At 49.6% G+C, this 138,375-nt stretch overlaps 6 protein-coding genes across 11 annotated transcripts; 5 read left to right on the top strand and 1 right to left on the bottom strand.

Moving 5' to 3' along the window:
• The first annotated feature begins 28,255 nt into the window (after positions 1–28,255).
• On the top strand, positions 28,256–31,452 carry PSMG3 (proteasome assembly chaperone 3). 3 transcript variants are annotated; one of them, XM_021539638.2, is made up of 3 exons: positions 28,256–28,319; positions 28,675–28,892; positions 30,902–31,452. In XM_021539638.2, the coding sequence occupies exons 2-3, from the start codon at positions 28,677–28,679 to the stop codon at positions 31,052–31,054; spliced, it is 369 nt and encodes a 122-aa protein (XP_021395313.1). In that variant the 5' UTR covers positions 28,256–28,319; positions 28,675–28,676; the 3' UTR covers positions 31,055–31,452. The 3 variants fall into 3 exon arrangements, with proteins under 3 accessions (XP_021395313.1, XP_021395315.1, XP_021395314.1); XM_021539640.2 differs by having other exon boundaries at positions 28,675–28,897; positions 30,902–31,002; XM_021539639.2 differs by having other exon boundaries at positions 28,270–28,319; positions 28,613–28,892.
• A 1,987-nt stretch (positions 31,453–33,439) lies between these two features.
• On the top strand, positions 33,440–40,858 carry TMEM184A (transmembrane protein 184A). Its single transcript, XM_021539641.3, has 9 exons — positions 33,440–33,508; positions 36,414–36,638; positions 37,284–37,449; positions 38,280–38,370; positions 38,458–38,533; positions 39,063–39,154; positions 39,539–39,708; positions 39,808–40,005; positions 40,437–40,858. The coding sequence occupies exons 2-9, from the start codon at positions 36,414–36,416 to the stop codon at positions 40,685–40,687; spliced, it is 1,269 nt and encodes a 422-aa protein (XP_021395316.2). The 5' UTR covers positions 33,440–33,508; the 3' UTR covers positions 40,688–40,858.
• Positions 40,859–45,074: 4,216 nt separating this feature from the next.
• On the bottom strand, positions 45,075–59,130 carry MAFK (MAF bZIP transcription factor K). 2 transcript variants are annotated; one of them, XM_021539701.3, is made up of 3 exons: positions 59,084–59,130; positions 51,078–51,157; positions 45,075–49,895 (listed from the first exon to the last, which is right to left on the bottom strand). In XM_021539701.3, exons 2-3 carry the CDS (start codon positions 51,111–51,113, stop codon positions 49,461–49,463), a joined length of 471 nt encoding a protein of 156 aa, XP_021395376.1. In that variant the 5' UTR covers positions 51,114–51,157; positions 59,084–59,130; the 3' UTR covers positions 45,075–49,460. The 2 variants fall into 2 exon arrangements, with proteins under 2 accessions (XP_021395376.1, XP_021395377.1); XM_021539702.3 differs by lacking the exon at positions 59,084–59,130 and adding an exon at positions 55,217–56,919.
• Positions 59,131–62,456: 3,326 nt separating this feature from the next.
• Positions 62,457–73,844, top strand: LOC110475464 (lysosomal alpha-glucosidase). Of its 2 annotated transcripts, none has more exons than XM_021539642.2 (20): positions 62,457–62,572; positions 64,586–65,117; positions 65,317–65,462; positions 66,394–66,559; positions 67,055–67,151; positions 68,153–68,272; positions 68,539–68,657; positions 68,726–68,857; positions 69,595–69,705; positions 70,504–70,617; positions 70,775–70,859; positions 71,203–71,320; positions 71,670–71,803; positions 71,900–72,051; positions 72,176–72,324; positions 72,405–72,546; positions 72,727–72,825; positions 72,950–73,114; positions 73,194–73,340; positions 73,534–73,844. In XM_021539642.2, exons 1-20 carry the CDS (start codon positions 62,550–62,552, stop codon positions 73,594–73,596), a joined length of 2,814 nt encoding a protein of 937 aa, XP_021395317.2. In that variant the 5' UTR covers positions 62,457–62,549; the 3' UTR covers positions 73,597–73,844. The 2 variants fall into 2 exon arrangements, with proteins under 2 accessions (XP_021395317.2, XP_021395318.2); XM_021539643.2 differs by having other exon boundaries at positions 62,478–62,568.
• Positions 73,845–74,905: 1,061 nt separating this feature from the next.
• Positions 74,906–103,129, top strand: INTS1 (integrator complex subunit 1). Of its 2 annotated transcripts, none has more exons than XM_021539704.3 (47): positions 74,906–75,042; positions 75,182–75,472; positions 76,030–76,226; positions 76,433–76,570; positions 77,339–77,498; positions 77,864–77,969; positions 78,216–78,402; positions 78,524–78,669; positions 78,973–79,114; positions 79,454–79,630; positions 79,887–79,995; positions 80,610–80,730; positions 81,367–81,444; positions 81,959–82,116; positions 83,295–83,391; positions 83,803–83,894; positions 84,197–84,257; positions 84,638–84,835; positions 85,103–85,232; positions 85,423–85,602; positions 85,694–85,843; positions 86,396–86,575; positions 86,765–86,869; positions 87,677–87,844; positions 88,158–88,269; positions 88,611–88,769; positions 89,518–89,664; positions 90,050–90,148; positions 90,519–90,643; positions 91,324–91,713; positions 92,303–92,462; positions 93,088–93,228; positions 93,605–93,779; positions 93,863–93,986; positions 94,531–94,649; positions 95,625–95,712; positions 96,306–96,532; positions 97,511–97,634; positions 98,113–98,246; positions 98,610–98,802; positions 99,068–99,195; positions 99,660–99,772; positions 100,332–100,445; positions 101,294–101,364; positions 101,869–101,960; positions 102,033–102,142; positions 102,531–103,129. In XM_021539704.3, the coding sequence occupies exons 1-47, from the start codon at positions 74,985–74,987 to the stop codon at positions 102,644–102,646; spliced, it is 6,690 nt and encodes a 2,229-aa protein (XP_021395379.2). In that variant the 5' UTR covers positions 74,906–74,984; the 3' UTR covers positions 102,647–103,129. The 2 variants fall into 2 exon arrangements, with proteins under 2 accessions (XP_021395379.2, XP_021395378.2); XM_021539703.3 differs by having other exon boundaries at positions 88,608–88,769.
• Positions 103,130–112,137: 9,008 nt separating this feature from the next.
• On the top strand, positions 112,138–136,476 carry MICALL2 (MICAL like 2). Its single transcript, XM_021539705.2, has 17 exons — positions 112,138–112,344; positions 118,901–118,949; positions 122,358–122,499; positions 124,983–125,143; positions 125,781–125,902; positions 126,262–126,933; positions 127,140–127,309; positions 128,172–128,244; positions 128,386–128,501; positions 129,022–129,171; positions 131,867–131,922; positions 132,389–132,512; positions 132,958–133,048; positions 133,410–133,483; positions 133,766–133,880; positions 134,779–134,825; positions 134,911–136,476. The coding sequence occupies exons 1-17, from the start codon at positions 112,202–112,204 to the stop codon at positions 134,994–134,996; spliced, it is 2,391 nt and encodes a 796-aa protein (XP_021395380.2). The 5' UTR covers positions 112,138–112,201; the 3' UTR covers positions 134,997–136,476.
• Positions 136,477–138,375: the final 1,899 nt, after the last annotated feature.

Here is a 138,375-nt window from a genome sequence, read left to right as displayed (position 1 = left end):
GCTCCACCCACTGAGGTCCAGAGACCCTGGCTGCAGGATTAACCTGCCTGCCCTGCTCTCTGCCCCAGCCTCTGCTGGGAATGCCAGGAGCCAGCTGCACTCAAGGTCTGGCTGCCTTTCAGCTCCATGCCACTGTCCCTGGCCACCATGCATTTGTCCCAGCAGGAGGAGTGGCAAGAGCTGGTCCCAGAACCCCCTGTGCAAGCACAGGGGAGGCTGCACACCACAGCCCATGGTGCAGGCAGGTCCTGGCAGCACCACCAAGGCTCTGGCTGGGGCTGTGGTGGGGCTGGCTGCCTGCACAGCCCAGTGCTGGCCAAGACCAGCAAAGGCAGGGCAGCTTCTGCCCAGCCACCTGGCCATCCAGGCTGGAGACTGCAGTGCACAGCCTGTGAGCATCACCTGGCCATGCACACAATGAGAACAAGTATTTCTGTCTGCTTTCCTTTGACACAGGGAGCTGGACAGATATTTTGCTGAAGTATCCTTCCTCAAAAGCCAAGCACAGTAGCTGTGTCCAATTCTCCTTCCTAGAGCCATGTTTTAATGAGACATCCTGGGCACAGGCACGCAGAGCTCCAGAAGCATTGTGGAGCAGGCAGCTCCGTGCTGGGAATATCAGTGGAGACACAAAGAGATTTCACTCGCAGCTACGTCGTCACTTGATTGACACCCTGTAATAAAGAGATTCACCAAATAATTACTGTGCACTTGGGATACAGCACCAGGGATTATTTAGCCCAGTGACAGCCTTAAACGGTAGTTAAAGTATATGTTTATGTTAATGCCATTAGTTATTTTTGTGTCTTTACACAAAAGGCTTTTCCCTGAAATGGCAATACAGTAAACAACAGCTCAGGTGTCTTCCAGAGACATCCCTACCCCTAATTCCTGATGAACTGTTGAAGCAAACAGGAGGGAAGGATCTGAGCTGAGATTCAATGAGCAGCAAGGACAACAAGTGGTGCAGGATCAGGCACTGGTGCCAGGAGCCTCTCACCTCTCAGCACTACAGGGTAAATGCAGGAGCCTGAAACAAAATCTCTTCCATACTCAGTGTCCAGCTGTGGCAGCAAGGAATTGCCACACATGACACACTGCCAGTGGCTGAGACCTGATCTCTGTTAGCACACCTACAACTGGGTACAGCTGCAAATTCAGGTATGTACTCCAGCCTTGCCACAAAAGATGTTAATCTAGACTTCTAACAAATGAGAGAAGGATCTGAGCATTTACTGCTAGGGAATAACAATAATAAATGATGGTTTTTATTAAGAAATATTACCTAGAAAGTTTATTTCTATTCAACAACCAGCAATGTGATAAAAAAGGAAAAAGAATATGGGAAGGGGAAAATTAGAAAAATGAAGGTGATCAAATAAAAACACACGCCTATATACGCCGTAAGTCAATAACACCTAGACACCATAGTTGTGTTGGTGTTCTTCTGCAATGAAAGAAAGGCCACATTTCATAAACTGATACAAATTATCCTGGAATCAAACTGAAAATGGGTACAAAAGAGGTGGTGAAATATCATCAGTCAGCAATGGGAACACGGATCCTCCTGTCACTGTCACCATGAACTGTGATGCCAGCGGATGCACAGAGCCTGATACAGCTCCTGGAGGTGCCCCTGCATGCCATGGGGGTCACCCAGCACCTGGGAACTTCTCCTTTATTTGACTTACATGCACGTTTTGCTGAGATGGACACAACAGGCCAGTCCTGGGGCTGGGTTGCATCTCTGCAGTGTGGTCACCCACCATTAACTACGTGACTCAGGCATTTTTCCCGAGCTGCTGCTCAGTTCCCAGCTGGTAGCAGGAGTTCTCCTCATCTGCCCTTACGTGAGTGACCTTGCACTGCTGGCACTCCTAAATTTAATCACTTCTACTCATGTTGAGATTGCCCAGGTCTTCTGCTATGACATTATGTGCCTCTCTATTGAGGATATTTCATAGCATTGCATCTCTAGAGCATTTCATTAGCATAAGACTAATTTTTATACCAAGGTCATTAATTAAAACATTAAATGATGAAAACATTGGCATTCCTGAAACCTGCCCTTGAGAAACCCAGTGAGCCCTTTGCTCAGTGCTTCCCTGCTCCTCACCACCCCCACCTTTTATCCCACTAATTCCCACCTCCTCTGGTTTAATTAATAGGATGTGAGACAGGTGAGGCAGCCTGGCTGTGAAACTGCCCAGGAGGTCAGTTTTGGGGTAATGATGGAATAAAGGACACAGCTTAGGGAGGTGACAGGCCTGCACCCACACAGCTTGCAAAGGTGACCCAGCCTGGAAGTGTGCACCTCAGCAGCCTTGTCTCTGAGGGAGGAGGGGACCACACAGGTGCTCTTAGGGACAGACTGCAGCCCTCTGTGGTCACAGTGACAGCCTGCTGCTGGTCACTGCCTTCTCAGGAGGTGGAAGCAATGTGGGGATATAAAGGTCTGTATATGAACTCAGTTAGAAAACATCCCAAAACCTTCCTCTTTGCATACATCCTTCCACAGTGACGCCTGCACTCCTTAACAGGAACCTCAGCCCACTCCTGGAGCACCACAAAGCTGTCCCAGCAGATCTCGCCCTGGAACAGAACAAGCTCACAGCACTGCCACATCCCAGAGGGGTGTCACTGTTTGCACTCACTGCATGGGGATCACCAAAGTTACTCTGTGTGTGTAAAGAACCAGGAGGCCTGCAGAGAGGACACTGAAGTGCAAGGGACAAGAAAGAGGTCTCCAATGGATGGAGGATGCCACAATACCCACAAGGAGCCACTCCAGAGCTCGGCCCATGGGAAGGTCAGTGCACACCTCCTCACGGCCCAAAGACTTTTTAACTCTTCTCTCCAGCTGAGTGGCAGGCAAGAAGTAACCTCAGTGATTGCATTTCTTTGTATGACCCCATCTAAAACTTTCTGCATCAGATAAACAACTCCCAAGGGTCAATTAACATGTCTTGAGATGATTAGAGTCTGACACTGATGAAACCCAGAAGTAATTAGCAAATTAAAAAAAAAAAACAACCCTTTTGATTAGTACTCAGCATAATTCCCTCCAATTATTCAAAGTTCATGACTACGGGGGGTGGAATATCTCCAGGAATATTTATTTATATCCCTATTTTTTTCCAATCAACTTTGTGAATCTAGTTAATCATCAGCACTTGAACTTGTTAACTTGGAGAGTTTCAGAGCTGTCACTCTGTCTGATTGCTGGAGACAGCCCAGAGAAGAGTTTGGGGAGCACAGAGAATCCAAATACCTGTCTCGAGCAAATGAAAAAAAAAACCAAACCAAAAACAAGAAGAAAGAAAAAACTCCAACTGAGTGCAGCAGCAGAGAAAATAAAAATACCCTGTTTTTCCTCTCTTTGTTTCAAGTCACAGCTTGGTGCTGGCATGTTTTGCATTAGCCTGTCAGACACTGCTTTGCAAAGGCAACACTTTTCCTTCTGCACATGGACAAAATCCTCTCCAAAGGGATGCTCCTGCCTGCAAAGCCCAAATATCTGGGCAGGAGCAGCCCAGGCAGCCAAACTCCCCTGAAAATGTGCTCCCTGGTAATGTAGGCAAAGAATCAGTCTCTGAAGCTCCTTGTCTGCAGGGGCAGTAAATCAGCTCCCCAGGCAGCCCCCCCTGCTGAGGCTGGGGCAGGCATGACCTGCCCACCATTCACGGAGAGGGCAAGACACAAAAAAGCTGGAATTGCTCTGGAAGTCGCTGTTGCCTGCAGGGAGGCTTTGCTAGAGCATTTCATGCCTGTCTTCAGATGGTATGAGAACAGTTTTCCTGCCCTAAATCCTCCCACATCCTTTCCAGCAGGAGGGAAGGTGCTGGGAATGATGAAACCACTCCTTCACTGTCGCTGCCCAGTGGCCCGTGCTCCTGGCTGAATGTGGGACCAGCATCCCCACCCTGCTGTCAGAGGGGGAATGTGTGATCCATCCCACTGCCACATCTGCTCCAGAGCTGCTGCTGTGTCCTTGCTCTCAGAGATGGCTCCACACCTATGGGAGAGGCAGATGAAGAGGGAGTTGGAGATGCCAGCACTTTGAAGGATCACAGTGATCAGAGCACCACGAGGCTTTATCAGGAAGCTGCTCCAGTGGAGTCAGAAAAAAGCTACACTTTGCAGAGAGGACAGGCACTCTCACCTCCTGGCACAGGCTCTCAGCATGCCCATCTCTGCTGGCTCTTGCCTCTCCCCAGCCACATTGTCTGGGCAGACACTGTCCACCCTGGTGGCCTGCAGGGACTGCCCTTGTTGATTTACATGGGCAGGTGCCAGGGGCATGGGGAAGTGGCCACATGGAAAGTGGGCTTGTCAGGCTCTGAGCTGCAACTCCTCCACCCTCTGCTTCATCAAAAACTTCTTCCCTGCCTGACTGAGCCCTGAGGGATGGAGAAGTCTAGTCCTAGATAGGAAGACATACACTTAAACCTTTCAAAGCCATTTTTCATTGGACTTTTCTATATTCATCACTGCCGACTAACAGAGATTTTCTCTCTAGTTTAGATGATTTTTTTTTTAATTTAATCCTATCCAGAGAGAGCCCTCTAGGGAGCTCCTAACCCTGCTTTAATAACATGCTCATTAGCGAGGTTATTCAGGGAGTGGTTTCTATTTGACACTCCAGCATCTTTCCAATTAATGTTGCTTTAAAACAAGCAAACCTTAAAAAAGAGAGAATATCAAACAGCTCAGAGTCAGCACTGCAGGAAGCCAGCAATTTCCTCTGGATTTTCATCTCCCTCCTATCCAAAACTTGGTTCTTCATTTGGTGAGACAGAAGTAAATTAAAAGACTACAAGGCCCTGCCATGTCCATAGCTTAGGGATGTTAAATGAGAAGCCACAACACCAAGTGGGACAACAAAAGTGGTTTTGTTGAGCTGGATTAGGTCCAGCACGATGCATTCTCTGGGCCATGCAAATACAAAGTTGTACCAATGCACACAGGCACTCCCATGGCCCAAGGGACAAGTAAGTGACATTTCCTGACAGCTCTACAACTGGAAATCCTTCATCAGCTCAACACTGCCCAGCACAGGAGGTCTTTCACTTGGTCTTTCACTTGAGGCTCCCAAAGGGAGGTCACTGCTCCAGTGCCCAGTGCTCCTGGCTGAACGTGGGACCAGCATCCCCACCCTGCTGATTTACTGTGACCCCCATCCCACAGCTCCATCTGCTCCAGGTGAAGGTGAAGCATTGCACTATCAGGACATGAGTTATTGAAAACCGTTTCAAAATGTGCTCAATTTGCCCAAGATAAGCAGGACTGAAGCACTTCCTCCACTGCACACCATTTACCCTGCTGCATAACAGGACCTATTAATTTCATTTTAGGTGTAGAAAATTGAAATCTGGGTCAGAAGCGTGGAAAGCAGAGGCACATAGCCACTGCAAAGAAATACCTCCCCGGGCAAGTGAGAAACTACAAAGGGAGCAGGACAGGGACAAATTCTGCACTCTTCGAGGACCAGCACCAGTCCAGTGGCCAAAGAGAACTACAGAAATTTGTACCCAGCTGAGCTTGGCCCCAGAGGGCTGAGAGCAAGTACTGCTTGAGCCAGGAACGAAATCAAAGTGGTGAAACAGCAAGAGAAAAAAGTGTTCAGAGCCTGTGAGTTCCTAGAGCTGGTAACAATACCAAGACTTGTTTCCCTTGCTGTTGTACTCAAGTCATTGCCCACAACTTGGGCTGAAGTAAGTGCATAACTGTGTTGCCTACCACAGCTCTCCTTGCACACCTCGCTGCCTGCCATGCAGGGAATGTCAGCGTTACCTGGTTGTGGGAACAGATGAACTCTGAGTAAGTCTGCCAGCATCCTCTGCTCTCTGTTATCACAAGTCCCCCTCAGGCTCTTCTCTTTGCCTTCCCCAGTCTTACACAGAATTTTGGCTCTTTCCTTGTTAATTAAATGACAGCTGTCTGCAGCCAGAGCTTGAATTACACCTGCCTAAAGCGATCAGCAGTGATTGGAATTGTCATATCATTTTGATTGCAAAGATTCCCACACGAGTCAAGACAAGCAGGGAGTGCAGGCTTATGCTGAGAGCTGTTATGAGGCTGAGACTACTTCCTTTCTTCTCACACACACCCAAGGCCTGTCCCAAGCTCTTCTCTGCATGAGTTTAAGAGCAAGGCTGAGCAAAGTGGAGTTTTTTTCCCTTGGGCTGCAGCTCCTTGCAATGGTTTTGCAGTGGGAGCAGATGATGCTGCTGTTGGCCAGAGCTGTTTGTGGGACCCAAGGTAGTGCTGGAGATGAGGCACAGCCCACATACATCCTGCTCTGCTGTTTCAGGATTATTTCTTCACATCAGGCTTGCAGCAGTTGATGTTTCCCTGGCTTGTTTTACAGCTGTGGTGGAAGAAGAAAAGCCAATGAAAGGGATATAACTGAAACAGAGCAACTTAGAAGCGGGCACATAAAGATGAAAGAGTAGAGATCAGTGAGGCTCTATGGAAGCTCTCCATGCAATCCAAGCATCCTGCCAGGATTTCCCCAGGGATTGTCCACTCCTCCCTGTACTGCACTGCGGTGCAAACACCAGCCCTCCTCTGCAGCTGTTCTCCTCCACTCCCCCATAAAGTCTTGCCCATACACACATCAAATGGGACACCCATGACTTCCCAGTAGATCAAGAAAAGTTTGTCCCAGAGCTCATGGGAGGCAATGATGGCTCAGCTACACTGGGAGTGCTGTGAGAGGACTTGTGAGCAGCTTGGGGAGAGGAGGGCCAGGCATCAGCTGAACCCCTGATCCCCGACTTCCATCAGCTCTCACATTGAATCAGGCACATGTAACATGTTCTCAGTAAATATCAAACCAGCCAAGAAATTGACAGTCCAAGAATTCGAAATCATTGGTGAAATCAGGCTGAATTTGGGAAAACTGCAATGAAAATCCCTGGGGGAAGAAGGCAGAAGAAAGATGTTGCCCTCTATAAATGAAATTTCTAACTGCGGTTTCAAAGGACAGTTTTCTTTAAGACCATTTTTAAAGTGAAGCAGGGGGAAGGCAGGAAAAGTGTGTGTCAGGTCAAATAACCTAAAGCAAAATATTTCAATTCAGGTCTAGAGAAACAGCTGGGGTCCCCAGCTGAAAGACAAAACAGGGGGGAATGGAACCAGATTTTGTCCCCCTGATTTATTGGATCAGATACCAGCCAAAAGCCCTCTGACTTGCCAGCTCTATTCCCCAGCCCAGGGCCGTGGCAGGGGCCTCCCAGGACATTGATGGGGGAATGTCTCCCTCCTGCTCAGTCCCACTCGGTGTTGGAACTCAAAATGTCTCTCAGACATTTTTAGAGGTTCCAGGCCCTGGTCAGAAGCATTTTAGACCCTGGCAGGCAGCTGCAAACAGCTGTGATTTTGGGTTTGAGCCATGGAATGAGTTACCAACTTTGGAGGTGGAACAAGCAGTCACAAAGGGTTAGATAGTATAGTAAAAGTATTTACAAAGTAGAAAGGAAATTTTTTTAGTATTGTACAGGGGGGTTTTTGCACATGTACAGAGGGGTTTTTACTTTGTACATGGGGGTCAGAAGTTCTAAGATGGAGGAAAGTGGGCTGACCCTGTTCTTCCTCCTTCTTCTTCCTCGCCTCCATGTTCTTGGTGATGTTGGCACTCACAGATTGGTTTAGAGTAGAAAAGCACTTTGTAATATAGGTAGTAGGTATTGGGGGAAAACTATAAACATGTAATACGTAATATATCATATAAAAGATAGCAGCAGCCCTGGGTGGGGTGGGGGGGAGAAGAAGAAGACAGCAGACAGAGAGGATGTCAGGGTGTGTGCCTGCCTCTGCCTGGGCCGCTGATCAAACAGCTGCAGCCTGTGAAAACAATCTTTTAGGTAACTTGCAATAAACTGCCTTGAGACCGAACAACAAGAGGCTGTGGAGTTTTTCTTTGGAATTAGGGTTGGAGGAGAGACTTTAGCACCACACGAGACCCCAGACCAAGCCCGGGGTTCTCACAACTCAGGAATTGTGGTGCCCCATTCTGCTGCTGCAGAAACAGCCGTGGTGTCATCCCCGGGATGCTCCCGGGAAGGGCAGAGAGGTCACCCAGGATTGTGTCCTCCCTGTGCCAAACCCCAGGCACTCTGTCATCCCCAGGCATGCAAAGGTGTGCCAGGCAACACAAGAGCTGCAAGAGAAGAGGTGAACAGATTTGTGTCCTCAGGAAGCACATTTTAAGCATACAAGTACTGAAAACTCACTTGTTTTTTTGGAGGTTTGGAATAGATTCTTCAATGTATTGGTTTGGAGCAATAATGACATCCAGTGGCTGGTTAGCTTAGTTCTCAAGGGGAATTGTGCATAAGCATCCCCCGTCCTGTTGCTCCTCGAGGGTGTTAGAGAGGGACAGGCTGGAGCAAACGGGGCTGACTGCAGGTCACACCTATTCACACCTGGAAGGAACAGCACTAGTGTTATTATTGGACACAAAGTAAGTACACAAGTGTTTGATACATTTAAAGGCTAAAAAAGAGAGTGTTTTATTTGAGTATCTGGTATTTATACAATTCTAGAGGTGACTGTGGATTGGAGGATGGAGGACCTTTCTAACTACACTGGTTAAACTAACAGTCTATCAATTTTCTCTTTTCACAAAGAAGAATGTAGAACAATTATTATTTACATGAACAGTGTGTGAGAACTCTAGTAGAAAAATGTAAATTGATTAGAAGGTTGAAGAAGTTTTATGAGAACTTTATAACTTTTAAAAGAACTATAAAAGAAAACTTAATACTTTTAAAAATCAGGGCAACACACTAGGACAAGAGGTCCAGCACCTAAAGAATCTGCTTCCAGGACATGCTCCTGCTGCATCCTGCCCAGCAAGCCCCAAGCCTGCTTCTTTGGAAATTAAGTCTCTTGGTTTTAGGGAGAGAGCAGAATGAGAACCAAGAGCTCTGCTGCTTCCAGCAGCCCTGGGCTTGCTGGAGAAGCCTGAATGGTGAACAACAACCTACAGCAGCCAGTCAGCATCATGGGTGCTGAACACTGACATTGTCTGTGGAACTGAGTGAAACAGCTGAGACATTTGAGGCCAAGCTGAGCAATTTCTGTGCCCAGGGAACCCTGAAACACCGGGACACCATAACAGGTTACATGGGCCAGAGCAATTCCATTGGATGTCACTGTGCTGAGGGTGACACTGACTGCTGTGCCCCACAGCTTTCTCAGCAATTGCCCTGAAAGGGTCCTCAGGCACCATGGGGAAGGGGCCGAGGCCTGGGGCACATTGCAATCTCTGCACAGGAGAAACACTTCTGTCTGCATGGTGGGGAGGAGTGCATTTCCTTGGTGTCAGGCAGATGGGCTGGAGTCAGTGTCTGTTCCCAGCCCTGCTGTCCCTCCTTCAGTCCCAGCCAGGCTGCGTGTGTGGCATTTGCAGAAGCAGTGGCTGGAGATCCTCTTGGCAGAGCTCCTCCTGCAAGGTCAGGCTCCCAAGCAGGCACAAAGCCAATGTTAAAAAACCAAGCAGCAACTCAGGGCCTTCGGCAAGATGCAGTTGTGTCGCTGTTGCCCAAACCAGGGCTTGGGACAGCACGATTTAGGGATCTGAGACATAGAATATTAGCAGATTTACATGGGATTAAATGAGACTCAGCACCTGGGGGGTGGCTTCATCACAGCCCCTAATGACAGCAAAGGCAGGAGAATGATTTATTTGAAGCCAGAGCCCAGTCGTTGGGTTTTTAAGGTCTCTGAATGCATCCCTTGCAAAAAGCCAGGTTGGCAAAGCCTGTCAGGAGTGGTTTCTCTGCTCATCCCTGCCAATGATTACTGGGTCAGGCAGAGGTTTCACTCCAGAGCTGATGGCTTTACATGCATGGATGTTCCCGGTTCCCCTCAAGGCTCCAGCAGCAAACGCAGCTCACGTGCGCCTGCCCAGACCCCAACCAAGGCACTGAGACGTGAAGGATGCAGTTACACAAGGGGAGAGCGAGCTGCAGTGCCTTTTCCCTCTGAAGCTCAAAAATGTTTGTGTCAGAGGGGCTGGCACAACATCGCCCCACATCCCTGCCAGAGCAGACAGGATGACTGGAATCAATGCAGGGCATGGCATAGTCCCAGGAGCCTCTCACCCCTTGAAAACAGCCCTAAAGCTCTCCCTCACATGTGCTGAGAGTGTGAGGTTTGCCCCACATCTGCTTCTCAGGGAGAGCCACCTCTGTTCTGGATAAGCAGATGGAGACATTCATCTCTGAGGAACCTGGGAGAATGCTGAAGTCAGTTAAGCCAGGGTACTAATTGCAGAGGGTCAACAGGCATCTCTCACTGCCCTGGAAGATGTGCAAAGGCCCATGAACAATCAGGGACACAAGATCGGTTGATTTGGGGAATCATTTCTTTACAAAGCCACTTCAGCAGTAAGGCCACCACCTTATAGAATTATCTGTGCTCTCTGCAGTGACATTTTCCCAGCATGGATTGCACTGGTTCCTATCACAGCCTCTAAGCTCTGATGGCTTTGTGCTGCTGGGTGTGATGGTTTTGGAATGAGACAAACTGGATGTCTCAGCTGAGGGAAGCCATCCCCAGCTCTGCCTTTTGTCCCAGGGAGGAAAGGACCCCATTCTCTGGCCAGCCTCAGACATGTGGCAGCTCTGTCCCAGCTCACCTGTGCAGACACACGGCTGTGCTGGGCTTCCCAATGTGCTCCTGCCAGCTGCCATTGAACAGCTGCCACTTGGCCCCCTGAGAGGCTTTTCTGAGGCATCCAATCCTCCACTGCCTCACAAAATGTGGGAACAAATACACATCCTACCCACAGCATCGGCCAGCGACTGCCACAGCCCCCTGTGCCTGCACTGGGGACACGTGTGCTGTGCACTGAGTGATCTGATCTGCTGCCCAATTCCACTGCAGGGCCCAAACCCCAGCCAGTCTCACTGCTGAAAAGTGGGCTTCAGTTATGCAAATGGATTTTTTTTTCTCTTGCAGCTCATGGCCAAAAGGTACAGTTTTGTCAGTCACTAATTAAGCAAAATCATGTATTTCCTTCCTCAGGCATGGCTCCTTACACCCTTATATTTTAGGCTGAATATCTCCTTCTTTCCTCTACAGATTTAATTTCCTTAATCTTTTGTCCTGTAACTCCTCCCTGCAACTTCCCATGCTGGTCCCTTTGTGACATGCCCCAGTCTGGGATTCATCTGCAGCATCCCCTGTGCTGGACAATGCAAACAGATCCTGGGTCTTACACACAAAACCTCCAAGTGGTACATCACTTGCAACAGGATCTTCCCTTCCCTTCCCTTCCCTTCCCTTCCCTTCCCTTCCCTTCCCTTCCCTTCCCTTCCCTTCCCTTCCCTTCCCTTCCCTTCCCTTCCCTTCCCTTCCCTTCCCTTCCCTTCCCTTCCCTTCCCTTCCCTTCCCTTCCCTTCCCTTCCCTTCCCTTCCCTTCCCTTCCCTTCCCTTCCCTTCCCTTCCCTCTCTCCTCATACCTCACTTCCTTCAAGACTAGAAAAGTCCATGTAGTTAAAGCTCTGGGGCTCAGAGTTGGGGTTTCACTCCCCTTGCTGACAGACTCTGTTTGGACAATACAGTGCTTAGATATGACACCAGTGAGACCCATAGAAAATCCCTCTGAGGTTTATTTATGGAGGATGGTAAAGTGCATTTGAACATCCCTGCAGTCCCTGCAGGTGCAGAGTTGCTCAATCTCACTCCTCCTAGTCCATGTGACTCTTCTGTGGAGTTTAGAAACCTCAATATTTCCCCAGCCTAGCACTGCTCTGTTTCTAGCATAAATCCCAGCTCCCCTGTGCTGCAGCAAGACCTGTAGAGCTCTTTTAAATGATATTACCTTTTCTTCATATATTTTTGATCCAAAGCACAGGAGAAAGCTAACAGAGGGAAATCAGCATTTTAATCAGCATTGGTGATGTGGCATTTCATAAGCAAGTCAGCTTATACATGGGTTTGGATGATACAAAAATTGGCTAGTGGGAAGAATATTTACAGGAGTCTTTTCCCAGCTTTGGAATTAGAGAAAATAATCCTACTAAATAAAAAAAAAAATGATAATAATATAAGAGAGTGCTTCTTAAACACAACAGCACCCTTCCTTGCCAGCAACATAGAACTCAATGTTTTCAACACATGTATAATGCATTTTTAATGTAAACGGCATGAGGCAAAATTCCAGCACAGGATGTGAAACAGAAATTGTTCAGGAAGGGAGCTGGGGAAATTGCTAACGTTGCACACAGAATGAAACTTTCTCTAAATCCCAAGCTCTGTCTGTGGGGCATTACAGAATCAATACCATTATCGCTGCACACCATGGGCCGATTATTGCTTTTAATTATGTTAGCAAAATAAAGGATCCTTTCTGGCCGGACTGGATGGACAATGTTAAGCCATGCTGGCAAAGCTGGATAAACCTCATTAAGGAGAATTTGGCACAGAGAAAGATAAGGCTGCACGCTCACCGAGCTGAGGATACTTCAAAGGGAAAAAAGGCTTTTGATAATGGATTTCTAAGGAGTCACAACATGACTGGGCACCTTACTCATCCTGCAGCCAACTGCTACAGAGGAGGAGAGGTCTTCCTGGCCCTTTGCTTGCCTTGCCACCTCCACAGCCATGTGATGGAATGGTTCTGCATCACAAATTGTGGGGTGACAAGACTCTGCCCTGTTGTTTTAGTGCTCCTGAAACCTCTGAGCATGCAGTGAAAGGACTGTAGCCCCAGGCATGCACAAAATGGGATGGCAGACCCCTGCAGCATCCAATGGCTCCCAGGCTGCATGGGCAGCTGGGCTGCATGTTCTCCTGTGTTTGCTCCATTTTGTTTGAATGGAAGACACAGTGAGGGATGAAAGAGCAGGGTTATTATGCATGCAGACAAGAGTGATTGGGGAGGGATGGCAAGGACACTTTGGGGACAAGGTTAGAATTCAGAATTATTTAGACAAGTTGGATGAAATGGCCCCAAATACTGAGGTGAAATGCAAATAGGGGACAACAGCCATGCACTGCATTTCAGCAGGAGGTACAAACTGCTCACATCCAGGGTGGGAATGAACAGAGGCATGGCTTTTCTTCCAGAAAGGAACTGGGATAATGGCAGTTACAGGGTAATGGTCTTTCCTGCAGCTCCAAATGAGGAATGGTTCCTCTCCTTGCATAGCTTAACAAGTAGCAGAGAAGAGATGTTAACCTTGTCTCCCCCTCAGCTTAACTATTCAGTCCTAAGGCCTTTGAAAGAGAATCTTCTGAGGAAGGGAACAGTCTGTCCTGCACAGCTGTAGCAGACAGGACAAGATGACATGTATGGGTTTAAATTGCAGTGAGAGCAAATCAGGTTAGACATGCAGGACAATTTACAGGGTCCGGAGCAGATAAATTTGGAATGTTGGGGAGTCTCTATGTCAAGAGCTGTAAACTTTTCTTTCCTGTTAGCCTACAGGTCTTTTCTCCCTTCTGTGATGTCTAAAATGCTATTTGTGTGGCAAAGGAATTTGAGAATTTTACCCATCCTTGAGAGGAGCTTGTCTGGGTTCCTCTGAAGCATTTTCCCTAGCAGAGGAGAGGTAAGGCCAGCTCATCGTCCTATGTACTAACACTGCCCTGAATACTGGGAAAAGATAGAAGCAATGCTATTTTTGAAGGCAATATTGAATATAAATAGACATGGCAAGGTGCCAGCTTCAAAACAGAACTGTTTCAAATAAAGCTGGGTGAGGCACTCAAAGGGTCTTTTGAAAAATCCATTAAGGCTCCATCAAAACAAAGAGCTTTTCAGGATGACAGACACATAGGTGCCTCCTTCAACTCATTCATTGAAATAGAAAAATCAGGAATGTTTTCTCCTTATTTCCTTTCATTCAGATTCAGCCCCTTCAGAGGAAAAAAAAAGTAAATTAAAGTTTCTGTTGCAGAGAAGAAGGTAGCACCATTTCAAGTTTTAACAGATCTTCTATTGATCAGGCTTAAATCAGATGTAAAATCAGCTGTGTGCTGCCTGCAGTCGAGCTCTTGGCTCCGCTGCACTGCTGCTGACATGGAAAGGACTTAGCAGGCAAGCAGAGAGCTCCCGAGTCTGCAACCCTCATCTGGTGCTCAAAGCTTCAATATGCAGAAGCTTTCAAGTCTGAAAAGCCCAGGCTTTTGCCTTTCCACCAGTAGGTCTTTGAACACCTCTGGGTCTTTGTAATAGCAGCATCTGCTTCATCATTTCAATTTCTGCATGAGTCACAGTTCCCCTCATGTACTACTTTTCCTCTCCCACTCTGCCTCCGAGATAAGAATTCACTGTCCCAGTGCAGAGATTTGAGAAACCTCAAATGGATTCATGTCCAGAAAAAAATGAATCTTATCTATGACAAAGAGGGAAAAGGAAGGGGGCGAAATGTGTTTGTAGTAAAATTGTTAAGAGACCGAATCTGTGCTTCCTTAGGAAGTTCCTGGGTTGTAAAGCACCAATTAACGTGCACATGATGTGAAATATGAATAGACCAGGGCTTTGACTCACCCCCCAGTGCAAAGCAAGTGGAGAGCTTGAGTCGACAACGCAAGCAGCAATTTCAGGAGGGAAAAGGGAAGCCTTTCATTTAAACTGGATGTGCCTCCAGCCACAGCAGAGGGACAGAGGAAGTCATACAAGTTTGGAAGTGCCAAGATGTGGAGATGTGAGAAAAGAGCGCCTGGGGTCTGCCCTGGCCACATGCCAGATGACAGCCCTGGGTCCTCACAATTATTTCCATCATGAATCCAACAACCATGGCAGGTTTGCGTGCATAAGCAAGGACCTCAGACTCCAAAGGGACAATACACACTTCAACTGTGGATCCCCAAGCACTGGGTCATGCTGATCAACCACCCCACTCAGTGCCTCTGGCAGCAGAGTATTTTTAAAATATTTTAGCAGTCAGGATAAGGAGCAAATTGTTCAGAAAGTCAACAGAACTGATCCTTTGATTCTTAGAAGATGCTTGTTCTACATGATTGTAGCTGAATGCTGGGGACATGAGGAGATAGATGGGTGATATGTCCTTGGCTGTGACCCCCAGCTGTCCCAGGCAACACAGCATCAGTGCCCCTGTCCTGCCTGATCCCCAGATTGATATTTGGGACCCAGCAGAGTTGGTGCTCGGATGCTGAGGACAAACCAAAGCCATTTCTGGTGAACTCTTTATTTACAGCTGCAGCACAACCAAATCCATCAAACAGGAAGAGGAGTACAGTTGTCACTGTCACATCCTGGAGGAAGACTGGGCTGACTCAATTAGAAGACATACATGAGTATTGATTATTGCCAAGTACAAATTCTCTCTCCTCTCAACTATGTGGTATACTGTTAGTTTATTTTCCCCCTCCAGGTTCGTCTTAATTTCAAAATAATGTGATTGTTGTTGTTCCCAATGTACAATACAAATTGACAGTATAATGTAGCTTGTACTACCACAATCCCTACTGGCTTCTAATGAGTTAGTAATTCAGCCATTTGATTTCCTCATTTTTTTTTCCTTTTTCACTTGTGGATTCCAAGAGCTCTGAAAATGTATTGCTTGTTTACATTCACAGCAAAGCCACCTCACAGCTGCAGGATGCCTGAAAGATCTTTCTTGCCCTTTGACTCTACTCTAGAGGGGGCTGAATCTGTTCCAAAGATCTCATCCTGTAATTGCAGCCATCAGTCACTTATTCCCAGGGAAGCTTATTTACAGGGCATCTAAGTGGGATGAGGGCAGATTCCTGGGAGCCAGCCCTCTGTGTATGCTGGGACAACTATTTTGGAGAGGTCAGCAGAGGCTGTGAGCTCTCTACCTCAGCTTACAGGTTGTGAGTAATCAAGAAAAAGATGTTGCAAGCTATGGTCTCACAGGGTAAATGAAGTGTTAGATCCCACCAAACACATCTGCCTGTTAACAGAGATCTGTTTATTCAAGTGGGAATCCATCATCCCTGCCTCTGGAAATAAAGCCATTAGGGTACCTTGCTATAAACTTATGAGCCTAAAAAAGAGTCTCCTGCATCTGAGAATGGAGATCTCGTGGTTCTGCACAGAGCAAACAGAAAAGTTCAACTTTCTACACAAGCATCATCACTCCCCTCCCCTTGCAGGGGAGTCTGGGAGCCCAAATTCTCCCACACGTGCAGTTTCCTGCATGGAACTGGCAAAATGCACTGACAGCATTGAATAAGCCTAGAGACTCAGAGGTCCCATGATCTCACCAGGAGATATTAAAATCCTTCATCTTCCTCTTGCCTGGTGAAAGAGGGATGAACTGTGCTTGGACCAGTTAGAAATTAAACTATTTCCAGTGTATAACAGCTATTGCTCTCCTTGGGGATGACTCAGGATGTGAGTTACACATTTCTGGTGGAATGGTACTGGAGAGGACAGCAGGGCCAGCACTTCAGTTCTGTATTTATGGATATCATCAGAAAAGTTTTATTGGATACATATTTTGCATCACTCTCTCTGGAGGATCTTGCTTACTTTCATAGTTTTGTTCTCTTGTTTTCAGTAACTGATTTTATACATGTATGTATACACAGGGAATTTGGGTAAGAATTCCTCAAAGTTTGGAGAAACACTGGGTGTTTCCTACTTTATACAGGGAAGGAATATGGAACTCCAGCCTTGACTGGAAACCCAAAGGGGCTGGAGTGGGTCTAATCCTTATATTTGTCACCATATCATATTTCCTTCCTCTAAAGGAGGACTGCCATGCACTTGTTTGCACAAAGGCCACCTGCCAAGGCTGTTTTTTCTCTCTAGCAAGATGTGCTGCTTTCTCCATTTAAATCACCCATCAAGGGCACTCAAGTACCCTCTTTGAGGGTTAATCCTGCTGGTGATCCTCCCAAGGAGCCCTGGGTTGTGTTTCAGAGGGTGTAAGTCTGCAGCACATGGTCCCAAAAGCCTCCCTGCCAAGCACTGAGCCCAGCTTTCCCCAGGGACAGTGTTCACATGGTGGCACAACTGAAACGTGGGATCACTGTTTAGATAAATACAAAACCCATCTGCATTCAGATGCACCATAGAGTGATTCAGTACTAGTCCTGGTTTAGCACCTTGGTCTAGGTACCACATGTCCTCATGTGTTGTCCTTTCTCCAAAATATGAGACATCCTAAGATTTTCACCCAAATAGGGAAAAAGGAAGAAATATTTTAAAGGTTTTCACAAAAACAGCATGTCCTGCAGGTAGTTTGGGTCAATCAAATGTTTTCTTTTGCTCACTTTTCCCACGTAAGATAAAATGTGGATAAAAAAATCAACATGAAGTGAAATGACTGCAACTTTATTTGAAAAATCATCAAAGCAGAACACTGTAACCTAAAAGCTACTTTTGAAAAGGGAGTGATCAAAACAATATGGCCTGATGTATCAAAATAACATTTCCAAAAAAAAAATTTCTTTAACAGCATTTTCTCAAAAGCTCTTCATTGCACCATTCCCAAAAGGACCATTCCTGGTGATAACATGAAGAGATCACCTAGGAATTTTCTCCTCTTATGCCTCCTTTTAAAGCAATGGCAACATTGGTGTCTCTTTCTCTCTTTATGTGCTGTATTTTAGACTTTTTGTCTTTTTTACCAAATCCTGTTATTAATGTTGGGCATGGGGAGAAGGTGTGATGCACAGCACCACAGACCCTGCACAGCTCTATCACATTTGCCTGCAATAGCAAGGACTCGTTGGACTGACACAGATTTCCCCAACAGCAGTGATCTTCCAGAAGGAAAGGCAGCCCCACATGAAGGTCACACAACAGGTTTTGTCCCATTCGTATTGGTAAGTCTAATGTGCTGCTCTTTGCTGCTGTGCATGTACAGAGCAGACACTCAGATAAGAGGGGGTGTGATCATGCATTGCATTGAGAGCAGAAATACATATAGGAGATGATTGTTGGAGCATGATTGTGTGATCCCTCAGCCCAAGATAGTACATGCTGAACTCTGTCCACACAACTAGGCTGGTACAGACCTGAACAGAGCAGAATGAATGTCCTTCTTCATCCTGCAAATATCACTTCTCCCGAGTCAGGTTCAATTACACTCATGGAGCTGATTGCAGATTTCAGCCTACTCTTGCATATCAAGCACATATTCAATGTTCCAGGGACTCCATGAAATAAAAAGTCAGCACGTGGTCTTCCTTACAGCCCCTGAGGCTTGTTTATTCCTGGTGGAGCCATGTAAAGAATGAGTTTGGCCTGTTTTGTCAGATGCAGGGATATCTTTATGTCACCTATCTCTTCTCAGCAAAATGTATCTGTGATTACTTCTCCATTTGCTGGGTTTTTTAAATGCAGAATTATACAATAACCCTTAAACTGAAGGAGAGGGGATTAAAAATGTTTAATTTAAAAGCTAAACTAGTCAAAACAAAGTTAGAGAAACCACTGAGCATCTCAGGTGCTGGTTAACCTGAGAAAAATAATGAAGGTTGGAGAAAGGAATATTAAATTAAGTATATTCTTAGAGGAATCATATCTTGGCTCATATACAGGTCCTCAGTGCTGCAGGAAAGGAATGGGAAGACTGAGCTGGAAGAAAAGGGAAAATAAGTGTCTTCTCATGGAAAACAAGGGAAAAGATCAGTGGAGATTGGGTAGAATGAAAAATAGCTCCACTTAAAAAAGTTTAGGTCACATTCATACCACATAACAGTAGTAATGTTTTTTGCCCTCGAAAACAAACAGCAAAGCAAGTATCACACTCACACACAGCTTATCCACACATGCAGCTGGCACACAGCCCTGCAAGGATTGTTCCTGTCCATGGAGCTCTTGTCTTACCGTAAATGTGGAGCTGTAGTGTCAGGAGAGCACCCAGAGATGGAGCTGCACACTTCTCTTTCTCCTCCAGACAGGGATGCAGTCCCGTGGGAACACACACTGACTTCTGCAGATACAGCCCCCTTCATAATTTATGGCAGGTTGCCTCAGCATCCCCCCTGGATGCCATCCTTTCCCCTGTGCAGGCATTTGGCCCCCAGGCCCAGGGCAAGGGCCGTCCCCTCGAGCAGCAGGTTTGGGGACAAGGATGGCCATAGACACATCATCTGCTGTCTCCAGCTTCTCTGGGAGCTGATGCTGTGTGATCCATGTTACATTGCTGTGCAGAAAGGCAGAAACTCCTCTCCAAAGCTCTAATGTAACTTCCAAGTCAACAGCAAATAAACTTCTGCAAAGAATGCTGAGTTGTATTGCTGGTCCCAGCTGGTTTGGTGAACATTGTTCTGTTGGAAAACATATTTCATGGTCTGTAACTGTGACAGGGTTTTCTGAAGATGGCCAAGCATGTGGGAACACTTCTCAGTCCCTAGAAGCTAATGGTTGTTCCTCATCATAGATTTACAATGTAATTGAAAAAAAAACAAAAAGAAAAGAAAGAGAAGAAATTTTGATTAACACTGCTCTTAATCACCAAAGCTTTAGCTGGAAACTACCTGGTTTTGCCAGCCCAAGCCATAACATGTATTATAGGACTGACAGTAGAAACAACCAGAGAGTAGAATAAAATAAGAATGGGGTAAATGATGGTCTCATTTGCTCAGGAGCAACTCCATGACATAAATAGCTACTCTGCATTTATGTGGCTGCAGAAGCTCAGTTTGTCCCAGTGCCTTCTCAACACTGAACATTTGTCCTGCCTTCTAATCTTTAGGACCTTCCCCTGGCAAGTGTTGTCATGCTCTTATTTTTCCTGTTTGCATGATATATCAGGAAACATCTCTAAAAAGAGACATCAGACTATGGCATGGAATTCTCTCTGGGAAATAATCTGCTGTGCTGCAGCCTGAGTAGGGGAGATCTGTTACCATTCAAGAGATGTCCCATTCAAAAACTGCTGAAACAAAAAGCAAAAATTCCCTGAGTCAACCCTGAAGCAAAGTCCCAGCCAACATCAGGGAGTCCTTTTCAGTTAGAAGAGCCTCTTTTCAGTTAAGACTTTTATCCAAGGTTATCCGAACACTTGCAATCAAATGGCATTTTGTGCTAACATTAATCCTGGTGTCCTGGCCACATTCCAGCTTAAGTAACAACATTCTGCCAACCTAAATTCCTCCAGAGGTTTCAGGAGGATGGAATTTTCTTCTTCCTTTTTGTTTTCCATTTCTAGGTAGTTAATTCTGGACTGTGCAAATGACTGACCACCTTCCAATCCAGCACTGGCAGCACCTCTATCAGGAGGAAAGTGGACCTTGAAGTGAGAAGAACCAAAATCCTGCATGAAAACACATAATTTATAATAAATGGCTTTTAAAACACTTCGACGCTTTCTTTCAAATTCTTTTAAATTTAAAATCAGTTCAAAATATAGAATTGGAATACTACTGACATCTCTGAGAAAGTTTATCAGCAATTCCAGCAATCAGAACAGAGAGGTGCCTTTTAAGTTCTAATCAATAGAGTTGTGACACAAACGAAAGGGAGATGTTACATAAGGAGTTTTTTTCTACTGGAGAGAACCCTGACAGCCAGTTATTGCACTGAGGAAAGGAAGTTACCCAGATGGACTCTCAGTCACACTAATGAAGCCATCTCATAACTGTAACAGAGACCTCATGTATCTGCTGTGACACTTAGCAAATCCGGGCATGAATAAATAGCCAAAGTCCAATTGAATTAACCTCCAGCTGATCAGCCCTACTAAACAAATTATCCTAAACTCTGAACAAGATTAGAAGGACTGGCACAGGCCAGAATCGTGTGGCAGGAGTGTTAATTCAGTTTAACAAGTTTAAACCTAATCCTCCGGTGTTCTCAGATCTCAGGGTTTCAGGGCAAACTAGCTCCAAAATGCTCTTGGAAGGGTTAGAAAAGGAGGCTCACATGAAGCTGAGAACAAAAACATGAGCTCAGCCTAGAGTCACCTAAAGATAGAGAGAATAATTGCAAATGCAGAGCAAAGAAGGATTTAGGCAGAGTATTTTTTACTGAGACAGAAGAGAGTAGGAAAATAACATTGATTTCCTCATGGAATATTCCAACCTCATTTCCAGGATGAAACTTAAAAAGTTGATAGCATATCTGCCTTTCTTAATTATCATGTTTCTTGTGCAGAAATAGGAGATAACCACCTATGAAATAAGGGACAATGCTCCATTTTAATGCTATTTTCTCCAGTATATAATTATATTTTCTTCTAAGAGTACATTTGTACAGTCCATCAAAAGCACAATTAAATTATCACAAACTTCAGTTCATTACTTAGAATGGCACTAACAAACAACTTCAGTATTTGTTTCTTTTTATGTCGATTCATAAAAGAATTTATATGGCCAGTTAAAATTAACTTTGAACTTCAACTTTAACCAACTCAATATTTTGCAGGGCTTCAAAATATTAAATCTGCTTCCAAGAGGAAATATTTATTTGATTACTCTCTAGACACAGGAGGAGATGTAGTAAACTCCACAAGTTTTCTGAAATGGAGATAACCAGGATTATAAACCCTTCTAAAAACAAATTCCTGCAGTACATGCACATGATGCCTCACAAAATCTTTCAAATCACAATAATCTTAATAAATTTATTTCCAATCTTCTATTACAGATAGGTCCTTCAATGGAGCTCCCAAATTCCTAAAATCTCACTCTTTTCAGTGAGTCTGCTTAGTATAGGCAGGTGAAGACAGAAATCTGAGAGTCTCTACAGCCCACTAAAAGACACCTGCCCGCACTCTCCTGCCTTGCCATGGAATGTCTTTATGCAAGGCTGACTTGGATTCTTCACTGTGGCTTCAGTTTTTGTGCTAAATTTAACCACCAGACAGGATGATAATTTTGACTAGATGGCAAAAAAATGTAATGTTTAATGAAAGAGACAGACACCAGGCATTTCCACCATCTTCAATACCTCTGACACCTATAAAGAATTTAAAGATCAGATGAGGCCAATCTTCACCTGATATTCAGAATTAATTCATTAATAATTTTGTTATTGTTTCATTGGCAAGGCATTGTTGCCCATTTTGTTGAGAACTGCCTGAATGCTTCCACATATTTGAGTGTTGCAAAATGAATACTCCTGTAATTCCGAGGCTTTTGTTACACAACCCTCCAAATGGAATCATGACTTGTCTACTGTGTACTTTGCTGTTATTTATGTAGTATATAAATGCAAGGTAAATATTTATTCTCATTTTCCACTGTGTGCACTGACTGATATCTCCAAAAGTTAACAGCAGCATTATGAACTGCAAATGATGACACATTGTCAAAGTTGAAACCATTTGGTTAGATGCCTCTTACATTTTCAAATATTCCCAATGTAATTTGATAACTGTCTTGAAAATAATGAGGCAATGGATTTTTCTTCTTTCAACTGTGTAACAATGAACAACTATTAGAACCACTTTATTATTTCCAGAGTTTGAGGGATCAGTGGCCACAGAGAAAGTATGCCCTTTTCAACCAAGTTTTTAATTGTTTCCTCACTTGAAAGAGGAGCTAATTTATTACTAGCAGCACAGAAGGCATTTGTCTCATCAAGATATATAATTTTAACTATTAGCATCATACTAATACTCTGGCATTCTTGTTACTTCTGCAAGGGCCATGCAGTTATTTTCTTTGCTTTCACACTTCTCAGGAACAGAGGGGTATGAGTTTTACTCTTAGAAGCTATGCCACAGTAATTTTTACAATCCACTCCATTTGCATGTTGTCTTCCATCTGACAGATCACCACAAGCACCTGAAAATCTCCTACATAAACTATAGTGAGCTTTAAGGCAATTACTGCTGTCTTTACTGATGCATGGAAATAATTCCTCTGGCCATTGCAGCAATACAAAGCTTCTGCTGCTCACAGAGTAGATCTGCTGATGGATGATACCATCCACAGGCGCTGTCATGGTTGTGATCTATGAGGAGCTGTTATTTGACAAATGAAAATTATGTAAACAGTACTCAAACTCAATCTTGCCTCATGATGACTCTGTCTGTTCCATACCCCCTGCCTACAGTGCCCAGAACAGCCAGCTGTTATCTCATGATAAATATCAAGGGTAAAATTATCATCAGACAGCACCAGGTTGGCTGCATGATGTAATCCTGACTCTTTTAGGTAGCTGGAGCTCTTTTAGCTCTCTTAGGTAGTCTGGAGTGTTTCTGGAGGTCTATCTCACACGTTTCTAGAAAGTAATTTCATTTCAGTGGCTGTTGAAATAATTTATTGAGGAATTTTTGCAAAGAAATCTAAGGTGTGCTAGTTTTAAGGGTACTGAATATATGAAAAACACTGCTGTTTGAGATCAAGCACCCCAAAAACTGTTTTCAGCAAAGTCCTTCTGCAGGTGTGACTTGCTTCACTCTTTCCAGGCTCTGCAATCTTAGCAGGAGCCCCTTCCCAAAATTCTCTCTCAGCACCAAGGTTTCTCCTTTCTCCACTCAGCCCCATGGATCTGTAATCCTTCTCCCCCAGCCTGCAGAGCAGCTCAGAAAACACCAATGACACAGCATAAAAAAAAGTCCTACAAGGGCTGGAGTACTCCTCTATTTATAGGTTGCTAAATCTGACTAAAAAAAACTTCCACAGAGCACCAGTCAAATTGCTACCTAGATGTTTCCAGGCCCAGCCAGGGCATGCTGGCTTACTGCCATGTTTTTAAATCCTACCCTGTGCATTGAGCTTTCTCAGGAAAATCTGCTAGTGCTCATATGTGGGCTGTTACTATTGACACAAACATTAATGAACATTCCCCTATTGCTTCCTTACTAAGCTGCAAGTACAAGAAACCAAAACAATAGCATGACCTGACAGTCTCAGGCATGTAAGCAATCCAGCACTTCTATTTCAGATGTGCTGCTGAGTGCAACTCACTCAGAAAGGGAACAATTTGTGTTTAAGTGCTGTGTTTGTTTTTTCTTCTAAGACTGTGGTTTTTAGCTGGCTGAATTCTACACTGAGAAAAAAAAATGTTTCATCAACAACAAAATAGGCTGGAGTGGTTCTGCAATGCCTGATGGATTGGCTGAGCCTTCCTCTCACACAATCAATGAAATAAGAGATGTTCCATACAATAAGAGCCATGGGGACAGCTTCAGAACAAAGCAAACCTCTTAGAATTGTCTCAGAATGAAAACTAATAATCTTGTTATCCTAGGGAGCACAGAAAAGGGACCAACACACAAAAGAGCCAGAATCGCCTCATCTTCCTTCAAAATATGAGCACATAAACTGAGAGCCTCAGCTTCAACTCTGAGATGCTGTTCAGCTACCACCTAATCCTGGACACACCTGAACTCCTCAGTGGCTCACACTCCAGCCTCAGGCTGCCCTGCACACCTGATGTCCCATTTCTGCTCATGTGCACAAGCAGCTGAGATGTAGTCGTGTTTGGCAGGCTCATACCTCTCTCAGGAGGACCTCCAGAAACCCAGAGATAAACCAACCAACTTCAGGTGAAGCAGGGGTGACTCCTGACTGTGGACAGTCAGGTTCAAAGCTGTGTTTCCATTCTGCCAAAGCCTCTCTCTGCTGACTGCAGCCAGCTAGCCAGGGAGACCCAACTAAACATCCCCAGGTGTGCTCTGCTCCCTGCCTCCCCCAGAGCATTGATTCACTATTATTTTCTGAACACGGTCTCTTCCAGACTAATTAAATGCAGTGGGGATGGCTTAAAAGGAGAAATCCAGGAGGTGAATTTCTGCTGTTCTTCTACTCCTTTTACAATGGCCCCATAGAGAGAGCCCTCACACAACCCTGCACCACCCACACCCCTGACCTCCCTGTGACAGTAATAAGGGGAAGAGGAGAGTTCTGATATTGTCTGGCCCAAAGAATGTACTCACAGGCAGCTCCTCTTCATGTACCTGATTTATAATAGAGATCAGAATAATTCCCAAGCAGCTCCTGCATCAGGGAGCAAGCTAATTCCTTTCCTCTCTCCTCGGCTGCGCAGCCCAGAGTCCAGCTGCACCCAAGGTTCCAGCTCACAGTCTATATTCTGCATCATAAAAGATACAAGAGAGAAATCTAAACTAGAGAAGCAATAACCTGTAAACTAATAAACCAACCCAGCACTTTGACAGTGAGATGCTCCCCAGAGCAGGGATTATTAATGGGTGTCCTGAAACACTGTGTGTCTATGATCAATAGTAGTGGGAAATATTTCTAATGCTCTGTGGATCTTACACATATATTCTTATAAAATCAGTTCAGAATAATGCAAAGACTAATATAAAAGCAGCCTCTTTCCAGTCTACACACACAGAGGCACTTAAGCAGTTTAAAAAGAAAAGCAGTATAAAACTGCTTGAATAAATAATAATAAAGGTATTAAACTGCAATATTAGGAGTAGTTTCTCTTGTCAAAGTATGGGGCTGCACAGTCATTGATTTTATCTTATAATTGAGACAGTGACATGTATGACTTATGTTTCTTTGGCAGCGAGTGCATGGGAATGGAAGAAGGGATCTTGAAATCCTGTGAAATCTCCAGCTGAAGATTTGATGGTTCTGAAACTGCTGTTGGTCTCGATTCTTTATTTCCCTCAAACCATAAAATGGGTTATATTAACAATCTGTTATGATGAAAGACAGTTTATGAAGCTAAATGTAATAATGTTTGCAATGTGATCAGGGATCTATGGAGATAAAGTGTTATAGCAAGCAGGAGTGTGAGTATGGGTACAGACCCTTCTCAGCCAGAAATGCTGGGAAGCAGATGACAGGCAGACAGATCCCCTCAGGAAAGGTCCCATTACCTGTCCTGGTGTGTATTCTCAAATCCCCATCCCCTGCCTCAGTCACACAAACAGGAGTTTTCTCCTAAGCTCATTTTTAATGGATTCACTCTCAGTGATGAGGATTCAGTGCTTAGTTGCTTCACTTGCTATATCCCACCCCAGCTAAATGCCAAAATGAGACATCCGATTGACTGAAACTGTGAAAGACAACTTTTTTTTTTTTTTTTTTTTTTTTTTTTTTTTTTTTTTTTTTTTTTTTGGCCCAAACTAATGCAAACAGCAAACAATGGTGTTTCCATGTAAATCTGAACTACAGTGGACTCCCTTTGTTCCCCTGTCATGTAAAAATTAAAATGAAGTCTACCAAGGAAGGCAGGAAGAATCCAGTCCTTTGTTTCCTGAAGTAAAGTTACTCTCTGGAGAAGGCAGAGCAGGAATAAACTTCTTTATGAGTCAGGAGGTTTTACTGACAATAGCTGCTATTATCTCTGTCAAACAGGCAAAGCCTCGAGTGATTGTGGTAAGCAAGAAAGAGGAATGCTGTTTATTCAGTGCTGGAAAACAGACTATTTGCCAGGCTGCAAAGAGTACCGAAAAGGTATTGAGTCTCCGAGTTTGAATTAACCACAAAAATAACCTGCTGAATTAAAAGCTTTTCCATGGACCTCTGCTGCTCTCTAACGGTGCCTTAAAGGATTCTCAGCACAAAGTCTGTGTTTTCCTCCTGTAATCAAATTTTAGTAAAACTTTTAATGCAAAACAAATAAAAGATGTATTCATGGTCCTTTGGAGATGTGACCTGAACAGATAACCCACAGGTCAGATAGCTATTGCTGTACACATGACCAAGATATTTGGGATGTGGTGAGGATGCTGGTAAAGGAGAGCTAAAACATGGGAATGAAGGTTTTGACTGTATTTTAGATGCAGCAATTGCAGGAGTCTGGGAGGTTGCAAACTTCTGGGAAATGCCAATTTTCAGGGCTTTGTATAAATTAGAATACAAAATCTTTATTCGTGAGTGCCAGTATTTCAAAGGGAAAAAATAGTACTGTATTGATTTGGTATAATTAATAGAAATTAATGTTTGCACTTGAGACTGACACATTTGGTTTCACCCTCCTCACACAGATGCCTTTATTTTATCCCCGAGTACAGCTCCAATGCTCGCTCAGCTAATGGCAAGGCCACTTCCATGACCAAAACCAACCTTGTTTTCATAGAATCACAGAATGGTTTGGGTTGGAAAGGACCTTAAAGATCATCTTGTTTCACCCTGTCGTGGGTGACACCTTCCACTATCCCAGGTTGCTCCAAGCCCTGTCCATCCTGGCCTTGCACACTTCCAGGGATGGGGCAACCACAGCTGCTCTGGGCAACCTGTGCAAGGACAGCACCTTCATAGGGAAATCTAAGTCCTAACAGCCAATATTCATTTATTCCTTTCATGTTTAAAAGCATTTATCTTGTCCTATCTCTTTCTGTATGTAAAAAATTGCCTCCTTTACACAAGCCCCCTTTATAAGCCACTTTTATTAAGATGGGAAAGCATACACTGGATCTTATAGTGCGGCCTAACAAAACCCAGTACTGGGAGGGACCGTATCCCATGGGGAAATGAGGGAAAAACAATATCCACAGCCCTTCTAGGACTGCAGGGTCACCGCTCCCCTCACACGCCACCCCTCATGGCACAGGGGGGTCCTGCCCTGTGACTCCTCCGCAGCTCCTGGTGTGAAACAGGGAGAAAGTGGGCGTGGAGGCTAAACTGGGGAAAGGGGTTCACCCCCGGAGAAGGGGGTTCATTCCTGGAGAAGGGAGTTCATCCCCAGAGAAGGGGTTCATCCCCAGAGAAAGGGGCTCATTCCCAGAGAAGGGGTTCATCCCCAGAGAAGGGAGTTCATTCCCGGAGGGTTCATTCCTGGAGAAGGGGTTCATCCCCAGAGAAGGGGTTCATTCCCGGAGATGGGGTTCATCCCCAGAGAAGGGGTTCATCCCTGGGAGAAGAGGTTCATTCACGGAGAAGGAGCTCATCCCCGGAGATGGGGTTCATCCCTGGAGAAGAGGTTCATCCCCGGACAGGGGGTTCATCCCCGGAGAAGGGGTTCATCCCTGGAGAAAGCGTTTATCCCCGGAGAAGAGGTTCATCCCCGGAGAAGAGGTTCATCCCCAGAGAAGGGGTTCATCCCCGGATAAGGGGTTCATCCCCGGACAGGGGATTCATCCCCGGACAGTGGGTTTATTCCCGGAGGTGGGGTTCATCCCCGGAGAAAGGGGTTCAGCCCCGGATAAGGGGTTCATTCCAGGAGAAGGGGTTCACCCCGGGAGGCCGGGTTCACCCCGGAGAAGCGCCCGGGAGCGGCAGCCCTGCCCGCGGCCGGCGAGGGGCCGTGAGGAGCGCGCGGCGGGGCGGACATGGCGCCTTCCGCGCGCACAGCGGGTAATGGCGGCGGCGCGGAGGGAAGGGGAGGGAACAGGCCGTGAGGGCTGCCCTGCGCCATCGCCCCCCGCCGGCTGCGGGAGGGAGAGAGGGAGGGATGGGAAGGGAAAGGAAAGGAAAAGAAAAGCGCCGCTTCCGCCACGGCGGGGCGGGCCTGGGCGGAGAGCGGCGGCGCGGCGGGGCTGGCAAGGGTAGGGGCGGTGAGGGCCGCGGCCCGGCGGGATGGGGGTGGCTGTCTCCCTGTCTCCATGTCTCCCTCAGGAGAAGCCTGGTGGAGCCGGGTGGAAAGCAGGGCTCGAGGTTTCCCCCTCGGTGCCAGCTGCCCGCGTTAGCGGGGCCCCTGCCAGGCAGCGGGGCCGTGCGGGGCAGTGATGCCATCGCTGCGGCGCTGCGAGGTCCCCCCCAGTCAGGGCTGCGGGTTTGTACTGAAATTAACCTCAGCGTGGGTATTTCAAACTATGGGAAGGATTCGGTCTTTTTGTAGCGCGTCGCGCATGTTTTTCATGTAATGCTGTCGTACTGTCGCCGTGTTGTTCCTTTCGGAAGCGATGGAAGCGGGTCCCATCGTGACGTCCAAGCAGCGGGAGGAGGTGGTGCACGGGGTGCCCACGGAGGTGGTGTGCACGGCCTTCTCCAACTCCGTCCTCGTGGTGGTCACACAGTACGGCAAGATGGGCACCATCGTCTACGTGGACCCCAACATCGTCGGCGACAACGTGGGCAGGCCCACGCTCACCACGAAGGTGCTGCTGGGCAAGGATGAGGTGAGGTGAGAGCGGATGCGGAGCGCTGGGGCAGCAAGGATAAGGGGGAAATGTAGTGGGTGGGGCTGTGCAAGTTGCCAGGGAGTTGATGAATCACAGCAGTTAAGCAGTGTTTGAACAGTGATAAGATTAATTTTAAAATGAGGAAAGAGGGGCTCATCAGAAAAGTATGTGCGCTCGTCTGCTCTGTGGACATAAAAGTGTAACTAACCATGAGTGGTTTGGCGATCTGTTGTTTTGTATCCTACAGGATATGGATTGCTTCTGCGTGTTTATGGAAAGTTTGATAAAACTGTGTTGATTTAAGGGTTGCAAGATTAAATATGCAGCCATTGATAACCTTTTTGGGTTTCTGTTCCAGTGAGTTTGTTTTCCTTTTCAGGTCTGTTTTCCCACCCCCATCCTCCCCTGTCTATGCCAGCCCCATAATGGGCTTTAGTTGCCCACTCCCAAGTGTGCCCAGCACCTTCCCTTGATAAAGTTAAATTTGTTTTGCTTCAACAAAATGAGGTTTTTATCGACCACTTCACAAAGCTAGAGAGAAAGCAGATGCAAATGTGTTTCGCAAAGCATCAACTGGTCAAACATTAAAACAGAGTTACAGAGCTACAAGATTATGAGGCTTTCCATCAAGGTTGAAGCTATTGCATATTACTTGCTAGATTTAACTAGAAAAGCTATAACAACACAAGTTCCTGATTTTATCCATGACTTTTCCTTGTGGAGTTCTTTCTCTTGAGCAATAGCCTTCCCTTTTTGGGAGATATTTTGCTTTCTCTGCTTTGATATATGCAAATTCTGACCACCTCCACCCCCAAGCTTATTTTGTGTTTTACTTGGAAATGGGAAGTGCTATGTTTACTTTGTTCCATTCTATTTTTAAAAAATTTTAACTAACTGATCTAAATTTCAAGAAAAGACTTTCACTAGTTTGCTGCTTTCCTGCTTGTCACTGCTAACATCCTTCTTTGGGACGCTGCACACTTCCAAACAGCAGCTGAAATCAAGCAAACTCATCCTTCCAACAGATACACAACTATGGGTGTAAATAAACCCTAGACAAGCTGGGTGGTTCGAAGCTGTGCTGGGTGAGGTTGAGACTGGACATGAGAAAACACCTCTTCACCACGAGTGTGGTCAGACACTGGAACAGGCTTGAGGTGCTTGATGCTCTAAGCCTGTCAGTGTTTGAGAGCCATTTGGACAATCCCCTGAATAATGTTTTAACCTGGTCAGCTCTGAGTTGGTCAGGCAGCTGGGCTAGATGTCATTGTATGTGCCTTCCATGTGACATAGTCAATGCTGTTCTGATGTATTCTTGTTAAAGAAACCTCATGGAAAAGGTTATATCCCTTTTTTTGCCTCCTTCAGCCTCACTACTTATTTCTGCTCTTCATTATTCTATTAAAATAAAAGGCAACATGTCTGTAACACCAGACATACAAAAACTGTGTATTTAACACCATTTGGGGATCTCTAGGAATTACAAAAATAACAGCTTTTTTCCAGAGCTTGTCAATGGAACATCCCCTTTTCAGAACAAGATTTTAAACAAAAAAAAATGTACTTGCAAACTTCTTTAGAAACCTGGCTGTGAAGGAAATAAAGGCATTTGGATCCATAGCATTTCATATAATTTAACACTGGTGCCACAGTTCAGGTGGGAGGATTATGGAAGGAAAGATTCTCCGTACGGAGTTTCCAAGTTTCCCAGACAGTGCTGAACTCAATTCAAGTGCAGCTCCACTGAAGTTGTTTCCGGGTGGTGTGGGTGGCTGGCACATTCATGGGACCAAACTCTTCCCTTTTAATCTGGTTGAGAAAATGCTTTCTGAAGTTCCCTGTCCCATGGCTTGCCTTTGCTGACCATGTTGGAACTGGCCAACAAGCATCGAGCTCAGTCTGAGTCCAGAATCAAGAGTTTCTCCACGTCACTCAGGGACGCTTCCTCTCCTGCAGGAGGGCTCTCCCATTGTAGGAGTGTACATCTGTATCCCTTTGCTTTTCAGCCCCTCGTTCATGTTTGTGCCAAAAACCTGGTGGCGTTCGTGTCGCAGGAAGCTGGGAACAAACCTGTTCTCCTCGCCATGGCTTTAAAGGACAAAACCATGGAAGGAATACAGGCTCTACGAGAAGTGATCCGGAGCTGCCAAGTGTGGTGAAGTTGTGCCATCTGGATTCAAGGAAATGATCTTGAGTCCGTGACTCATCACCACCTATTTAAAAGGACTAGAAATGAAAACGATGGAATGTCTTTGTGGTGGTTTTGGATGTCCTAAGGAATTTCATGAATTTTTCTCTACTGTGTAGAACATTTGTGGGTTTTATTACTGGGACAGGTTTGCAAGTCCATATAGACAGTGGCGAGACGAGAGCAATTGTCTCAACATAGGAGAGAAGTGCTACTTTTATCATGTTGGGTGGGTCATTTATTTGGGAAAGGGCTCAGCTCTGCTCATGTGTCCTGAGGAGCAGCAGATGCCAAGGTCTGTAGCTGTGCCATACCGCAAAGGGGGAACACCCAGTGCAGAGGGAATAAAAGAAACATTGTCAAATCAAATTTTACCTGTTTTCTTTTTTGCTCTATGAGAATCACTTCAATTGAAATACAAGCCTTGGTAAAAAATCAACAGTTGCATAATGGGAAACATTTTCTTGCCTTTTTTTAGGAAATGAGTCTTAGATGGCTGCTTTTGTCCTTATGTCCGTTCCTTTCTGGATGTAGTCTGAATTAATTTTCTACTTTCACTCTGATTTTAAAGAAAGGCAGATCATGACACTTTGCAAATTTCATGAAAGCTGATGTCAGGGTGGAAGACAGGAACCCAAATTAGTGGTAAGAAAATAATCTCTGCCAATGGATTACGTGGTACCAACACATCAGAGAAACAGCATCCATTGGCTGATCAATGAACATCTGTCAGGAGATGTGAGGACAGATGGTTTGAGGGGTTACACAGGGTTGTTTCTGACAAGTCACCTACAAAATGTGTCAGATTATGTTGTATGAGCTGATGCAAAGATTAATAGCCAAACTTTTGCCTGGAAAGCACATTTGTTTTTACCTCTTGTAATAAACAACAACAAGTAGTAAATTTTCAAGTGAGCTGTTATACACTTTTGTCACTTATGAACTTGACAGCACAGACAGAGGCCAGGTCTTGGATTCTGGGCACAGTAGAGTTGTGCTAAGACCAGTTGGTACAGCAGAATCAGCACAGAGCCTGTGCCTGCCCCATCATGGTGATCCAGCTGCCAGGTCATTCTGTTGTTAAAAAATCCCCTAGAAGTAGAAAAGCAGAAAATGGATTTCGAAAGGACTCTTTTCTCTGAAATAAGAGTTATTTACAGCATTTAAAGGGATTATGAGAAATGAAACTCTTTTTAAAAAATACATTCAAACACTGCAGGCTTCCAGCTGCCCTTGACAAGAAACTGCATCTAAAAATAATTTTCTAAACTGTGCTTCCAAGAATCAAAGATTCACATCTGTCAGAGCTATAAATTTTTCCTCTTTTCCACTTCCCTTTTTTTTTTTTTTTTTTTTTTTTTTTTTTTTTTTTTTTTTGTCTAGGAAGGCTGAGAGAGCCATGTGGAATTAGTTATTGTCAATCTTGGTTTGCTAGGAGGGATTCTCTCCTGACACAAAACTGAAGCTCTTACTGTGTCCACAGCTCCAGCAGCTTGAAGAGAACATGCATGAATCAGCAAATTGGATAGAAATTGCATCTTCCACTGTGGTGATAGAGGGGCATACCACTGCTGTGCCCCAGAGAGCTGAGTGTTACTACCTAAAAGCCAGGCACAAGTTAAGTACCTTCATTTCCTGGCTGTGTATGTGCCACCTGGTCTGCATAGGGCAGGGGGTGAGGAAAGGTCATGGAAGCATCTCTGATTTGATGCTCGGAGCCCGGACAGACTTACCTTGCTGCCTTTCCATGTTTGATAAATTAGAGCCCGAGCAATTGGTCCTTCGACTTTGCTCCTCTCTGCTGCACAATAAACCAAGGGGAAGGCCTGCTCAAACAACAGGCACAAGATGCCACCAGCTGCCTGCCTTTTAGCACTGCTCTCCTCCAGGTAGAGATTAATTCCCAATTGCTGGGAAAGCTGCCTCTGCCGCCCAGGCAGAGCTCCTGCCCTCGGCCCGTGTGCTGGGCGGGGGACAGCGGTGTCGGGCCGCACAGCCGCTTTCCATCCGTGTTTGCTTTCCGGGCGTGGGTGCCGAGCGCGGCGGACTGGAAAGGTAAGTTGGGTAGCTTTTCTGCGGGAGACAAAGCCCGACCTGCTGCTCCAGCTCCCGCGGGGCCCGGGGCGCAGCGAGGGCGCTGGCAGGGCGAGCCGGGCACAGCGAGGGGGTGCTGGTAAAGGTAAGCGGGGTGCCGGGACACAAGGGCCAGCGGGGAGAGTGGGACGCTGCTGGGAAAAGTGGGGTGCTGGTGGGAGCCGGGAGCAGCGAGGGTAACTGGGGCAGCGGCAGGGCCCGCGGCCAGCAGCGGGCAGGGCTGGGAGGGTGTCCGGAGGAGGAGTCTCCGGCGGGGCAGGTGGAGGAGGGCACGGGGGATGCAGAGGCAGGTGCACGGCAGCCGGACTCCCTCCCGGAGGAGCCCCAAAGGGTGAGTGGGGCCCTGGGGGGGTGCACAGCAGCTGGGGGAAACCCCACAAATCGGGGTTGACTCAGCCATTGGTTCTGAGCACCTGTGGGAGCCTCTGGGAGGGCAGAGCCTCCTATAAGAGCCCTGTGCCTGCGTCATCCACTCCTCCAGATGGGCTTCAGGGAGTGCTCGATGCTGCCCTGCCGCGATTTGTAGCTGTGTGCTGTAGGTCCTTCCCCCTGAGTGGCCTGATCGTGGTGTGGAGAGGCTGGTCCCGTAAATAGAGTATCCCGGCTTTATCTGACAGCAATCAGGAGGAAGGGCATGTCTCCTGCTCTGGTGGGGCCAAGCCTGGATGCTCCCCTCCCCAGGATATGGGTCAGGGATCTCAAAGGCAGTGCTGGGGGGCTGCGAGGGCTCACCTTTCCCTGCTGACCTGCTTCACTCCACAGGGGGCTGCCGCTGAGATGGGGATATGTCCTAGGTGCTGCAGGACACAGGGAGACGTGAGCTGGGAGTCTGGGCTCTGGCAGCCTGCCGATGGAGGGGAGTCCCTGGCAAGGTGAAAAGCCCCATTTGCAGGTGGCCTGCCTGAACACAAGCTTCACTGCTCAGTTTATCTTTTCAGTTCTCACTTAGCATCTCTAATATCCCAGAGAGTGTATGTAACAGGTAGACACTGTATGGCAGGTACCTGCAAGGTGTCTGAAAACAGATTGGATATGGCTCAGTCCCATCGAGGAGCTGAATTTTGCAGCTGGTATTATTCCCGGTGTCTCCTTGCTGCCTTTGTTTTGGAAGCAAATGGCTCTGTAACTGCATTGAATTGCCTGACTACCTTGCACGGCCGGGATCTAATTACCTGTGGAGCTGGGAGCCCTGTCTCTGAGCGGCACCGCGGCTTTTGCTTTTAATGGCTTGCTCTGCAATGTTCAGAGTGTGACAATGTCGGGGAGGCTGCCAGGACTGGCTGTTGGTGCCACCGTGCTCACACCGCCATGGCTGGGAAAGTTCATAAGAGATGGGATGTCTTGGACCAAGTATCTGTGGCACAGCGCTGGGTTGAAAACTGAATAAATGGATCTAGTGAAGAGCACAGCTCTCTGCCGTGTCCTGGGGAATAAGCTGGATCACTAGAAAAGTGACTAGAAAAACAGCTAGAAAGAGTGAGCTTTCATCCTGCTCTGTCATGATGCTCTGGCAGAGGCAAAGCGTGGCCAAATCCAGCCATTTAGCCCCAGCCAGCAGCAGGGCAGCCCCCAGAAGGAGTGAGGAGTGACTGGGGAACGGGGCGCAGCCAGACTCCCATGTCCTTCCCCGTACCACCAGCTATCTCCGTCCTCCTGTTAATGTTTACAAGGCAGGTCCGGCAGCATCCAAGTCTGTCCAAAGACCAGCTCCCGCCCCGGCTTTCCGGGATCCTGGCCGGGGCAGGAGCACAGGACGGTGGCGGCAGGGAGGAAAACGCGGCTCCTGCTCCTGTGTAACCCTCTCGGCCCCGCGGCTGTCCCCGCTCCAGCGCCGGTCCCCGCGGCCGCTCCGGGCGCGCTCCTGGGGCCGCGCCAGGGCAGCTCCGCTTACCCGCGACTCCTGCCAGGCCGAGCCGCGGAAAGGTATTTTTAGGGCTGTTGATCTGACACCAGCCGAGTTTGCTCTCCTGTGAGGTTGGGGTTCGGTGAGAGGGCAGAACAGGGAGCCGCAGGGTCAGCTCTTGCTTTGGTTTGTTTTCAGTGTTTAATTGGACCGAGGTCATTCCCTACCACTCTTATCCATGGCAGATATTTTTATGCTTCTCTCCAGTTCATGCTTACAGTTTTACCCCAGGCGATAGTTACCCAGCAGCTAAAGTATTTGTTTATTAACAATGCACTGAGAAGCATCTATATTGTTAGAGTTCAGCTCGCAGGTTGTTGGTTTTTTAAACCACTATTGTTATACTTGGGGAAAAAGCAGCTTTCCATAGATTAAGAGAAAGAGAGCCCAAACATGGCAGTTTATGCATCTGTTGGCCTTGAGATACGAAGCTGCCCTATAAATAATTGCTTATTATTAGGTTGGTCCTTGCTGTCTGTAAGCACAGGGTACACGGTGTCCGTATGCCCAGCCACCCTCTGCACAGGAATGCTCAGTGCCTTGGGGCAGCCACCTTTGAGGAGCACACACCGAGCAGGGAGATGCCACAGCACTCCTGCATCCCCAAAGGGCAGCAGATCTGCCTCTGGAATAGCAGGCTTGCTCCCTTGTGCTTAATTTGGGTGCAGGAGGGACTGCCGGCTGTCCTTCAGGTCTTGGGGTTGGCACTACTGGCACACTGACACCCCCACAATCCCGAAATAGCTGGGTGAAGAATGTGGGTGACACCAAATGTCTGGTTTCTTGGGCAGCCCCAGGCTTTGCCCCCAGCAGGCCACACATGATGAAAGGAGCCAAATCTGGGGGGGTATCTGGTGTTTTCTGGGCTCCCACGGAAGATGACACAAGTGTCCTGATGGCTTGTTGGTAAGGGACTCTTTAGTATCCTGGGTGAGGGATTGGTTTAACCCTTAAGTCTCTGGTTTCTGATGGAAAAGACGTACAGATCATTCCCTTTCAAGTGGGAGTGATTCCTGAGAAAGCCAGGAGCAAAGCTGAGAAAGAGAAGTGTGTCTTTTGGGAGACATAGGAACTGCATAGACCTCCTCAGGGAAATGAGGGTCTGCTTCTGAAGGATATTTGCATTTTCCTGCTGGGAGAAGCAGACCCAATCACGGCAAAGGGGCTAGTTTGGGTGAAGGACACCCTGGAAAAACCCTGGGGAGGAGATAAATCTCACAGGAGGTTTTGTACATGCTGTGTGGGCTGGGAAATCTGCTGGGACCTTCCCTGTCACCAGCTTACCTTGCTCCTGCCTTCCTGCACCACTCCCCTTCCTTCTCCCTCCCTGCAGATGAGTAATGCCACACGTGCTGTGCCCTCTCCCGTGGCACCTGGCACGCTGGGGCCTGGCACATCAGCCAGGCTGGCCTCAGCCCCACCATTCTCAGCTGTTGCCCTGCTTACGGCTGCCCACAACAACTCCCAGGATGACCAGCAGCTTTTCCTGACCACGACAGCAGCACAGGCCATCTCTGGCATCTTCGTGTGGTCAGCACTCATCGTCACCTTCCACCAGGTATGGGCTGCAGCAGACATGGGGCTCAACACAGGGGCTGACATGAGAGCAAAACTATCAATTGCCCCCAAGTCCATTGCAAATCACTCAGCTCCAGGTAAGTATTTCTTCCTGTTGCTGCCCAGAGGTGATATCCCTGCTGTCAGGAGCCTGGTGCTGGCAGCTCATAAGGATGGTTTTGCCACACTCCCCAGGTGGTTGCCAGAGCCAGAAGAGGCTGTAGGCACTGCCCAGAAGCATCAAGGTGGGGCATTTGGGGTGTTTGGGGTGCACAGCACCAGCTGCCTTGAGGCATATCCCGAGTGGGCATGGTTTAGGGGGCTGTGCAGGTCCATGCTGCTGGAGGCAGGCCTGGGGCAAGTGGCTGTCTTCAAGCACTGGGATGGGACTGCACAGGGGAGGGCACATTCCTCACACAGCCCAGAGAAGAAACCTGATTTCCACATGTTTTCATGGAAGGGATGGGCCCAGGGACTGGAATGGAGCCTGTTGTGTGTGTTCACTGTGATGGTCTGTGGTGGAAAGCTGGCAGAGCTCTCACCCCAGAGAGGAGGGTTAACACAGCACCCGTGTGGGCTTGGGGGCACCTCTAGTTCCCATCCTGACCTGTGGCAACCACAACTCTGCATGCTGGGCACTTTGCAGATCTACACACACCTGAGGAACTACACCATCCCCAAGGAGCAGCGCTACATCATCCGCATCCTCTTCATCGTGCCTGTCTATGCCTTTGACTCGTGGCTCAGCCTCCTCCTGCTCGGCAGCCACCAGTACTACGTCTACTTCGACTCGGTGCGTGACTGCTATGAAGGTGAGCACAGCAGCTGCTCAGCGGGGAGGCTGAAGGCAGAGCAGGGCTCTCATCCTGCTGACCTGTCTTTGGAGCATCTTGGGCTGTGAAGCGGCAAATCTCCATTGCTTTCACTTCCCACTCTCCCTCCAGGCAAAGGTTTTCTCCTTTCTTCTCTGTTGGCAGCAGGGAGGGGGTGTCCCACAGACCAACATGAGCTGCAGCCTTTCACACACGGGCTTGGAGGGACCCCAGCACCACAGTCCTGGGAAAGAGGTTTTCTGGCTATCTGTGAGGTAGAAGTGCAGCTTCTCTAAAACATGAGGCAGATGTACCTAAGGAAATGGAGCATTGGGGTGTGTTGAAGTGCAAAGGAAACTTGTCAGGATTAAGGCTGTTTTTCTACCTTGGTCCTCTCTTCCTCAGGAACTAAGTTGTGTGGGCATTTGCATTACTTCAGGTTTGGAGTATATGAAAAATAAGCAGTGGGGATGTCCAAGAAAACTGTTCAGGACCCACTGCTTGCTGGCCACCAACCATTTGTGCTGCCCCTTAGCAATTTTGAGGTACTTCCATGCACATGGTCACTGGATAGACTGTGTGTGCCCAGAGGAGCTTCTGTGTCTGTAATGGACTCTGTGCACATAGTGCAATGTGTCTGACTCCACTTGGAAGTCAGCTAGATTTGATGTGCTGCTCCTCTCAGTGGGCTCCCACACACCAGCATCCCAAATCTTGATGCAGTGCCAGGCTGGATGAGGAAACACCTGAGCAGGAAGGAATGTGAGATTAAATACCCCCTCCAGGACTCCCATCAGTCCTGCTGATCATGTCTGCCCTTGCCTTGGCAGCTTTTGTGATTTACAGCTTCCTGAGCCTGTGTTTCGAGTACCTTGGAGGGGAGAGCACCATCATGACAGAGATCCGAGGGAAGCCCATTGCGTAAGTCCCAGCATCCTGTGAGCTCCTTCTCCATCCACTTTCCCCACCCAGCACCCCCAATGGCATCTCCTTGTCTTCTGCTTCCAGGTCCAGCTGCTTTTATGGGACCTGCTGCCTTCAGGGTATGTCCTACTCCATCGGGTTCCTGCGCTTCTGCAAGCAGGTGGGTACCCCTTGGGGAGCATTGACTGCACTTCCCTCAGATGAGGCTCTCTGGGTGGCAAGTTCCTTCCCCACTGCCCTGCCAAGGGGGCTTAGCTTCATTATTCACTTAAGATGCTGGATTTGGAGGCTTTTTTCCTCTGAGGGAGGCAGGTCACCAGCTTGCTGGCACCTGGCCAGCAGCAAGGCTGCTTGCTGTCCTTGCCTCTGACTCACTGCTGAGTCAGGGCCTCCTCCCACTGCAGAGCTCAGATTGCCATCTCTGTCCAGTCCCAGGTTAGCCTGGATGCTGTCTCACTCTCCAGGACTGCACAGTGGGCTGAATCTTGTCACCTGTCTGTCCCCCACCTTGCACTGGCTATGCTGCCTTTCAGGAGCTGTCTCTGGAAGCCCCACTCCCTCGCATCTGCAGACCTTGTGTTGGTTCATATTTCACCCCAGAGCACTGCTCTCTCCTCTGTGTGTGTCCCTGGAGCAGAGGGGTGGCATGTCCTGCTGCCCGTGGTACACCGTGTCTCTCCCCTGTGCAGGCCACGCTGCAGTTCTGCATTGTGAAACCCCTCATGGCAATCGTCACCATCATCCTGCAGGCATTTGGGAAGTACCACGATGGAGACTTCAAGTGAGGCTGCTGGGTGGGGCTGGGGGGGAGTGAATGGGAGAGGATGGATCCCTGCTCTACCACCAGTCTCCCCAGGAAGCTGCTCCATGGATAGTGAGAGCACTGTGAGCCCAAAGAGCCAGGGAACAGAGACTCACTGCCCCCAAACAATAAAAGGACAAAACGCCTGTGAGCCATAATAAATAAATTAATAAATAAAAATAAATCCCATGGGCAGAGGAGAAGCTGCTACCTCTGCCCTCCTCTCTTTCCTGGGCTGTGCTCTCCCCAACAGCAAAGCTGTGCAGCCTCCCCTTCCCCATTTGATCTTTCTTTGCCCCCAGCTGCACTTCCTTTGCTCCCCAAAGCCCAGGGCAGCAGCTCTCTCTCTCTCTCTGCCTGCAGTGTCCACAGTGGATACCTCTACATCACCATCATCTACAACTTCTCTGTCAGCCTGGCTCTTTATGCCCTTTTCCTCTTCTACTTCGCCACCATGGACTTGCTGCGCCCATTTGAGCCGGTCCTCAAGTTCATCACCATCAAGGCTGTCATCTTCCTCTCCTTCTGGCAAGGTGGGCCCCACCACAGACACCCAGCGCTTCTCCTCCCATAGCCCCACCTGGACCAGGGGTGCAGGAGCAGAACTGATCCCTCTCCCTTCCCCCGCACAGGGACACTGCTGGCAATCCTGGAGAAATGTGGGGTGATCCCTGAAGTTCAGATCATCGATGGGAAGGAGGTGGGAGCTGGGACAGTGGCTGCTGGCTACCAGAACTTCATCATCTGCATTGAAATGTTCTTCGCTTCCATTGCCCTGCGCTACGCATTCACCTGCCACGTGTACAGGGAGAAGAAAGAAAACTCAACAGGTAACTCTTCCTCACTTTTTCCTTTCTTCAATGACTAAGGAAAGAGGAAACTTCCCTTATTTTATTAGTATCCCATTACCAATGGGATGTTAGAAGCTACAAGAGGAATTTCTTTATCCTGTGCTCTCTACATTTCTTCTTCCTCTTCCCTCATGACACCCACAAGCTAAAACAAGGGGGCAGGTAAGGAGACCTTGGTGTGGCTGGGCAGGATTAGGGGATGGTGGTATTACCCACATGCTCTTGGAGAGGATCTACCCTTTGGAACATGGAGCTGGGATTTTCTTCCTTCTCCTTGAAACCTGGGACCACAAGCTACTGTGGCCCAGAATGAGCCCTTGATCTTCTTGAATTTCTAAGGAGAAGTGCGTTGGATCACTTGGGCTCATCGATTGCTGCCCCATCACCCTCCTGCTCTCCCTGTTTTGCAGCAAACCTCGCCCCGATGCAGAGCATCTCGAGTGGGCTGAAGGAGACCATCAGCCCCCAGGACATTGTGCAGGATGCCATCCACAACTTCTCGCCCGCGTACCAGCAGTACACCCAGCAGTCCATGCAGGAGGCAGAGCGCAAAGCACCGGGGGAGAACGGGCACATGGCCACCAAGATAGATGGACAGAGCAGCAGGAAGAGCAAAAACATTGAAAAGAGAATGCTAATCCTGTCAGATGAGGAGCTGTAGGAGGTATCAGAAGAGACACTGACACTGAAGAGGTTTTAACTCGTGCAGAGGGGAGGTGTCTTGAGGCTGAGACAGCCTGGGCTAATCAGAATACTGAGAAGCCAGGAACTCTATCCAAAAAGCCAGTCTCTCAAAGGGAAGATGTAATAATCCAGAAAAGGTTAAGTCAAATAGTGCCAGCTTCTACTATCATGGATGGAGCTGTGTTGAACCCTGTGTTGCAGCCTGGGCTTTGCTGACCCACTGCTGCTGTCTCTCTGCCAGCCCTGTGCCAGTGCTGGGGGATGCCAGGCAGGGAGGGGAGTCAGGGTGCAGGACAGACCAGCTGCCCTTGCTCTACTCTTACCTCCAAGCAATGCTGAGGCCTGAGAGAAATGCTTTTCTCAGCACAGTTCTGCTCTAATTTCTCCCAATTTGAGTAAAAAAATTATCTCCAAGGGCTCTGTGGAGAAAACCAACCCAGGAAGGTGACTTCGCTTCACCTCAAAACCTGGTAAAGGTTGAAAGACGTCATTCCTTATTTTTACATCTTTTCCCCTTTCCTTCTCACAGCAAAGCTTATAGAGATGTGCAAAAGACCTTTACCATGGAGAAAGAGTAAGTCATCCTCTTCTCCCTCCAGATGTGGATGCAGCTGTCCAAGTAACTCCCCTGGCAGTGTGGCAGCACCTCACTGGGACTAACCAGAGGTCTGCAGCTGCATTTCTGAGAGCTGCCAGTGACAGAAGTGCTTGTTTATGTCTAAACCAGCTTATCTCTGAACTGGTCAGAAGTTAAAAGGGATTCCAGCTTCCTTTTCAGAATCTTTATTAGGGAACCAGACTATGGTGGTGATAGGAATTCACTTACTGGGAACTGTCTGTTCCTCCTAACCCTTCACTATTCCCCATCCCTGGGCTTTGCCTGACCTGTGGGAAGGCAAGCAGGAGCTGAGCCCAGCTGGGTGATCATGGTGAGGATAGAGAGGTGCTGAGGGATGTTGCCAGTGGGGCAAGACCACAGGCAAGGAAAGACTGCGTGGAGGGATGCTCTTCGTATCAGTGATGGTGAGCTCACGTCCTCCTCTTAAGACTTCTCCTTTTTTCCCCAATTTTTAGTCTAATTTCTATTCTCCTGTTAATGAGATGATCCTTAGGAATGAACTTAGGCACTGGTTGGGCTGTTGTCTGGCATGGCAGCTGGCTAGTGGAAGGATGAAGGCAAATCTATATCCTCAGATTTGCAGTCATGTGGCAAACAAACCAATGGATAAGGCTTGGAGCCCTTTTAAACACAACTCATACATAGAATTTGCATCTTTTTTTGCCCTGCTCTTAAGCTGCAAAATGTAAATTACAACAGAAAATTATTTATTTTTTTTTCTAATAAACAGCAATTTCTAGCACAGAGCAAGCAAGCATTTTCACTGAGCTCAGCAAGCAAAGCCCACGATCTGCCTGTTCCTGCTATAATGCTGATGCTCTTAAGCTTAACGTCCTCCCTGCCCCTCAATGCTGGCCCAGCAGAAATACCTGCACACGCAGCATCCTGCACATTTTGGCATTCCTACAGGATTTGTGCTCATCTTTTTCACTCCACAAAGAATGTGTGTGTCTCCAGCTTCCTCTCCTTGCACAGCCCCTCTTCCAACCCTCGCCTAAGCTGTGGATACAGTGGTTCAGAGGAGCTGGATCTGGTTTAGCTAAGCTAAGCCCACACTCCAGAACAAACAAGACAAGCTCTATTTATTTTTATTATTATTATTATTATTATTATTATTATTATTATTATTATTATTATTATTATTATTATTGGAGAAATTCTACCATGCTATAGCCCAGACTCCACACGAGTTCAGCCAGTCCTGCAAGTCCCTCTAGTCCGAAGGAGCACTGCTCACACCTGCTCAGCCGGTGAGACTGCTGCCACTTTTCCTGCAAGGAGGCCCATAAACAAGAGCCAGAGGCTGTGCACATCCAGGCATTCATCCAGGATCCTGCACATCCTGGGAGCAAGACTGTCCTGCATAGAAAGTGCAGCCTCAGTACTCAGGGACAAGGTTGATTGGCTTTGTAATGCAGCCAGCACAGAAGCAGGGACATCTCAACTGAACATCTTGGTCTTCACCCCTCTGGGAGAGGACGGCCACAGCTGCAGGAACAGAGGCTGCTCTGGCTCCTGGGGTGAGCACAGACTGCAAAGGTGATGATGGCACATCTGCTGGCGCGCTCGCAGCCGCTGAGATAAAGACTTGCACAAGAACACAGCAAGAAGCGTGGTTGTACTTCATTGCACAAATGATCGACTCCAGTGCATAATGGGCTGCTTCCATTGCTCTGCCAGCAGGTGCAATTCCCACTGCAGACAATAACATTTGCCTATTTATGTCAAGCCCTGATTACTGTATTATATGTAAAACAGATCTTTCTTGCAAGCCAAACAAGGGGGAGAAGAAAAAAAAAAAAAGAGAAGTCAGCTGTGACTCATGCAAGTCAGCAGTGTGATACCAGCCTGAAGGAGCCGTGCTGGGCTGGACACCAGCTGGCTGCCGCGACAGCAACAGCAGGCACCCTCCCTGCTCCAGCCGGCGCGAGCTGGGCCTCCTGCTCGTCCTTTTTCTTGGAGAGGGGAGAGAGGCAAGAGCTGATGGCTCAGGCTGGGTGCTGTCATGGCCCTCAAACCCTTAGGCTGTCAAAAGGCATCCACGGGGAATAGAAATGTCAACGGTGATGTAGGCTGGACGCGGTCTCCTCTGCCTCCTCAGCAAGGACACGGGGAAAGCTGGCGGCGAGCACACGGGTGACCTACACAGGAGCCTGCTGTGCCTGGAGCCACGCCAGCAGGCTGCCAGGGAGGAACAGGCATCTCTCACTGCCAGCAGCAGGCTCCAGTGGTCGGCAGATTTGTTTTCCCGTTGTCACTTGTCCTCGGGCTTTCCCCAAGGACAAGGCTGAGTTACAGCTATCGGATCTCCTGGTGCTTTTTGGGCTTGGATCAGGCAGGTTTACACCCCACTTATGTCAGGGATGATCATCACAGGCACACTCTGTCACTACACCTGCAGGAGCCCAGGCTGACCTCCCTAAAAGCAGAGGGGAAGGCAGGCAGCTGCTGGCACCACAGCAGAGGCAGCTCTCACGCATGGTTGCTCACTGCACAGCACCCAGTCAGAGACAGACACTTCTTTTTTTGGGTGCCAGCACTCACCAACAAGTCCCTGGGCCCAGCTGCTGACAGGCAGCAGACTGCCAGACCTGTGCCAGAGAGCAAGATTTGTGCTTTTACCACCCTCTTCACAGAGACCTTTTATACTCCTCTTCTATGCATGGTGAATGTTTTCTTTCACTTCTGAATCTTCACCTGGCCTTTCCTTCCTGAACTAATGTTCCTCTATCCCTCCGACAGTCACAACTGGCACACCTCCCTGTCCCCTCTGTTGTCACAGCTCCTCACTGCAGTGACTCCAGACAGGAGCCAAAGCAGCTGATGATGCTTTTTTTGCTCAGCAGACTGCCATCACCCTCAGGCTTCACCCACGTGCCTGCTCAGCCAAGCCTGCCTGGCCCCACCTAATGACCATCCATTACCTGCTGACACACAAAAAAAGCCTTTCAGCCTGCTCCTCTTCACTTTGCCCTACCTCTTAATTCCAGCTTTGGCCAACACACCCATCTGTCTCCAACCTACTGCCCCAACACAGCCCAAGTGTTTTACCCCCTTCAGCTGTTCCCTCAAGAAACTCTACCACTTGAAATAGGGAATTAAAGCCAACACAACCCCTAAAAGCTCACTGGCACAAGGTACCACCTTTTTAAAAGCCTCAACAGGGAAAAGCAAAAAGATGAAGTATTGATGTAAGGGGTTAAAGCAGTTTATTCACAAGCAGTCACACAGGGAAACCATGAAGGGACATTTCACAACCCAAAGGAAGAGAGGAGTGTCTCTCTCCAGCACTTCAAGACAGGTCATGGTGTCTCCAAGCCACAAGTGGCTTTGCTCAGCATCACGACTGCAGGCAGGGGTGGTGAGCTGTCAGTCCTGCTTGTGCTAACACAGACACCCCCGATTGTGCACAAAGACAGAGCCCCTGGGTCAGGAACAGACACACGGTCTGAGCACAGCATCAACCTGACAAACAGCTCGGACAGGAGCTATCCCTGGAGCACATTCCAAGTGTCCCAGGAAAGCACCACAGCAAGGCTGAGATGGGCTCCAGGAGGTTGGGTCAGATGATTGCAAAAGCCCAAGCTGCCATCCCACTCGCCTGCCTCCAAAAAACACATCGCTCACCGCAGTGCCACAGCCAGCCGGGTGCTGCACTGGGGACAGGCAGCAAAAAAAACCCCAGGAAAACACTCCACTGAAGATCAATTCAGGCTCCAAAACGCTGACCATAGACCAGGGCAAGTCTGAAACCAGAAAATGCTTTATTGGAAAGGTACAAAAAAACCAGTCACTGCAGCTAAATTTACAGCAATAAATTACGTTGTGGCTGTCAAGAGAAGTAATGGACACATACACAGGGCTATTCGCCTTACAAACAGGAATCCACATTGCTTGGTATATCAATAATTTATTTTATAATAAAAAAGCAGCACAAAAATAAATATTGAAATGAAATTACTGAGTAACCACAGAGGATAGAATGAGCTGGTGATAAAAAACAACTTAAAACAGAAGACTTCTATCATTAAAAAAATGAAAGCAAGTATCCACCATCTACAGAAACACCCCAGCAGACTGAAATACAGACGAAGGAAAACAAATCCACATTACAAAAGTTTTTCGGTTTGTTTTGTTTCTTTTTTTTCCTTTTTTTTTTTTTCCTTTTTTCCTTTTTTTTTTTTTAAATAAAAACAATCATGACAATGAAGTTTAAATGATTCGAGAGAGAAAAAACTGCCACTTCTCCTCCTCCCCGGGTCTGAGCCATCCCGTGGCACAGCTCACCTCCGCCCCGGCTCAGTGCCAGCGCCTCGTCCCTCCCCGCCGTCCTGGAGCTGCTGTGGCACCCAGGTCTCTGCACTGTGTGGTCTCCTCCTGGCACATGGTGGAGCTGGGCAGGAGCAGAGACGCTGCCTTGTTTCAAAGGGATCTGGAGCTGCCCTTGGAGGGAAAGGTTCCCCACTCCCAACAGAGAGCACAGCACACACATCTACAAGAACAGAGGTGTCCCTTCCCGCTCCCTGCGCGACGCCTTCGTCTTCTCCTGCCTCCCACCCAGCCCTCGGTTCCCACGTCACACTGCGGATGGGGAGCAACCAAAGAAAGGCCAGGCCCAGGGGAGAGGATCCCAGCACCCAAAAATCAGAGCCCCCGCTCCTCCTCAGCGGGGTCGGGGGGACAAACTAAGAGGGGCAGAGAAGGGAGCCCCGGCATCCAAAGTACTGCAGCAGGGAGGCGCGGCGGGGACGCGCCCCTCGCCACCAGCCCCCCACGCCGCGCTCGCCCTGGGTGTCAGGCTGGCAAGTGCAGGACGGAGAGGAAAAAAAACAAAACAAAACAAAATAAAACGCAACAGAAACAAACCGAACCCCAGAGGAATGCAACGCGACAACCCCAAGCTGGAGGGCCCTCCAGGGAGGAGGGTGGAGGAGCTGGGTCTCCAACGCGATCAACAGCTTTCGGGTCATTCCTCCCTCCACATTACCTTGCAATTCTGATCCCTCTGTGGAAGTTTAGCCAGGACATTTCATTCTCCTCCAGGTCACCACCCAGGGAGCCCTGGACTGGCAATTTCTTTTAATAAAGATTTACAGTATCAAACTTGGAAAAAAAATTATTTTTTTTCTTTTTTACGAAAAATCTGTACGATAAAATGTATATAATTATATATTTATATATATATTTCTCTCTCTTTAAATATTTCCACGTGGTCCTTATGGATATCCAATATGGATTACCTACCATGGCTATGGTATCAACAGCTTTAACAACACCCAGGCCTCTTGTTCTTTATCGAGTGACCAGAGATTTAAGTGCCTACCAGCACTAAACTAGCAATCACTTGGACAAGCCTTTGGCACCCTTCCAAGAACTAGAAAAAAAAGAAATACTTGGCCACAAGGGAAGTGCCACATCAAGATATGTTTCTCAACTCATTCCAACATCAAGAAGACCCCAGGAACAAAGTTCAACCTCTGTCCCCTTCAGTGAGACAGGTCTGATTTCCCCAGAGGGGTGTCAAGGGCAGCCAGAGGGTGTTCCTATCTAGCCAGGAATGTTATGGAGCTCTGGAGCTGTTTTAAAGACTGGAAGCATTTGGGCATTTTCAAGTCAACTGGCCTTTTTCATTAAAGTTTTCATTTAAAGCCCCAACAGTGCCAGGAGTCTCCATTTTGCCTGGTTTTGGAGGCACCTGTAAGGTCTGGGAAAGTGTCCAATGTCTGTGAGCTGGAGAACATGAGAGGACCAGGAAATGACCGTAACATCTTTCTCTTCCTCAGCTTCTGCTGTGGGAGTCAATAACTGGTACTGATACACAGGACATTGATCTGCCTGTTTGGAGATAGGGAGGGAATGGAGGAGAAATGAGGTAACACTAAGTGCCATCCAAACTCTACGTGTTGGAAAATCACTTGAAGGAAACTCCCTGCTCCCCTCCAAAACGTGTGGATCTGGCAGGGGGAACGAGCCTTCAGGAAGCGTTTCACTGACACCCTTTCTGGCTCAGTAAAGTCACGGATGTCGATGTTGGGGACTGAATGAGAACCAAGTCTGAGGTTTCTCTTTTCATTAACCTATTTCACAAAGGATCCTCCTGGGAAATCCAGAGACTCCGATGACAAGGTGAAAAAAAAAAAGAAAAAGCAAGCTAACAACTTCTTCCAAAGACAAGTAGGGCTTCACTAAATTTCTACCAACTTACTGCCATTCAAGGCAAGACAAAGCCTCAAACAACAAATTATATACTGGGTGTCAGATGCCAGTTCACTGTCCTCTTTCCAACAGCGGTAGCACTTGATTATTCTCTTTCAGTCCAAACCACTTATAAATTCTCCGTGATCTTTGTTCCAGAGCCCAAATTCTCTAAGCTCTTCTCCTCATCTTAAAACCTCAGCAATCTCATTCTCTTCTCACCTGCATGACAACAGGCATCGTCCTTTCCTTAAGTCTCTGATCTGCCCTACAAAACACACAGTCCCTTTCCTTTCCTACTTCAAGAATAAAAAAAAAAAAAACAACAACAAAACACACAAACACCAACATAGCTATTTTTTTTTTACAGTGACCTGGAAACATTCATTGTTTCATCACTGCTGTGCGACAGCAGAACCTCTCCTTTCAGCTTCCCAAATCCTGCCCACTGCCAAGCCAGAAATCCCTCTCCCAAACCACTGCTCAGAGCCAAACAAACGACTTCTCGATCCCAATTTCTGTCCCCTGCACACACATTGATTTTCCATCCTGCCCTCATTATAACTCACCCACTTGCAAGAGAAAGCATCAAGTTTCAGGGTCACATTCACACAGGTTGTCTGAACACTGAGGGTTGTTCACTGTACTCTTTGGATCCCAAATTCAGCATCTGATGTGCTATGGAGAGGGAAAGACTCTTCCAAGCTCCCATCTGACCTCTCCACAGCCCTTCTCTGATCACCAAGGACTGGTGAGCACAGATCTCCAGCTAAGGATGCTCATTGCTAACATACCAATGCTTTTGTCAAAGAGGAGACTCTAAACTTCTCTCCTCCTGGCTGAATGCTATTGCCCTCTAGTTACACTTCAGTGCTTCAAAAACATCTTTCGAAATCCTCTGCACAAACCCCTTCTCGTAGTGCTGATCCCAGCAGAACTGTCCCACCTTCTCTCACAGCCAATTCTGCCTCCACCAGTAATACATGCAGCATTTTTCCTCATCTCCCCTTGTCCTCCTCACCACACTGCTCTTCACAGCATTTACTGTGCCTCCCTCCCTTCAGCTTCAGGTAACCCAGGAAAAAAAAGCTGCTACTTCAAGACTGCGGATCATTTGGAAGAAATAAACTGCATAAATATACCCAATTCACAGGCACACCTTTGGGAAGGAGCTATCAGGAAACTTGGGCTTGGAATAAAGGAGGCTGCAATGTAGTTTTTTTACAGGCCACACAGGTAATGGGGCATATTAAAATATGTAAAATATATATATTTCCATATTTTAACAGCATGGATTGAAATCAGAAGGTTATTCTTAATGGTGTGGTCAGACCCAAGCATTTATCTCCATCATCCTCCCACTCCCATCCACTGTTAGCAGGATGAAATCAAACCCAAAAAGCCTATATTCCTGCCCTCATAATATCAGGTGGAAGTGGGGAAGGTAGGGGAGACCCTTCTTACAAGGAGTAGGAGGCCACTAAAGGAAACCCTTTTTCCCATACATTCATCTCACACGATGATTTCTACGGTCCATATGTTTCCTGGCTCTTGAGCATCATTCACGAAGACTCCGGAGGCTCCTCAGGTATCTTCTCCCAGCTGGAAAGCTGCCCACAGCTGAGAGGGGTTTGTGGAGGCAGAGGGAAGGAGGAAGCAGATCTTGCAATTTGTACTGCATATAGAGCTCAAATCCTGGACACGAGAGGTTGATGGAGCCACTGAGTCCAGACAGAAGCAGCCAGTTAAGTTCCCTTTGTAGGAACCCTTTGGGTTTGTTTTTCTCTTTTCTTTTTTTATATTCTTCTGTTTTTTGCACTTTTGGAAGAGACTTCTTAAAATGCCAATTCTTGACGTGACCAAGGACTCCGGAACAATGCATAAGAGCCTTATCCCCTCCCCTCTGAAAGGCTGCTAGTTCCCCCCACCGAGGGCACTAGGAGGCTGCTGAGAACGGCACAGAACTGGATGAGATTTCGGCCGATTTCACGATGGTGATGACACTGGTGGTGGCAACTTTGGTCGGGGTAATAGGCCCTCGCGCCACAGTACGAGCAAAGGTCTGGAGTGCTTCGTACTTGGAGCGCAAGGCATCCAGCTCTAGCTTCATGCTGCTGTTTTCTCTGGCCAGCTTCTCCACCTCTTGCTGCAGCTCAACCCGCTGCCTCTCGAGCTCCTCTTTCTGAGTCACACGCTTGATGCGGCAGCTGGCAGCGTAGCCCCGGTTCTTCAGCGTGCGCCTCCGCTGCTTCAGACGGATGACCTCCTCTTTGGTGAGACCCCTCAGGTGCTGGTTCAGCTCCCGTACGGACATTGACACGAGTTCATCATCACTCAGCACCGGGGCATTCTCTCCTGACTCCTCCTTTACCTGCAAATACCAACAGCACAGGGGTAGCAGCAACCCGACGTGAGCGGATGCTCTGGGCAGCAGAAGGAGAAAAGGCCACCCCTCAGCAACGTGACATCCCTACCTGGAAAATACCCCTGATGTGCTCTGCACAGCACAAACTGCACTAGAACATCTGGGTTAAACATGGAGAGATCTGAACATTGCAGTTGTCTGGGTTAGACAGACAACTTAGGTCACAGAAAGCAGTAATTTTACATACCCAACAGCAAGATTTTCAAGGGGATAAATGTAAAGTCAGCTGAAGCCTTTTTTTGTGAAGTCCTCTGTCAGGACCTGGAATTCATAATGAATGCTAAAGATGACACCTTATCCCAGCATTATGGTGGGACACCAGTGCAGCATCTCAAAAGCAGAGTAGCTGCTTCTGTGCAGGGCTTAATTCAGCATTTTGTGGGTTTTCATTGAAGATTGCTTATTTGAGTCGTGAACAAAACCAGCCATGCTTGGCTTCAAGGACAGCCTGATTTGGTTTTGCTGGGGCACAGCACGTAGTAACTGAAGTTACATGAGAAAAGCACCAAGCCTTGCCCTTTCCTAAAGCACATTTGCCAACACTATTATTTTCAGAATCACAAAATTGTTTAGGATGAAAAACACCATCAATACCACTGAACACAGAACTTTTGAGACACCATCCTTTTGTCTTTTCAGAGACTGCAGGACATATGGAATGCAGAGCCAAAACACTGGAAAGAAATTTCAACCATGCATGAACAGCCCAGGCACAGACCACCATCAAGCTGGTATGTCTGAGGCATTTACTGTCTCATGGATCTGGGAGACACCAGCTGAACAAGTCCCTTCCCCAGTGCCTCCCAGTCCTGAGAGTAAAAGTACTTCATAGCCAAGACTGGGAGCACTGGTTTCAGGATGCTGCCAATACCTCCTGTAGTCAGAAGTCTCTTGGATAGCTGCTGGGATATGCCAGCCTCCATGCCATCCCAGAGACTTCAGGCCTCTTTCTGGGTAATGCCAGTATTCTTGTACCCTAACCTTTCCTGTAGGCAGTGGGAAATTGTATCAGCACCCATTTCTAAGAGTCTCTCGGAATGAAAAAGAACAGTCACGTACGACCAGCACAGCACAGTTCTGTGACAGCCTCCCCAGCCACCCAGCACCACCCACTCAGCTTTTCCCTACCTTTAATGCCTTGTTCGGTTTGGGATTAGTCGTCATAACCTGAGCACAGTCTTCCGGACAAAACTGCTCAGAAATTGCAACTGGAAAAACAAAACAAGGTTTCCAGGTTAATCGCAGAGGCGAGGGCAGGAAGAAAATACCCAGCACACAGCCCAAACCCCCAAATCAACCACCATTAAAAGAAATAAACACACAGTTGTTTGAAGCACTAGGATGGATTCAGATATCATTTACCCTATTCAGATAAAAGAAAGAGAAATTTGTATTGCTTTTTAACACCAAGACCTCGTATTTTGCAGTTAACCACACTAAGATGCAGCAGAGAAGACAGGGCAGGGAGGAAAGAAGGACACCCACATTCATCTGTAAACAAGAGTCACACTAAGCATCATGCACCACCTTGCCATGTGCCACCCATTCCCAAGGGGAGAATGGAGCATGGCCTTCAAGGCCCTGTCACTGGCTCACCTCCCTCTGGAGGCATCCCAGACGCTCCAAATGGCCTATTAGGGACTGAATTAAGAGTTACCTCTGCTCATAAAAGGCACTGAAAAGCCACAAGACAACAACTCCCTTCATTCTCATTTTGATGATTATTAGCTGGGTTCGAAATTGAGCCAGCAACCCAGAGAGAAGCCGCCTGGTTTGTAACCTGCTTCCAGCGCTGTCCCCACCCAAAGGAGACGCTACCAGAAAACCCAAACAGCAAAAACAAAAGCCCCCCAATAACAAAGCCAGGAAGGAGTTCACCTCTCCCAACACACCAGGACTGTTGCTTCCCAATCCTCCAGCCCCAGACTGCGAGAGCAGACCTGCTTGATGTTTTTAGTGATGTGGAGTCATGTCCATCGACAGCCAGCCCGTCCCCTGCCGTGACACTGCCCTTCACTCTCACCTTAGCCAGTGACTACACCCCTGCGACCAGCGCCTTGCAGAAAATCCACCTGCCCACACCTCCACCCAGCCCCTTCACCCCGTGGTCCGATGGTACCTACCCTGGGAGAGGCACCGGCAGCCGTGCCACCATCACAGCCTGTGCTAAGGCTCCCCAGAGGGGAGGGCGAGGCTCCGGTGCCCCCGACACAGGGCGGCTTCGAGGGCTGCGCACCCGCGGCACCGCAGAGCGCTGCCTGTCTGGCGGGAGTCCTCTCTCCCCCCCACCTTCTCCAGCCCAGCCCAAACCCTCCCCATTTCCACGTCTGCATCGTGTCACACATCCTAATCATTCATGAAAAATCCAGCCAAAGCATCCCAAGCATGATTCCCTTCTGATAGTTGCCATGGTGACCTTGGGAAAGTAGCCAACCCGGAGACAGTCACCATGGAAACAGAGAAGCCCAAAAGCAATAATGACTTCAGGTCATGTCTGTGCAAAGACATCACGAGGTCGTCGGAGAGTAAACAAACTCATTCATATCTGCAAACAGGGGTGGCGGGATTTGGGGGGCTGCAAAGGTGGGGCGTGGGGACCAGTGGGAGCCGGGTGGGTGAAGGTGCTGGCTCAGCCCGTGCTGCTGTCACTTGAATTTTATCAGTCAAGGCACCTCATCATCACACGACTTACATAAAAATCAAGATGAAGAGCAGGAGGGGGGGAAAAAATAATCCTGTAATTGCAGAGCTGCAAGATACTATCCTAGATATTAGGGAGTGTATTTAGGCGCCTCCTCTATTTTTAAGCCTGAGACAGCACAGCTCTCCATGTCTGGAGGAGGGACAAGGACAGCCGCACAGCACACAAGCCAAGATGCTCCGTGATGAATGGACCACTTACAGCAACTGGTGTGCGCTGCATTTTCTAGAGCATCACCGAGTCCTTCCCTGCTCTCCTCCAGCACTGAGCCCCACCCTGGGCACACCTCAGCCACAGCCCCTTGTCTCGCCAGGACAGCAGGAGCGGGCAGGGCTCGGGGCAGGGGGGCAAGTCCCAGCCCCTCTCGGCTGACAGGCGGGGATGTGCCCAGCCTCTGTCTGCGTGCCGATCTCCTGCGAGCACAGGCACCTCTCCAGACCCCAGCACTGCCCTGTCCATCGCTTCCCCTCCACACCAGGCGTTTGCTGCCCACCCTACCTCCCGGCCGGAGCCGCAGCCAGCCGCTGGCAGCCGGGGCGGGGAAGGGACGAGCTGCTTGCGCTGGCCGGGAGGTCTCGGAGCGGAGGAGCGCAGAGGAAAGGGCCGGCAGCCCCCTCCCTGCAGAGGCGCAGCCGGGCCGCAGGCAGTTGGTGCCATAGTTATGCAGTGAGTCACCAGCTGTTTACAGAGTTGGAGCGCTCACATTCCCACAGCATCACAAACTCTTCCTTCCCTCGGCGGCATCCCCCCGCCCTCGCCGCCTCCATCCCTACAAGGGAAGGGGCGCGCTGGCCGCTCGCCGCGCTGCGAACGCCGGAAAAGGAAAGGCAGAAAGGAGGGGGAGGCCGACGACAGCCCCGTCACACCCACCCAGGGCACAAAAAAGCCTTTTGATCCTCACCCAGAGCCTCTTCAAAGCGTTCTGTGCGCCAGCCGATGGAAAAACTGAACGCGGCCACTTGGCCGCGCGGAGACGGAAAGAAATGTAAAGTATCATGGAAAACAAGAGCCGAGGGGTGAGGTTGCCTCCGGTGGGGGTCAGCGTGAGGGCTCACCTGCCACCCTGAGCAATGCTCCAGCTCTGAGTGATGAAACCCTGCTGGTCACCTGTTGCTCCATGTCACCAAAGCAACAGCTCCTTACCCTGCACATTCCTCAGAGGACAGCACAGGCGCTTGGCTCAGCGTCTTCTGCTGCACACCTGTCTCCCCCCACTCCAAAACACCCCGGATGGGCCAGCATCCCTCAGACACAGGCTGGGATCCACCCTACTGCACCAGGGGTGCATGGCCAGAGCTGCTGCTGACACAGATTAACGAGAAGGTTCAAGGCACCATCAGGAATTGTGATGCCAGACCCTCTTAAAACAAGGGTGGGAGACAGTGGGCTGGCCTGACCCAAAGGGCAAGATTTCATAGAGCCTGTAGAAACACTCAAACAGGCTCAAGTCTCACACTCAGATACGAGTGCAAGGGTGAGTCTTATCTCTGCACTAGGTGAAGGCACAGGTGTGGTCCTGGCTCCGCTCGAAACCGATACAACAACACTCGCAATCCTCACCAGCAGTCCTCCAGGGCCTTGGGCCTCATCTCATCTACCAAATCCTTCCCATCAGGATTATTTGGGACTATTCAGCTACCAGCAAGAAGACACTAAAAATCAGCATGTCATCCCCCTTACATTTGTTACTTACAAAGCAAAACCCCGCAATGAAATCATAAACCACTCTGCAAACAAGTCATACCCAGCAGCGTTCCCTAAACATGCTGCACAGGGGTCTTCTGGGATCCTGCCTGCGATTTGATTATTAGAACCCTTTTAGTCTTTACCCTACTCCTGCCCTTCTTTCCTTAATTGCATTTGCTGCATCACATCTAAAATTAGGAGCTCAGCTTTTTGGAACAAGGACCGCGCTACATCCCTGCTCTGTAAGCAGTACGACACATTTTGAATGCCACATCAATAAAGCAGCAAGTAGTATTACACCAACTGTGAGGGGAAAAAGCTTTTCCAGAGCAGCTCCACGCTCGTATTTACAGCAAGTGTTTTGACTGTGGGTTACATAAAGAGCCCTTGTAATTCTGCAATAAAGTTACCCATTGACAGCCTTGCCAACGCCCTCTCCCTCTCTCAGACAGCTCCTATGCCTCCTGCAGCTTCCTCCCAAAAACCTGGAAGTCTCCAGCTGACATCCTAAGTCTGACAGTCTCAGAGCATCTAGAGATCCCAGTTCCTTCGCTCTGAAAGGGAAAGGCAGCAGAAAGCCTGACTCAGGCAGAGGTAGGACACAGCTTTCCACACAAGGCTTGCAATTAAGAAAGAAAACATGCCAGAGTGAGATTTCAGACTTTCCACGCTACAGGGCTTTCCAAGTGCGTTACACATTAAGGAATTACTATAAAATCACTGCTGACACCCGACAACTGCAGATGAACTTGAATTTTAAAATTCTTTCTATGCTGAAAGACAACCCCGGCCACAACACGAGTGCCTGGCAGACAGCCCTGCTGGTGTTTAGCTTCCATCCTCACACACATACAGCAAACTGAAAACATGCAACCCTCACCTTCCTCCAGGCCAGCGACGACTTCCCGAGGGCAGAAAAACAGCGCAAGGTTCAAGCGGCGACGGGGATCTCTGCCATCACGTCTCAATTCAGCACTGACAGCTACACAGGGAATACTCTACTCCTTCCCAAATGCAGCCATTTAAATCCTAGGCAGCTGTTTAAATTTCTCGTTTATCCTCAAGTTTTTCCCAGCTCCAGAGCGCTAGTCAAACGGATGTGCCTACCACGGGTAACATCTGAGCTGACAGGTGAAGGCAACTACAGATGCTTAAATCCTCATTGCCGTGCCGCCGCCGCTCGGAGGCACGACACGGATTTCCAGCACATTGCAGCATGGTAGGCAGAGCACCATCCCTCTCCCCATCACTCAAAAAGCCATTCTCCTGCTCTGACAACCTTCACACATCCTGTAAGGCAGACTGACGCTTGTCACTCATTTGTAATGAGAGCGGGGAGGGACGGGCTGGTGGTGTGAATCAGAGAGTAGAGAAGCATATGCGAGGCAATATATTTGACATGAAGAGAGAGAAGACACAAGGAGGGGGTGAGTCACTGTTTACTGTTCTAGAGGAGCTCCACACAGCCCTCGCCCAGCTGGCCAGCTTTCCATTTCCCTTATGGATCGGAACCAGCATCCAGCAGCAAAGGGGAGACTCAGGAACCTTCAGAGCACATTTGAGAGCTGCCAGGACACAGCTCTCTGAGGCGCTCTCTGGGGAAGCCTGGACATGGATCAGACAGTCTTCAGTGGTTTGGTAAACAACCTAGTCAGAAGCTGCAGAGAGCCTGTGGTTAGGGAGCAGGGATATGGAGCACCAGGCGGGCACGTCTGTGTGTCACCTCTGAAACTTCATGGAGGAGGAGGCTGAAGGGGAAAGGTATGCGACAGCCAGCCCTGGTACTGACAAGCTTACAGCACTTTTTCCATCACGTGCTTGTAAAACGCGGTGACAGAGATATACTGGAATTACACCTCAGCATCACCAGCCCAGAGATGCAGCTCCCCAGCCGGACAAGCTGAACCACCAAGCAACAAGTAACTTCCTCGGATGCACAGCCAGACCCTGGGGCAGAACTGGGATTGGGATTCCTAACTTTGCTGCTTCTGACCCAAAGTGCCAGCCATCAAGTCAGCGATCTTCACTAACTGTAATAACGGAACATAGCGGCATCGCTATTTGGCATCCTTCAATATTGCAAAGCAGTGGGATCCACTATGCAGCCTGTCCCTCAACTCAGGAGCACAGTGCCAGGGTAATTGCTCTCACTACTGCCTTCCCCCAGCCCTTGTGCTGACGGTCACAGGGCACTGCATTGCTTGTGCTTGCTTCATGCTTGGAAGACTCTCTGCCCAAGTTTGAAGATAGCCTCAAACAATAGCTGAGACAGAAGTGGAAATTGCCTGTTCATCTCTACAGGGTGCTGAGCCTGAAACTTCCTGATAATTGAAAGTGCTAGCACCGCTCAAGTATTTCACAGCTGGATGTTTACAAAAATGATCAGTGAGCGAGCTTATCCCGCAAACCCCGACTGCCGCAGGGGCCAGCGCTCCCAGCTGTCCTTTCTTCACTTCCCAAACATCTCACACAGCTAGAGATTTTCAATACCAAGTCCTGCAGCACATTCCATGCCATTAATCATCTTCCAATGCTGATGGAAATCAGAGGGTATCAAGCTGATCTGTATTTTTCCCTTTCAGGAGGCACACAGCAGTACTGAACTCCATGCTGCAACAGATTGCCGAGACGGGCGACGGCGCAGAAATGACATAAAACATGACAAAGCACGCTGCCCTTGACAAGCAAGCAGGGATAAAATAAAAAACCGCCAACAAATTTCTGCCTGTGGTTCAGAAACAGTTGCGAAGCAAGGCGAGAAGCTGGCGTAATACAGCCGAGAACACCTAAGAGGGCTCAAAGCCGTCAAGCTCGGAGGCCGCCGAAGCGGGCAGGGTGTCCTGCCGGCCAGAGTCACCGTGTGCCCAACCTTGCGGCAAGCGGCCCGGGGACTCGGCCGGCAGCGCCGGGGCCGGCAGCGCGGCCGGGCGGGAGCGCGGCGAACTCCGCGGCCGCGCAGCCATTGGGCGGGCGCGGCGTCCATCAGCCCGAGGAAGTGACTGCACGGGGAAGGCTCGAGGAAGGGCTCTCCGCAGGCAGCACCGCGGACACACACGGAAGGAGAGGGGGGAAAAAAAAGAGGAGGGACGCACGCTGCTTTCATCAGTGAGGAAAAAAAAAAAAACATAAAACACCGCCCACCCACCAGGTAAACTCGTTCGCTGCTAAAAGCCCGACAGCACGGGGCGCAGGGCTGGGGCGCGGGGCTGCGACCGCCACAGGGCTCATTACAAAAACTGAAAGTGCAAGAAAAAGGCGTGCAGCTTTTCAGGGAAACACGCAGCTCGCACTGGCTCCCTCCACCTTCCGCAGTCCCAGCTCAGCATTAGGCACGCTAGCAAAGGAGGGGGCGGCCAGGTGAAAGCGAAAATGGAGGCCCTTCCCTTTTCTGTAACAACTTTGCCCAAAGGGGGCTCGTTCCTAATTTGAGACCTCATGGCCTGCTTTCAGCAGAATCTGTAAAATAAATCCTCCACGGAGAAACTCACGAGGGAGAGGAACGGGCTCTCAGCCCGAGGAAGAAGAGGAGGAGGAAGGAAACAGACCCTGACACACTGTGAGAGTTTGGCGATCTCGGTTCCCGTCGCTCGTGGTCTGGATGTTTCCCCACCTTATGCCGCTGCCGTCACGGGGAGGTTGAAGAGGTTCCCCCCACCCACCTCCGCACTCCTGATTAGATCCCCAAACCGTCCCGCACCCACCAGACAGTCACGCGGCAGTGCCCGCTCCCGGAATGTCACCGTCCCCTTTCCTCCCACGGCCCGTCCCTCGGCGGCCGCAGAGCACCCCGTTTCCAGGGCGGCCCCATGCACACGCAGCCCTCCCTCCCCACAGGCTCCGGCACCGAACACACCATGCACCTCTCCCTCTTTCGACCCAACCAGCAGCTGTGCTCAGCAGAGATAAGCCCCCCACCCGCCGCAGCCCTGACCCCCAGCCCATCCGATGGGCAGCGACGCGCCCGCCTGGCGTTTCCCGGTGGCGGCGGCTGCTCCTGCCCGATAACCCGGGGCGGACAGCGGATCGCGAAGCCGCCACCACGCCCGGCCACGCTGCCCGGCCCCGGCTGCGCCCCGGCTCCCTCCGTACTACAAAAGCTGCTATTCTTAGTCGGCGGAGCGCGCGGCGTCACAACAGGTTTCCTCACATGTATTTTAAGAGCCATTCAAAGGCAGAGGCAGGCAGCGCGCTCATCCTCGGGGGGAAGAAAAATAACAACAAGAGACACGGAAAGCATCACCCCGGCAAACAGCCAGGGGACCCTCAGCCCCGCGTCCCCTAGGGTGCGGGGGCGCTGCCAGCCCCGTCCCACGGGGGTTCAGCGGAGCCGGCTCCGCACTGGTGCGAGGTGACAGGGCAGCGGTGACGGCGGGGCCGTCGCGCCTCCGCCCCGCGGGGGCTTCGGGGGCCGCTCGGCGGGGGCGGGCGGCGCTCCCCGAGCCCCGCCGCCGCCCTCCCCTCGCCCTCCGCCGGGCCCCACGTGCGCGCCCGGCCCGGCCCGGCCCGGTGCGAGGGGCGGCGGCACCACGTGCCCGGCGCGGTGGTGACTCAGCACTTTTACCTCCGCCGCCCCGCCCGCCCGCGCCCAACCGGACCCGACCGGACCGAGCGGGACCCGGGCGGGAGCCGCGCCGAGCCGCCCCTTCCCCCGCCATCGAGCGGCAACGCGCGGCCACCCCCCCTTTCCCGGCTCCGACCCACCCCCCCGCCCCCGCCCCCTCCGCGCCGCGCCCGGGCGGCTCCTCACCTGCGTGCCGGCGGGAGCGCCCCGTGGCGGGGGCGGCGGCGGGGGCGGCGGGGGCGCGGGGGCGGCGGCGGGGGCGCTGCGCGGCTCCCTCCTCCCTCCCTGCCAGCGAGTCCCGCGGACAACAACAAGCGCGGGGCGGCCGCCTCCCCCCCGCCGCGCCGCCGACCAACCAGCGCCCCCGCCGCTTCCGGCATGGCGCGTCACCGCGCGCGTCACCGCCCGCCCGGCCCGCCCGCCGCGTCACCGCCGGGACCGCCCGCGCCGCGCCGTTCATTCATGGGCAAGGGCGCGGGACGGGCGGGGCCACGCTGCCGGCACGTAGTCGCCCCCCTTCGTCCTCGTCCGCGTCCCCATCCTTATTCTCATCCTGGTCCTCATCCCTCCTTCACCTCCATCTTTCTCCCCATCCACACCCTGATCCTTATCCCTCTTCTGTGTCCCCTTCATCCCCATCCTCACCCTGATCCTTATCCCTCTTCTGTGTCCCCTTCATCCCCATCCTCACCCTGATCCTTATCCCTCTTCTGTGTCCCCTTCATCCCCATCATCACCCTGATCCTTATCCCTCTTCTGTGTCCCCTTCATCCCCATCCTCACCCTGATCCTTATCCCTCTTCTGTGTCCCCTTCATCCCCATCGTCACCCTGATCCTTATCCCTCTTCTGTGTCCCCTTCATCCTCATCCTCACCCTGATCCTTATCCCTCTTCATCCCCATCCTCATCCCCGTCTCCTCTACGCCATGCCCCGTGCCCCCGCCCCGCTGCGGGGTTCACCCCTCTCCGGCAGCTCCCTGCCACCCGCATCAGCCCCGATGGCGGGAGCTCACACGTTTTGTGCAGTCATAGAATGGTTGGTTAGGGAGGGACCTCAAAGCTCATCGCCTTTCAACCCCCCTGCCACCATGGGCAGGGACACCTTACGCTAGACGAGGCTGTTCCAAACTGCATCCAAACTGGCCTTGAACACCTCCAGGGATGTGGCATCCACAACTTTTCTGTGTAACCTGTGCCAGTGTCTCACCACCGTCATGGAAAAGATTTATTTCTGATTTCTAATCTAAACCTGCTCTTTGTCAGTTTAAAGCCATTACCCCTTGTCCTGCCACCACGTGCCCCAGTCAAAAGTCCCTCTTTAGGTTTCTTGCAGGCTCCCTTCAGACAGGGAAAGATGACAGTAAGAGCTCCCTGAAGGTCTCCTTCTTTTGTCCAGGCTGAGCAATCCCAATTCTCTCCTCATACAAGAGGTGCTCCATCCTTCTAATCAATTTGGTGGCCTCCTCTGGACTCACTCCAACAGCTCCATGTTGTTCCTGTGCTGAGAACCACAGAGCTGGGCACAGCACTGCAGGTGGGCTCTCACAGAGCAGAGCAGAAGGGTAGAATCACTTCCCTTGACCTGCTGGCCAGGTGCAGCCCAGGACACAGTTGGCTTTCTAGGTTGCAAGTGTTTTCTTGGCTCATATCCAACCTCTCATCCACCAGCCCCCTCAAATCCTTGGAAGGGCTGCTCTTGATCCATTCATCCCACAGTCTGGATTGATATCTGGAGTTACCCTGACCCAGGTGCAGCACCAGCACTTGGCTTTGTTGCAGGGCAAATGATGGTGGGGGAACATGTCCTGGGCATCCCAATGCTCTTGGGAGGACTCACTTGTTCCCTGGGCACCTTGAGGTGGCCACTGACTAGCCTTGTCCTCCACTAGCTCTGGACCAGCCTTTGCCAGCACTGCTCGTCCTGCAGCTCCCTGAGCATTGCAGCAGGGCCAAATCCTGCCCAGGGCTGGATCCTCAACCCAATCTTTGCACTTTCTTCATGCAGTTATGTGAGCTACTAAACACAGCACCCTGACCCCTATGGTGTGAACAGCATTTCGGACCCTGGGGCCATTCAACAATGATGATAATGCATCAAAAAATGTAATAACACAGGCAGTTGACTAAACCAAACTGCCTCCATCTCAGCTGGACTTGTTTTGCATTCTTTGTGTCCATTACAATGTTGGAAAGTCTGTGTGAGCCTCATGCAGTTTGTGCTTTCCAGCCTAAGGGCCATAACTGAGGCTGTGAGTAAGATCCCGTCTTTCCCTGCTCCCTTTGAATAACAAGAGCTGCAAAACACAGGGAGCCTCATATCTGGCACAGCCCCATGCATCTGGGCAGCCAGAGCAAGGTTTAGGTGAATGCACCTCCCTGATGTTAAGAAATCCCCATTTATCACTGGAACTGAGCTAATGAGGTTGGCTAAAGCTCCCAGGTGGTGGGTGGCATGAAGCTGCTGTCCAGTGTAGCTGCAACAGCTCGGCCTTCACCTCTCCCAGGTTTGCAGACACTGGTTGAAATACTGCCCTGGGTGCTGGGAAGGGTGATCTAAGGGCTAGAGGGCCCTACTGATGCTTCTGAGGTTTGTCTCCAGATCTCCTTTCCATCCAGGAAGGTTCTAGTGTCTCAGAGAGCCAAGCCAAGCAAGGAGAGAGATGCTGGGTGTGGGAGCCTTTGGAGCCACAGATGTCCCCAGCATAGCCACCTGCTCCTTGTGCTCTCTCTGAGTGGTGATAACCAAGAGTGGCCAGAGCCATCCTAAATCATCCAGGGTTTATCCCTGAGACATTCACAAGATGCTGGTCCTCAAGGGCAGGAGGGATGGGCTGGCTGCATCCTGCATGGGGGTTTCACCGTCTGTGGTGACAGCCCTGCATATGGGGCTCAACAGAATTGAGGTATTTCCCCCTCTTTTTGCAACAACATGGGGTTTGAAAGATCACATATGGCAGGAGGGGAGCAGCTGTGTCACGTGAAATTCTGTTTCTGGATGAATTTTGCTGTTCACAACAGGTTACTTTTTGTTTTCATTCCCTGGGGAAAGTATCTGTGCTCCAAAGGTCGGTTTTCATTCGCTGTTGAACTTTAGACATGGGTGGCCTTCAAAGTAAACAAAGAACAGCTCTCCAGTCCCTTGAAATGTGGGAAAGCCTGTGCAGCACACACACTTGTTAAGCAAATGAAGAGGAGTGCATGGGAGACAGGACCTCTGGTGAAAACTTGGATGGAGAAAGGGCAGTGTTCTGGGATGTGTGGGGTTTTGTGAGTCTGGCCCAAAACACACCCAGCATCACGATTCCCTGAAGCCACTGAGCAGGGATAAATTGCTCTCACCCTATAAGAGGGCACAGAGCTGTTCATTCTCTGGGTTTTGACACCGTGCATGCATCAACTGTGGAAAAACCTAAAAAACCCTCCACTCTCCCATACTCCCCACTCTTGAACAGCACCGAGCGTAGACACAACTATTAAAAATAAAATTGAAAAACCGCCCAACGCGGAGGAGGGGCGATGCGCTGCTACTCCAGAGGCGCGGTAGGAGCCGGCCGAGCGGCTCGTCGGGTGTTTACGGCGGGGCCGGCGGAGCCGCAGCGCCGGGAGCGCGGCCCGGTGCTCGGTGCCCGCCGCCCGCCGCCCGCCGCCACAATGTCAAGAGGAGACACGCGTATGTAAGCGCCGGTACGGCCGGAGCGGGGCCCGCAGGCGGGCAGGGGCTCCCGGGGCGCGGCGCTGCCCGTGCCCGCCCGGGGACGCGCCGGTGTGTGTGCCCACCGGCTGTGTGTGCCCACCGGCTGTGTGTGCACACCGGCTGTGTGTGCCCACCGGCTGTGTGTGCCCACCGGCTGTGTGTGCACACCGGCTGTGTGTGCCCACCGGCTGTGTGTGCACACCGGCTGTGTGTGCCCACCGGCTGTGTGTGCACACCGGCTGTGTGTGCCCCTTGGCTGTGTGTGCCCACCGGCTGTGTGTGCCCCCCTGGCTGTGTGTGCCCACCGGGCTGTGTGTGCACACCGGCTGTGTGTGCACACCGGGCTGTGTGTGCACACCGGCTGTGTGTGCCCCTTGGCTGTGTGTGCCCCCCTGGCTGTGTGTGCCCCTTGGCTGTGTGTGCCCACCGTGCTGTGTGTCCCCACCGGGCTGTGTGTCCCCTCTGGCTGTGTGTGCCCACCGGGCTGTGTGTGCCCACCGGGCTGTGTGTGCCCACCGGGCTGTGTGTGCCTATGTCCCCTCTGGCTGTCTGTCCCCACCGGCTGTGTGTGCCCACCCAGCTGTGTGTGCCCACCCAGCTGTGTGTGCCCACCGGGCTGTGTGTCCTCCTGGCTGTGTGTGCCCACCCAGCTGTGTGTGCCCACCGGGCTGTGTGTCCCCCTGGCTGTGTGTCCCCCCTGGCTGTGTGTCCCCTCTGTCTGTGTGTCCCCACCGGGCTGTGTGTCCCCCCCGGCTGTGTGTCCCCACCGGCTGTGTGTGCCCTCTGTCTGTGTGTCCCCACCGGGCTGTGTGTCCCCCTGGCTGTGTGTCCCCGCCGGGCTGTGTGTCCCCGCCGGGCTGTGTGTCCCCTCTGTCTGTGTGTCCCCACCGGGCTGTGTGTCCCCCTGGCTGTGTGTCCCCACCGGGCTGTGTGTCCATGCCAGGCTGTGTGTTCCCACCGGGCTGTGTGTCCCCTCTGTCTGTGTGTCCCCCTGGCTGTGTGTCCCCCTGGCTGTGTGTCCCCGCCGGGCGCTGTCCCTGGCTGCGTGTGCCGTGTGCCGTGTGCCGTGGCGTGCAGAGGTCCCCGGGCCAGCCGCGCGTGGGGAAGCCGCGGGCGGTTGCATAAGGCGGAGGCGCTGCCGCTCGGGGAGGTTCGCGGCCAGGCCCCGGCGGGTTGAGCCGTCCGGGTGACCCGAGCTGGGTTTAAACTTGTTTGTGGGGGATGGAGCCGTTTTCTGAGCTTTTGCAGGGAGCAGGGTCTAAATGAGAGTGAGGAGACAGAGACGAGAAAGTTGTGGCTCCTTTTTTAAGATGCTGAGATTGCTCCCTGCAAACTTAACAGCAGCATGGGGGTCTCCTTTGCTTAGTCTGGGAGTTGTTTGCCTGAGGGGTTGTGAGAATCAGCATTTATCAGTGGAAAGCAAGGACTAATGGCAAATTCCCAGCCATCCCTTGCTCAGCCCTCCCTCCTCAGGTCTAAAACCCCTGAGTCAGGGCTTTGGACGATGATGACAGAGGATGCTCGAAGAGGATGCTCAGAGCAGAGGAATGGTCGGAGCAGAGAGTGCTCCACACCTCGGAGCTGCAGCTCTCAGCATCACAGCTCTGTTCCCACAGGAAGAGCAAGCTCGGTTTTTCTTGCACCTTCCAGAAACGCTGCAGCCCATTAATTGAAACCTGGGAAAAACCCCTTGAGGGGCCACCCTGTCACCTCCCAAAAGCAAACAGTGCTTTGTCCCTCGGGACTGGTGGACAGTCTGTGTCTCCCCACACTTAGCAGGGTCAGGACCACCTAACCTTGGCAAAGCCTTCCTTTGCCGAGTTTGCCAGGTGCATCTTGGCTGAAGGTGCAGATGTGATGCTGCAGGGTGCTGAGGCAGGCAGGCTCTGCCCAAACCACAGGCATCAGGAGTTGGGGAAGCTGTCCTTGAGGCCTGGGCAAGCTCTCCCTCTCTGTCTCCTTCACACCTGCCACCATCTCCCCTTCCATCCAGCACCAGGACAATGAAGTCGTACCAGAAGCTGACAACAACACAGCCAGCAGCATGCCGGCTGGAAGAGGAGGAGGCTGCCCCCATGCCCTCCAGCCATGGGAAGCTGGCCCCGTGGTGGGTGGGCAGTGGACTGCTGGTGGCCGCTGTTCTGCTGAGCACCATCACTGTCTGGGTGCTGCGGCAAGTATCGGGGGGCTGGCTGGGACCCACGCCACCCCCCAAATGTCTCCTGGTACCCGAGAGCCATCGCTTCGACTGCTACCCAGAGCGGCGTGTGGTGGTGACCCAGGAGCTCTGCGAAAGCCGAGGGTGCTGCTTCATCCAGAGCCCCCCGCTGGCAGAGGGCAAGCAGGGGGTGCCCTGGTGCTTCTATCCCCCTGACTTCCCCAGCTACACCCTGGAGAGCCTCAACCAGACAACTCTGGGCATGGTGGGGCTGCTGGTGCGAAGGGAGAAGGCCTATTACCCCCGGGACATCGAGAAGCTGAGGCTGGATGTGGAGTTGGAGACGGACACGAGGCTGCACATCAAGGTGAGCTTCCTGCTGGCTGCCCTCAAGAGCCTGTGACTGTGCTCCTTGCTCCTGCCGTCCTGTAGGGGACCATCCCTCGCTTGGATCAAGTCTGGCATCTGCTGTGCTCCAGGCATGGCTGTGTGGGGCCAGTGAGCATCTCCAGCCTTTTGCACTCTTGCTCTGCTGGTCTTTAAAGACCTTTCTCTACCTTTTGCAGATAACAGATGCAACCAACCCACGCTATGAGGTTCCCCTTGATGTTCCCCGGGTGATGAAGAGAGCAGAAAACCCCATCTACAGTCTGAACTTCTCCTGGGACCCCTTTGGGGTGCTGCTGCAGCGCAAGGCAACAGGGACAGTGCTGTAAGAACACACCTCATGCTCACACTGTGTCAGGTGGAGAGAAGCTTTTCCCACCCTAGTCAGGAGCCAGCATGCTTCCCAGAGTTTTTTCATTAGGAAAACCCATGCTGTGAGGTCTCCAGACAATTATTGCTCTTTGTCTTGTGTCTTTTGAGAGATGCTGACATGGGGATTGACATCAGGTGGCTTCCTGGCCCCAGGGGCTGGCCATGTTCTTGCTCTGGCCATGGCAGACCTGGGTGGGATCAGCATCTCTCCAAAAACTTCCCAATGCTCTGATACCTCTCAGGGTCCTACAGAAGCCAAACACTGTGTAAATCCCAGCACATCACAAATAAATGGTCTGGTGGCTCAGGAAAGATGCCAAAGAAGAGTTGTGACTTTGCCCTCTCCCTGCTTTTGGGTTTCCCTGGCTGTCCAAGCTATGGGGACACCCACAGTTCCAGGCTTTTTGTGGCAAAGGACTGTGGGTGACTTTGCTGTTTATCTTCTGTCCCCTCCACAGCTTTGTCCACACTAAGTTGGTGGGCAGCTTAGTGTTTTGGAATCCCATTCTTTCATCCTTTTTCCCATTTGCTGGTGGCTGTGGTCAGTTCTGTACTTGGGAGCTGCTTATCAGTGACAGCAGGCTGAGAAACACCATGGCTATATCATTCAGTGGTTAACAGTAACCTGGGTGGAAACTTCTGGTGTCAAAGGGAAGGCTGTGCTGTGCTGGGTCAGGTGGGCTTGGGCTATGCCTTGTGTCCAGCCAGACCTGAATTTGCTCCTGGGCCAGGGTGTTGGGGCTGGATGCAGGGAGGGATGTGCTGCTGACTTCCCCTTGAGATGCTTTGAGAGGGAAGAGATCAGTTATTGATGGGCAAATGGATCCTAACAAGTCCCAGAATCCTCTCCTGACCCTCTCTCTTTCTTGGTGTCACCCTGGCAGGCTAAACACCACTGTGGCCCCCTTGATCTTTGCTGACCAGTTTCTCCAGATATCCACATCACTCCCATCCAAGTTCCTCTATGGGCTGGGGGAGCACCGTGGCAGCCTCCTGCACAGCCTGGACTGGAACACCCTCACACTGTGGGCCCGCGACGTCCCTCCCACGGTACATCTGCCCTCTCCCCGTAGGGGTGCAGGGGGTGAGGGCAGGAATGCCACTCTCCTGTGCCTTGGACAAACCCTGGGAAAGCATGGCAGGGGTGGGCAGCAGCACTGGGAGAGGCTGGGGATGGTTGAGGCTGATGAGCAGGTATGTGCCGGAGAGGATTTCAGAGCAGTTGCAAAATGCTTTTGGCACTCCAAAGGCACTGGGTGTTCTGCTCCACCCTGCTCCTCATGCAATGTGTTGTGGTGAGGCAGGAGGTTTTCCCCTCACCCAGCCCAGCTCAGAAGCAGCCCCTGAGCTGGAGGAAGAAGCAGCCTCCCATGGCCTTAAGATCAAAACCTGTCCTCATTCCTTGTCTTACGCTCCAGAGGAGTGACAGATGCCTGGTTAGGTAGTGGCAGCATATACAGCTAAGGGTCATTTATTCACCTTCAGTGTCATGGGGTTCTCCTGCTTTGCCCTCTTTGCTGTCTTACTGGGCACCTCTTCTTGCAGGAATCATTCAACCTGTACGGCGCCCACCCCTTCTACCTGCTGATGGAGGAGGGTGGAAATGCTCATGGTGTTTTCCTACTCAACAGCAATGCCATGGGTAGGTGACCATGGCACCCCAGGTCAGCTTGTCCATGGTGGAGGACCTGGCAGATTGGGACAGATGGGAGCTGCTGGAGTGGCCAGTCTGGGACCTTGGGGTGGGAGGGAGCCATAAAAAGGAAAGCTGTGGTTTGATGGCTCCGTTATTGAGCGCAGCCATCTGTTTCCTGGCTACGGCGGGGCTCTTTAGCAACTGCCGAGCAGTTTAACCACACGCCCAGCTGCCGAGTTGCCATCAGGAAAGCAAGTCCCTTGCATGCAGTTCCGTGCACATTCCCCCTGCAGCGGCAGCGGGGCAGGGCTGGGGCGCAGCCGGGGGTGCCATCTGTCACCCGTGCTCCTCCCAGCTGCGCTGTGCCAGCTGCGGCCCCGGGATCTGCCCGGGTGTGCCAGCTGGTAACACAGCAGCTCCTGCGGGCTCCCGCCGTGCCAGGGGCAGCACCAGGACCTCCCGTTCCTCCCAGCAGTTGCCTCTTGCAGCCAGCTGGGATGATGCTGCTCGCAGCAGCGCTCCAGCTGTGCTCGGCTCTGTTGCTGTGATGCTGCTGAGGAGGAGCTCCTGCGAGATGCAACCACCTGAGCTGAGGTGAAAAGGCTGCTCCATGTGAAGAGCCCTTCCCAGGAAAGGCCTGGCTCCCACGTGCTTGCTTGTACAAGTGGCTCTCTATTCATTTAGGAGGGGTTTTGGAGGAGGACATGAAGGAAAGCACGGCACTGAAGTGCTCAGTCTTGGTCCAGCAGTGGAAGCTGGCATAGATTGAGCTTAAAGAGCAGATTTCCAAGATAGCATCAGCACATGATTTCTCTGGGCTGTGATGATTTAAGCTTCCAGACACCCATTTAACATCTGCTGAGTGCAAGACAGGGATTTCTCTCTTCCCCTGAGCATTGCCTGTGGTGCTGCCTGGGCCCCATCACAGGGGCTAAGGTCTGGGGGTTGCTCCTCATTTGTCACTAACTTTTTCTCTTCTCTTTCCCTTTCTACCTTCCCACTCAAAGAGGTGGCTCTTCAGCCTGCTCCAGGCCTGACCTGGAGGACTATTGGAGGAGTGCTGGATTTTTACATCTTCCTGGGTCCTGATCCCAACATGGTCATCCAGCAGTACCAGCAGGTCATAGGTAAGTGCCCACACCCCAACACAGCTCTTTACAGGCACCTCCTTCATGCCCACATTCCCAGCTGTCTCACCCCAGCTTCACCACCATCCCCAACCCTCTCAGCAGGTCAGGGTTCAGCATCCCCCAGCTGTTCCATCCCCAGCCCTTCCAGCACACTGTGGTCAGTGATCACCTTTTATCCTCCCTCTCCCCTTACCTTTCCATCCTTTTGAGATGCTGCTGCCATCTTGGGTAACCCCATCCATGCCCCCACTGTCCCACTGCAGGTTTCCCAGCCATGCCACCCATCTGGGCTCTTGGCTTCCACCTCTGCCGCTGGGGCTACGGATCCAGCAATGAGACGTGGCAGACCGTGAGAGCCATGAGGAACTACCAGATCCCCCAGGTAACCCCCAGGCCTGTGGGGCAGGGAGTCCAGTATCCATCACCCATTCCTGAGCCTCTTTCCCACAGGATGGGCAGTGGAATGACATCGATTACATGGATGGGTATCGGGACTTCACCTTGGATTCCCAGAAGTTTGCTTCCCTCCCCTCCCTGGTGGAAGACCTCCACAAACACAGCCAGCACTACGTCATGATCTTGGTATTCCCCTCCTCTCCCACTGTGCTGTCTTTGCTGCAGGGATGTCAGACATGGGCATAATGAGTGCTCCTGGTCTCAGCTGGTCGTTCCTGGCTCTGGGGATTTTTGTAGGAGGCCAGTTCCCAGTGCTGGTGAGGCAGCTGTAAACTGTGCCTGGAAATCCCCCTAATGCAGGGACCTTGGAGACACAGCCATGTTCCTGTGCTTTGCTTCTATCTTTCTGTGGGTACAAGGATAGCCCTGACTCCTGTGGGTCAGGCAGTTTAACTTGTGGGTGCTCAGCTCAGGTGCCCTCACATCGCCACATGTGCTGAGATCTTGTGACCTGGCTGTGATGTCCCTTCTTCCCTCTGCAAGGAGTGGGAGTACAGGTTCTTCTTCCTGGAGGCAGTGCAGACCAGATCCTTGCAGGGGGAAGTTGGATTTCCTCCTCAATGAACTCTCTGTAGTAGCCCTTTCCATGACCTGACATTTCTTGCATAAGAGCAAGATTTCTTGTATTTGTCTCCCCTTCCCCAAAACACCGTAACTGTCCTGGGGACTTGCAGAAGTGGCATTTTAGAAAACATGCCTGGAAGCGTTGAAGCAAGTTTCTCTTCCCCTTGGGGGGAAACAGCCGCCGTGTGCGGGCTCTGGCTGACCCTGTCTGAGTTCTCTGCTGTGAATCACACCGGTGTGCCCAGGGGAAGGAGCCATGGGCTTCCTGGAGGGGCACTAACCCTCTGCTCCATCCCCAGGATCCTGGCATCAGCAGCACCAGCCCTCAGGGCTCCTACTGGCCTTTTGATGAAGGCTTGAGACGGGGCTTGTTCCTCAACACCACCCAAGGACAGCCACTCATCGGGCAGGTGAGGAGCTCCAGGGGGAAATCCCAGCCCAGTGGGGTTGTGCAATACCAGGGTTGGAATTTCATCGCAACAGAGGGAAAGCCAAGTGGGCAAGGGACTTCTCTGGGATAATTGCCAGAGCTTGGCTCAGCCCTGTCCTCCTCATGTGTCACCTCCTGGTGTCTTCACCACCCCGGGACCAGCCCCTGCTCAGCAGAGGAGCCTGTGGAAGTCATATGAGCTTCACAGTCAGCAGTGCTGCCTAAGGCCGGTCATCTGATTTCTCTCCCTTCCTGTTTCTGGGGTGAGGGGAGGTTGTCTGTGATGAACAGTGTGCCTCCAGACCTGCTCTGCAGCTGTTCCCTCCCACTTTGACCCCTCTGGCTGTTTTCTCCCACCTGCTCTCTCTCACTGTCTCCAAGGAGGGAGCTTTTGATGTAGCCTGAAAACATGGGGGGAAATGAATTAGCTAAAATTCCTGGAATGAGGCAAAGCACAGAGAAATCATGGCTTTTCCCTGACATGTTCTTGGTGAGGTGGTATCAGGCCTTCTGCAAGTGAGGGCAGAGCAGCTGCTCCATCAGCTGCCACTGCCCATGGACTGGGCAGCACCTGGTCCTCCCAGTACCATGGGTGTAGGAGGGATGCTCTGTGTGTGTAGCACCCAGGACTCAAAGCATTGGCTGGGTTTATCTTCTGTCTGATTGCCTGTTTCACCCCCAGTTGAAATCCCTGGCGTGCTGTGGTAGCCTGTTCCCCATGGTGGCTCCCCACAAATCAGCTGCTCACTGAACCCATGGATTTGTGGTGTCCCCACAGGTCTGGCCTGGTTTCACTGCCTTCGCAGACTTCTCCAACCCAGACACACACCAGTGGTGGCTGGAGAACCTGCAGCACTTCCATGCCCACGTGCCCTTTGATGGCCTCTGGATTGTAAGTCCCTCCTCGCCCATGGGTTGCTCCTGCCAGCAGCTCAGCTCATGCCTGCTGTGTGTCCTGGCAGGACTGTCCCTCAAATGCAGCTTTTCCAGCTCTACCACAAATCCCAAAAACACACACCTGAAATTGCAGCACAGTTTTCTTTGCTTAGGACATGAATGAGCCATCCAACTTCATGGATGGGTCTGAAGCTGGCTGCCCCCCAGGAGAGTTTGACAACCCACCCTACACTCCAGGTAAGGAGGGAGGTGAGGTACAAGGCTGTAATTATAGGTACAGTGTGCTTTGAGATGGCTGCCAACTGAGTGTGGTGAAGGAAAGCCATTTCTGAGACACATTGTGTCTCTTTTACACTCTGAATGCCTCCATCCCTACCCTGATGTGCCAGTATCCATGTCTAAGCCATGCACACTTGTTAGGGCCATGTCAGGGTACAGGATGGGGCCATTTGCATGAACTTTTGGCACTGGGTTGGCAGTGACAGCTGGGTGTGGGAGGACTGACCCAGAGCCAGCAAGTGTGGGGAGTTCATATCCCCTGCACCCCAAGTGAGTCCAACTGGGCTCTCCCTCCTGGCAGCTGTGCTGGGCGATTCCCTCTCTGCAAAGACAGTGTGTGCCTCGGCAAAGCAGAAGGTCTCGGTGCACTACAACCTCCACAACCTCTATGGGCTGATGGAAGCCAAAGCCACAGCAAGGTACCTCAGCATCCCGCTTCCTGGCAGCCTGGGGATGTGTTGGGACAAAATCCTTCTCAGAGCTGAGTAGGAAAAGGATGGGGATTTGAGTGTGATCTGAAGTGGAGAAGCTCTGACTGCTCACAGCTTCTGGGATGGGAATAACCTGGGAGAAGAGGGGAGCTGACAGTGCTCTGGGAGGAATGGGTGAATGAGGCTGGTCCTACTGGAAGCCTTTGCCGTAGTGCTCAGACTGACTCTCCACCCCTCTGCCAGGGGGCTGGAATTTTCCCTCAAGTGTTGTGGGATAAGGCAAACACCTGGTGGGCTGCTCTTACCTTCTGCCCCCAGCTCTCCTGTTGTTTTCCAGCGCCTTGATCAAGATCCGGGGCAAGCGCCCCTTCGTCATCTCGCGCTCCACCTTCCCCAGCCAGGGCCGCTACTCAGGGCACTGGCTGGGTGACAACCGGAGCCAGTGGAAGGACATGAGTTACTCAATCCCAGGTGGGTGGCACACAGCCCCTACCACCACTCCTAGAGCTTTCTGCTTGTTTGGACATGTCTCCAAAGCTGTGCCCTGTTGACTGTCCCTGCCCTCAGGGCTGCTGAGCTTCAGCCTCTTTGGCATCCCACTGGTCGGGGCAGACATCTGCGGCTTCTCCGGCAGCACCTCGGAGGAGCTGTGCACCCGCTGGATGCAGCTCGGGGCCTTCTACCCCTTCGCTCGCAACCACAACACCCAGAACGAGAAGGTCGAGGGCAGGGTGCCCAGTGGGAGGCATCCTAGGGCTGGGATGGGGGATGTGGGATGGGGGATGAGGGATGCAGGAGGTGGGGTCGGGTGGCACAGCTGCTGACTGCCTGTGTCTCCCCCAGGCCCAGGAGCCAGCAGTGTTCAGCCCTGCAGCCAGGACAGCCATGAAGGATGTGCTGCTGACCCGCTATTCCCTCCTGCCCTTCCTCTACACCCTTTTCCACCGTGCCCACCTGCAAGGGGACACTGTGGCCCGGCCCTTGTTCTTTGAGTAAGGCCATCCCCACCAGGAGCTGGGGAGATGCTTGGGCTGAATCAGAGGGATCGAGCAGCATCTCCATTCCACCACAGGTTCCCTTGGGATGTGGCCACGTGGGAGCTGGACAGGCAGTTCCTGTGGGGCCGGAGCCTGCTGGTAACACCAGTGCTGGAGCCCGGGGTGGACTCAGTCACAGGTTACGTTCCCCAAGGCACGTGGTACGACTTCTACACGGTGAGAAGCATCATGGCATTTGGCTGGGGGCTGGGTGATCCCTGCTTGACCCTCTTGGGGCTGGGCTGGGAAGCCCTGGCTGAGCCCAGTGTGCCCTCGTGGAGGGAGGGTTGGGGATGGCTGCTCCTCAGACCCATGCCTGAGCCCTGGTCACACCCACGTCCCTCACCCCCCACCCAGGGCTCCTCGGTGAACAGCAGTGGGGAGATGTTGAAGATGTCGGCCCCTCTGGAGCACCTCAACCTGCACATCCGGGAAGGTTCCATCCTGCCCACCCAGGTGAGTGTCCACCCATCGCCTTCCTGGGTGCTGTTCGCAGCATGTGTGTCCCCCAACACCTCAACTCCTGGCCCCCATCCCCCAGTGCTCATGGCCCTACAGAACCCATGTCTTTGAACCCCAGAAACCGGGAACCACCACAGAGGTGACCCGAGGGAATCCCTTGCATCTCATCGTGGCCTTGTCCTCACATGCCACTGCCTGGGGTGACCTTTTCTGGGATGATGGCGAGAGCCTGGACACCTTCGAGAAGGGCAACTACTCCTACGTGATGTTCAATGTCACACAGGTGGGATGTGGTGGGGAGGGCAGGAGTGGGGTGTCCATGGTACCTGGTCACCTTGAGCTCATGCTGTTCCATCCTACAGAACATCTTCACCTCCACTGTCCTCCATGCCAGCACCGAGGCCACCAAGGTCACCGTTGGCACACTGAGCATCTTTGGGGTGCAGAAACCGCCCAGCAAGGTCCTCCTGAATGGCCGGGAGAAGCCCTTTTCCTACCTGGACAACCAGGTTTGGCCCCATTTAAGAGAGAGTGTCCCCATCCTGAGGGTCTCCACTCCTCCTCCTCAAGGGTCACAGTGCGACCAAAGAAGGGGGTCAGGACTCTCTGTGGCTCTCCTGCCATGCCAGGATTTAGGGAAAAGCATTCTCCACTTCCCTCCTGTCAAGGCTGTACCCCAAAATGTCTCCTCTTCCCCCACAGGTTCTCACCGTGAGTGACCTTGGCATGAGCCTCAGCCAGAGCTTCTCCCTGCAGTGGCTGTGAGCAGGAGGCCCTGGGGTCACCCTCACCTTGCCAGGACACCCTGCCAGGAGAGGGTCCATGCTCCAGCCCTGAAGCCAGGATGCTGCCATGGAGAGGGCACTGGGGACTGTCACCTGCTGCTGCTCGTCCCACTCCAGCACAGCTGGGGACAGGGGCGTGGGATGGGGGCTTGGCTGCTGGGTGCCCCCTGCATGGTCCTGGGTGGGTGGTGTGGGTCCCCACTGCAATAAAGGCATGTGGAGAACTTGTCCTGGGAGCATGATATGGGGACAGAAGGGGTGGGCAGCCAGTTCCTGCTCTTTTAGTCCTCCACCTCCATTCTCCTGACTCCATCACCCTGATTTCAGCTGCTCAATTTTAGTCCCAGTCCAACACCTCCTATTCCAGCCCCACATTCCACCCCTCCACTTTCAGGTACTACTTTCAGTTCCCCAATTTCAGCCCCTGACTGCAGCCTCCAATCACAGAATCGCAGAATCACAGAATCGCAGAATCATAGAATCACAGAATCACGGAATAATGAGGTTGGAAGAGACCTTTAAGATCATCAAGTCCAACCTATGCCCTAACACCACAACTAGACTATAGCACCAAGTGCCACGTCCAGTCTTTTTTTAAACATATCTAGAGATGGTGATTCCACCACCTCCCTAGGAAGAAAATTCCAGTATTTTATTATCCTTGCAGTGAATTTTTTTTTCCTAATATCCAACCTAAACTTTCCCTGACATAGCTTGAGACTGTGTCCTCTTGTTCTGTCAGTTGCTGCAATCCCACCTCCTTGATTCCCTTCTTTGACCCCAGAACCCCCAATCACAGAATCATTTAAGCTGGAAAAGACCTCCAAGATCAACTCCAGCCGTGGACTAATCACTTTTTCCAATACACCATGGCGCTGAGTGCCACGTCCAGTCATGTCCTGAACACCTCCAGGGACGGTGACTCCATCACCACCCTGGGCAACCCTTTCTAATACGTAATCCCCCTTTCCGTGAAGAAATTCCTCTGGATGTCTGACTTAACACTCCCTGCTGCTGCCTGAGGCTATGCCCTCTTGTCCTGCTGCTAGTGGCGTGGGAGAAGAGGCGGATCAATCACCGAAGAACACATTTTTTAACAAAACGTTCACATATTCCACCTCTCGCGGCCCCTCCGCCCTCGGGCTCCCTCAGAGCCCCCGACCCGGGCGGTGCAGTTCCCCTCCCGCCCGCCAGGCGGCGCTGCCCGGCGGGGCGGGCCGGGCCGGGCCGGGCCGGGCGGCGGTTCCGGTTCCGCGGCCGTCGGTCGGTCCTGGCTGTCGGTCCTGGTGTCCGTCCGTCCGTCCGTCCCCGGTGTCTGTCTGTCTGTCTGTCCGTCCGTCCGTCCCTGGGCCGGTGCTCGGCGGCGCCATGAACCGGCCCAAGGCGGCGGCCGTGCGGCGGCCCAGCGCCGTGCCCAAGCCCTCCGGTGAGTCCCGCGGGGCCGGGCGGGCGGGGGCTGCGGGCGCTGTCCCTCACTGTCGCTCCCTGTCCCTCACTGTCGCTCACTGTCCCTCCCTGTCCCTCACTGTCACTGTCGCTCACTGCCGCCCTGTCTCCCCTCGCAGCGCACCCGCCGCCCGGAGATTTCATCGCGCTGGGCTCCAAGGGGCAGAGCGGCGAGGGCAAGGCGGCCGTGGCGCTGCTGAAGCCGGCGCCGCCCGGGCTGCCCTCGGAGCGCAAGCGGGACGCGGCCGCCGCCTTGGCGGGCCCGGCGGGGCTGCCCGGCCTGACCAAGCGCCCCAAGCTCTCCTCCACGCCGCCCCTCAGCGCCTTGGGACGCCTGGCAGAGGCGGCCGTGGCGGAGAAAAGAGCCATCTCGCCCTCCATCAAGGAGCCGTCTGTCATCCCCATCGAAGGTGAGGTCTCGCTGCGCTCCTGCCGTCGCACGGAAGCCTCGGGGAAACTTCTTTCTCTGGAGTCTCATCCCGGGAGTCTTTCTTGAAGCCCACACTGTAATTATGTGCTGTTCTCGAGGGTTTCCTTCCCTGCATATGGGGCTGAAGTCAAGGTTTTATCTTCTTTTGGCGTTGGGTTGTGTTCATTCTGTCTGACAGCTGTTTAGCAGCTGTATGTGAAATACTCCTTTGAGGAAATCTCAAAGTCTGGATTGTGGTATTTTATTAATTTACTTCTTTAGTAAACTCTCGGTCTGGATGTTGCCTTTTAAATTGTCATTCTGTTTCTGATGTTGGATACATTTCCACAGGAGTGTGCTAGCCTGGAAAAACAATGAAGGGGCATCTTGAGTTGTGAAGCAGAACTTTTAATGGCAACTGAGTAGGGAAAAGCTATTGCAGGGGCTAAAAGTGAGCTGGTCTGTCCTTTGCTGTGCCTTGTGACTGATTCTGCAGCATCTCAGGGTGCTCATTTGCCATGAGGGTAAATGCTGATGCCTGTGTGTTGGTGGTTGCAGTCGTCCCCACGGTGCTGCTGGATGAGATTGAGGCAGCAGAGGCAGAAGGCAACGATGACCGTATTGAGGGCGTGCTGTGTGGAGCTGTGAAGCAGCTGAAGATGAACAGAGCCAAACCTGACACCACTCTCTACCTGAGCCTTATGTACCTGGCAAAAATCAAACCCAACATATTTGCCACTGAAGGAGTTATCGAGGTGAGGACTCACCAAGTCACTGATGGATCATTCCTGCCAAACTGTGAGCAGAGTTGCACTTTCTCAGGCCAGAGCATGGTCTGCATGGCTTTGTGAATACTAGAGCTCTGCGACAAGCTGCTGCAGTTTGTAGTTCTCTTTCTGCATCCTTTCTCAATAGATCACTTGTTAATTTATTTTTTTTTTTTTGGTGGCTGTTATTCCAGGCACTGTGCAGCCTACTCCGAAGAGATGCCTCCATCAATTTCAAAGCCAAAGGGAATAGTCTTGTGTCTGTCTTGGCATGCAACCTTCTCATGGCAGCCTATGAAGAGGATGAGAACTGGCCAGAGATCTTTGTCAAGGTTGGTGAACTGAGGGGGCTTCTGCTGGACTGAGGCAGTGGTGGGCAGACGAGGTTGGGAAATGCGGATATGTTGGAGTAGGGGATTTATTAAAGCTGTAGGGAAGGGGGTGGCTAGTGTCCTCTTGTCCACTGGGAATGCAGCTGGAGGAGGTCAAAATTGGAGTCTGGGCCCATCTTTTTAAAGAAAAATCTCCATGGGTTTCTGGAATTGTCTTAAGTCTATTCTTTTCTGAGATGTCTTTGAGAGTCTGTATTGATGTAAGTGTTGCAGAGACTCCTTGCTTTCTATTTGGTGTGTAGGGATTAAAATAGCTCATTAGCTCAAAAAGGCTGAGCTGACCAGCTTCTATATTTTGATGGGAGAAATTGTTGTAAAGTCTTTCTTGAGAAAGTGCCCAGTAGAGCTTGGGATGTGGTGGTGTATATTTTTGCTCTTGTATGATTATCTGGTCTGGTTTTAATCCATGCACTGGTTATGCTAGTTTCTTATTATATATATATATATACACACACATATAGTATACTATATATATTATATATATATATATACTATATATATGGATATTATAATATATATATTTTTTTATAGATTTCCAACATAGACATATATATGACATATATATATATGACATATATATGTATATATGTCTATGTTGGAAATCCATAAAATATTGTATCCATAAAATATGTGTATTGGAAATCCATAAAAACTCACAAATACTTCTTTAATTAACCCCATGAAAATGGACTGTGCTCCCTGCTGCAGGTGTACATCGAGGACTCCCTTGGGGAGCGCATCTGGGTGGACAGCCCTCACTGCAAGATGTTTGTGGATAACATCCAGACAGCTTTTAACACAAAGATGCCTCCTAAGACCATGCTCTTGCATGGAGAAGTTGGACGTAGTGGAGGGGACCTTAGTGCTGGTAAGATGATGTTTGGGAACCAGGAGCAAAGGTTTAGGGAGAGGATGGAGTCTGCAGTGCTTATTGACTGGTTAGAATAGTTTGGTACTGGATGGAGTCACATAGACCAGGCTTTGAGTTCCAGGCATTACTTTTCTTCTTTTTGGGGCTCTTTCATGTCCAGAGGATGTTTGAGGGTAGTAAAAAATGGGCCTTTAGGGGATGCAGTGTGAGAGGCTGTGGTCTTGCTGGAAGGGATCCCTGAAAGAGGCTGAACAAACCAGAGCACAAGTGATTGATTTCTAGAGAGAGAAGCTGTGTGCCGTGAGTGATCTCTAGCAAGAGGAATTATCTCATGGAGAGTGCTGTGTTCTGGTCTCTCTTAGGGAATAGCCCACACCCTTCCATGACAGAGGAGGAGGACAGCCAGAGTGAGCTGCTGATTGCTGAGGAGAAAATGAGCCCAGAGCAGGCGGGCCAGCTCATGCCCAGGTACAGTGCCTCTTCCTCTCCTAACACAGGTGTGTCTGTGCCCACCCACCCTGCAGAGCTGTGGCAGGAAGCTCCTTCTCTGTACTCCTGTAGCACTGCTGGGGGATGTTGAACAAAAGGTAAAACTAGTGCCAGGAGAAACGAGGGGATTTTCTTGGTTTGCAAGTCATACCTCAAACAAGAAAGAGTGCTGATCTCTGGACTGGATTGTGTGGAAATGAGTAAAGTTCAATGTGTGTGGCCCAGGTATGAAGACCTTGCAGAGAGTGTGGAGGAATATGTCCTGGACATGCTTCGGGACCAGCTGAACCGGCGCCAGCCCATGGACAATGTCTCCAGGAACCTCCTGCGGCTGCTGACAGCAACCTGTGGCTACAAAGAGGTGCGTCAGATGGCCGTGCAGAGGCTGGAGATGTGGCTGCAGAATCCAAAGGTAAGGAGAGGAGCTGTTGAGGCACAACCCTGGTCTGGAATCCAGCCAGAAGGGCTGCATGGTGTACTCCAGTTACATTTCTAGTCTGAATGGCTGGAGTCTGTTTGCTCTTTCTCTGCAGCTGACCAAGCCAGCTCAGGACTTGCTGATGTCAGTCTGTATGAACTGTAACACCCACAGCTCAGAGGACATGGAAGTTATCTCCAACCTGATCAAAATTCGTCTCAAGCCAAAAGTCCTTCTCAACCACTACATGCTGTGTGTCAGGTGAGAGACTGGGTCTGTGACAGGAAGAGAAAGCACTGTGGGAGATGTTCCCAGGGACTTAACAGTCTCAGTGTCTCTGCACAGTGGTTTTAAATACCAGCTTGGGGCATGGAGTGTCTTGTGTTCATTTAAATGAATTTCACTGTCTTAGAAATCTTTTAGTAGTCCTTTGATATTGTCCTTTGATATGTGCTGTTCTATCCTTTTTCACTTCTGTGTGCTAAATACTTCAAGGAGAAATGAGAAGAATATGTCTAGTTGCAGTGAAATGTCAGTTCAGGTATTCCTATTCTTTCCTTGCAGAGAGCTGCTGAATGCACACAGGGATAACCTGGGCACCACCATTAAGTTTGTGATTTTCAATGAGCTATCAAATGCAAGAAATCCCAACAATATGCAGATCCTGTATACTGTGCTTCAGCACAGCTCAGAGCAAGCTCCAAAGGTAGGTGCAGTGTCTTGGATGACTGATGGTGACCCCAGAACCCCACCTGACAGATTTAGTTGTTTTGAGGCTCAGATAAATCTTTTCACAGACAGCTGTCTGATAGTTATCATACTGTTTTGAAATTATATAGTTATTCTTGGTAGGAATAAACATAAATGGGCGTTTTCTAACTCCCACATTCTGGGTGATAATGCAGTTTTATGAGAGAAATATTATTGCAGCTCCCCAGGGGTCTGAAGGACAGGATACCTCCAGCATGGTTTCCTTGTGTCTCTTCATTTTGTGGATGCAGACCCATTACAGTGTACTGAAAGTTTTCTTTCTGTGTGTCCCCAGTACCTGGCAATGGTGTTCCAGGACCTGTTGACCACCAAGGACGATTACCTGCGAGCTTCACGGGCTCTGCTGAGGGAGATCATCAAACAGACAAAGCATGAGATCAACTTCCAGGCCTTCTGCCTGGGTCTCATGCAGGAGAGGAAGGAGGCCCTGTATGCAGAGATGGAATTCAAGGTACCATCCTCGACCCTTGTGCTGCTGATGTGCCAGTGATGCACTGAGCTCTCCTTTGTCTGCTTTCCTGGCCCTTCTTCCTTTTGCTTTTTGGTGTCTGAGTGAGTCACTATTCGTGTGTCTCATAGCAGCACTCCCATATCTCATTTCCAGACATCCACGTTCATAATTTTTGATGACATAACACTTCCAGAAGGCAGCTCTGGGTGTTGCTATTCAACTCTTTTTTTTTTTTTCTCTTTCTTTCTATTTTAAGGAGCGGTTTGTCATTCACATAACCGACCTGCTCGCTGTCTCCATGATGCTGGGTATCACAGCCCAAGTGAAGGAGGCTGGAATTGCTTGGGACAAAGGAGAGAAAAAGAGTAAGCAGAAGAACCTAGGTTCTCTCTGAGGATAAGCATTTTAATAGATACCTGTCCCTGATGCTGAGAGAACATCAACTAGGGCTGGGAGCCTGCTGTCATCCTGGGGCTGACAGAGATTGGGAATGTGGCATTTGAATGGCCAGACGCTTCTTGTATCTGTGGAAGCAGTGGCTGAGAGGCTGGGGCTGGGAGCTGTGGGTGGAGGGGCCTCAGGCCTCAAGGAGCAGCTGTAAGGATTAAGGGGCTGGGAAGACAGGCCTTTGGTGTGGCACTGACATGACTGCCCACATGGCTTCTTACAAATCTAATCCATCTGTGCTTTGTGTTAGGGTTTTGCTGCAGCACATGTCAGAAAGTAAAGAGCATGTTCTGTCAGAGCTGAGGGACTCAAGTCTTTCTCATATACTCCTCTGGTTCCCCTTCTCTAGTGGGAGGTGTCCCTACCTGTGGTGCAGGAATTGGAACAAGGTGATCTTTAAGGTTCCTTCCAACCCAAACCATTTTGTGATTCAATGATCTACTGTTGAGGCCTCAGAGTCCTGGTTACTGTCTTGAAACCACCATGCTTCTGATGATGCCCACATATATTTTGTGACCTGACTGTTTTTCAGACCTGGAAGTGCTGCGCTCTTTCCAGAACCAAATTGCTGCTATCCAGCGTGATGCTGTCTGGTGGCTGCATACAGTTGTTCCATCTATCAGCAAGCTGGCTCCAAAGGACTATGTGCACTGGTGAGAGTCAGCCTGGTCATATCTGTATAACCAATCCCTTCCCCAGCACTGATACATTATGAAAAACCAGGTATACACCAGAGTTTGGTTAGATTTCTCTCCCATTTTCAGACAGGGAGCAGAAAGTTTTAGCAGGGATTGTCTCCCTCTCTGAAATTCCTTCAGATGAATCCTTGTACCAGAAATATATGATAATGGAAATATTTTTGATTTATATTATTTGCATCCACTCTGTAGGGGATTTTTAGCTATCTGACCAAACAAATTCTCTGTGGATTCCTTGTTTTTTTGTTTGACATCCTTTTTAAGGCTCTATGGCTGAGGGCTCCACTGATAGCTCTGTTTTCTGGCAGACAGATGGTATTCTGGGGTCTTGACACAAGGCATTACTGAGACAGTTCAAGCCAGAATTAATAATAAGCAAGATAGGTTACTGAAAGTATAAAAACCCAGAGCCCATATTGATTGTACAGTCCTCTCTGTTCTGAATCATGTTACTGCTGCTAGTCTCACTTATCTGAGGGGACTCCTTCATGTGCAGAATGGGAAGCCTTAGCAGGATTTGAAGGAGACTGGACTGTTGTATGTATTCTTAAGCCTCACAGATAGTGTTTATTGTCCTCTTTATCTCTACAGCCTCCACAAGGTGCTCTTCACAGAACAGCCAGAAACCTACTACAAATGGGACAACTGGCCCCCTGAGAGTGACCGCAAGTGAGTGCGTGCCCCTCCCGTGGCAGGTGCAGGTGGGGAGCTGCTCTAGCTGGAGGCAGAGGAGTGGGCGTTTCCTGGTGATCCTTATATAGCTCTGTGTTGGAAAGGCTTGGAACTGTGCTCAGATTTTCTTCATCTGTTACCCTGCCATAAAACTGGGGGGTGTTGTTCCACTCTCCATCTGTTCCTCTTCCTCCTTCATTCCTGTTTCCTGTGCCAAGTTGTTCTGTATCTTGACACTGTAGTTGTAAGGAGGGCAGCCCCACAGTGTGTGGGTAACGGGGGTAAAGTTAGGGAGCACAGACTCAAGGAGGCTGAAGCGTTGATGTGTGAGACGCTGCAAGTGATACTCAGATAATAATTTGTTTCAAATAGTTGCATTTGGAGCTGGAGCTCGGAGAAAGAAGCTATGATGTATCTTCTGCTCAGATGAGTTGTAGGGTCTGTGGAGGGTTCCAGAAGCCCTCACGCTGCTGTTTAAAGAAGTGTGATTGATGTCTGGTGTCTCCTGCAGCTTCTTCCTCCGCCTGTGCTCCGAGGTGCCCATCCTGGAGGACACACTGATGCGCATCCTTGTGATCGGGCTGTCGCGGGACCTGCCCCTGGGCCCCGCCGATGCCATGGAGCTCGCTGACCACTTGGTGAAGAGGGCTGCAGCTGTGCAGGCAGATGGTGAGGTTGCACACAGCTCCCACCAGCCAGGGCTTGCTTCTTCACATCTTCCTATTGCCACCCAGGGCTGAGACAGCTCCTACCGCCTACCAAAGAGCCTTTGCATCACTTAAAGCATATTTTAGTCGTGATGGCTAAACATTTGGCTCTAAGCCAGACATGCTGCTGTTGCTTTCTCACTAGAGAAGCTTCTTATTTTCTCTTACTGTTTCTCTCTGTTGCTAATTTTGTATCGTGGAGTGTTTGGGAAATTATTGGTTGTGTGGAGAATGAAGGACTGTGAACAACCACCCAGGGTTTTGAGTCAGCATTTTTAAATTCAATTTAGTCCTCTGTACGTACTGTAAAATGAAATTTGTAGGCTGTGCAAAAATGGAAGGATTGGAAGTTAAATTAATTAGCCAATTGTGTGCTCTTCGCAAGTCCATTATTGGGACACTTACAGAATAGCAGTTACAAAAGCAATCTTTACTCTTACTCCTTTTATGAACTCATTTAGCATTTGTCTAAATTCCTGCACTGCTGGTAAATACATCCATTTAGCTGAGCTGTATGTGTTTGTGGCAGAATTGAGGGTGTGGTCAGAGTTTGATTCTAAAGCGTCTTACATGCTCTTAGTGCTGACTGATTAATGGCAAAGGGTGCTCTTGAACTGCTCAGTGCTTGTGGAAGGGTCTAGACTTTGCTTGCTTTGTTGCTTTTCAGTATCCTCTCAAAATGTGTCCAGCTTCTCATATAGGATTTTAAATCCTGCCCTGTTTCATATTCTGGAAGACTCAGAGTGAATCTGAAAACTTGCAACAAAGTTGAAATGCATTTTTAGTTCCTCTGTGCCCCAGAAGTTCTGAGCAGCTTTGTTGCTTACCTGAAGGAGTGTATCCAAGTTCTGAAAAAGTTACAAGTATCATATTGGATGCATTTGGGGAAAAAAAGTACCCTTAAGAATTTAAACCAGATTGCTGCTGAAAAGCTCTATATCCTTATATATTGACTTATAGGATTTTTTTAAGTGTTGTTGCTCTTTAAATGTTGATTTTTAGTTTTTGTAATATCACAAGAGCAAGCCCACAATAACATAGTTGCTTGAAGTAAAAATTTTTTTACACTGTGATGCTTTTCTTGAAGGACTTTCAGGCAAGTAGACAGGTCAATAACTTGTTCAGTCTTTTCTTCTCCAGATGTTGAGGTCCTGAGGGTAGAAAGAATCCAGCTGATCGATGCAGTCTTAAATCTGTGCACTTATCACCATCCAGAGAATATCCAGCTACCTCCAGGGTAAGACTTATCACACAGATAATCTTGCTGTGATCTAGCTCACTATCACCTTGTGACTAACATTCCCAGCTCACAGATTTTAAGATGTTTTTCTCTATTAAAATTTGTAATAACAAAATGACAAGGATTTTCAGGGTCACGTTCAGGTGGGTATTTCTCTAGAGCAATCAAGACCCGAGTCATGGAATGTACTTTGGTCTGAAAGAACTGACCTTTCTGCCCTAGAAATCTTCAGCTGAATCCTGCTTTCCCTCCTGAAAGGATTTTTGTGTGTGTGTGTGGGTGTCTGTTGGGAAAAGCACTGAACTGGCATGACTGAATCTAAACAGTGCATGGTTAAGGAGAAAAGCAGACTTGAGATGTGCTAAGGAACCAAACTTGACCACTTATCTTTATTGGTGGTTTTTGCAGATACCAGCCTCCAAATCTAGCTATTTCTACTCTCTACTGGAAAGCCTGGCCTCTCCTGCTAGTAGTAGCTGCATTCAATCCTGAAAATATTGGTGAGTGTGGACATTTCTCAGGGTACCAGTTCTGCTGCAAAAATTAGCCAAGGTGCTTTCTGCATGAGTCTGGTTGCTTGTGTGCAAGGTCTGTACTGGGTTAAATAACTGTGTATCTCCTGTGGGTGAAAAATGTGTGCAGCTGGGATTTGGATCAGCATGTGCCTGGAGTTGCCTTGTTTGTACTCTGAGTGTTATGAGCTGTTCTCAAGTGAGTTTGTGTCTCCCCACCTTGCAATGTGATAGAGTATATCTAAAGGCTCTATTTTTTTCCTATATTTTTTTATTCTTCTCTGCTGCAGGTCTGGCTGCATGGGAGGAGTACCCCTCACTAAAGATGCTCATGGAAATGGTCATGACCAAGTTAGTATGGTTAAATCCCTACATATATCAAAAAGACTACTGAAAACACACATTTCTGAATTAAGTTTGCGCCAGGCAACTCCTTCCTTTCCAGAGGGACTTGTGTAAAATAAACTGGCATCAACACTGCAGTTGGAGTGGGAAAAGTGCCTTCCCTCGACAAAAATATTATAAGCAAGGGAATAAAGCTGAGAAAAAGGGGGAGGGGGATGTCTGCTGTGCCTTGCTGAGAAGGTCTCAGTCTCCTGACTCCATTGAGAAACTACTTGTTTTTTTCTATGTTGTCTATCAGAGCTGAGGTCCTGTGTTCTTTCTTATTGGTTCATGAATTTTGAATAGAAAAAGATAACCATTTCCTTTTTGTAAACTTATTTTCTCAGTAATTATTCCTATCCTCAATGTACCTTGACGGATGAGGAGACACGCACAGAGATGATTAATCGTGAACTTCAAATCTCCCAGAGAGAAAAACAGGAGATTCTTGCATTTGAGGGTCATCTGGCAGCTGCATCCACAAAACAAACAATTACAGAAAGCAGCAGCCTCTTGCTGTCCCAGCTGACAAGTCTGGACCCTCAGTAAGTAGCATTCTGCATTCTAGTATCATCATGAAATCCTAGTTAACAAGTCAGGAAGCACTGTTCCTCCACAGGGTGGTTGATGTGGGGAAGAAGAACCCTGTGGTGTGGGATCACAGAATCACAGAATGGTTTTGATTGGAAGATCATCTGGTTCCAACCTGCCTGCCACCTTCCTATAAACCCCTCATGCACTGCAGAACTGACTGATCCTCATCACATCAGAGTGAAGGCCTGTCAGCCTGTAACTTGCTGTTTCTGTGGCAGGGGCCCCCCTCGCAGACCTCCGCCGCATGTCCTGGAGCAGGTGAAAAGCTTGAACCAGTCTCTTCGCTTGGGCCACCTTCTGTGTCGCAGTCGCCATCCTGACTTTCTTCTCAACATCATCCAAAGACAGGTGGGCTGTGGTGGGACTGGATCCCTTACCTCTGAAACTTGAGCAGAGTGAGGGGCAACAGGAAGCCAAGTGAGATTCAGGGGAATGTGGTTTGCTGAGATTCAGGGGAATGTGGTTTGCTGCTCAGGAATTAAATGATCAGTGTGCTGCATCTATGTTCTGCTGATCTTGTTACTCTCATCCTTCCCAGGCCTCATCACAGTCAATGCCATGGCTGGCAGATCTGGTTCAGTCCAGTGAGGGCTCCTTGGATGTCCTGCCTGTGCAGTGTCTTTGTGAGTTCCTGCTTCATGATGCTGCTGATGAATCGACCTCAGGTGAAGAAGAAGAGGAGGGTGAGAGTAAGGACCAGCGTGCCAAGAAACGCCAGGTGAGCATTCTCTTGGGGATCTCTTCTGTTACCTACTTTCTGTGCATCCCAGATTTGGTTTCACTAGACAGACCAACTTATCACTCCACAGAGACAACAGAAACAAAGGCAGTTGCTTGGACGCTTGCAAGACTTGCTGTTGGGACCCAAAGCAGATGAACAGACAACCTGTGAGGTGCTTGACTACTTCCTGCGGCGCCTGAGTTCCTCCCAGGTGGCTTCCCGGGTCCTGGCCATGAAGGTGAGCAGAATGAAAATCATCTTGAGTAGAGTCTTCTGAAGCCCAGGGCAGAGCCCTAGGTTATCTTGAGTCCAGAGCCAGAACAGTGAAATTGTTCCCTGTCATCCTCCTTCAGTGATTTGTCTCACAATCCAAACCCCATCAAATACACTTCTGCTCCCTGCTGCTCAGAAGTTATTGTTCAACAGCTAAGTTGTACTTAAGACAGAGCTGGATTTTACTATGTTTCCTGTGGAGTTCAGGTGTAGGCTCAGGAGATTGTGTGCCATGTGGAATAATTAGCAGGGGCTGTTGTTTGTGAGTGAGTGCCTGGTGCTCTGGAGCATAGACAAGGTAAAGAGAATTGCAGGAAACCTCACAGAGATGCTCAGACTGAAACTTCAAGCAGGGTATCTGTCAAGAAAACACATTATATGAGATAAAACCTGTTGTGTGCTGCATTTGGATCCTTCTGTGGTGTTTGAAGCCTGTTTCTGTTATATTCAGTAATATGAAACTAGTAATCCAGCTGTGGCTTCATGTGCAACAGCTGTATGTGTGTGACATGTGCAGGGCCTGTCCTTGGTGCTGTCGGAAGGAGGAATGCGTGATGGGGAGGAGAAGGATCACCCCATGGAAGAAGACTCTGGTGATTCTGAGCTGCTGCAGGGATATCAGTGGCTGCTGAGAGACCTCCCAAGGCTGCCACTGTTTGACAGTGTGAGAGCCACGACAGCTCTGGCCTTGCAGCAGGTGGGTAGAAGCAACTCAAAGGGAGTGTCAGCTTGCTCTTTTTCTACTAGTGCTGAAACAGATCTAAACAAACTGGATCTGCATGTGATATTAGCATGTTTGTGTGCTTGCAGAAGAATTTTGCTTATGCTGGTGCTTGTTTTCATTCAATCCTGATTTGATTTCTAATGAAAGGAATTCTCATTCTAGGCCATCCACATGGAGACAGATCCCCAGACCATCAGTGCTTACCTGGTGTACCTCTCCCAGCATGCCCCAGTAGAGGAGCAGGGACAGCACAACGACCTTGCTCTGGTGAGAGGAGGGACTGTGTGGGGGACACATGGCATGTTCCAGGACAGTGGTAGGCATGGGACTTGCTGTACCACCAGGATGAGTTTTGGGGAGTGTGTTACTCCGATAATTGCATGTTTGTGTCTGTGCATGGGTTGAAAGACAAACCTGTGTCTTTGGTTTATATAATGAAATGGTGATCAGAGCAAAACCTCTGGTGCAGCAGCCCATCAGCTGGAATGGAGAATGCAAGAGTGAATAGTGTTTTGATGGAAATCCCACCACCTGGCAGTGTTTCATAAATAAGCTGGTGCTAGACCTGCAGTCATATGTGTTTGTAGAGAGAATGGGAAGTCAGGAACTATAGTGGTGGGTTGTTTCTGTAACCAAAACTAGATTTCTGGGTTTATTTGTTTGTGTGAGTTTTTTTCTTTTTAGAAAAGCTTTTGGTGTTTTTTTTATGATGATTTTTTTTTCTTTTTTCTCCCTGGTTACATTTTTTGTTGCTTTTAAGACTTATGTACCTCTGGGTACGTGGGGGAGGTTGAATGATAAGCATCAGGAACTTTTTAGAGAAATGCTATGTAAATGCTTACTTTATAGTGGGATGCATCAGAATGCATCTCTGCTCCACTGGGGCACTGTAAGATGCATGGAAAGCACTGGCCTTTTCCCTCCTGGGTCAGTTCTACTCTTGACTCCACAAGCTGATCTCCAGAGTGGTGTATACTGGGCTGATGATGGGAACTGGAGGACATGATGCAATGAAGCAGTGGGACCTGGCTGTGTTTTGCAGTAAAGACCTCCTGGATGTTTTTTTCCCTGCAGGATGTCGCCCGGCTGATCGTGGAGCGCTCCACCATCATGTCCCACCTGTTCTCCAAGCTCTCCTACAGCGCTGAGTCAGATGCAGTGCTCGTGGCTCTGCTCTCCATCTTCTCCCGCTACATCAAGCGCATGCGGCAGAGCAAGGAGGGCGAGGAGGTGTACAGCTGGGTGAGTGCCTCCTGCCTTGCCCCAGCAGCTCACAGAGATTGGGCAGGTTATCAGAACAGAAGCCCTTTATGAGTTATTCAATTTGAATAAACCAAGTCCAGCTCAAGAATTCCCTGATCTGAAAATAATCAAATCGTGACATAATATCAGAGCCAAGCCTATGTGTTTGTAAAATGCCTTTTTAACTTTTACCCAAGTATCTTTTGTGGCTTCTGTTGGAGACGTTGGGAGCTATGGACTGAATAAATTTGTCCATCCTCATGTTCTCCTTTCCCCACCTTTGCTCATCCTGTCTTATCCTGCCTTTTTCCAGTCAGAGTCCCAGGATCAGGTGTTCCTTCGTTGGACTAGTGGGGAAACAGCCACCATGCACATCCTTGTGGTCCATGCCATGGTTATTCTCCTGACACTGGGGCCACCTCAAGGTTGGTGAAGTATGCTCAGATTTTTTTGGGGGATAATGGTCAATAGGATGGCTTTTCTCTATCTGTTGTCTCTCAGCAGGTAAGACTGATGTTAATCCTTCTACTCACAGGCTTGACCCTTGCAATACATGTTTGTAGCTGTAAGATTTATCAGAATATTGCTGCAAAGAGTGAAGGAATTGCAGGCTGATTGTTTTTGGTTTTTTTTTTTTTTTTTTTGCTTTCTGCAGACAGTAGGAAATACTAAAACAATCATGTGTTCTGGTGTATTGATAGAGATGAGCAGGGTATTATAAATGCTTGTGAACATGGGAAATAATTATCAATCCACTCTTAAGCAGGGGATGGTGATTTTTACACCTTACTGGATATATGGTTCCCGGAGAAAAAGCCCCTTCCTACTGCTTTCCTGGTTGACACCTCTGAGGAGGCTCTGCTGCTCCCCGACTGGCTGAAGCTGCGGATGATCCGCTCCGAGGTCCCACGGCTCGTGGATGCAGGTGAGCCTGTGGCACATTTGTTGGTGTTTCAAACTCTGCTGAAAGGAAAGGGAGAGGCTTCCTTGCTCAAGTGTGCCCAACCATCCTGTTTGGATGCCTTTGGATGTAGCCATCTGTCACTGTTACTTTTAAAATAGGGAAGTGAGTCTCAATGGATATTCCCCTTTCTGTGTATTTTAAAGGAATGGGAGACTCTGAATTGAAGTCCCATCTCTTTTACAACAGTACAAATGGAACTAAGCTATGCAATCACCAGACAACAGGCACAGTACTGTGGAAAGCTATGCCTAAAGGATGTAAGCTAAACCTCTGGTTACTCTGGTCCTTGTACCACTCATCAGGGCTCTCTTCTTGGTATTCAGAGCTTTCATCCCATTTTACTAATTAAATGACAGCTGTCTATAGCCAGTGATTGAATTATTCAATAATTCCTGCCTGCAGCCATCAAGAGATAGGGTGGAAGTTATTTTTTAATATGAATGATTGCATTACTGAGGTTCTAATAAAATTAAACAGAAGATCAGATTAGCCAGTGAGTGAATTAACTGGAAGATGCAATAAGGCGGCAATGATTTGCAGAGGAAAGAAAATATAGTAGGCAGCTGTCAGACTTCTGGCTTTAGGCTCTCTGCAGCTCTGTCATTAATGTGTCACTGTTGGTCCAGACAAAAGCACAAAGATCAGGTAATAAAGATGACCCTCCATGGGCAGTTCAGATGTCTGAGGACTCAGTGTTTGTCTGTTTCAGCCCTGCAGGACCTGGAGCCACAGCAGCTGCTTCTCTTTGTTCAGTCCTTTGGAATCCCAGTTTCCAGCATGAGCAAACTTCTGCAGTACCTGGATCAGGCAGTATCTCATGACCCACAGACACTGGAGCAGAACATCATGGACAAGAGTAAGAGCCACAGAGGAGGCTGACTAGGCATTTAACTTTTTCTTGAACCGTTTCCATGAGTATCTCCTATGACTTCCTTGGAAAAATCCAAGCTAGTTCAGCAAACTTTGTGCACAGGCAGCTTGTTGTCACTGTAGACACCTGGGTAGCCCTTGGCTGTTTTTCCCAAAATAGAGGAGGATTTTTTGGATTGGAATGTGCAGAGTCAAAAAGTACTTTGGAAGGTACTTTGTGAAAGAAACAAAGCTATCAGGGCATCATGTTTACAAAGTCTGTGGGAGCAGCAGATTCTCTTGTCTGTGGAAGCTGTACAAACAACCAATTATGTCCCGCTTTAATGAAGAGGGCAAGATGATGATGTGCTCTTATTTCTTCCTTTTTTCAGACTACATGGCTCACCTTGTGGAGGTTCAACATGAGAGAGGAGCAACAGGAGGCCAGACTTTCCACTCCCTGCTTACTGCCTCCTTACCAGCCCGCCGAGGTACTGACCAGTATAGCTTAAATACCAAAGTCACCTTCCAAACTTCCCTCCTTTGTTGCTGTTGAGAAGAACAGGCAGAGATGTCTTAAAAAGCAGGCATTGTAATAAACCAGCAAGCTTCAGTTAGACACCAGTCCTTGCTAGAGTTTTTTTGCTTTTGGCACAAATAGAAATTCCAGTATTTTTGGAGTTTATTACAGTGAGTTTTTCTGAGTCATATGGAAAAGTAGGTCTTGCTTGGAATTAAGAGAAAGCTGCTGAATTTCTCAGTAGTTAGAGACTGTAGAGCTGAAGATGATCTGGTGTTGGGGCTCCAGATGTTATCTACCATAACAGCATTTTCATTTCTTCCCTTTTATTCCTCTTGCAGACAGCGCTGAGACTGCAAGGTCAAAATCTAGTCCTGAAAACTCTCAAAGTCAGAGTCGGATCCGGGCCTTGAGCCAGGTCCGTGTTCTGGGCCCAGAAGATGATCTGGCAGGCATCTTGCTGCAGGTACTGTTCTAACCTCCAGCTGAGTAGCTGCTTCCCTGCAGCAGCTTTGCTAAATCCATTTCTCTTATACTTGCATCTTGTGACTCCTTATCCTGCAGTGTTTGCAGGCAATAAATATGAAAGGCCCAATGCAATGAGGCTGGTGGAGTTGATACTGGCAGGAATTTTCTCTTGTAGTTGGAACGTGATGTGGCTTTTGATTACGGATGGTACTATCAGTACCTGCTAACATGTTGCTGTCTTTGCATCTTGTTTGTTCTGTGCATAGTGCCTTTCCTCTCAGCAGTGGATGCAGGATTTGTGAAATGCTCACAGGGCCCTGGCAGCAAAGCTGTGTGCAAACAGCATTTGTACTCTGGCTTGTCTGCTTACAGAGCTTCCCTCCCTCCACTGACTCCAGAAGGAGCCTACAGAGAATTAATTGGCCAAGTCAGTTGTTGGTGTTTGGGTAGTAGGATTCCCCTGCAGTGTCAGTGTTGATAGTCGTATTGGGGTTGCAGAGATGTTGCTTATGTTCATGTGCCAGGCACTAGAATACAGAAAAAGCTGTATTGTAAGGTTCCTGTTAGCCTACAGTCAGTATAACTGTACAAGGTAAATCGCTCCTCTGCTCGGGGTGTTCATGATACAGCAACCCTTTCACTGTCTGTCATAAATGTACTCCCTGTTGTATCCCCCAGCTTTTCCCACTGACCCCGGACCCGCGGTGGCAGAACTCCAGCCTGCGGCCACTGGCCCTAGCACTGCAGCAGTCACTGGGACAGGAGCTGGCCCAGATCCGCCAAGGGGCCAAGCCAGAGAGCGGGGTGACAGCCAGTGGGGTGACAGCCAGCGGGGTGACCGCCAGCGAGGTGACGGCCAGCGGGGTGACAGCCAGCGGGGTGGCAGCCAGCGGGGTGACAGCCAGTGAGGTGACAGCCAGCGGGGGCACAGCCAGCGGGGTGACAGCGCGGCTGCTGCAGGCCATGGCTGCACTGCTCAACTCCGCACACGGCGGCGCCCTGGTCATGGCCATGCACCGCCACCACTTCATCTCCTGCCCGCTCATGCGCCAGCTCTACCAGTACCACGTGAGTGCCTTTGGGAGCATTTCATACAGAGGGGTCAGGGAGGAACGGGAAATCTGTTTGGGAGCATTTCATACAGAGGGGTGAGGGAGGAACAGGAAATCTGCAGGGCATCTGCTCTGCTGTGTGCACACTGTGTAATGCCCAGCTGAGGTTGCCCAGCCATGGGCATCTGGATGCAGGCTGGCCACATTAGCCTGTCACTGCTGAGATTACCTGCAGAATTAGTGTACCTTACCCAGCCTGCTAACCGTTTTTTGGATTTACAGCTGTAGGTCTCTGCTGGTTTTGGGATCTGTAGTCTGTGCTGTTCTGCAGCATTGGACATGTCTTGCAAGCCAGGGCATTTGCAGACAGTTTGAGAGCTGAAGTCTAATTTAAAGAGTCATAAAAATGGTTTGGGTTGGAAGGAACCTTAAAGATCACCCAGCTCCAATTCCCCTGCCATGGGCAGGGGCACCTTTCACTAGACCAGGTTGCTCCAAGCCCATTGCTACCTGGCTTTGAACACTTCCAGGGATGGGGAGTCCAGAACCTCTGGGCAACCCCTGCCCGTGCCTCACCACCCTCACTGTAAAGAATTTCTTCCCAGCGTTCCCTGCCACAGGACACTGCCTTCTCCTCGCTCTTCTTCAAAGTGCTCATGCAGATGCTGCAGTGGTTGGAGAACCCCGCGGTGGAAGATGGTCCCCTGCGAGCTCAGCTGAAGGCCTTTGCTGTGCAATACTCCTCAAGGCACAGGATCAGTGATGGTACTGGCACTGGGTAGCTTTTATGTAACTTAGAAGGGACAAAGTGGGACAAGAAAGAGACAAACAAAACTGCACCTGGAGCAGGAAGTGTTATGGGCAGCCTTTTACACAGGTGTCACAAGGAGTTACAAAAGTAGCACACTGTGCTGCAGAAACTCTTTGAGGCTGTGAACAAGTGCCTTAAGCCCTGGGCGCTTGCAGTAGACACCTGGTAGCATCTCACTAAGCACAGCAGATCTCTCAGGGAAAACTTAAAATTTCCCAGGCCAGGAATTCTGCATAAGTTGTAGTTTTGGTAGATGAGAAGGCAGGAATGCCTCTGGAACAAGGTCACATGATGACTTGTAGAGTTGTTTATCATCTGCCATCCCTTGGGAGCAGGAGTCTAACCAAGGGCTTGGGCATGGGAATGGGTTTGTGGTCACAGAGCTTTTTCTTAGCCACATGTCCCTGTAACAAACAGGAGAGCTGTCAAGGGTTGTGGTGGCCATAAATGGCAGTCCACAATGTATATTTGTATGTTTGAATAGTTGTGCCCTGGAGCTACATGGGGAATCTGTAGGAGGGAAGTCTGATGTGGGGGCTGGCTTGTCCCTATGATGCCAGTGCTGTGATTTTGTTACAGTGCGAGGTGGCTTCTTGCACCTCACAGAAGCTCTTTCTTTCCGTCGTGACCCGGACTTGATCAGCTCCACAGTCTGTGCCATCATTGCAACCCTGAAATCAGGAGAGAAATGTAATGTGGAGCCAGAGCTCATCAGCAAAGGTATGGATGTTCTGTTCTCCTTTGTAGCAGCAGCTTGAACTTCCATCCCAGCAGGGCAGTGCTTAGTGTGCAGGCTGTGGGAATCTGCCTTCTCCCTGGATCAGAAAATGTGAACTGATGCAAACTTGGCCCTATCCTGTATCACTTCCTTTCCCCCACTGTATGTGGGTTTATAAACTCTGATCTAGGGCTCAGATTAAGTCTCTGAGCAAACTGTTGGTTTCCACTAACAAAAAGAAATGGAAGCCTACTATCCCAGATAAAAATGGCTTCTCTCTTCCTCACTGAGCCTGGCTATCAGGAATAATACTTGGAAAGTTCCATACCTTTCACCACATTCTGAAGTTAATGAGTGGCATCTTTCTCCCTCTGCTAGTCCTTCAAGGTCTGATTGAAACCCACTCTCCATACCTGGAGGAGCTCCTGACTGTCCTCTTCTCAGCTACTGTTGACACCAAGTGTCCTGCCATGAAACCAATTGCTGTGGTGTGCTCCTTGTTGCTCCAGGACAAAGAAGAAACACCAGTAAAGAAGGAGGTGGAGAGTTGCAGGTGAGCCAAGGCAATGATGGGAATTCACAAGTAGGTCTGGGTGCGTGGTATCAACAGTGACATTGGCCTTGTTTTGTCCACAGTGCTGACTCAGCTTGGCCAGGGCCTGCCTCTGGCCTTCTCAATGACTGGCTGGAGATGTTGGACCCAGAGGTGATCAGCAGCTGCCCTGATCTACAGCAGAAACTACTGTTCTCCTGGAACAAAGTAAGAGTTGTTGGGCAGAGGGACTGCTGTGATGAAAGGACTTTCTGGGGTACTGACCTCCACCTGAAAACAGGGCAAGAGCTAGTTTTATGTTCTGCCGCAGGTTACTGTATGAGTTCCTAAGCAGTACAGGCTGACTGGGAGGACAGTTCTGTGCAAGGCTCACATTTCTCAGTGCAGGGCTTATGTTTCCTCTTATCTTTATATTTCCTCAGCTATGTTCTTTCAAGGACTTCAAAGTGCTTTACAGACACAGCACGGTCCCATAACAACCCAGCCAGCTGTGTTTTCGTTGGTATTTTTGAAGACAGATGAATAGCTTGCCCAAAGTGCCATGCCAAAGCCCAAAGTGCTTAACCAAAGCTAAAGCTGAAACTGAATTTCACATCTGATGCCATGTTCTCTGAGAAAGTGCTGCCCTAAATCCTCGTGCTGTCTCTTTTCCTGGATCATCATCCCTCTGTAATACACAATATGGCATCTCCTACACCACATTGCTACCAGAACCTGTTCATTACATCTCTTCCTCTTTTGGTGCTTCCAGGCAGGGTCCCAGGTGCCCTCCTTCCGCCCATACCTCTTGGCTCTTCTGACTCACCAGTCCAGCTGGAGCACACTGCACCAGTGCATCAGGCTTCTGCTTGGCAGGAACAGGGAGCAAAGGTGAGTCTTGTTTGTCAGGCCTAGCCAAGGGATTGTGTTGGGCAGCTCTGTTTGTCTGAGCAAGAACAAAACCTGCCATGTTCATGATGTGTCTGCCAGGAGATGTAAGTCAGCCAAAAGCAGACTTTGTGAGAAGGATGCAGATTTCAGTCCTGCTGATTTGGGTACCTTGATATAAATATTACCTACTGTTTGATGGAAGCAGCACATAAAGATTTGGCTGTGTTCTAAACAGGAAGTGCTAATTGTGGGTAATCCATCTTGCATTGCCCTTGTTGGTAGTCTTTATGAACACAGGGTTTGCAGGATGGCTTGGATAGCAAACTGAGGGCTCTCTCTGTACTTGATCAGGCTCTGATGGATCTTTTGGTTGTGCTAAACTCTATTTCCAGTCTTTCTCTAGCCCTTTCATTACATCAGCCTCCCAGTTTTGATCTCTGCAGCAGCCCTAGCTCTGAGCTTCTATGCACAGCTTTCAAATACTGAAGTTCCAGTGTAGTAGTAGTGTTACAATTATGGACCAGGAAATGCTAAAACCTAATAACAGCAATACTTCTAAAACTGGTAGTATTTCAGATTATTATTTTATTCTTAATTTCTTGCTCAAAATTAAATTACTTTCTCAGTTCAAGGTAACTGCTGTGATAGGGACAGTAAGGTCATTGGTCTGATTGTAACTGTGTTGATGATGAACTCCTGGCCTTGGTGTAAGGCTCCATGTAGCCCCCACACTTTCTGAATGCCATTTGTTCTGTTCTGTACTCTGTGCTGTACTTATTGCAACAACTATTTAGTCATAATCTGGGAACAGAACCAACCCCCTTCTTGAGACTTAATAGGTCCTATTTTTACATTTGCAGATGTTTCTTTCTCCACAGCACTCATCATGTTTAGTGATGCTTCCATGTGTTCTTGTGCTGCCTGAGGGTTGTGTTGACTCTGATCGCAAATCTGTCTTCTTTTGTCTTCTGGCAGGTTTGATCCAACTGCATCCTTGGATTTCTTGTGGGCCTGTATTCACATTCCTCGGATCTGGCAGGGAAGGGACCAGAGAACTCCTCAGGTATTGGTTCAGTTCTTCCAAGATTCATTTCTGGATGGTGTGAGAGGCAATGTTTTCACAGTGCCTGATTTTTACATGGCCAAGAAGTGGCTGGAGTGATTCAGGTGCAGTGTGCCAAGTTTGCTGCCTGTACCTCAGCTGATTGCTTAGCTGCTCTGCTGTTACATATTACAGTGGCAATTTAGAGTCCAAAAAGCTGATAGGAACACATAAAGTTTGCCCACTTGGCATTTCCCCTGCAGCAGTTGCCACAATATCTGGTAAAGGCACAAGAGAGTGGCAAGCAAGCTAAAACTCAGCATGGGATAATTGCTATTTCACAAAGAAAAGGAAGCTGTGTCTCTTCTTTGGTTTGGTGACTGAATTATGCTTTCTGACCCATCACACTTGTTGAGATGGAAGTGAATGAAGAAGTAGAGGAGGGGTAAAGAGATTTTTTGGGGGGCTGTGATGTTTTCAGAGCTTTAGATGCAGGACTGTTCTTAAGTCTGGTTCCAAGATGTAGTATTCCAGTTAGGGAAGGTGTGACTAGAAGGAGCTAAGGATCTTGGGATTTAATGTGGAATAATTTGGGGTGTGCTCTTGCATTACAGAAGCGCCGTGAGGAATTCGTGCTCCACCTGAGGGCATCAGAACTGATCAGCATGGTGGAGCTGATCCTGGCTGAGGCAGAAACCAGATACCAGAACACTGATGAGGCCTCCTGCACGCTCATCCAGTCCCGACTGCCACTGCTGCTCAGTTGTTCTCATGGAGACCTTGAGAACGTCAAAAAAGTAACAGAATATTTGACCAGCTGCATCCAGCAGTGGGGAAGCAGGTGAGGGTGCAAATGAGGAGCATTGTCTGCTGGAGTTGTAGTTCTTGGGCACAGGCAGGCAGGTAATGATGAGACTTGCCAGTATGTCTTCATTTAAGAATATCGTGTTCCAGAGCCTGTATGAAAATGCACAATATCCTCCTGGAGGCTTGGGGAAAGAACAAGAGGTTTTAAGTGGTACTCAGCCCAGGAAGCTGACTTCACAAGTGAAATTTAAGGACCTTCTTGCTTTTAGGACCAGAATGAGATTCTTGACATGCTTGGGTTTTTTTCTTTTGTTCTTTAAGGCAGTGGTTATTTTTAATTACTAGTTCCTAACATAGGATTTCTTGTCTACTCATCCCTTGAGTCACTGCTTGTAATACATCCTGCTTCTGACTTGCTTTCAAAGCTGAATGGAGACCAAATTGTTTCCTAACAGCTATTTTAAGACTGTGGAAAGAACAGGAAGATGATGTTTTTGTGGCAGTGAAAGGAACTGACCTAATTCCAACCTTACTTATGGTGATATTAGGAAAGATTCTAAGTAACTGTTGCTTTCTACTGCCTCCCAGTACAGACTACGTCAGGGATTTCAAGGGGTTTCAGGTTTGTAGAGAACATGCTGGTTAATCTAAATAGTTGTGGTTCTGACTTCTTTTCCAATTAGGATGGGGCTGACTGTGAGTACCACTCTGCACTGGAGATGTAAGCAGAGCTTTCTTGTCCTGTGCCCTTTGAACTGCAGTTTGCTAACTCCAGATGGCCTCATGGTGGATCCCTATAGACTGTGGATGGATCTCTGTAGAAAATGAATTATTTGAGCTATTCAAAAGAAGCAAAGTCTTAAAAAACACTAGTTGAGATTAGTCATGTCTGTGTTTTCACATGCTCTGTTTGCCACATGCAGGAAGGGTGTTACTAATCTGATGGTTCTTGGATGTTTGCTGGTTGAACTAATGTAGTATCCAGTGGCTGACCTCTCCCTTTTTCTTTTAGCTCTGTGGGGAAATGCTGCCAGGACCTTCTGCTGCAGATATACCTGCAACTACCTGAGCTCCTTGTGCCTATGCCTGAGATGCTTCTTACCAGTGAAGGAGCCAGAGACAGCAGCACTTGCAAGGTAAAGTTAGAGGCATAGGAAAACCCCTTTCCAGTTGTGTATGCAGAATGGATGCTACCTTGATGCCCAGTTTAGAAGGTGAGGACTGGCAAAAGCTTCCTAGGTGACTTTGGTTTCTTTATTTTGCTCTTCTGTTACCCCATCCCTGCCTGCACTCTCCAGAGCAGAGAGTTCTGGTGTGGTTTATTTTGCAGTGTCCTTCTAACAAATAATATAAGCTCCACAAGCTTCTGTGTGCCAAAGGCTTCTGTAAGGCACAAGTGTGCAGGCATCTGATCCTGCTTTGATGTCTGTAGGGACTGTGGACTTCAGATCCCATGCCAGCTGGAACCCTGCATTTGCTCACAGATTCTACCTGAAAATAATTTCTGTTAACCCCGCTGTGTAGCTGGAAAGGAATTGGGAAACACTGCTGGAGAGCCAGGGGCTGGTTTGTACATTAAACTTCTTAACAGTTTGCTCATTATTTTTCTTCCAGCTTGATGCCCTGGTTCACAGATTCATTAACCTCCTCGCAGACACCAGTGACTCCAAGTCATCGGAAAGCCGCGTGTGGGATGCCAATATGGCCTGCAGGAAGTTAGCTGTGGCTCATCCCATCCTCCTCCTTAGGTACCTCTCTCTCCCTGTGTGTGATAGGGCTTATTGAAAAGCATCCACCCTTGTCCTAGAAAGTGAACTTGCAGCAATAACAATGGTGGTGATGAAATTCACCTTCATGTACAGAAGTCAGGAGAAAAGACAGCAAAGTTACATCTTTTACAGTGAGGCAACACTTTGTGTCTGTCAGGAAATAATCTTGGAATTGGAGGCTAGGGAACAGAGTATGAGTGGGAAATGGGGCATGCTGTGTCTATCGACACAGGGAACAAGACAAGAACTCTGAGAGATGATAAGGGATTTTGCCTTCCAGGAACTGAGGTAACATGTAACTTTGAAAGATCTAGGCCTAGATTTTCTTGTTTGATGTTTCAGGCACTTACCAATGATTGCAGCACTGCTGCACGGCCGTGTTCACCTCAATTTCCAGGAATTCAGGCAGCAGAACCACTTGACCTTCTTCATCCATGTCCTGGGGATCCTGGAGCTGCTCCAGCCGCAGGTCTTCCAGAACGAGCACCAGGCGGCACTCTGGGACTGTCTCCTGTCCTTCATCCGGCTGCTGCTGGTAGGAAAATCCTGCTTCCCTCTGTGTGCAGGCTGCTGGCCACTAGATGGGGAAGTTCGTGTAACACAAGGCCAACCTTGGTGCTTCTCATTTGAATGGAAAGCTTTCCTAAATGCCTAAGAACAAAAAAGTTCATTAAGTACTTTGGAGAGCTTGAAGAGGAGGCGGGAGATCAAGAAGCTGCTCCCTGGTACCCAGAGGTAGGATGGGGCAGTGCTTTGCTGCTCTTTTTTGGTTAATTCTCACCTTCTTGATCCTTTCCCAGAACTACAGAAAATCTTCACGGCACCTGGCTGCCTTCATCAGCAAGTTTGTCCAGTTTATCCACAAGTACATCACGTGCAATGCCCAGGCAGCTGTCTCCTTCTTGCAGAAGCACTCGGATCCACTCCAGTAAGCTTCCTTATGCCTGTTAGCCCATGATCAGTCACATTGCCAGCAGCTAATCAGACAGAAGACAGCAAGAGGATATGACAGAGTAGCTGCTAATATAGCACTTTTTTACCCTTGGCTCCCTTAAGTCTCCACTGAAATGAGCAGCATATCTCTTCTTTATAGGTGAAAACTGAGCCCAAGGAAGTCACATAATGACTTTACCTCATATAATGGCCTAAATGTTATATTGAGGTATTATAGTGCCCTGCAACCCTTCCAGAGAGGCAGCTGGAGAGTCTTTCCCCAGAGCAGTGGCTGCAGGCTCCCACCTACAGATAAGTGGGGAAAATGCATTTGAGTGCCAGTTATGAAGAAAGGAAAAATCTTGTTTCTCCTTCTGAGAAGCTCTTTGTTTTTTGTACATATCTGTGCTCATGCCCTTAATGCTATTGAAAGCCAAACACACCATCTCTTCTTCCCAGTGACCTGTCATCAGACAACAGTGACCTAGTAATGCTGAAGTCCCTCCTGGCTGGGCTGAGTCTGCCTAGTAAAAGTGGCATCTTGGACAGGGGCTCTGATGAAGAGAAAGATGGTGAGTCTGGGTGGAAGAAGAGTTATTCCACCTGATAAACCTGCAGTCTGTTTTGTATAATTGGTGTTTTTGTGGGGTGTATACTGTGCTTGTTCTTGTAACAGCTCCATGTGTTTGGAGTGGAGAATGGCACTTGTATGCTCAGCAGTTGGGAACCAGTATTTGGGATGGGTTAATTTGTTTTCCTGCCAGTGTATCACTACTGGAGCAGAACAGCTCTTAACAAGGGTGAGTTTCCTGGTCATAGACTTTGCCCTTTTGATCCACACTTAAGAATTGACCTGTTGGGGGGACTCTAAAGGTACATCCATTCTTCCACTGTTTACACCTTGCACAGCTTGCATGGGAAGATTATTCAGTATTAAAAGAGCTTGCAAAGCTTCCTCCTCAGTGTCAGCTGAGGGGGTTACGGGAGGTGCAGCGAGATTAGAGACAGTGTGAGAGCCAGGAATTGTATTTCAGCATTGCTGGTGGCTCATGATACACCACTGCACTGGTAGGGAGTACTGGCCAGTCCTCAGGCTGTGAGGAGTGCCCTGCTTTCTCTCTCTCCCCCCAGATGAAGCAGCTGCTGGCTCTCTCCCCCTGGTCAGCGTGTCCCTCTTCACTCCCCTCACGCCGGCTGAAATGGCCCCGTACATGAAGAGGCTCTCCAGAGGCCAGACAGTGGAGGGTGAGTGAGGACCTGCTGTGCAAAGACACAGGGCAAATGCAGATATCTGTCAACCTTTTTACTTATCTGTCAGCAGCAGCCTGGTTTCCTCTTCCAGTCTTGTGTTTGGAAATCTCCAGCAGTTAGGATGTTGTTCCATTTTTGGATTAACTTGTCCATGGCCTTTTGTGATTCTGTGACAGAGGCTTCCTGTGATTTTGTTATCACTTAGCTCAGCAGTACTTCAGTGGCCCTTCTAGGCCATTTGAGATTGGCCCTTCTGGGCCATTTGATGGCCCCTTTGAGTCTCTTCAAGGATCTTTAAGCATTTTGGGAGATAGTATGAGTAAATCAAGGAGTGCTGCAGTTCTAAAGTGCTGATAGGAATGAATACCAAACTGATGAGAAGCAGGATTTGCTAGAAATCCCTAAATGGCCTTAATGGAAGAAAACCATGTTAATCTGGCATATGGGAACAATAATCTCCAAAGGTCTTCTGAAATTACAGGTGTCCTTTGTTCAAACTTAGGTTGTGACAGTTTTCCTTCCAAGGTAGAATAGGACAAAAAAGTCCTGCCTGTACCCTGTCTTTTAAAGAGACACTCTGAAGGTCTTTAGAAACAGAAGATGTTCTGAAACTGAAACCTCTCACACCATTGCACTCCTTCACCTGCTTGGGCAGCTTGGGATGTGTTGATCTGGCACATCCCTGGTCTCCTCCTTTCTGAAGAACTGCCTTTATTATGCTACCTCTGTGTGCAAGTGGGAAAACTTGATGGCTTGGGTGATCTGTTTTGTGGGGAGAAAGAAAAGATTCTTTGTTGGATCAGTGAATTTCAGTCACCTTTTCAACCTGTGTCTTCTCCCAGACATCCTGGAGGTGCTGACAGACATTGATGAGATGTCCAGACGGAGGCCAGAAATTCTTGCCTTTTTTGCTGTGAGTATTGGTATCTCAGACTGCCACTGGAAGGAAGAGATTCTTTTCACCAGAGTCTGTTGCACAGCCATCTTAAGCACTACCATTCCTCTCCTTTTTGGGTGGTTGTTGCAGCACCTTAGGAGAAAAGTGTCCTCAGGTAGCCCTGCTAAGGGCAGACGGTATTTCCCTCCATTGCATACTGCTTCAACTATTATCTGCTTTATGTCAGAGGAAGAATTAAACCTCTGTCCTCTTCCCAGGGCAAGGAGAGAACAGAACAGCTCTGTTGAATAAACTGGAAACTAGGGAAAACTCAGCTGTCCCACATGAAATAAGATTACAGAAGAGTACTTTAAAGTATTCAAAACCAGGATAATCTGTCTTATAAAAAGGGATTTCTGGGGTCAGCCAGTACCTGCTGGATTTGTGTTTGGCTGGATTGGTGTGGAGGGGGAATAATTCCAATCTGAGGAGTTTGTGCTCCCTGAATGGCCCTGTGATCCACATTTGTCCATCTTTCAGACAAACCTGCAGAAGCTGATGAGTTCATCAGAGGATTCCTGCCGAAACCTGGCCTTCAGCCTGGCTTTGCGCTCCATCCAGAACAACCCCAGGTGAGCACCACTGGAACTGAGGCTGTGCTGGTTGGTTTGGGCTGTACTGACCCTGTCATGTTTCACTCCCAGCATTGCTGCAGATTTCCTGCCCACCTACATGTACTGCCTCGGCAGCCGAGACTTCGAGGTGGTGCAGACAGCACTGAGGAACCTGCCTGAATACACCCTCCTTTGCCAGGGTAGGTGGAGATCAGCCACTCTGGGGCCTGGTTGGTCAAAACTGGGGTCCTGTGCTCCCCTGGGAAGTGGCCATGGATTGCTGTTGCTTAGACCAGGCTGTCAATATCAGCATTAGCTTTGGGCTGAGCTTCACAAGGGGGATTTGTCATAGACACATGGGGGGGCTTCCTTGAAATAGATTTGCTCCCTTATGGTTTTCTCTGAGTTGTGTGTGACCTCTCACATGATCACAAACCCACAGAGCTGTTAGAGGGGGGATTGTGCCGAGTTCTTATGGAAGGGGAGATTTCTCATACAGCTGCAAATGCTCACCCAGTGATTGTTGGTGGATTGCTCTTGCCCATGGAGCCCTGGGGCCAGTCCTCACTCTGCCTTTCCCTTTCCCAGAGCACGCAGCAGTGCTGCTGCACAGGGCCTTCCTGGTGGGCATGTACGGCCAGATCGACACCAGCTCTCAGATCTCAGAGGCCTTGAAGATTCTGCACATGGAGGCCACGATATGAACATGTGGTTCTGGGAGTTCCACTTCCAGAGGAATTAATTTAATGGATTCATCAGCTGCATTACAACCCTGTAACAAGAACAGTGTATTGTAACCCATGTGCTGGAGGATCAGAGGTGATGTGGTAGGCCAGACTGGGCTGGAAAAGAAGAATGTGCTGACTGAAGATCAGAAAAGGGCAAGGATCAATCTGGCTGGTTAAGATGCCATTATTGTGGGAGAAAAATCTCCTAAACATTGTGCCAAACAGGGACCACTTCCTTCATGGGGTCTTGGGACAGTGGCTGTCGGTTTGTTCGGGGTTTTTTGTGTCTCCAAGAAGGCAGAGCTGCTGGGAGAGCAGAAGGGAGTGAGTGTTGTCCCTTACGTTTGACTTGCACTCTCTGTGTTGGAGAGAACATGCAGATTTGTGCAGGGGGAGAGACCACTTTGGTTTCTGGGGGTGGGTTTTTTTATTTTATAATTAAAATTCTCTTTGTTTCCATTGTGCCTTTCTCTGCTCCCTTGGGTGTAGCTTGACATCCCTCTCACCCTGTTCTTCAGTCTCTTGTTACTCTGGACAAAGTATCTCTGGAAGACTTGTCTCCATGGCCAAGTGCTCACAGAGCTGTCTAGGCCTTTTGCAGGATGTGCAAGAAATGGAGCATATTTGGAAGGATCAGTGGTGTACCATGGATGAGTTGGGTCAGTACCAACTGCTGACAGGACAACTTCTAAGAGATTCCTTGGAAAACTTTTGTTTAAAAACAAATAAAACAAACTTCTTGGTACTTCTGCAAACATCCCAGCAGCTGGCCACTGTCACAGTGGAATCTTTGAAGAAGCAGCTTTGTTTAGTCTTCAGGATCTGCCAGTTCCTCCCTGTGACTCTTCTGACCCCTGCTCTCTGGTCCTTGCCTGGTGATAGGGGTGAGGGCTTATTTGCCAGCTGTCATTTGAGGACAGGAAATCTTCCTTTCACCTGCTCCAGATAAATGGTTGCTCCATGTGCTTTTTCTCCAGCCTCACTTAATTCTCATCACCAGTTTGCTCTCATGTAAATTGTCTCTATTCCTCTAGTACTCCACTTGTTAATAGAGAAACACTGTAGTATAGTAATGACAAACAACCTGGAGGAATTTTGTCTATATCTCCTTGCTGGTGACAGGGACAGTTGTAACTTCATAGGTGGCTGGGTGGGGAAATATTGTCTGTTCTTGCACATGAGGAATACCATAGCTGAGCACTTTACCTGGTGTGTCAAAGTTTGAATGAATGTCTAGCTGGCTTTGCAAAGAAATGGAGAAGGGGGAGAACTGAACCTCCCATCAACTCTAAGTAGCTTTGTCTTTAAATAGAGATTAGAGCAATCAGTTATGGATGCAACATGCTTTTTTCCTCAGCAGCATCTGCTTTGCATCCAGAGCCACTACTGTGGCAATTAGCTCCATATAAATTATGTGGAGGAGCAGCTGAAGGAGATCAAGTCATTGGAATGGGTTTCCTGAGGGGCTCAGTGACAGCAGGATTAACTCCTGTCCAAGGGGAGCCACTACTCTCACTGGGAACCCTTACCTCAGTTCCTTATCACACAGCATTAAGGCACTGCTGTTTGTCAGAGCAGGGAGGTAGTTCTGTTGGTGCTGCTGTGGGCTTAGAGCAGCTGGGAACCTGTGGGACTTCCTGGAAAAGGGCTTATAAGGACTTTGAGTCAAGGAGCAAGGAAGATGTCTCAAGAGTGTGATTGTGCAAAGAGTGACTCAAACACGATAGTGGTGCTTTGGTAAAGATCTCTGCAGCTGGGGCTTTCCAGAAATTCCACTCTGGAGCTGCAACTAGAAACATTTACAGGCAAAACCAAACAATGTGGTTGGTCCCAAATTGTCCTGTGTCTGTTTTGCAATGCCTGTGGTGAGCAGACCTGCTCCAGGATGCAGGAGCAGGGCACGCTTGGATGTTGGCAGAACTACTTCATGACCCCCTCAGTCCAGAGCAGACAGGCTTTGCAGAGCTCTGTGGAAAGAGATGTGTCTGGGAAGGTGGAAGGAGCATCTCGTTAACAGCAGCAGCAATCTCCTTTTGGGAAATCAGGAAATGAAGCCAAATGGAGATGATGTGGGTGGAAGTTACTCTCCAGAACTGAGACTTCCCATAGATCTCCCGGTACAAAAATCATGCTCTGTGATTTGTTGATCTCTCCTTTTTGCTGTGTTGAAGGTTCCCACAATGCATTTTCTACGCTGCCATCCTCTGCTTGGGCCCAGTGGAGCTAAGCAGGTTGCCTTGGCTTGAAACACATCATCGCAGCCAGATCAGTGCTGGAATCAGGGCTGTCAGAGAGTGCCTGGCTGGGGGGAGGCAGCTCAGGGCAGGGCCCCATCCCTGCTCTTGGGGAAGGCAGCCGTGACAGCTCTCAAATGTTTGGTGACAGTGGTACTGATGCCCTGACACTTGCCTGCCTGTAATCTGTGCTCTGTGATTTCCATCTCTGCCTGGCTGAGCACCTCCTCTCCTCCTATCCTGGCTGAGCTGACAGGCTCACCCTTCACAGCTCATCCCAGGCTCCTCCTGGGGCTGAGGCCATCTTCTGTGTCTTCAAGAGCTTGTGCCTTGATCAGAAGAGGAGTAGTGACGAGGTTTGTAGGGTCTTTCCTGACGGAGCCCATGGGGCCCCAGTGCAAGTCACTGCTCCCATCTGCCTTACAGGCAGCACATCCCAAACTGGTGCAAAATGCTTGTTTAAACACCTTTTACCATCATCTCCTGTAGTCAAGAGGTTTCTAAAGAGAACTGGGCTGCCAGAGCTGGTGTCTGAGGCTGGGGAATGTTTAACACTGGCTTGTGGGGAGGCTTTTTCTCTTAGATACACTGAGAATCCCTTGCCAGCTGTAGGGGAGGCATGATGGGGAAAACTGGCCAGAGGTTTGTTTCTCATCCTGTGGCTGCACCCAGCTCAGGGCAAGGCTGGCTCTTGTCCAGCATGCACATCATGGGCCTCTACTGCTTGGCTGGGCACAAGTGGGCATCTCTAAGCTGGCCATGCCACACTCCTGGCACCTTCTGTGTGGCTGGAATGTGCCAATATCCTGGAGGTTTGTGGCTCTTTGATGCAGCTCTGGGCAAGGTTGTGCATCCCAGGAACTGTGAGGGGTATCCTGGAGCAGCATGTAAATTTGGTCATGAGCAGGGCATGACTAAGCAGGGAGGTGCCTACCTGTTTCCTGTCTCAATGGCTGCTGCCTCTGGGACATGCTTGGCACTGGGGAGCTGGACAAGTCCCACCACTGAGCTCAGAGGGAAATCCGCCCAACCTGCTGTGCCAACAGCAAAAGCACAGGGAGAGAGAGGTGTGCAGCTAACAGCCACCAACTAGGATTTCATGGCTAAAGGCTGATGTGCCAGCCATGAGAAATGAGAAGGGGTAAAGAGAAGCCTCACCTTGCAAGGAGCAGCAGGCAAGAAGTCTTGTGCAAAATAGAAAAGGAGAGGAAACCTCTCATTTTACCTGGTGTCTGTGAGTGGAGCCTATTCCCAGGACTGATCCCTGGGGCCCTGCCATCCACTTCCTCCAGCCAACCTCATCTGTGACCTCCATCAGTGACAAATGCACTCCTGGCCCTGCCTGCCCTCAATCAGCTTCCTTCTGGCCATACCATGATTCAGGACAGTATTGTTCACACTTAACTCGAGGACTTGTTTGCTAAAAGCTAAAAATGTTAAGACTTTTGTTAACTTCAGGACTGTCAAAGCCAGCCCCATGCCATCCAAGTAGCCTGGCTGCTATAGAGGTAGCATTTGAGCATTTGCTTGAGGTGGACTGTTCTCTGTGTTGCCTGTCTTTGTATTTAGATAATGTGCCCCTAAAGTAGCAGAATATAGAGCTTGAAATTTCCCATCATTTTAAAATCAGAAGAGCTCTATAACAACATATCTGCCTGTCCTGTGTTGCTGGTGGTGTTTTGGTATCAGCCTGTTTTGCAGAAACACTCTAACACAATATACTGACAAAAAATGTCAAGACCCCCAGCAACAATTAAAAAATTAATTAAGCTACAGTAGCCCAGTCATTGCTGGGTAATTATTAAGCTGTAAGAATTGCTAATTGTCTTATTAGCATTAAGCAATTATGCAAATAATGGAAAACATACCATATGAGTAATAAAATTACCTCACTTTCTCTCTCTCTTTTATTTTTTAAACCAGTAATGATATTCAAAATCGAAAGTTATGCATATAGTTTTATTGTAAGTATCTTTGGAGAGGAGTGAGACCTCTAAGGGTGCTCAGCCCTTTAGAGGCACCCCAAAACACACCCACCACGAGTTCTCTTGCAGAGCTGGTAGTGGCCCACACCAGGCCATCCCTGATTCTGCACCCACCAAGGCACCAACACAGGGACACAGGGTGGCCAGGACTGGAGAGTCACAATTTTATACTGTCATAGATGTTCTAGGGAAGTCCCTGTTCTCCCCCTAATAAAGCACATAGTGCTTCATTCAGGTTTGGTCTGGGTGAAAACAAGGCAGTTTGTAGTTTTTCTGTCAATTCAGTGCAGAAGTGGAAAGTTCTGGCCTTTAGAGTTACTCTGTCTCAAGGATTTTATTGCTATGAAGTTCATAACCTGAGGTAAGAGCTGGCTTCTTTTTCAGGTGAGGTTCCAGCTGGATTTCAAGGTTCAGAAATAAGCTGAATGATGAGCAAGTGTTTTTGTGTTCCTTGAAACAACTTACCCTCACTACCCGGAAAAGGAAACTGCACTTACTCATATCTACAGTAGGCCTGGAAAACATGAAGTGCTTTTTTGCTTCAGCATGTTCACACTGTTAATCACTAACAAATTTTATTGGTTTTATAGGCTTTAAATTCTGCTTTACTGATAAGACACAGGATTTCAAAATGCCTAAGCCAGTTCCTGCTCCAGGGTGTGTTCTCCTCCTATGGTGGTGCCTTGATAAACCTGGGGTCACTTCACCCAGTTGTATGATCCAAACAGGTTTTGGTCTGCAAAACACACCTTTGCTTTCACTTTCTGATAAGAATGGGGATGTGTGCAGCTCCTGGAGGACCAGAGAGAGTGTTCTGCCATGGCAGTGCAAAGACTGGGGATCACCATCATGTTTCCCCTCCTTGGAAGACAATGGGAGATCACCTTATGAAATAAGTACTGCCCCAAATCCTCTTGGCGTGCTCCTTTCAGCTCCCTGGGACTGGTGACCCACCAAACTGCTGTTTATGCCCTTTTCATTTTTCCTATCACCTAGTGTGTAGAGTGCAGATGTGAGCAATCTCTTATCTTTGTTGCCTGGAAATAACTTTCTGAAATCACCCTCTAGCCTGTCCTTCATTTCACTCCACTGGGGACAGAAGCACCAGCAGGACATCTGGGTGGTGGGTAGGAGGGACAAGGGAGAGAGACTTCTTTCTGTTTTGATGTGGTATTATATTATACCTAGGTGATAGGACACTCTTTTTTTCTGGTGCTCACTGGTTTTGGTCCTTTGAGATTTTAGGATAATGGGTTTACCATTTATGAGCTTCTTGGGGGGATGTGTTGCAGAGAGATTTACCAAAGTTCCTTTTCCTGTAATTTCACGTTTCTCTTTCATCTTCTTGGAAGAATGGAAGGAGTGGAAATTCTTCTTATGACTTGAATTTCATAATAACTCTTCTTCTGCTACTTTTACAGGTCAAACTAGTCAGTCTCTGAGGGGAGGCAGGTATCATGTGGAAGCATTTCTGCGTGAGTAGCTGTGAAATTGTTGGGGCTTTCTTTTCCCTGTTTGGGGCCTTTCCATCTCTGTGGAGTCAGCCTGACTGCCTTCTGGGAAGAGAGAGCTGATGAGGCATGTTACTGATGAGACAAATGCTTTTTCCTTCTTGTTTTAAATCCCTCAATTTAATTCAAGCCATTGGCACGGGGATGTATGAGAGCTCTTGGCTATGACACACACTTCCTATTGTTGGGAGTGAACAGCCCTGCACACAGCCTACAGCAAAATTATGAAGTAGCTCAATTTGATCAGCTGATTTCTCACAATAGTTAAAAGATGTGATTTTTTTCTATGATGTTACACTCTCTTATTAAAAAAAAAAGCATCACTTGATTCTCAGCTTCATGGGGCCCCACATTTCCTGATACAAGGAATCAGCCCTTCCTCCCTTTGAGTCTTCAAGGTGGCAAATGTTGGTTGGGTGTTTTTGGGCTTTAGGGTGGCCTAGTCAGATATTTAAGTTCTTTCTCCACTAATGGTAAAGTCTATTGGTTGCTGCATATGGGAACCAGGACAAATTTAAGAGGTGATGGTGAAGTAATCCCCATTAGTCATAGTAACTGTCAGGAAGTACCAGCATTTCTCTGTTGCAGCCTGGTATTTAAGAAGAAGAATGTTTGTAAGTAGAGAAGAATAAATCAGTCCATGTCTGTGGATTGCTGCTCCAACAAGCTTCCAAACACACCTTGGGAAGGAAGCTAGGGGGGCAGGCACTGTGCTGCAGGACACACTTTGCTCCATGAGCCAGCTGTGCATCACAGGTGGGAAACCTCACCCAGCAGCTCTGGGAAAAGCTTAGCGAGCAGGGGCAGGGTCTGCAAAACAGGATAAGGACCTGTAAGGCTCCCTCGAAGGAAAAGGTGTAGAAAGGAGAGGTACAAGCCAGAGTAAGGGTTTGTAAGTATCATCCCCTGAGGAACATCCTCAGAGAACAGCAGCTGTGGGTAATAGGCAGCTGCACAGGCAGCTCTGCTCCCTTCCTGCCACATTCCTCTCTCAGTGTGTGTTAGTTTACCTGTTGGTACATTAAAGGCTCATCATAGCTGCAAACTCCCACAGAGCTCTCCCCCAGAGGTTGCACAAGTCTCTGCTGCCTGTGCTTTGGAAAGCCATTATTGGGCCAGCAGTAATACCCTTACTGTATTAGCAAACTCCTTCAGCAATGTCGTTTTAATCACCTTAGTGGAAAATGTGGACCTGATTCTTCTGGTGTACCAAGGGCCGTACCTCCAGACTAATCCTCTCTTGGGATGCACAGCTTGGAGCCAGCAACTAATAGTTTCTTCTTCTGGATTTATGGTCTGACTGTCCTGGTGAAAAACAGGGCTCAGTGCAGGGAGGGACGAGGTGAAACGTGGTGGTCTGTGATACACCAAAAATCACAGCTGCTCTGAGCCCAGCCTGGCGTTCCACACCCTGGGTCTGTGTCCCCTGCCACCCTGCCCCAGGGACTGGCTGCATTGACTCGCTGAGCTGGGTTTGTTAGAAGACAGATTGTCATGTTAAACAAATATATTTAAAAAAACCCCTAATTCTCGTTCCCTGGGCTATGCCCCATCTGGGCCATTAAATCTGAAAGGGGTGAGTACAGCTGTGTCAAAGCTGCACTCAGGAGCTGATTTTTACTGTTTGTATGACTGGCAACTGGCAACCACTCCATTTCCAAACCTCATTTCCTTCTCCTCCTTTCCCAGAGCTGAACTATGTCAATTGGAAGCACAGCGGGAGATGCACGCTGCTAAACAGAAACTCCACAGACACATTTCCTAAACCCAGCGCTTCCTCTTTATTTCTCACCAAGCCCTAAGATACCTGAGGATGGGAAGGGCTGCTCATTGTTAGCCAGGCTTTTTGTAAATTACACAATTTAATCAAAGGATTGTTGTGGAAATATGGGACAGCTCATCTTTCAGGGCTCCAGCAAGTGTCTTTTTTGAGGGAAGTGAGGAGTAAAACCCCAACTTTGAGTTAATCTAGCATTTCTTTTGATCTGTCCCTTGGTATTCTGATTAATTTTGAGTGCAGATGTTTCTGCTTTCCATCACAGAATACACCCAGGACCTGGGAGCAGCCTCACAGTGCCGTATTTCCTCCTCACCACACCGTTCTTGTTACGGTTGTGCAGCGACATATGCTAAGGCCTTATTACAAGGGATTCCTATAAATGGCATAAAGGATTAATAATGTATTTATAACACAACTTTTTTTTAGTATAAAGTGATCTATAAATTTGTAATAAATGTTTTATAATGTTTTTGTAGCCTGTTATAAATGATAAATGGGAGACTATAGATGCCACATCAAATATTCATGCTGCATTGTGTGCATTATTATGCCATTACTGTTCAGGAAACCATTAATAATAAAGTGAATGGAGATGTAAAAGTTGCTGACATGCCCAGCAAGCCATTTATAATGAAATGTATAATCCTTACCATAAAGTAAATACATTGGCCAGTGATTGTTGATGAAATGGAAACACTCTGAATTATTTGTGAGGTATTTATATATTAATGTATATTATCCATATCATGTCACAGAAATGCCGTTAATATATTATATGTATTATTGATTATTTTCCCCTAATTTATAGGCATCTGTTTAAGTGTTACCTTGTCTCTTCTCATGTTTTGCCAGCTGCATGAGGTCTGCTGAGTTATTTTACGGGGTGCGTGTGCTGCGGGGCAGCTGTTGCGAGCGAGCCCAGCGGGGCCGCCCGTTCGCCGAGCCAGCCCGGCTGCTCTGTGCGGACGGGGCGGGGGGACCGCGGGTTCCTGCCAGCCTCAGCCGCTCCCTGTTTCACGGCACTGCCGAGCCCTGCTGCGCTGCCCCGGCAGGGACAGAGCCCCGCTCCCGGCTGGGCTCCTTCCCTCGCCGCGGCGAGACCTCCGGGCGGGCTCGGGGAAGGCTCGGGGCAGGCTCCGGGCAGGTTCTGGGCAGGTTCTGAGAAGGTTCTGGGCAGGCTCTGGGAAGGTTCTGGGCAGGTTATGAGCAGGTTCTGGGAAGGTTCTGGGCAGGTTCTGAGCAGGTTCTGGGCAGGCTCTGGGAAGGTTCTGGGCAGGCTCTGAGAAGGTTCTGGGAAGGTTCTAAGCAGCTTCTGGCCAGGCTCCGGCCAGGTTCTGAGCAGGTTCCGAGCAGGTTCTGGGCAGGCTCTGAGAAGGTTCTGGGCAGGCTCAGGTTCTGGGCAGGTTATGAGCAGGTTCTGGGAAGGTTCTGGGCAGGTTCTGAGCCGGGTCTGGGAAGGTTCTGGGCACGTTCTGGCAGCCGAGCTTCATCCTCCCTCCTCCTTCTCCCCGTTCTCTGTTTCTAGGGCGGGACAGGGGCTCTGGCAGCCCCGGCACCGCTCGCACTCGGTGTAGTAACACCGCCTTGGTGATGCTGGGGATGTATCCGCCCCCCACAGCTCAGGGTTACCCAACGGACACTTTTATTTAGGCGCTCTATGGTGCTTTTTAACTTTTTTCTCCTCCAAATGGGGAGAAAACATCCCTCCCAGTGACTAAATACACTTCACGCTTCCCCCGGTGGCCGCCCCTTCGGGGGCAGGACGTTTTGAGGTTTTTGTGTGGGAGCGGAGGAAATTTCCCCGGCCCTCCGTGCGGGCCGGGAGTGAAATCTCCCTTGTGCCGCCGGCTGTGCCCCTGCCCGGTCCCTGAGGCGAGGCGGCGCCGCAGCCGCGCCTCCTCCGCCGCTTCTCCGCCCCCGGCCCGCCCCGCTCGCCGCCCTCCGCCGCCGGCGCGGCCGCGGCGGCTCGGCCGGGCTGGGCTCGGCGCGGAGGGTCCCGGCCCCGCCCGGCCCCGCGGGCCATGGCGGCCATCCAGAACCTGCAGCTGTGGTGCCGGCAGCAGTGCGAGGGCTACCGCGATGTCAGCATCACCAACATGACCACCTCGTTCCGCGACGGCCTCGCCTTCTGCGCCATCCTGCACCGACACCGCCCCGACCTCATGTGAGTACCGTGCCGGGCATCGAGGGCTCGGCGGGGCTGGGACCCTCCCCTCGCTGGGCTGTGCCCATCCTGCCGTCCATCGGGCTGAGGATCCCGTGTCCTCCATCCCCGCAGAACCCATGCTGGGCTGTGCCCATCCCACCGTCCATCCAGCTGTGCCTGGGCTGTGCCCATCCCACCCTCCATCCAGCTGTGCATGGGCTGTGCCCATCCATCCAGCTGTGCATGGGCTGTGCCCATCCCACCCTCCATCCAGCTGTGCATGGGCTGTGCCCATCCATCCAGCTGTGCATGGGCTGTGCCCATCCCACCCTCCATCCAGCTGTGCATGGGCTGTGCCCATCCCACCCTCCATCCAGCTGTGCATGGGCTGTGCCCATCCATCCAGCTGTGCATGGGCTGTGCCCATCCCACCCTCCATCCAGCTGTGCATGGGCTGTGCCCATCCCGCCGTCCCTGGAGCTGCAGACTCCTGGTTCTCCATCCACCCAGGAACCCTCTCCAGGCCGTGGCCATGCCGCCATCCATCAAGTTGTGGATGGGCTGTGGCTGTCTTGCCGTCTATTGAGCTGTGGACCCTGGTCTTCCACCTGCCCTGGGTTCTCCTGTGGGCACATCACAAGCAGCCTTCGGCTCACACCCACGCTGAGAATTTCCCGGAGAAAAGCTCTGCTCTCCCAGCCTACGTGCTGTTTTTTTTCCATACATTTTTTTTCCTTTTCCCTTTTCTTCCCTCAGTAGCTGGATTATAAATGTTCCAAATGCATCCTTTCCATTGCAAAACAAGTTCAGGCACTGATCTTTGGGGCAGCATTTCCTTCTTTGCTGTCGTGTTTGCTCTGGCTGGGCTCTCCTCGCTCAGCCCAACAGCAGTACAGAGCTCACAAGTTGCACGGCAAGGGCTGTTTAAACAAAATGCAGTAAAAGGGCAGGGCCCCACAGCCACTGGATTCCTGCACATCCTTGTTTTTCCCATCTAGAGCTCTGTGTATGGGAGCTTAAGTGTTTTTCATGTGCTGGGGCATTTACTGGTGTCCTGTGGGTTTTGAACTGTCTCTGCCCAAATCTGGGAAGGTGAATGGCCAAAGGGAGTCACAGATCCTGCTTCATAGATGGGGTTTTTTTGAGTTTATTTCTTTTTTTGGGCTCTTTGAGATGGTGGGATTGAGGGGGAAGATGAAGTCAAAGGAGCCCTGGAAAGAGTGCCCATCAATATTGATTTAAGCGTTGGGTCTCTCCTGTTCAGATATATCCTGCTGAGTGAGGAACAGATTGGGTGGTCTGTACTGCAGTTTTCCTCCTTTTGTGGAGTGTATTCTTCCTTTTTCTTCATGCTCCCAGGACAGTCTGTCACATGGGTCTGTGTGCAGCCATCCCTCTTGTAGGATCTTGCTTCTGGTTGAATCCAAGAGAAGACCTTTTGTTTTCTCTCCTCTGTTATCTCAAAACTTGACAGGAGCTGGAGCAGGCTCGGGCAGCAGGAGGTTGGTTCAGGAGCTCCAGACACACTTTGTTGTCCTGGTGCTTGGGCTGTCACCTTGGTGTTGCTGTGTATGACTTCCTGACATGTTGTCATGTCCATGTGACTCCAGATATTTCCTTTCCTTCCTTTGATTCACAGTCCCAAAAATACAAAACACCGGGGCAGAAGGGTTGAGGTGTTCTCGTGGAGGGGCTGTGACTGCTTCCTGCAGCTGGCCCATCCGGCTGTACACAGGGGCTCAGCGATGTGAGAGCTGGAATAATGCTGTTGCCCAGTTTAGTGAGTTTTTTATAATCCTTGAACTGTGCAGAAAGCGTTGTGGATAGACATCTCTTAAATAAATGTTCCTGTGCTGAAGAGGGAAGGTGTTCCTTGAGGCATCTCTCTGTTCCCATTCATTTTCTTTTATGGTGGACATTCTGCCTGACTTTATTTGGGACATCACAGAAGCTCCTTCTGACACGGACCGGCTCAGCAAGGTCTGCCTGAAGGTTAAAGTATTTGTGACCTGCTTCATTTGTGTCAGTGCTGTAATACAGGAATGCACCACGTGTATTCCTGTACAAAGGGAATACTGACTGGGCAAAGTCCTGCTGGAAGGAAGTGGTGCTTTCAGGTGGTTGGTGGCCATGGTTGCCAGGTGCCATGTGTCAGATCCTGGGGCAGAACACTTGTGCAGATTCTCCATGTATCCCAAAAAACTTCTCTGAGTGTTCTTGGTGCAGGGTACAACAGTGGAGAAATATAGCTGGGTGCACATGTGACTGTGACTTCTGATTCTCTAGAGGTCCATTCTGGGCTCCTGTCTCTGCTTCTACTAAAGATTCTAGTTAAAAATTAAAACCACCAGACTGAAAGTAAAACTAGAAAGGGATGTTTGCAGTGCTTGGTGTGTTGGCAGCAGCTCTGTTGCAGAACATGATTCAGTCACAGCATCAGTTTTGCAACAGCGTGTTTTCTGTCTTGGTTTACACAAGTGACATTCTTGGGCTGAGTGCAGGGGATTTCTTCTGCAGGAGCCTGAAAATTTACCAGGAAAACTTCAAGCTTAAAACATGGACATAAACATGAGCTTCTCTTGTGAAGTATGTGGCTCAGAGGACAGGCAGGGTCTCTCCTTCCTTCCTGTTTTCTTGCTGGAAAACATATGGAAAATATGATAACTTCTCTCATATTTAGCCAGTGTTGGCTTGTGTGTTACCAGTGAACAGGGCAAGCTGTGTAAAATTAGAAATGCATTTCCCACTCACTTCCCACTCATGCAAGGATACTTGGGGGAGTAGAGATCCACACTGAATTACCATGGAAATCCAATTTTTTTGTCCCAGTTCAAGAGTGCTTCAGAGTCAGTCTCAGCTGGGCACACACACTGTTTCAGGCAGGCTCCAGCCCATTTTCTGGGATGATTATAGAGCTTCAGGACATCTCTTGTCAGAGGAACATGAACCTCATTGCAGCGTGGTAGGAGGCTGAGGTTAGCAGCTGCCACATGTGGTGGTGAAGGTTGTGCAAGCTTCAGCCACAATTTTAGTGGCCTTGTCCTGATAAATGAGTTAGAAGAGGCAGGGGAGCTGTGCACGCTCACTCAGATATCAATGCCAGATGTCAAGGAAAGGTTTTGATTAAGATCCTTCTCTTCATCCAGGATCTTGCTCTTTCCCAGACTGCAAGCTGGTGTTCTGGGAATGGGCTGGTGGTGAAATCCCCCTTGGCAGCTGAGCAGCAGCAGTGCTCTTTCCTCCAGCAGCGTTTCCAGGTCAGTGTCAGCTCAGCAGGGCAGGATGAGGCGCTGGCCCTGCTGGGGATGGGTTGTCTGCAGACTCTCTCCTCAGCAGAAGCCTGGGGTGAAGCAGAGCTGCCTTCTTGGCTTGGTGGGTTTGTGGTTTGTGTGACAGGCAGAGGCAGGGGAGGATGGCTCGGGGTTCCTTTCAGCAGCATTCTGTCACTTGCCAGCCAGAGCATGGCAGTGTGGAGCAGGCATTCCTGAGAGGAGGATGAGCACATGGGGGACATCTCCCTCCTGGAATTCCCAGCCTTGTCCCACCTCCTGGGCTTTGCATCTCCAGAAAGAGCACAGCTGAAAGGTCCTGTTCCCAGCAGAGCATGCTGGATTTGAGCCCCCTGTCAAAAGCTGTGAGCTGGCAAAGGGTGCCTCACATTTTTACAGTGATCCTTTTGACTACACATCTTATTGTCTGTAGAGAAAGTAGTGCAAAAGTGCCAAAAAGCAGAAACTTTTTTGGTGCCATTGAGGCTCTGGGATTTTTTTTCGCTCTGTCTCCTCCAAGGTCAAGTTTCCAATCAAGTTTGTGCTTGCAGCAGCAGAGATTCCTCCTATGGAAGCACACACGCTTGCAGGGGACTGGCATGTTTGTAGTGCTGGGTCTGTGCAGCTGGAGCAGGGGGTGGTCACGGAGATTTGTGGGCATGAGAAATGCTCAGCCACTTACTTGCTAAGGGAAGGGGTTTTTCAGAGCTAAAAACTTCTCCTGTTTTAAAACAGGAATAAAACTATTCCTGTGCTTGTGAACTCCACTCTTGATTTGTTTCCAACACTGTAGGCCTCTCTTGGGTCACATTTATATTTTTCACATTTTCCAATTAATTCAGTTGCCTGTGTTTTCTCAGTGGAGAACTCCTACTTTTCTGTTTGTATTACCTTTGCTGTCTTAGGATTACGTTGGTCCACAGAGCTTTGATATTCCAAGATAGGAGATGCAACAGCAAGATCAATTTCCAAAAGAAATATTAGATGTAAGCAGTTCACCTGACTAGCCGGGGAAAGAATGATGCTGAGTGGTCAGGGGACTCTTGAAATGACCAAATAACCTGGTTATTTGCACTTTCTTTTGAGGAATAGAAGTGGATTTGAGACATTCACCATCAAAAGATTGGGTTTTTTAGGTCTCTGCTGCATGCCAGGGAGTGCACACATCACCACAGCAAACAGCATTGAGTGTGGCTGAAGGCCACTGACTGACAATAAATCATAATTCCAGTGCATTGCATGTCAGAATGACCAAGGAAGCTGGAGCTCCTCTTTGTTCTTGCAGTGTTTTGCTGCATTCCCATGCTACAGGCACTGTTTGGGAGCAGAACTGGGAGTGAGGCAAAGAGCTGAAATCACCTCCTTCAGCTGGATCTTTAAAAAAGCCAGTTTTCTGGCCTGACTTAACCCAAGGATGGTTGTATCTATTGTTTCACTGAGACTTTTCTGGCACAAGATTATTTTTGTTGCTCTTTAATCCATTGTCTCAGGGAAGGGAGATCTTTGGGCAGGAGCACTGCTTGAAGAAAAACCTCTGATTCCCTTTGATTTTGCACAGGAAAGACTCTATGGTTTAGAGGTGGGATGTGCCTTGTCTTTACGTGCTCTTTGGGGGAGTTTCACCTCAGGGTCTTATCTGTCATTCCTTCTCTCCTTATCCCACACAGCAATGGCAGATGTGGGAAGCAGGGAGGAGGCATAGGCTGTGGCATGATGAGCAAGCCTGTTTAAGGTTCCTCTCTTATTTATGATGTAATGCTCCACTTTCTGTGCTGAGTAGATAAAGAACCTGGCTTGCTCCTTGCTGTTCCAAGCAGTGGAAAAAGTTCCCCTGCTGCGATACAGATCATGTGTTCCTCTCATGAATAGGCTGCTGCGGGCCAGCTTTGCCCTGGCTCTCAGAGTTACCCTGGCTCATCCCAGAGGAGAGAGAGATGGGCTAAGAAGGAGGGTCCACACCAGGTATAAAGGTGCTACATACAAGGAATGCAAAGTTGGTGCTGTTTTCTGTTTATCAGTGAGAATTCCCTCTCAGGTATCAGCCTCTCGCTCAGCTCTGTGCCAGCAGACACAAGGATTGTAAAGTGAAACGGGGTTATCAGAAAGGAATTCACCCTGCCAACTTGCCTGGGCAGAAGGAAGCAGTGTTGGAGAGCAGGGCTGCCAGCCAGCAGCCAGTTTTGTATTCCCTGTTTAGCAAGTGGCAGTCAGTTTAAAACAAAGCTGATGATGCTGTTTCCTAAGCAAGGGACACGCTCTGCTGTGGCTGAGGGAGCACGCTGTGTCGTGGCTCTACTTCAGCAGCACAAGCTCTCCCCTGTGCTTCCACCAGCACATCCCAGCTTCTGAGTTCCCAGCACAGTGCAGAGGGTGTGGCATCTGGGCTGGACCAGGGAGAGGGAAAGCAAATCTGGGGAGAGGTGAAGAGGGAAGTGATATCTGGAGACAGCAGAAAGGGAGTTGTTGACTTTGGCTTGGATTTGTGAACAGTAATTGTCACTTCCTTTTCAGTTACTGCTTGTGAGCACAAATCAAAAGTTACAGCCCTAGGGAAAGCAGACTAAAATTTCTACTGGCAACTTCAGTGTTATCAGATGCAGTATGGTGTGGGCAGAGGTTTTCCCAGGCAGATCCCTGGTGCTGGTTTGTGGAGTTCTGCCAGAGGGAAAAAAGAAGATTTGAAGCCAGAACTCATGTGCTGCTGGACCCAGGAGCTTCAGAGATCAGAGGATATGGGTGTGTTGGAAAAGCATGTGATACGTGCAGTGTGTGAGGGATCCATGAGAGACCTCCTTGGAGCTGAGCTCTCTCTGTGTGGAGACAACTTTGAAGACAGGAGAAAAACATGGATGTGACTGTAAAGTGCTTTGAGGGAGAGAGTGTTCATACCTGGCCAGCAGGTATTGGTGTGTCTCTTTGAGGTGGGAGGGAAGCAAGGCTTTTCTGGGGGCCAAGAAACTACCCCATGAATTAGGGGTTTCTTCTGGCTGTCTCTGCAGAGCCCCTCAATCTGCCTGGGATGTTTTTGCACCAATATGTCCTTCCACAGGCAGCTGTGGGAGTCAACCCTGCAAAGGTAGATGTGCCAGAATTGTCTTGTGCTGCCTTTGGGCAGATGCTGTGCCTGCTGCACATCTCTGTCCTGGGTACAACAGGTCTGTGACTCTCGGGTGGGATCTGCCATCCTGCCCTCTCTGGAGATGTCCAGGGGTGGATGGGGTGCTCTGTCCCCTGAGCCAGAGCTGGAAGTGGAGCATCTCACTCTACATTACCAACCTGAGATTTTTTCTCTTTCTGTATTTCAGAAACTTTGACTCCCTCAGAAAAGAAAATGTGTATGAGAACAACAAGTTGGTAAGTGACTTTTAATGTTTACTTTTGGCCTAGTCTGTGACCTGGCACTTTGCTCATGTGATTTAGGAACAGAAACCCTGCAGACACAGCGTGCCCATTGTGCTGTGTTCCAACCCTTTGCCTTACTCTGCAGCTTCCAGCCTCCTCCTCTGAACAGCAATGTCCAGCATGGCTGGACACTGAAAGCACCTTCAGGCTGTTTGTACTTAGCTGACCACACAGTGATTCCTGTTCCCAATGTGTCCTGTGGCAGCAGGAGCTCAGACAGAGCTCAAAACATGGACTTGTTGAGTATGTGATGCTCCTGAGGGGTGGAGCAGGAGCCAGGAAAAAGCTGATGTGAGGGGAAGCACAGGGAGTGTTCTCCCACTTCTGTTCCTTCCTGGTGCAGGGGATCAGGGTGGAAACATCCTAAAACCTGATGCTGCCTGGACACTTCACTCCAGCCTGGTATTGGAGTTGCTCATGTTCTTTCCACAAATAAAATAGAATTTAGGCAGGCCAATCCCCTCCTGCACTGGATTCTAGCATGGTCTTGGTGATCCAAGAAGGATTTTCCTCTCCCTCTCTCCATTGCAAAAGGAGAGGCAGTGAATTATAGCACTTCTCTTCCCTTGGCATTGCTCCATGCAGTTTCATGGCTGCTTGACAGGAGCTTGGGATGTGAACGAACCATGGCAGCTTACCCTGGTCTGGGCTGGAGGAGTGACACCCCCTCAGGCAGTGAGCTGGCTGAAGTCCTTCTTGCTCTGGAAGAGCTAAACTTGTTCCCTCATGGCTCCTTAGCTCCTGCAGCTCCCATCACAGACCCTCTGTCCCCAGGCTGGGGCTGCAGCCTGTGAGGAGTTGGTGACACTCTGGGGCTCAGCCCTGTGTGTTCCTCTCCTCAAGGGGAGATCCAGGCCCTGCATTTTGCCCTGGAGGTTTGGTGTTTGGCAGGAGTTGGGGCCTCTTCTCCGTGGGAGCGTATCTTGGCTGAAGTGCTGAGGATCCCTGAGTGCTGCTCCTTGTCCAGCTGGGCTGATGGTGTCTGCTTGTGTCTGGGAAATGAGCTCTGCGAGCTGCCTCTGCTGCTTTTATTAATGAAAGGCTTCTTTGTGCTTCTCATAAAGAGTTGCTCCCCTCCTTTGTTGCAGTCTGTGTGTCCCCTCCTCCGCCTTTCTGAGCTTCTTTCGTGTCCTTTGTTTTGCTCTCTCCTCCTTACTCCACCTGCTGTGGGGTGACTTGTCTGTGCTGTCCTTTCCCTTCTGGTGTCCTGCTGCCTGGGCTGTGCTCTCTGTGGCATTGCCCTCCACCTCTCTGTGCTCCTGGGCTGGCCTCCCCCATGGGCTGCTCTCCAAGCTCCTACACTCTTTGCTCTGGCTGTCCTTGGGATACAAGAGGGCCTGATTTCTCCCAGCATTATTTCTCTGCTGTTGTCCAGGCCCTCCTTGATGTCTTACTCAGTCAGAGGCTTCTTTGCAAGGGCTGTTTTGTGCACGTAAAAAAGCCTTGTTTGCAATGCAGTTTGCCATATGAGGTCATCTGTCAAGGAAGAATGTGTCACTTCTCACGTGCCACAAGACCAACCCCAAACCCTGGAAAAATTTCAGTTGGTGGCTTTTTTTTGCCTAGAGGTTTCAAAAGCATATGAAGAGGAGGAAAGTTTCTAGGGGCCTTGGAGTCAGTGCTGATGGGTGGTGGTGTGGTGTAGCAGGTGGAGCCTGTGCCAGAGGGAACCTGTGCCAGGCCAGCTCAGGTGGTCTCAAGCATATCACTTTCCCATTTTTGCATGGACGTGGCAGCAGTAGCACTTTCTTCCCCTGGAAAGCACTTGGAGCTGCACTGATGGAAAACATGATGCAAAACCAGCATGTTGGTCCTTTAAAGGGCAGCCTGGGCAGGCAGAGGAGAAGGGTGGCTGGGTCCCGTTAGGTGCTGATCCTGTTGGGTCTCCAGACAAGAGCAGTTCCAGGGACATGAGGATGCTGCAGGCTCTCAGCATTGCTCACCTGGCTCTGGCCAATCCAGGTGTGTGCACAGAGCATCCTCCTCCTCTCTGTGGTCAGGAGCCCCTCGCTCGTGTTCCGTGCCCGTGACCGGTGTCACCCGTGGCACAGGGGGACAGGAGGTGGCATGACCTGTGTTCCCACTAAACCTCACACCAGGAATGGCCAGCAAGAAAACTCAACTGGTCAGACCAGTTGTGCAGCCAGTGCAGTGGGGAACACTCCAAACAATGTATTAAGTGCCAGTTTACAAGACAGCCCAGCCTGGCACTGGGGTGACACAGCCAGTGGTAACTGGCTGAAAGCATTTTAAATGTCAGCTCTGTTACATTTTTACTGGGATACCCAATGGAAAAAATGGTAATTATCTTGCTGAAAAATAGTGGCTGTTTGTTTCTTCTAAGCAGGAATGGTTGGCTTGTTCACCAACACTGTGTGTGTCCCTGCCAGAGGTCAGATGTGGAGGGGTTTAATATATTCAATTTTTTCTTTTTAACCCTTTCACTGTGGACTTTAGCAGTAGCCTTCCTTGTGCCTCTGGTCGTGCAAGTGCTGTTTTGCTTTGGAAAAAGGAAAGGATTTTTTCCCCGTAAGTTGGGAAGGAACAAGGCTGGAGAAGGTCTTTAGTAGAAGCCCTAAACTGAACTGGGCAAGGGTGAAGTTTGGATGTTGCTTTTTTTTTCTATTATATTAAAGTCTTTTTTTCAGAAGCAAGAGAAAATAGCTTTTGCCTCCTTTACCTGCAGTTTCAAAGCAGAGGACACCACAAAGAGGAATATATACCCCAAATAAATGTTAGGCAGCATGGAAACAGTTAAACTGGAAGGGAGCTATATATCAGGAATTTTTCTGCATTACACCTCTTTTCCCCCTTTCTGGTCTGGGAGAGCAGGGTCCCTCCTGCAGCCCAATTTTCAGATGGAGAAGAGCAGGCAGTGGGAGGCAGGAAGCTGTTGCCCAGCACTCAGAGATGGAAGCTGCCTGCAAGCACCGACCAGCCCACCGTTAATTGGGGAGTGCTCCAGGTTGGGCTGGGAGCCTGGAAGCAGCTCTGCCAGCCTGGGCTGACACATCCCCTTCTGCCAGGCCTGGCTCTCTGCAGCTGTGCTCTCACACACACAGGCAGGCTGGAGGAGAGCAAGGGAAGCCCAGGTGAGTTACTGTGCAGTGAGCTATGGCCAGCTTGCCAGGCCAGATTTTTGGCTCCTTGCCTGGATTTCTCAAGGCAGTGGCTGGAAGCCATGACTCTGTTGGTTCCTATGATGCAGGAGTTAAAGTGGTGCAGCTGTTCCCCAGAAGAGTTATTTTTATTTGAGTGGGGCTGTTTGGAGTGCATTTTCTTACTTAGAATGAGGAGCAGCTCTGCTGCCTGCCATGGATAAGACCCCTCTGGTTTTATTTTATTTTTCCCCTTCTCCAGGCATTTCGGGTGGCAGAGGAGGAGCTGGGGATCCCAGCCTTGCTGGATGCAGAGGATATGGTTGCTCTGAAGGTACCAGACAGGCTGAGCATCCTCACCTATGTTTCCCAGTATTATAACTACTTCCATGGACGGTCTCCTAGTAAGTACCATATTCCCTGGAGGGCTGGGAAGCATCAGGGCTTCATTTCATGCTTTCCCTTGCCTCCTGACAGCTTGGAAAAAGCAAAATAAACTGCACAGATGCCTTTTTGGTGCCAGGACTGTTTCACTGGGGGTGTCTGGACTCTGCACACCAGCCTACAGTTGCACCAGTGCTCTTGGATGGGTACAAGGCTATGTCTTGTCTTTGAAACTACTGCCTTAAAATTTAATATACAGTCTAAAATTTCTTATGATCCAGCCAGAGAGGACCACTGAAGGTTCCTCTCCATGGTCCCCACCTCAGCTTTCCATTCTTCAGCACCTCCACCCCTCTTCCAGTCTTTGGCACACCTGAGGGCTGGTGAGAGCATGGAGTAGAACAAGGCTGAGCTTGTCTGTGAGGCTGTGCCAGTGTGACAGCATCAGTGCTAGGGCTTGTACAGCACAGCAGCACGATAGAAGGAAGGAGAAGAAAATTATCACCCTTTACTGACATAATTGTGATAGAAATTCTGTCAAACATAAAACAGAGCTGCCAAGGCATTGTATTCACCTACTGGAGAGTTTAGCTAGGCTCACAGGATCATTGTTGTAGTCTTGGTTTATGTTTGGCTTTAAGCTCACACAACATGAAGTAATATGATAAACCAATTTTACAGGTTCCTCCAGAGGAAACTTTCTAAAGTGGGACATGAGTGACTTAACTGGTTAAGGTGAATGCAAATGGAGAGATATGTATTGAAAATGTTCTACATCTTGGAAAGAAAGCACAATTCACTCAGAGCTGCCTTTAATGTTTAAAGTTTTCCTACTTCTCTACCTCTTTACACATTTAAGCATGCTTTTTCTCTTCCTCCACAACTTCTTCCCTCCCCCTCTTCATTTTTTGTGTCTTATTTTAAAACTGCTCTGATTGAAATCAAATTCCATCATGTTGGTGCCAAGTGGTGAGAATCTGGGTCAGGTTGGGGTCTTTGCCCCCTTCCCCCTACGTCTTGTCTACCACATCATCAAGCACAGCACATTTTTATACTCCCACAAGTGTCCCTCAAAACACTTTGGTCGCATTCCTGTTGCTGGGGTGAATGTGAATGTCTGAAAATGAGCCCAGCCTGGAATTTGCCCTCTGACACCAAACAGTCATGGAATCACAGTTGTGCCCTTCAGATGGGTTCCAGCAGGACCATGAAATAATCAGGACACAGGAGGACAGAGAGGGTGGGCAGGCAAGGTTTTAGTGAGGTCATGCTTTTGGGGATGAGCAGAGTTGAGGCCACCCATCTTTGTGCTGGGCTTTGGGAATTTAGTAAATGACACAAGTGAGAAGTGAGGGGCAGTCTGAGCCTGAGCTGCTTACTGGGTCAGCTGTGCTGGTCCCTGCAGGAGGAGTTCTGGGTGTTTATTTGGAAAATTTGCTTTCTTCAGGGCAGACTGCTGGGAACTGGGCTCCCTCTCTGCTCCCTGCCCTTTCTGTGTTTACTGATCAGGGTATAATCTCTTTTCAGATGAGTGGCCATTTAAGTGTCACTTTTAAAGTGAAGCCGTGGCTCAAATATCCCACAAGGAACACAGAGACATCTCGTTCACAATAGGAAGTGGTGCAAGAATAACATCCCTGTGAGACACTTGGGGTTTGTGTCTGTAAAAACTTTGCACAAAGGCTTATTTCCCAGGGAGGTTTCCCTGCACTTCCCAGGGCACAGGGCACCATTCCCTGCTTGACTGAAGTGTCTTGGGGATTCTCTTTTCTCCACTTATAGTGAATTTTGAGGGGTTCTATTTTATCTGCAAAGAAAAGAGAATTGGGCATTTTCAGGCTGCTTGTAGCAACTCTTGGTTTCCACATCAGCAGCTCTATGGCACCTCCAAGTCTTTGCAGAATTACCCATTTTTAGTGGTCATTTCCACATTTAACGAGGCTGTTTGCTCTGTGGGAGTCCCAGCTGGGATGGGGGGTGGACACTTGCAGCAGTGAATGTTCAGGCTGTGTAGGAAGTCTGGAGCACAAGGACTTGAATGAAGCAAACCCTCTGTTTGCAAACCCTTCAGCTGCTGAGCCAAAACACCTCTGCCTGTTCCAGCAGGGCCTGTTTCAGTTGGGATCAGTTCCAGCCAAACCATGGGCTGGAATTGAAAACCCAGGGTCATCTTCTCACCAGTGATGGATGGCAATTTGCATTTCTTCACTTTTATTTCTCTTCATGGAATTCTCTGCTTGCATTTCTTCACTTGTACATTTCTCTTCCTGAAATTCCCTGAGAAGAGAAAAATCAGCAGTTTCAGAATGTTGTTACAATTCACTTGTTGCCTCTTGCCCCTCAGTCCAGTACAGAACTGCTCATGCAGGAAGTCTGTATCCCCTTTTGTGCTTTTCATGTTGCCCATCAGGCACCCCTGGGTATCCTTACTTTGTAAATTATTGCTAAACCAGTGAGTTTTCCTTATGTTTCCTAAAAATATTCCCTTCTTTCATTCTTCCAGTTGGAGGCATGGCTGGAATCAAGCGTCCTTCCTCTGAATCTCCAGAGCAACATCCTGGGAAGAAAACTGCTCCAGAGCCTCCTAAGCCAGTGCCACCAAAACTGCCTCCTGCCCACCCACCAGCCAGAGCTAAGCCAAAGGAAACCTCCCCAGTTACCACAGTAAGAAATGTGGGTTTGGGTGTTCTTTATGCCTTAAATCTGTTCAGTGAGATAGAGAGTACTGGGCTAGCTCAAGGCTCCTCCTGGTAAGGATTTGGACTCTAAATTTTCTGTTCACTATGAGTGATTTAATCCAGAGGTCTGATTCTAGCATAGATTGAGGTGGGAGTCACTGCAAAACCGTCAGTCAGCCTGGATACTTCGTGAACAGGATGTGGGTGTCTTAGGACATGGATATGTTGTTCCCAGATACTGGGGATGGAGATTTTTACAGAATGTAGTATTATTTTTGCCAGAAAACATTGATCCAATTATTGGACATGGTTTCAAAGCAGAGTAGGGATGAAAACAAGGTAGAAGCCCTTTCCCAGCTAATTAAAATCAGAGAGCTTTGCCTATAGGCAGACAGGGAACCCTGGTCCTCTGGTTTTGTGGGAACATATTCTCTATACTCTGTCCTTCCAGGGGCTGTCCCACTTCTGTGACTTCTATGACAGAGGGATTAGAGGGAAAGGAGATTTCCTGGATGTCACTTCTCTGTTCTGGCTGTGCATGCCAAACACTCACCTTCCTGGGGAATTTGTAGCTGTGTCTGGGGCCATGTTCCTGGCTGCTCACCCTCTGCTTCTCCCCACAGAAGAGGGTCCTGGCAGAGAGTGGCAATGTCCCCAGCAGCAGCTGTGGGGTCTGTGGCAAACACGTGCACCTGGTGCAGCGCTACTTGGTCGATGGGAAGCTCTACCACAGGAACTGCTTCAGGTACAGCAGCTCTTGAAGGCAGGGGCACAGCCCTGGGGGACACAGAGGGCCAGCCTGGTTCTTTGGGACTGGAGAGAGTGATGTGGCACATTTTATTCAGAGTGGAGGCAATCTGGGCTTGCTCTTGACCTGTGTGTAAGGGAAACTGTCTCCATGGGTCTGTTTTCATCTACACCTTTCCTGCTTCAGGCTGTGCTATCAACAGCTTCATTCTGGTGCCTGAGGAATGTGCACACAGGGTCTGCTCACTGCAGTGTGGTGGCTTCACCCTCCTGTGGCTGGTGGAGTTGTACCTGCAGGCCCAGCTGTGTGTCTCCAAGCACTCTGGAGGATGTTTCCTGAGACTTTTGTATCCACAGGTGCAGGCAGTGTTGGAACTTGCTTCTTCCTGGAAGCTACAAAGCTGGGCCTGAGCCCGGTACGTTCATCTGTACCAGCCACCAGCAGCCAGACAATGTCCAGATCTCTGGGCTCCACAGTGCTGGGAAAAAGCCTGACAGCACCCCAGCCCCTGCTGCTGCCACAGCGTTTCAGAAGGCAGCAGAACCCAAGAAACCAGAGCAGGTGTTGAATAAACCCAGCCAGGAAGGCCTCACTAATTCAACCAAGCCATCTGTTTCATCTTCTGGAAGTTCTGGCTTCAAAAGTGTAAATACTGCATGGTCCTCCTCAGCTGTAAATAAGTCAGATGACTGCAAAGGTGCCTCGTTGGGGAATAAAACAGATCACCATGGAGGCACCCCATCAAAGCCTCCTTGGGCATCCTCCACAACAAAAACACAGCAAGCCCGAGAAAATTTTTTTCGGTCTTTGGAGTCCTCCAGCAATAAATCTTCTGACACTCCAAAACAAGTGCAGTCTCCTCATGGCCCTGATAAAACTGCCCCTGCCAGAACCACTGCTGAGGTCAGTCGAGTGAATGCTGGGAAGGACCAGGCACGTAACCACATTATACAGGCTCTGTCTGCAACAAGCTCTTCTCCAAACAGGCCAGGAGCACTCAGCTCCACTGGCTCCTCAGCACCTGGCAGGTAAGCACCATTTCTTTTTCCCTTTTTACTGCCAGGATGTTCCTTGGGATAATTTGAGAAGCCCTGCATCTTTCTTTGGTTTGCCCTGGCTGCTCTTGTGGCTCAGTTTCAAGGGCATGTAAAGGGACAGATCAAATCATTGGAACAGAAGCAAATAAAAAAGTCCATCCTTTCAACAAGACTCACTAAGTTGTTCTTTTTTGCAGTGGCAAGTTTTCTTCCACCAGTTCTCAGAGTCCAGCTCCAAAAACACAGTTCAGCAGAACAGGGTACACAGCACCAAAGCAGGAAAAGATTACGGACCCTGTGCCCAAGAGCCAGGCTGCCAGCAGACCTCCTGAGTCTTTGCACAAGCCAGAGTCAAAAGGCATCAAAGGTGAGGATGAATGATTCACACAGTTCTGCCTGACACAGCACTCCAGCTTGATGCCTTCCTCTTGGACTAGTACAGCAAATGTACCATGACTCCTTTGTGTCTGTAGCACCACTAAAGTGCTTTCTGAGCTGTGGGGCTCAACTCACCTCCATTTATCCCTGTGCAATTGCTCCCTCTAGCATGGTGAGTTCTACTACTCTGAGGATCTCCAGGTATTTGAAGCTGTACTTGCTGTCATCAAACATTGAGATCATGGTGGCTTTCAAAGGCTTAGGTTTTCCCAGATGGGAGACCTTGCCAGAGCTTTGGGATGAGTTTTTGATTGCAGTTGCAGGTCACCCAGCCTCCTTGTCTCAAGCTTCCATCACAGAGATTTAGCAGTAGTCCAGGGGATGATATCTAGGGGTTCCCAGTGTCCCAGGCACTTTCAGGTGGCTGGTATTTTTTTGGGCCAGAAGAACTGTCTGTTTGCAGTTTGTTGTGACTTTGTGGGGCTTTTTGTCTCTCCCTCCTCCTGCCCCAGCCTTTGGTCTCTGAGATCTGAGCTGTTTGTGTTGTATTGCTGTTGAACGTACCTGTTTATGTACTCTGTGGCTGAATTTCTGTAACTGTGTAGGTTTAAAAGCATTTGATCTGAAAGACAAAATGCCACTGAGATTGCCTACTACCTATTGTATCTGAATCTGTCCATGTTAAACTTGTTGAGCTGGTGCTGGTTTGCTGCAATAACATCATAGTACCTGCCCCAGTGCATGCCTTATCTCCTAGAATTCTCCTGAGACTCAAATCTGGCTTGTTTCTTTTTATTGGATGTTTTTGTTCTTGTTTATTTTTACTTACCTTGCTCTGTTCTTTTCTTCAGGAAGCACAAATGTTGCTGACAAGTCTGAGAGCCCAGAAGGGTGGAGATCTCGGTTGAAGCCTGTAGCCAACAAGTGAGTGTCTTTGCAGCTGGTGGGTTTCCATGACAAATGTGACCATCCCAGCTGGAGATCCACACCAGGATGTCCAGAACCTTTCCTGTGGACCATTCTGCAAGAAGGATTGTTTCCTACCTTTGTCTTTTTTCTTTGCAGGGACCAAGAATGCTCTAAGAAACCTACTGATAACTCCCAGGTGGGAACAGGGAGCCCAGCACACAAGGGGCCAAAGCCAAGCCCATTAGTTGTCCCACCAGCAAAGCAGGACTCTGGTATGAAGGATAAAAGCTTTGCCTTCATTTTGCTTGTCAGGAAGGGGCCAGACACTGGTACTCATGTGAGGAATGTGTTGGTGGAGAATGTGCCTTGCTTTCAGGGATCTTTGCTCCGTGCACCTGCTTTAGCCTTGTGGTGCCTTTATTTTGTACCTTTGATGGGTGGCCTTCCATCCTTCCCCAAGGAGAGGGACTCAGTACCCATTGGGTTCCCTTCTTCTGCAAGACAGCCAGCAAGATTTCACTGACTCTGTCTTGCATGATTGAGAAATGTAATGTTGAGAAATCTTAGTGATGGTTCACAGCTGTTTATTCTCCCCTTACTCTGGCCTTGTAATGAGTGTTTTTCCCTGTTTACTTTGGGCTTATGCCCTTCATTATCATCAAGAGAGGAGGACTAGGACTAGAAATGGAGCTTGGTAGTGATGAGTGCCAGAGACATTGGACAATAAAGGGATTTTTATGAGATAAGGGCAGAAATTTCTTACCCAAAACCTGTCTGTGCTTCTTAATCCAGCTTCATCTGGTGGATTCACAAAGAAGTTGTTGATTCCCAGCTCAGATCTTATAAAGAGCTGTCAGAATTCAAAGCAAGGCTGGAAAGATCCTGGCGGGGCTGCCAAGAAGGAGGAAGATGGAAGCCAGTTGAAAACAAGCACTGCTACGTGTAAGATCTCTTCTGCTACTAAAGTCACTCTCACCTCTGCACTGTCAGGGAACAGCCTGAGTGGTCAGTATGTGATATATGTCCCCGAGTTTTCTGTGACTACCCCTGTGGCTGCTGTCATGGGGGCAGAGTCTGTGTAATTGATTTTTATTAGCCAGCTTGGCCTGAGCAGGAAGCAGCAAGGCCAGAGAATTCAGTGGGAAAGGAAGAAATTGAAATAGGAATTTTTCAAGGTCACTGCCCTGTCATTCTTTAAACTTAGTGCTATGAAGAGGACCATCTCCTAATTTGGGGAGCTGGGTTCTAGTTGATGTCTCTGTTCCTCTTCAGCTGAGTGGCTTTAGGAAATAAAAGGAATGCAGAGAACTGTCATCCAGAGACTCCAGCTGGCAGGACCCACAGGAGCAGGAGCCAAGACTGCTGTTTCCTTGATATTCAAAGATGTCCTGACCAGTTTGTCCCTACTCTTAATCCAGTTTCTTACTCCTGTTTGTTCAGCAACAGCTTTACTGTGCACCTCTCCTCCAATGCCCAGTTATCCTTGCTCTGACATATCCCACCACAATGCTGAGGAAATTTTCTAGAACTAACCTGATATTTGCTGCTGTCCTGATTGCTCTGCTTCTTCGTCTCCCCTTTCCTTACCCCATCTTGCTGTGTCTTACCTGTCTGGAGTAGAAGATTGACACAGCAGGGCTCAGTCCTGCCCCTGTTTTGGAGTTTGTCTTGGAGCAAACTGGATGGGTCCTGAATGGCCTCAGGCTTTATTTATTGTCAGCTGGTTCCAGCATTGTCTTTAGCCAGCACCTTTGACACCTACCAAACATTCAGTCTCCAGCTGTGTTGTCTTTTTTAAAAGTTTGGTGTGGCTCCTTTGCCAGCATTTCCCAAAACCATTTCCCACCTCCTCTTTGCTCAGACTCAGCCCCAGGGCTCAGCACTGGTCTCCCCAAGAAGTGAGCTGTTAAGATAAGGGAGGGTTTATATCTGTATTTCTGAAGGTTAATGATTGCCATGGGGGAGGGCCATTAGGAATTTTTCCTGGCAGTCTCCCCCCACTTTTCCCCACCTGAAGGTCTGGTTCCTGCTGCTGTCACTGGGCAGGCTGTGGGCTGGGGACAGAGCTGTTGCTCCTCTGTGTAGATTTTTACCTCAGCACTCAGAGCTGTGCACAGTCAGCTGCTGTTCCTGCCCTCAGTCCTGGGGTTGTGTTGAGCTGTGGATGGTGAGCATTTCTGTAGATCATTCATTTTCTTTGGGGGTAGGTGGTGTTTTCTGTTGAGAAAGGAGGCTCCAGGGTTTTTCCTGCCAACTGTCCTACTTCCAGCTTGCTGACAAGCAGCCAACCCATCCTGTGTCTGTGAGGTCAGAACCTGAGGGTATCAGGGGATATCAGATCTGAGCTGGTCACAGGGTGTCATTTTACAGACTCTTCCCCTCCAGTGACCGTGACCTTCTCTCTATCAGTGGTGCAGCTTTCTGCCTTGGTTGGAGGTGCTGCAGAGGCCACTTGGAAGGAGCCTGGAGATGCAGGACTGAGCTGGAAGAGGGAAGGGTTGTTTAGGCAGATAGTTCAAGGCAGGACAGATCCCTCTTGGAGGAATCTTTAAGAGAAGTGTGGGTTGCAGGCAGTGCACAGGCAGCAAACCAGCAGCATCCAGAGGGAAGAGATCCCTGACAGAGGCCAGCAGTGCAGGAGCAACACAGCCACATCCAGCATCTTCTCCCTTTGCACTCCTCTAGAAGTAGAGCTTAGGTTGACTGTCTGTACTCTGGGCTGGGCAACTGGAGAGCTGTCCTTGAGCTCTTCCTCAATCTCCAGGGACTCTCAGCAGGCTCCCCTCGTCTGTCTGTCTGTCCTGTCTTTCTGCTGAGCTTGCATCACTGCTGCCTTTGTTACAGCCAGTGCTCTTTTGATAGTAGAGTTTTCCTTCCTTATCACATCATCCACTCACGCCTGTGTTCTCTCTCTGTGGTAATTATCCAGCCCAGCCCCTCGGGTATCCAAATACCTCACACTCTTCTGTAGTTATCCTTGCAGCACAGTTGGGCAGAGGAAGCTGAGGCACAGTGGAACAAATACACATAGCTTAAGGATTGATTTTAATAGGTGTCCAGAGCCTAAATAATGCTGTGTAGTGGGGCCTAAGGGACTTCTCACCTAGGAAGTGTTTTGTGGGAGGAATTGAACCTTAGTTTCCTGAGATCTACACTGAGGTCCCCTAGACCATCTTTCTTTCATCAGTATTTACTGATACTCCTTTGTAAAAGAGCACTAGAGGGACATTTTTAGTATGTCTTGGTGTTTGCTGTGACAGTAACCCTGTATTTCTGTGCTATCGTTTGGAAGCTTAATAAGGAATGGGTTTTGCCACAACAAATATCTTTGGTTTTTAACAATATAATGAATGAACATGCAAGTCAGTATTCTTGGGTGGAAGTTCCAAAGTCACACCTGATTTAGGTGACTGTCTATACCCTGGGGTTGAAAGCAGCAACCTGTGACCTGAGTGACATGTCACAAGGAGTAACAGGCTGTGAGGCTATGTCTCTTATTTTGGTCAGGCATGTGGATGCATGTGTATCATCTGTGACCTCTGTTGGGTAGCTGGGACCTGATGTACTCTGGTGGTAGGCACCCTCCCACACCATAACATTATTTAAAGGTTGTTGTGACTTTTTTTCTCCCTTCTAGTTAAACTCCCTGTTCCAAAAAGCAAAGAGAAGCTTCAAGTGATGTCCCCAACCAAGGTATGGCTGGCAACCAGGTGTCAGGGGAGCAGGCTGGGGTGGTTAAATATCCTTCTGGAGTGCTTGTCCAGATACATCTAAGTTTGTCTAATTGGGAGGGTTTATTTGGATACCCAGGGAAAGGGTGAAAGGCTTGGGCAGAGATAAGGTGCAGAAGCTGCTGATGGTCTTCCATGCAAGGAGACAATCAGAGCTGGAATGAGACAGAGCCAAACAAAACTATGGTAGATTGCATTCCCCACAGAAGGAGGGAGAATGTCTGTGGACTCACAGGTGTGGGTGGAGTTACCACTGGCAGCAGATGTGTCACAGCACTGCTCTGTTGTGAGCAGCCAGCTCTGCCCCTCTGCTGACCTGGCCCTCCCAGGCTGTGCCTCTGTGGCTGGGCTCCTTATGCCCCTTCCCACCTCAGCAGGCAGTCTCAGGGTTGCTGAGCTGCATTTGGTCTTACTTTTTTGTTTCCTAGCTGCACCCAGACTACCTCCCTGAGGAGAAAATCCAGGAGAAGGTTTGTGACATCGAGAAGCAGCTGGACGAGCTGGAATTGAAAGGAGTGGATCTGGAGAAGCAGCTGCGTGCCTGCGAGGGAGGTAAAGGAGCCCTGGGGCCAGCTCTGCTGTGCTGGGGAGCTGTGGGGCTCGTGTCCTACCCCTGGGCACTCTTGGTTCCATTTTTAGGAGCTCAGGTTACATGTGAGTCACCAGGTTGCCAGAGCTACCTGGTATACAAAGATACCTTGGGAATTTTGAACCTTCTCTGGCTGTTTTGTAATATATTTTTTGAGCAGATTTTGTGTTAATTCGGCTGAGGATCAGAGTTTTGGGAGTCCTGTAGCAGAGTATCCATAAGCAGCTTCCTTGATTGCACAGGGAGTGACCTGCATCCCTTGTACCCAGGAGCTCCAGAGATTGCCTGTTTTCATTTGAGATTGCCTGGGGCTCACATGAGTCATCCTAAGCTCTCCCTCAAGAGATTGTGTGTTTGAGCCAGGGGGGCTGAACTGATGCAGCTTCTTGCCCTTTGTCTCCTCTGTAGATGAGTCTGAGGATGCCCTTATGGTGGATTGGTTCAAACTGATCCATGAGAAACAGCTGCTGCTCAGACAGGAATCAGAGCTGATGTACAAGTGAGTACAACCAGAAATGCTCCTGTCTGCTTGTGCAGACTCCTGTGAGAAGTGAAGGAGAGGGAACGTGGCAGCCCACAAAAATCATGTGCCATTTGGTGGGATGAGAAGGGTCGAGGGTGTCTCTGGAGAACTGCCAGCACCACGATGAATTAGCTGGTGGGCTTTGAGCACCCAGGGTCTGTGAAGAGCTCATGAGGAGGGAAACTTCAGAAATGTGATGGAGGAAGATTTCCCCTGACCCACCAGCCCCTGCACAGGTGGTGGGCAGCACAGAGATGAGGCTTTAGCAGGACAGGAGAAGGATCCAGCCCTGGGGCACAGCAGGGCACTAACTCATCACTTCTGTCATTCCTTCCAGGATGAAGCAGCAGAACCTGGAGGAGCAGCAGTGGAATATAGAGATGGAGCTGCGAAGCCTCATGAGCAAACCAGGTAAGGACTAGCCACACTGGGAGTCCTGCTGGCCTCCACTTTGTGTGCCAGCCCTGGGATGTCCTTCAGCTCTGAAGGCACTGCAGAGATTGCAGTGGGTGTCCCCTGGCAGGGGCAGGCTCCCTGTGACATCCAGCCCACCTCTGCTTTGTGAGGGGATGTAGGATGTGCCCCTGAGTGTGAGGATAATAAAATCAGCCCTGCTGGAGCAGGGTGGAGGCAGGAGCCACGGTGGGGAGGTACTTCTGTGGCTGTGAGATGGGCTTCCCTTGTCTTGTGCAGAGGAACTGAAGACACCCAGGGAGAAGGAGAAAGAGAAGGAGCTGCTGGAGTTGTACCTGAACACAGTCAATGATCGGAATAATATTGTGGATTGCCTGGATGAGGACAGACTCAGGTGAGGGTGCTCAGATGGTGGGAAATGAGCCAACACTACTGCATTTCCACTGCTGCCCAGGCTGTAGGGGTGGATGAGTGGCTATAGTCCAGACTTCTGCTCCATGAGAGGTGGGTGGTCACCTGTCATCAAGAATCTTGTCCTAAATGCTGCTGTCTTTGCATCCTTGGCAGCTGTTGGAAAGAGATCAGGACCACAGCCCTCTTCTCTCTCAAGCTAAAGCTGCTGTGAGAACAGGGCTGTGAAAATGTGGAGTGCAGGGGAGGAGAGGGACAGGCTGCAGGCAGTATGGGAGATACAGGAAGAATCTGGGAACATGAAGTCAGGAATGTGCTCATCTGCTGCAGCAAGTGGAAGAACAACTTCCACAGTTCCAGCCAAGAACTGGATCCTTCCCAAGCTGAAAGAAAAACTGCTGTGTCAAGTAGCTGGATTTGTTCCTCCTGATACTGAGAACAGCCTCCATTTCTTGACCTCAGAGCACCAGCTCCTGCTTGTGGATTCTGGTACTGCCCAGGACAGGGTGGTAACAGCAGTGTGCTGTTCCTGATGGCAGTGAGCACCTCTGTAGCACCCCAGGCTACTCTGGCTCAGCTTCATTCATCTCCTCGGGTGTGGTGGTGTCTCACAACTCCATGAACTCGATGATTCATCAGCCAGCTGGGAGAAGGTTTGGAAATCCCCACATAGGCCCTTGATTTCAAGGGAACCGGATGGAATTTGCTAATGTCTAAGACTCTAAATATTGGGTTTTTTTTCCTGCAGCCTTCTCAGGGTATGCTGTGGAGGTTGGTCATTTCTTACTGGGGAATGAGAGCAGTATTTGCATGGGCTTTGGTATCTACCAGCCTGTCATGAGCACAGCAAAGTTGTCTAATGCCATGCTGTTCCATTACAGAGAGAAAGAGGAAGACCAGATGTTGGCAGACATGATACAGAGGTTGGGTAAGGGCCCTTTCTCCTCTTACAGAGCAGCACTGGGGCTCACTGGGGGTTTCAACCTGTTCTGTATCTGCTCCCTCTCCTGCAGATGGATCTCTTGAGAGCCAGGAGCCAGAGAGGAAGAAGAACAAGTTCCGCCTGTCCAAAATATGGAAGCAGAAAAAGCAAGAGTAAAGCTCAGGAGCTTGATGTTCCTTTTCTCAGTGTTCCAGAGAGACCCATCAAAGGTGTGGTTCTTCCTCAGTCCTGCCTTCTTGGAGCTGTGCAGGACTGTGAGAGGCCCCAGGAGGCCAATCAAAGGTGTGGTCCTTCCTGAGTGCTTCTTTCCTGCAGCTCCTGGCTGTGAGAGGCTCCTGTGCTCCCTGACACAGAGACTGCAGCAAAGGGACAGTGTGAATCCCCTCTGGCCCTGGTATGGGGCCCAAGGATGCCTTTCCCAGCACATGGACTTTAAAGACTGTTTTCCTTCTTTGGCTCTGGGTCAGAGCTGGTTCAGCCTTGTTGGCAGCTCAGGAGGGCAGAGGTCAGGGTGCCCACCCAGTGCTGGGTCAGTACAGTCCAGAAAGCAGGAACGTGGCCCTCCATGGTGTCCCAAACCTGTCACCAGGGCTGCACCCAGAACACTGCACTGAGCTGTGGAAGGGCCCTTGTCCCTCCCTTCCTCCCTCTCTGCTAGTGCTGTGGCTCTTTGGCCAGGATCAGAGATGCAGAGATTGAGATGCTACAGGGCAAGAGGGATTGATGGTTTCCCTCTTCCCACACCAGTGCAAACTGGAGGCTCCATGTCAGGGGGGAGCAGAGAGCAGAACCTCCTCTGTGTCTGGCACGGGATGTTCTTGACCCACAGCAGTTTCAGCAATAGCGATTTGTTTCCAGACCTCTTTTGGAAGTTGCTGTAGGCTGATTTCTCAAAGCCATGAGAGGCTGCTCACTGCTTCATTCCCTCTGTGGGGGAGATTTGTAGCCTCCTTATTTCTCTGGCTGCTCAGTGAAGCAGCATTTTTGTTGTCTGTGGCCTATCCTAATGAAAATGAACAGAACTATTATTTTAATAACCTGGTACTAACTTGGGAGCACAAGGGATTTCATGGGTTTGCCTCACCCCTGAGTCTTCTGCATGGGACCAATATTTCAGTTCCCGAGCTCCATCCCTGGACATGCAGTGCCCTCAAGGGGTGTTGTGGGTCACCTTGGTGAGACCAGAAGTGTCAGAAGTGTAGGAGCATGTTCTGGGCTGCTGCAGGGAGCCTTTCCACCCTTCCCTCAGTGCAGTGTCTGCAGCCAGACACCTCCTCTGGGTGCACCCTGTGTTCCCAGTCCAGCTGGGGAGCAGGGATGGAGACAGCCATGGAAAGATGGGATTCATTCACGATGCCTCTGCTCCTGGGGGTTTCTGCAGGTGCTGTTGCCCGGCAGGAGCAGGGAGGTTTGCAGGAGGGGTTTTGCCGGAGGAGGTTGCTGTGCCCGGCAGAGCAGAGCAGATGCTGGCCTTTCCCACGAGGTGGCAGTGGGACTCTCCGGGCAGGGATGTGCTGGGGTGGGACCCGGTGCCCGAGGGGCTTCCTGGAGCCCACGGGGGGAACCGTGTCTGTGCAAGTGCTGGGATGCCCCGTACTGCACCTGCTTTCACCCAATAAAGCATTACTGGAGCAAATCTCAGCATCCCAGTGTGATTTGGGGATACTGTGGGTATGGCTGTCCTGGTCACTGTGAGCACTGACAGTCCCTCTCTGGAGCTTGGTGTAGCTGTGATGCAGCAACCCTTGCCCAGAGCCTGCAGGGCAGCTGCACGTCCTTCACTCGGTCACTTTGCTTTGGTGTCAAACTGACCCTTTCTCAGGTCAATGCTCTCAGGTAAATGCAATTCCCCCCTTGCTGCTTCAGCATCACACATGTCCCAAAGCCTGTGGGGTCCCAGCCTGGCCAGCAGATGTGGGAGAAACAGGAGGCAGACCTCGTTCTGCCAGAGCTGGGCCGTGGCATTGGTGACGTGGGTGGCAGAACCATGCTGTCACCGGGGAAAGGTGGCTCTGCCACCACTGCCCCATGTGTGCCCACCCCCAGGGGAAGACACACTGGTTTGTGGGATATGCTGACCACAGGGCTGGCATGCTGTGCATTGGCATCCTGGTCTGCTTGTCAGGAAGCTCTTTTTTCCCTGGGGCTGTGTGTAAACATGAGGGGAGGGAGGATGGCTCCTCTTCCAGACCTGGGCAGTGGCAGCAAATCCCCAGAACTAAACCTGCCTTTGTGGGCTGCCAGCTGAGAGGAAGAGCTGAAAGCATCTCTGCTGAAGGAAATACCTTTCCTGATGAGCCATCCTAGGCTGTCATTACTGCTGGGCTTTCATCTTTTCAGGCTCTGATTCTTCCAGACTCAAGAAGTTTAGTCTGCATGGATTTGGAGGATGGTGGCAGCACCATCCAAACTCATCCAATCCTTCCCTCTCCAGCCTTCACCCACCCTGGAAACAGGCAGGAAATGGACCTCTGCAGGAATGTGATAACAAAGTGCTTAAACAACAACCCCAGGCTCTGTGGTGGCAGTGGTTGGACCTGCTGTAGGGTTTGCTTTTGTGAGGCCAGGCTGCTGCCAGACACCAGGCAGGTGTACACCTGCTAGCTGCCTGCTCCAAGAACAGGTTTTGAAGGGAAAACTGCTCCTTCTCCCATCTGGTGTCTGTTTGAGATAGTAGCCATGGTCTATGGGGTATGAGGTTCACCTGGAAGTGCTGTGTGGGTTTAGGTTTAAATTTCTAGGTAGAAAAATACTGAGAGGGAGGGGAGACAGAACCCAGCCTGCCTCACCATGCTGCTGGTGTGAGGCTGACTGCAAGACTTACCTCAGTTATTTCTACACCAGTGCTAGGGGGGTAAATAGTGGAGTAGTGATCCAAACACAGAGTCACAAACTTTTGTCTGTATTGATGGAATGCAGTCTGGCTGTGGCCAGGGTATGCCAAAACCAAGCTCTGTACAGCCTGTCCCACAGCTCCTGCACAACCTGATAAATGCTGCTGGTGACCATGAGAACTTGTCCCTCCTTCCTCTGCCTTGAATTTGGGACTCATAGGATTTGCAATTCCACCATTCTCCTAATCCAGTGCTTGAAACGAGCCCTAGAAGAACTAAACTGTTGGCTAAGGTGGAGAAAAGGAATGGCTTTTCTCCAGCTGGCTGCTTTTAGCTGAGCTGATTCCCCTGCCTGACCCCTGTTTGCTCTCCTGGCACCAGCAGCTTTGCTCACCCTGTGGAAGTGCTCCAGGAGGCAAAGCAAGAGGATTTGGCCTTCGGGCTGAGCAGCAAGGGAGGTGTTGGGAAACCAGCTCTCGACTGCTTCTCCACAGTGGTCACTCCTGAGTAATTAGGCAGTCCAGGCACCCTCCTATAACCGAATGGGAATCAAATTCCTCTCCCTTCTCCATGAGAAAGGGCTGTTTGTGCTCTGCTCCAGCCCCAGCAGACGCCAGCCCTGAGGTCAGGCTGGCAGGGGGTTGACAGATACATTGCTGTGTGCGTGTGGGTGTCTGCATTTCGGTGATGACTGAGGCCTT

This window comes from Lonchura striata, chromosome 16, assembly GCF_046129695.1.
Source record: "Lonchura striata isolate bLonStr1 chromosome 16, bLonStr1.mat, whole genome shotgun sequence".
Taxonomy (NCBI): domain Eukaryota; kingdom Metazoa; phylum Chordata; class Aves; order Passeriformes; family Estrildidae; genus Lonchura; species Lonchura striata.
Note: the sequence above shows the minus strand (reverse complement) of the source record. Positions and strands in the feature narration are given on the sequence as shown.

Bases quoted from the DNA above. Each gene is read 5' to 3' on its own strand.
- PSMG3 (XM_021539638.2), top strand. From the start codon at position 28,677: ATGGAAGCGGGTCCCATCGTGACGTCCAAGCAGCGGGAGGAGGTGGTG. The intron at 28,893-30,901 runs GTGAGGTGAGAG...TTTGCTTTTCAG, and splicing joins TGCTGCTGGGCAAGGATGAG to CCCCTCGTTCATGTTTGTGC.
- TMEM184A (XM_021539641.3), top strand. From the start codon at position 36,414: ATGAGTAATGCCACACGTGCTGTGCCCTCTCCCGTGGCACCTGGCACG. The intron at 38,534-39,062 runs GTGGGTACCCCT...TCCCCTGTGCAG, and splicing joins TCCTGCGCTTCTGCAAGCAG to GCCACGCTGCAGTTCTGCAT. The intron at 39,709-39,807 runs GTGGGCCCCACC...TCCCCCGCACAG, and splicing joins CTTCCTCTCCTTCTGGCAAG to GGACACTGCTGGCAATCCTG.
- MAFK (XM_021539701.3), bottom strand. From the start codon at position 51,113: ATGACGACTAATCCCAAACCGAACAAGGCATTAAAG. The intron at 49,896-51,077 runs GTAGGGAAAAGC...TGGTATTTGCAG, and splicing joins AACCGAACAAGGCATTAAAG to GTAAAGGAGGAGTCAGGAGA.
- LOC110475464 (XM_021539642.2), top strand. From the start codon at position 62,550: ATGTCAAGAGGAGACACGCGTAT. The intron at 65,118-65,316 runs GTGAGCTTCCTG...TACCTTTTGCAG, and splicing joins ACACGAGGCTGCACATCAAG to ATAACAGATGCAACCAACCC. The intron at 73,115-73,193 runs GTGGGATGTGGT...TCCATCCTACAG, and splicing joins TGATGTTCAATGTCACACAG to AACATCTTCACCTCCACTGT.
- INTS1 (XM_021539703.3), top strand. From the start codon at position 74,985: ATGAACCGGCCCAAGGCGGCGGCCGTGCGGCGGCCCAGCGCCGTGCCC. The intron at 79,115-79,453 runs GTAGGTGCAGTG...GTGTGTCCCCAG, and splicing joins GCTCAGAGCAAGCTCCAAAG to TACCTGGCAATGGTGTTCCA. The intron at 91,714-92,302 runs GTGAGTGCCTTT...ATTTCTTCCCAG, and splicing joins GCCAGCTCTACCAGTACCAC to CGTTCCCTGCCACAGGACAC.
- MICALL2 (XM_021539705.2), top strand. From the start codon at position 112,202: ATGGCGGCCATCCAGAACCTGCAGCTGTGGTGCCGGCAGCAGTGCGAG. The intron at 129,172-131,866 runs GTAAGATCTCTT...TCTCCCTTCTAG, and splicing joins GAAAACAAGCACTGCTACGT to TTAAACTCCCTGTTCCAAAA. The intron at 132,513-132,957 runs GTAAAGGAGCCC...TCTCCTCTGTAG, and splicing joins GCTGCGTGCCTGCGAGGGAG to ATGAGTCTGAGGATGCCCTT.